The sequence below is a fragment of the Lutjanus erythropterus genome, chromosome 7, assembly GCF_056507025.1.
Source record: "Lutjanus erythropterus isolate fLutEry1 chromosome 7, fLutEry1.hap2, whole genome shotgun sequence".
In the NCBI taxonomy this organism is placed as follows: Eukaryota; Metazoa; Chordata; class Actinopteri; order Lutjaniformes; family Lutjanidae; genus Lutjanus; species Lutjanus erythropterus.
The window spans coordinates 4,270,812-4,384,631 of record NC_139323.1 but is presented as its reverse complement, the minus strand read 5'-3'; the positions used below and the strand labels follow the sequence as shown (position 1 = coordinate 4,384,631).

The 113,820-nt window shown below is 38.2% G+C and overlaps 3 protein-coding genes across 8 annotated transcripts; all 3 read left to right on the top strand.

The window, feature by feature from the left end:
• The first annotated feature begins 7,792 nt into the window (after positions 1-7,792).
• Positions 7,793-15,133, top strand: LOC146323458 (calreticulin-like). The gene is made up of 9 exons (XM_084722433.1): positions 7,793-7,980; positions 9,630-9,731; positions 10,325-10,528; positions 11,847-11,941; positions 12,028-12,237; positions 12,514-12,627; positions 13,177-13,320; positions 13,448-13,540; positions 14,143-15,133. Exons 1-9 carry the CDS (start codon positions 7,887-7,889, stop codon positions 14,362-14,364), a joined length of 1,278 nt encoding a protein of 425 aa, XP_084578559.1. The 5' UTR covers positions 7,793-7,886; the 3' UTR covers positions 14,365-15,133.
• Positions 15,134-17,296: 2,163 nt separating this feature from the next.
• Positions 17,297-32,102, top strand: rad23ab (RAD23 homolog A, nucleotide excision repair protein b). Of its 2 annotated transcripts, none has more exons than XM_084722435.1 (10): positions 17,297-17,530; positions 21,021-21,102; positions 22,238-22,317; positions 23,257-23,708; positions 24,112-24,158; positions 25,294-25,421; positions 25,497-25,623; positions 26,957-27,138; positions 28,250-28,396; positions 30,759-32,102. In XM_084722435.1, the coding sequence occupies exons 1-10, from the start codon at positions 17,462-17,464 to the stop codon at positions 30,870-30,872; spliced, it is 1,428 nt and encodes a 475-aa protein (XP_084578561.1). In that variant the 5' UTR covers positions 17,297-17,461; the 3' UTR covers positions 30,873-32,102. The 2 variants fall into 2 exon arrangements, with proteins under 2 accessions (XP_084578561.1, XP_084578560.1); XM_084722434.1 differs by having other exon boundaries at positions 17,298-17,530; positions 26,954-27,138.
• A 4,684-nt stretch (positions 32,103-36,786) lies between these two features.
• Positions 36,787-103,092, top strand: LOC146323456 (epidermal growth factor receptor substrate 15-like 1). Of its 5 annotated transcripts, XM_084722427.1 has the most exons (26): positions 36,787-36,871; positions 37,723-37,764; positions 39,550-39,639; positions 49,410-49,457; positions 50,555-50,650; positions 50,891-50,959; positions 51,723-51,848; positions 52,133-52,192; positions 54,148-54,390; positions 55,895-56,052; positions 57,227-57,383; positions 58,580-58,642; positions 60,614-60,699; positions 63,523-63,595; positions 65,062-65,223; positions 65,315-65,512; positions 69,330-69,509; positions 73,347-73,452; positions 73,736-73,786; positions 77,923-78,059; positions 79,024-79,087; positions 81,763-81,908; positions 82,715-82,808; positions 93,289-93,450; positions 98,945-98,961; positions 102,069-103,092. In XM_084722427.1, exons 1-26 carry the CDS (start codon positions 36,845-36,847, stop codon positions 102,213-102,215), a joined length of 2,802 nt encoding a protein of 933 aa, XP_084578553.1. In that variant the 5' UTR covers positions 36,787-36,844; the 3' UTR covers positions 102,216-103,092. The 5 variants fall into 5 exon arrangements, with proteins under 5 accessions (XP_084578553.1, XP_084578552.1, XP_084578556.1 ...); XM_084722426.1 differs by lacking the exon at positions 98,945-98,961 and having other exon boundaries at positions 93,289-93,497; XM_084722430.1 differs by lacking the exons at positions 73,736-73,786; positions 98,945-98,961 and having other exon boundaries at positions 93,289-93,497.
• The last annotated feature ends 10,728 nt before the right edge of the window (positions 103,093-113,820 follow it).

The following is a 113,820-nucleotide window of genomic DNA, read 5'->3' as shown; positions in this document are numbered from 1 at the left end:
TTTTTTAATTTTTATTTTCCTTCATTTCACAGCCTGCTTGAAATACACTTGTCATCTTTTCATATGAGAAACATACATATGTACACCGTTTAAGAATAAAATTGATATATGTTTTCATCAATAAGGACAAGACTTTTTTTTTCATTGTCTGTATCTGCTTATCCCAGAAGGGTCACAAGGGGGCTGGAGTCTATCTCAGCTGTCATTGGGCGAGAGGCGGGGTTCACCCTGGACAAGTCACCACGTCATTGCAGCACTGACACATAAAGACAGACAACCACTCACACTCACATTCACACCTATGGACAATTTAGAGTCACCAGTAAACCTAATTAATGCATGTCTTTGGACTGTGGGAGGAAGCCGGAGTACCCAGAGAGAACCCACGCAGACACGAGGAGAACATGCAAACTCCACACAGAAAGGCCCTGCCACAGCCACAAACTCCCCAGCCCCTCAGCTGGCTCAGAGAGTCAAACTCAGGACCTTCTTGCTGCGAGGCAGCAGTGCCAACCACTGCACCACCCAGGAAAGACAAGACTAAAATTAAATTTCAGCCAACAAGTCAGAGTTTGAACATTGACCCCTTGTGACCCCTTGGTGTGGGAAAATGTTTCAGTGGTTCGGGGCAGTTGAAACTCTGACAAAATCAGTCACATTAACCCACTGTATCTCAAATTAAAATCACACCTCAAAGTAATCACATTACTGCTGTAGTATCTAATAATGATACTTAAGTGTAAGGTATTTTGTATGTGGTTTGAAGTTTTTTAGATGTCAGACATCGTCTGCATTCAAAGCAAAAGTTTATCTCTAGTTTTGCAGAAGACTGAGCTACTATTCTAAAATTTAAATTATTTAAATTGAGTAGTCTTACATTTACAAATAAAATAAATACAAAAAATTTTATATTGCACATTATTTAGTATAACATCATTATATGTCTCTGGTAGGAAAAAGTTCTATTTCATACTAGATTTAAAAAAAAAAGAACTATGAACATGAACTAGTTCATTTTAATCTGTGTGAACTGTGTGAACTTGCACAGCACTGTGTGCTACACGCCTCTGAGAAAACTGTTGTTATTTCGGCACCTCGAAGTTTGACTTTAAGTCAGGTTTAATCATACAGTCACACATTGTTCTTGTGCTATTTGTTTTTGTGTCACCGTCACGCTGTATCACAGAAGTGATTCCTTCTGCTGAAGTTTCCTGTTGCTACCTTAAAGGGGTAGTTCAGATTTTTTGAAATGGGATTGTATCAAGGTATCAGTTGAGTGCAGATCCCCACCGGACAACAGATAATGAAGCACCTACTGCAATGTCACCACAACTGCCAGATGCAACCAGCTGAGATTTGCAAAGTTCCACCAACATTAACATGACCTCCATATACACTGTTCTGAACTGAAACAAGATCTCAAACTGAAGCAGCTGTTGATCTCTTGCAGCCCCTAGTGGACAGTTAAGAAGAGTGAGAAATCAGCTGTCAGTGGTCGTATAAAACAGAGCAGTCAAAAAATAGAATTACTGTGTCACAGTTGTTTGTCTCCACCAACCAGTCAAGTTACAGTTTACATCCATGTTCTGTCCACACTCATATAATGTCTGTAGTGAAGAATGAAGGAATTTAATATGGTTCTTACCACTATATTGACCTGAAACTTTGATGGAATTTAATAAAAGCTATTAAGTGTATTTTTTGACAAAATGAAAGTTCTCACAACACATGTGTGATTTCAGTGAATATTTCCAGGTAGAAACATGCTGTCTTCACTATTTTTACAGAGGAGGACAGAGGACTAATAAAGAGCTGAACATGATGATGTCACAGTGAAGTTGACCTTTGACCTTTTGGAAGAACAACGTCATCAACTCATCCTTTTATCTTGTTAGATATTACTAGGGAATTTTGTCATGAATTCTAGTTTTATGGCAAAAAATGAAAAACAAAGCTTGACCTTTGACCTCTGACCACAGAAATCTAATCAGCTCATCCTTGAAGTGGACACTTGAAGCAGATACGAAGAGATTCCCTCCAAGTGTTCCTGAGAAACATCTTCACAAGAATGTGATGACCTGAAAACATGATGAGTAATTTAAGAAAGGGTTTTCAAGGTTTTTTAAAACAAAAAAACAAAAAAACAAAAAAAACCAAACTGTGAATCACAGACGTCTTCAGAGGTGGCAAATGTACACAGCTTCTTCAGACTGTCTCTGTGCAAAGCTAACTGAAGCTCACCTTTTCTCTGTGGTTTCATTAAACGCCTGTTATGTCACTTTCATCTTGTTTCGTCTGTCATGTGTGATATGCACTGGTGGAAAGGCAGCACGCAATGATGCAAAATAAAAATAATCAATAATTCCTCTTTAAAAGGAGATTCTCGTAGTTTTTCATAACATCTGACTGCACCTTCATCCTTCATTTGTACTTGTGAGCTGAAGGTTGGCAATTTAATGAACATAAATCTAGATGTTAAACAAATGTTAGAAAAATCAGGTACTGCACAGCTTCAAACCCTGACCAGGTTTCTGTTGAGTCTATGACTTTAAAAACGGGTGGAAAAAAGTTTTGGCAGGTGTTTTTTTGACTGTCAGGATCAGTGTTTGTGGTTGTTACACTCGTTTCATTTCTGAAGTGCTCCATTACCCCTCTGTTCTAAACAGGACTGAAGGCATTCATGTTTTCTTACAATAAAGTTTTCATTTCTCCACGCACTCTAAATAAAAACTACACAAAGTATTAGCAACTGTAGCATTACTGTCACATCTTTCCTTTGGCACAGATTAAAATTCTACCCTTGCTAGAATGATTTTCATGCTGTTTCCAACACGAGGTAGTGGTGCACTTCGGCCTCTTGTGGCCAAAATGAGTAATTACAACAACAAACCCTGAAAAATGCTCACCTATTTCACAGATGAATATGGAAGCCCATTTCCACCGGTGAAAGAAATAAAAATATCCTCATGATAAGTCATAGTCGTGAGATAAAAAGGTCATAATTCTGAACTTAAAATAAAAAATAGGAGATAAAAAGTCAAAATTATGGGATAAAAGTTGATATTATAGGCTAAAAATTCAAAATTAAATTGATCACCAGTTTTTGGGGGTTTTTTCTCACTTGTCTCTCAGGGCTTTGGCACAAGTTATAATTCTGGAAATGTAATTTCAGATCAGCAGTATAATAGACACATACTACATATAATTGTACAGTGTATTGGTGAGGCAGTGCAGTGTACTATGACACTGTGTACAGTGTGTAGTAGGAGACAAGTAACTAGCAACAGAAATCATACAGTGTGTCCACATATTATCTGTCAAATTAACCTTGAACATGAAGCTCAAAATCATCTTTGTCATTGAACAAAACAAAACACAATCTAAACTGTGAGAGTTCATAGATCAATTATACATGGAGAGTCTACATCTGCACACAGACATCACTGATGTGTTCTACTGTCATGAGGTCACGCTGAGCTGGACTGGTGGTAACATGGACTCTAGTGCCTCTCTGTGGTCACTGCTGGTACTACTGCTTGAACAAACCACAGAGTTTCATTGTATTTTTCCCCTCAAACCAAACTTGTTTTACACTGTAAATATGAGCAAGACCACATTCGTACTATCTGATATGGTAGAGAGGATTATTGTATACAGTTAGGATATCTTTATTGTCCACTCAGGGAAATTTGTTACGCAGCAATGCATGGAATACAAAATATTTTTATTTGACTACTGGCCCAGTCCTTGAAGAGCAGCTGGTTTTAATTGATCACCAGAATGATTGTTTTTCACTCAGTTCAGCTAACTCTATTTTTAAAAAAAATCATTTTAACTTTTTAATTTAGTGGAAGTGATCTTTGGTCTCCATCATTTTTATCAAAGCACAAATATGTTGCTCACACTGTCAAGTTCAGATGCGGAAAGAGTACTGAAAATCTGTATTCAAGTAGTAGAACTGTTACATTACTGAGATATTACAACTACAAGTAAAACTACTGGTTTTAAAATAAATATTTACATAAAAGTACAGAGTATTCTTCTTCTAAAAAAAAAAAAACTCATATCATTACTTACTTTTTAATCGTTGATGTTTAATGTATTATCAATAGCAGGCATCATTGGAAATTTCAGATCTTCAGTCTAAATTACTCCCAATCAGTGGTAGAAAGTAACTAAGTACATTTACTCAAGAGATATAATTTGGAGATACATGCACTTTATTTGAGTATTTCTGAGGGTAATATTGTACTTTTTTCTTCACTATATGTATCTGACAGCCTTAAGTTACATTTTTTGAAATTAATATTTTCCACAAATTAACACACAAAAGTTAATCAAACTCAGTGAACTGTTTAAGATTAAAGGAGTGGTTCCCATGTTTAAGACTTGTGACCCGTTACAAAACTGCAGTGTCTAGCTGGGTGCCATTTGTCACATTTTAGTAAGATTTTAGTACACTTACCCTCTAAACTTGATATCTTTGGAGGCCCAAAGAGGGAAAACTCTCTTCCTCTGACCAGAGGATATATAAATATATAAAGTTAAATGAATCTGATTTATGTAGGGGAAAGAAACAAACAAGAGTTTGCTGATGATATCATGCTGACCTTTATTTCACTTAAAATTCAATAGCCACTCCTTTAGTTTAGCACTTCCTGTTTCTGCTCTTCTCTGATTGGTTGAGGTCAGTTTAGATAAGCAACATTAAAAATCACCTCACCAGTAAGTTCAGACTGGGAAAAATATGCAGTCCTGCTGCTCCTCATATAATATTGCCACATGTGACCCTCTGTACAGACTGATGAAGGCTTACCTGAGTTTGGGTGCTGAAGACTGCAGGGGGAGGTGGAGCTGTCGTCATCTGAGGTTTTCAGTCAGTGGCTGCTAAAGGATGCAGGTGAAGGACGGAGCAGCATTTGAGTGTTGGAGGCAGACGGCAGACAGACAGATGTGGAGATGGAACTGGTTGGTGGTAGTTGAAGGCAGTGGCTGGGGTTGAAGCTGGGTACCAGAGGGGACCACAGCTGAGTTCTGTCTGCTGTAGGTGAAGGTGGAGGCCAAAGCTGCTGGAGGAGGCAAGAGGCGTGGGTCACTAACAGAAGGTACAGACAGTTGGTGGAGGAGCAGACTGTTACTGTGGCTTGGAAGAAGAAGTTGTGTGGAGTGGAGAGGAGTGTGGACTTTTAACTGGCTAGTAGAAGATGTTGGTGAAGGTCTGGACTTTATTTACTGTCACAATATTTCACAATATTTGCTGCAGTGACATTATTGTGCACACAGAAGCACCTTTCACATCCATCTGTGTAAGTTTTTTTCATGGCTTACACTTATACTTATTTCAATGAACTATGTTAAATAATATTTAATATTTAATATTTAATAATTGTATAAATAGTCAAGCTAATTTTAATGCGACAGTTTTCTGAAACAAAATAAAATTCTTTACCAAAATAAATCAGATATTGTTTGTCAAACATGTTCGAACAGTTTGCTATATAAATTTCTGATGATAATAATGATAATAAAACCTGCAAGCAAGATTTAAATGGGGTCCAAACAGGTTGCAAAAAAACATACATTTTTGTAACATGAGACCAGGTGCTGATGACTTGAAAGATTAAAATTATGAAAAATGTATAAAAATTGTTCAGAAAAATATATGTTGGGCTTCTGAATTGACCACAGGTTGCAGTGAGGCAAATGTTTGTCACAATTCAGCAGATGTGCAGAAGAAAGTTCAGCTCTGAATGATTGTTATACAAATCCATGAAACTTTAAGGGATATAAACGTTTTGCAGTTGTGGTGCCCCCTAGAGGTGAAACAGAAGTCACTAACAGTCCTGGCTCGATTTTCACATTGATATCTCAATGCATCCATGAATTATCATCAAGAAAGAATCATAAAAGTTCTGATTTTTAAAGCAGAAGACACAGGATGAAATAGGATACAAATGAACAATTAAAGTGGTGACAGAATTTTTAGTCTATGGCAAGCCGTTTCCAAGATAAGTGCAAAAATGTAACCTTGTTTGTTATGGTACCTCCTTGAGATCAATGAGTGTCATTTATTTGTAGTGGGTGAAATTTGCAAACCATCTGCCAGTTTTGGTGAGTTTTCATCTTACAGTTTTTGCTGCACCAACACTTAAAGTAGAGAAAAGAAAGAAAGAAAGAAAGAAAGAAAGAAAGAAAGAAAGAAAGAAAGAAAGAAAGAAAGAAAGAAAGAATAGTGAGAGGACAGAGGTAGGACAGGTTAAGTACAAAGGTAAGTTAAACAGACAAAGCAGTGATGACAGTTGGATTGAAAGTAATATTGGCTAAGAGGAAATATAATATAATAACAACCCCAGGAAATGAATGTAAAAATAGGTATTAAATGTAGTGGTACATACTGATAATGAATAGCGATAGTGTCAAATGTCAAAATCACAGAAAGACGAGACAGACAGAAACAGACAGTGACTGAGAGAGAGACAGACAGACAGTCATTTTAAACTGTTAATAATTTCAAACCTTGAGCTGCTTCAGGTGTAATTGTCTCTGTATGAGGTTTTAACTGCTAAGAACTCAGGTTGGTGAAATTGACCAATCACCTGTGAGCAACAGCACAGTCAATATTAGATTCTCCAGAAAGAGGCAAAGGTTGAGACAACGTACCTCTCAAACTACAGCTGTTTAATGAAACACTGTAATTGCTACAGCTAAAAACTGCATACAGTGAGTAAGAGGACAGGTTGCTGAACTCGATGGTGCAAATTTTATTTCTGTGGTGTGAAAAATGAGGCCAGCCCCCTGATAGAAAAACTGGGATCATCTGCTGTCTTCCACAAATGCTGGATCTCGCTTAACATGGGAGTGAATGGGGCAATTGGTTGGACTTGTTGTCCTTTTGGACCTCGACCAGCCAAAACCATTTGTCCGTTTGCTTCGGCAGTCACACCTCTGTAACCGGCACGACTTTTCCTACAATCTGATGTATAGTTTGTGTATATAGAGTGAACACTGAGGCTGTGGCCGTGAGTTTAAAAGAAACTTTCTAGATGATTTTACAGCTCCTCTCCACTCACACCCATTATAAAGTCTGAAACAGACTGAAAATCTCCCAGAACCAATACTGTGATCTCGTCAAAACAGTTGGAGTTATGGAAATGTTGTTTACTGTGAATAAAGGCCACAGTCTGGTGAACTGTTCAAACTCTGAATGACTTCTCTTGTTAAAGTATGGCAAAGCCACATGGCGTCAAAGAGGGGTGATTTTTGAGTGGCTTTCACAAAAATTCCATTCACTTTGAATGGGATATTGAAGAAACGGTTTGGCGAATCGTTAACAAAGGTCATAGCACACTTATCCTGAATTTTCCACACGTTTTTGAAATGCTTTTTGTGTACATGCTCCCAACAGTATGGGACTAGTTATGCACCGAAAATCTGGCGAAAGAAAAATAATTAGAAGAAAAAGTTTTGAGGATTATATATAGTGTGCCTCATCAGGCACACTGAACAAAAAGAAAAGGGGTCTGCAGCGAGCGACGCTGCTTGGACCCCTGGACAGGAGAAAAGAAAGAAACATGTTCCTATTTTCTATTTTCTGAATCATGCCTTTGCCCACAGTCCCTGAACACAGCAAGAGAGGAAAGCCGTTTCTCGGCCCCTCCCCCTCTTTCCGAGCAACGTCCGATGTAACCCGAACGTTTCCGAAAAGTAACTCGTGGTCTCATTTCATTGGCGAGTCTCTCGTCCAATGAGCGGCGGCCATCTGTGCAGGACTGGTCACTGTTAAATTCTCAGGTTACATTTCCTCCTGCAGCAGCAGCGGGTTTATTAGCTGGTCTCATCTCAGAACCGTCCTCTTCAGCTGCACGACACCGGACTCAACCGCAGACATGAAGCTTCCAGCGGCTCTCCTCGCTGTTCTGGCCTCGATAGCTGTCACCATTGACGCCACCGTTTACTTCAAGGAACAGTTTGCGGACGGAGGTGCAGTATGAGCAGCTCATGGCTTGTGTCCTGACTGTATGAATGATGTTGCTGTGAAAGTGTCATGCTAACTGCCTTCAGTATCAATTGATAGTTTCTCTTCAATATCTAGTCTGTTTAACCCTAACTCTTTTAAAATAACCTTATTGCGTTCATTGAACCCATTCGAACAGGCCGGGCCACGTTCCTTACTGTTAGTCAAGTGAGAGATGATATTAGCTAAAAACCTAGCTAAAGTAGCCCAATACAGCAGTTAAATAAATGTTCTGATATTATTTTTAAATGGAGATTGTCTGATTTTTTTTTATCAGACAGTGGCAACAGAGCAGTTTACCGTCGTCTGTGAGTCTAAATATTCTTTCACTTTTGATATTGTGCTGCGTTCAGGTGAAATCCAGTTCAGCTGCAGTGTTTCTGTTAAAACTACTCATTTACTGACTGTCCTCTGTGAGCAGAAACAGTGACAAGAAAAGCAGAACCCCAACCCCCCCCACCCAAAAAAAAAAGTTACTGCACAGCCTGTTGCACTGTTAACTATCAAGATCAAATTTAGAGTAGTATCTTTAGGCTATTCCACGATATTTAATTTGTATCTTGATATACCTATTTTCTCTAAAATGACATACCATAAGTTCTCAAATAGTGATCATCTTACAGAATATGATTGCCGGAGATTAAACTGCCCTACAGTATATATAGGAGGTCAAATAAGATATGATAGAACTTTATTAATACCAGAGGAAATTCTTGTGCAAGATTGCTCCAGAATTACAGAAAAATTACAAAAAAAACAACAATAGAGCATCATATAAGTGAAATATACATATATAACATAAAGTGTATGAAGAGTAAATACAAGGAAATGGTGCCTAGTTGAATAACAATAGAGGTAGGACAGGTTAAGTACAAAGGTAAGTTAAACAGACAAAGCAGTAATGACCATTAGATTGAAAGTAATATTGGCAAAGAGCAAATATAAAATAATAACAACACCAGGAAATGAATGTAAAAATAGGTATTAAATGTAGTTGTGCATACTGATAATGAATAGCGATAGTGAAAGTAATATGCCACAGTGTATTAAAACATGATGTTAAACTTAAAGAAAAAGTAATATTGCACATGATAATAATGAACATAATACAGCCCCTGATATTGAAAAGTAATATTCCTCATAGTTTTAAAGTTTGTATATTAAACATAATATAAAAGTACTATTACACATGATAATGAAAAGTCACATTGTACATGATATTGAAACATGACATTTAAACATAATAGAAACCTGATACTGCATGTGATAATAAACATAGTATTTAGTATTTATTATAGTATTTGTTTGCTTTCATTTGAAAATTTTAACACCATGAGATTTTTGATAACTAATCATCAGTAATAGATACAATAGTATACTATAGTGGATATTTATGATTAAGCAGCTAAAGGCAGTTTAGAAAGTGGTATAGATTTACTGTAATACAGCCTTTAAAACCAGAAAAAACACAATATAATATCCAAAATGGTCCTTTTTTTTTCTCTTTAAAAGAAAAAGCCCTAATTGAAAGTATGTGTCGGGGGCCAGCAGTGTAATAAATGTATCATGTAGTTTGGTAATAGTGATGATTGTGATTGTGGTCGCTGTGTTTCAGATGGATGGAAGAGCCGGTGGGTCGAGTCCAAACACAAGTCAGACTACGGCCAGTGGAAAGTGAGCGCTGGAAAGTTCTATGGGGACGCCGAGGCTGATAAAGGTAATCACTCTGTCGCGGAGACAGTCGATACTAATGGATTTGCATTATCTCAAATACTTGCAAACGGTGTCTACTCATGCAAGCGTAGGTAAAACAGGTTTGTGTGTATGAGTCGCTCTCAGTATAGCCACAACAAAAACAAGAAATAGCCCTTTAAAGTATGTACTGAGATTCTACCCAGGACTGGAATAACCTGCCAGGGCGTCCTCGGGCAAAACATTTCCCACTATGCTTCTGTTGACACCTTCAACTAGAGCTGCAAGGATTAATCAATTATTAAATTAACTTCCAACTATTTTGATAATTAGTTTGAGTAATTTAAGGAAAAAAATCTAATTCTCTGATTTTTCTTTACTCCTCTCTGACAGTAAACTGAATATCTTTGAGGGGTTTTTTTTCACCATTTTCTGGCATTTTATAGACCAAGCAACTAAATGATCATAAGATTCATTGATAATGAAAATAATCTCTAGTTGCAGCCCTATCCCCAACTACTGATGCATTTACTGTTCTGAAATCCTCCCTGGCCCCAGGTTTACTCTGTGGTCATTTGATATGACAGGGATTCATTTAAGAATTTTTTTTTCCTCCAGGTATTCAGACCAGCCAGGACGCCCGCTTTTACGCCCTGTCATCCCGCTTTGAGCCCTTCAGCAATGAGGGGAAGCCCCTGGTCATCCAGTTCACCGTCAAGCATGAGCAGAAGATTGACTGCGGAGGCGGCTACGTCAAGGTCTTCCCCTCCGACCTGGACCAGAGCAACATGCACGGAGACTCTCAGTATTACATCATGTTCGGTGAGTCATGTTTAGCGGCGCTGAGGCCTGACCCACAGAACACGTGAAGTGTGTGAGCAGACAGGACTCTGAAGGAGGCTTGATGCATATTTCCTGACCACTCATTTTGACATTCAGCTGTTTTTACTCCTTTGTATAATCTGTACAGTGAAAACTTTGACAAAAGTTATTCATTGATGTCTTTTATTTCATGCCTAAATTGTGCTGATGGCGTAAATTGACATAAAAAATTAGGACAAAATCTCTGTTCATTCTGCCCTGATGATTAAAGACAAGATAAAATAGTTGGCTCTGTTCAGGTGGACAACCTAATTAGATCACAGTAATCAGCATCTCAAAGCACTTATAAATCTGGCAAAGTGCTTCATTTTCACCAACAGCCTGCCAGGTGGAAAGAAAAAAAAAAAAAAAGAGAAGCGACGACCTGTCTGTTGACACTTTTCTCTTGTATTCAAGACTGAGTGTATAGTTCCCAATTAAAACTAGCGCCTTGTGGATTAAAGATGTGCAGAAAAGCCAAGCCGAGCTTTTAGTAAAACATCTCCTCTTAAAATAATCTGCGATTTCTTACGACTCATTAACAGACACTAACTCATTCAGCAAACATTTAACATGATTCAGTTTTAAGTGTCAGCTCCATGTTGAGTGAATAAATGTGATGTTTCCTAGATAATGCTTGTCTTTCCTAATGGTGCAGTTTACACATTTTTACTGCTGATTTATTAACACTGAGTTTAACATGATGCTGAATTTAAGTGAGATATATGAAAAAAAGTCTATTTTATCAGGTAATAAACATTATCAGTGGCTGATAACCAATAATGATGCATCATTGATGACTGATGCATTCATAGGGGAGACCTGGGATGTTCACTACAAATAAAACTATTGAACATCTAAACAATCACAGATAATGAATCAATGTCAAATACAAGGAGTTCTTTTGTAACAACCTACCCCACTACTGGGGTGAGTTTTAACACCAGCTGAGGACAGATGCAACAACAAGAGGTAATTTGCTGATTTGAGGTCCACACTATCCAAATAATGGAAGAACTTTAATGAGGGATAAAAAAAACCAATTTTGAATAAAGTGAACAATTTAAAGTGACAAAAAACAACTAAAATGTGACTGAAGTTAGAAACAGAAATTGTGACTACAACTGGAGAAAACTAAAGCATTGACTAAAACTAAAACTGAGTTTCACTGAGTAAATCTTGACTAAAACCAAAAAAGACAAATATGACAAACTCAATAACATTTACAGTAAGCGATTAAAACGTCTTGTCATAATTAACACTGGATCTTTGTCTCCAGGGCCTGACATCTGTGGATACAGCACAAAGAAGGTTCACGTGATCTTCAACTACAAGGGACAGAACCACCTCATCAAGAAAGACATCAAATGCAAGGTAGCTGCTGCACAGAGCAGCCTGCTGTGAACTAGTTAGAGTTTAGTTTTTATAGAAGTTGAATTTAAATAACTCCTTTTCTCCAGGATGACGAGCTGACCCACCTGTACACGCTGATCCTGAATCCAGACCAGACGTACGAGGTGAAGATCAACAATGAGAAGGTGGAGTCCGGCTCCCTGGAGGAGGACTGGGACATGCTGCCCGCGAAGAAGATCAAGGACCCCGAGGCCAAGAAGCCCAGCGACTGGGACGACCGAGCCAAGATCGCCGATCCCGCCGACACCAAGCCTGAGGTGGGAGATCAGTTTAGACATGCATGAAATCTTTTGCCCCGCTGATATTCTCAGACACTTCAGTGACTCCTCAGATGTAGAGTAGGTAGAATAACATGTTAACTGATTGCAGGAGATGCTTGATGTTCTCTGCAATTCGTGGAAAAAATGTGTGCATATATCTGTATCTGATCATCTCTATCATAGATCATGATATTGACAAAAATCCAATATTAGGCATCCCTCATTTTTAAACTGAAGGCTTAATTGGTAACTCCTAATTCTTCCGTCTTCCAGGACTGGGACAAGCCAGAGACCATCCCTGACCCTGATGCCAAGAAGCCTGATGACTGGGACGAGGACATGGACGGAGAGTGGGAGCCTCCTATGATCACCAACCCAGAGTACAAGGTTAGACTGTTACACACAAGAAGAGCGTTGTCAAAAATATCCATCTATCAATACTGAATATTTGAAATGCTTTCAGTGCTCATTTTTCACAGTATCAATACCAGAGCTGCAACAACAATTGTTTTCATTGTTAATAAATCAGTCAGTTATTTTCTCCATTAATCGATTAACTAACCCTGTCCCAATCCTGTCAGTTGAAAAGTAGGTCCAGACATCTGGACATATGTCCATGTGCATGGAAAAAAAGGAAAAACGATGTAACACAATGAAAAACAGCAAAAAACAAAAAAAAGACATGAGATGAGAAGGCTATACAAGATGAAACAATGAAAAAATGGAAAGCAATGTAACAAGCCGAAAAATTATGTATTATATATATGACAACAAAATGAGAAAGATGTAACAAGATGAAAAACAGCAAAACAAAAAAGATGAAACAACATGAAAAGTGTGATGTAATAAATGGAAAAAATGAGACAAAAATGATTAAAGAACTGGTCCAGTAAGCAGCTCAGTCACTGCCTCTAAACCCTCTCATGATGTCTGCAGGGCGAGTGGAAACCCAAGCAGATCGACAACCCCGACTACAAGGGAGCCTGGGTCCACCCCGAGATCGACAACCCCGAGTACACTCAAGACGCCTCCATGTACAAGTTTGATAGTATCGGAGTGCTGGGCCTGGATCTGTGGCAGGTAACCATGACTACTGACCCTCTGAGAGCTGAAAGAACTGAATGACAGGACCTCAGTGGTCAAAATGGATATTGTAGTTGAAATGATCTGTATTCTGTGAATAAATAATGATCATGTGTTTGTTCAGGTGAAATCTGGCACCATCTTCGACAACTTCCTGATCGCTGATGATGTCAAAGAAGCAGAGGACTTTGGGAAGGAAACCTGGGGAGTTACTAAGGTAGGACTGTACTTGAATAACATATGTAGACCCTACTGTACACTCAATTCTACACTCAACAGCCCCAAACTAAACAATTTAATTAATGAATTTATGTGTTTCGGCTCTTACCTTTGTTTGAGCTGGATTAGTGTCCCAGCACTTTTCAATAAAAGTTGCAAAGCACTTTGCATACGAATATAAAAAAAGGGCAATAGAAACAGTTATAAGATAATAAGATCTTTTGATAAAATACAATGAAAGATAATAAAACAACAGTAAAATCAATAAAAAAGCAAGTCTAAAATAGTTTTTTTTTTTTTTTTTTTTTCAATGTGTTAGCTTCCTTGATCTCCTCTGGGAGAGCAGAGGCCCAGTCACCTTTAAGTTTTAGGTTCTGACTGAGGAATGGTCAGAAATGACCTGCCAGAGGATCTCAGGTTGCACTTAGTTGGGGGGGGGGGGGGTCAGGAGGTCAGGTATATATTCTGGAGCTAACCCTCCACGAGCTTTTACAAGTGATCATTACCATTTTAAAATCTAACCCTGTCTGTGAGTCTGGCTGCTTAACCACCACTATCTGATTAAGGACATTAAACCAACTTGTGTCTTTTGTGCGACAGGGACCAGAGAAGAAGATGAAGGAGGAGCAGGAGGACATGGAGAGGAAACTGAGGGAGGAGGAGGAGAAGAGCAAGAAGAAGGACACCGAGGGCGAGGACGAGGAGGAGGACGAGGAGGAAGACGGCGAGGAGGAGGAGGACGAGGAAGAAGAGGGCGAGCAAGACGAGGAGACGGATGAGGACGCAGGGACGGAAGAGGTCACAGGGAAAGACGAGTTGTAAAGTTGACTGCTGCGCGCTTCTCTCCGCAGGCTCAAACCAGCGGCAGGGGAAAAACAAAAAAAAAAAAAGAAAGAAAAGAAACGGAAGCCCTCTGGACTCTGGCCTTTCTTACAGCAGCCTTTTATTCAGGTGTAGGGGCGGGGGAGGGGGAGGGTGGAGGCGGGGTCAGGTCACATTTATTTTTTATTAATTCCCTGGCTTTTTTTAGCGTTCAACATTAGAGACGGGAGAAGGGTTTACATGTTTTTCCTTCTGTTTGTGTGTCTGCTTCGGTTGAAAGTTTTCTAATTTAATGTGATTTACTGAATGTGGTCTGTCCCGTGGTGTGTGTGTGTGCGTGTGTGTGTGTGTGTGCAACCCCCAGTTACTCACAAATAATTCACTGTTATTTTTGTTGGAATGTCCAGTAAATGGAGGGTCATGCACTTTTCTTTCACCTGTGTGATGTAGTTCTCTTTTTTTTTTTTTTTTTTTTTAAATTAACCCCCTTCATAATTTATTCAATCATTACATTCATTCCCTGAAGCAAGCTGTCAGCTCCCAAAGCTCTGATTTTTGGACGTACGCCTTTCCTCCAACTCTGTGTGTGTGATGTGTGTGTGTGTGTGTGTGTGTGAGAGAGAGAGAGAGAGAGGGAGAGAGAGAGTGAGACTGCATTAGACAGACTGTGATTTTTACAATCCTCATTTTGTCATTGTTCTGAATGAGTGACCCATGGGTGCACACTGTCTTTGAGTTTCAATGAATAAATTGAAGCTTCTCCCAACAAGCTGATGCCTCTTTTCACTGTGTGAAGGAGAAATGTAGAGAAAATATTCTGATCTCAATATATAGGCAATTATTCAGATGTGTAATTATAGGTGAAGATGGGGGGTGTGTGAGTAAAATTTATTAACACCTGATAGTGGCATTTCTTGCAACGCAGAGTCTTCAGTCATGACTAATAAAGCTGCTATTTTGCTACAAAGCTCTGTTTTTATATTGTAATTTTATATTTTAAAAAGTATTAGTTACAAAGGGGAACCATTTACTGCAAACTACTGTTAGAAATAGCTGACAATTAGCCTGATCAGGCACCTTCAGATATCAATACACACATTATTATACCATTAATCAAGCCAATAACTACTAGCAGTTAACAGCCTAATCATCTTTTAGCAGTTACCTTGTGTTTCTGTCATGACAAAATGATAAATAATTCACATATTAGCACATCGAATTAAACTAAATCTCCATGCACTCTCCTGGGGAAATATTACACCAAACTCCCTTTAAAATATATGAAATATTAACAATTTATTATGTCTGTAAAAACACATAACTCTAGAAACACAAAATAAAAGGTGTATGTGTATCAGCAGCATTCTTGTCAATTCAGCATCAAAATAATCCATAAAGGTAAACTATTTCTGTACAAACTTTACATTTTGGACTTTGTCCCTGCAACTCATTACCAGCTGCTGTCGGTCAGCTGTGCTACTTTAGGATAGGAGGAGGATAGGAAGGAGAGGACAACCTTTTCACAAACTTAGACTTCTCACTAAAATATTGCAGAACATTTTGTTTTATTTTGTGTTCAAAAATAGCAAAGTTGCATGATCAAAAATCCTGGATGCAAAAGCAGGCACTGAACTAAGAAAAATGATCAAATATAAGTTATTATGTTTTGTCATTTTTTGTAAGGTTTTTGTAATAAATGAATAAAATATGTGTATATCAGATAACTTACAGGCTGACCAATATATGTCTTGCTCCAATTTACACCCAAGTGTATATTACCCAGCATGGCAGAGACGAGGCGGCCCTGTGTAAAACAAACAGCCGCATTGTATGTCTTCTCACCCTGGTGTTCAATAAAATCAACAAAATTATACATCATTTTAATAAAAGAATTCTGTGATCTTGGAATTTGCCCCCCACGCACAAGACTTAAGTCAGGATATCCCTGACCACTGATACCTCTTTTGCTTTGATTTCCACCTTCTTCAAAAAATCTGTCTCTTTTGAGTCTCCCAACTGTGACAGTATGCTGGAGGACCCATGTAATGGAGAAAGGCTTGTGATCCCTTAAAAGGTTGTCAACTTTTGACCTGTCACAGGTTGAATATTTCTACAGGTGATGGTGGCGACCAGTTAAACAAATGAGTGATTCTTCCCTTTTTTTTAAAAAAAATATTTTTCCCATTTATTATCTTACATTTATACATCTTTTACCTTGCATACCACTACCCTTGGTTAAAGATTGCATTATGGCATTAATGGCCCTCTTAGGGGGGCGCCAGAAATCACAGGTGGTTTGGTCCCCAAGACTTTGTCATCTCTGAGGCTGTCAAAATTAGATTTGCATGTGAACTAAAATAATATTTTTTACAAAAAAAACAAACAACTGTAAACAAAACAATTTAAACAGTTACAATTTGTTGTACTCTTTTAAAAATAGTAGGCTACTTAGTAGGCCAGAATTCTGTGACCTCTCAAGGTCTGTGATAACGAATCATTATCCTTCTTTTGGTGAGGATGAGTGTGTATAAGCTACTCTAGTCAAGTCTTATACTAGAAAATATATACTTACCAAAAGGTAAAGATTCTATGCATGGAAACAATTATAATTAATATTCATTTTGAACTATGGCCTATTAAAAATACACTTCTAAAATACTTCAAACTCAAGTGAATGTTGATGTCCAGACTGCAGCTTTACAGTTGTGGCTTGGACTCAACCATCCACTTAAGTTAGATTGATTTTTTCAGCTATATTTTTTATAGAAGTAGCTCCTGGTGTGGACGGTCTTTAACAGATGATGACACCGTTTTATTGGCTATTTTTTTCTACACTCACTCTCCAAGTATGGTTATGTCCGACAGCCTGTGAATGCGGCAGCGTGTCGTGCCCTGCCTCCAGCAGCAGATGGCGCCCCTGCCCAGCCTGCTCCTCTGCTCCCCTCTCCGCTCGGCTCCGCGGCACTGAGACAGCTGAGTCACACATACATTAGAGGCAGATAAATAGATACTGTGAGGAAAATAGCGGCTTCAGTGAAGATATAGCCGTGAAGACACTGCTTTTTGAGCCCGGCTGCCTCTGACACCGCGTCCGAACATGCTGACGATAACGCTGAAGACGCTCCAACAGCAGACGTTCAAAATAGAAATAGACCCAGAATTGACGGTGAGTAGAAGTTAACGGGGCTGAAGTAAACACGGTCAGTCAGGCCGGGAGGGCTGCCCAGCTCTACACTGTTGCATACAGGAATGTTAGCTAATGTTCAGACATGGCCGCGGTTCAGGCTGCTCAGCTCAGTGAAGGAGACACGCTGAATAATTAGCATATTTGAAAAAGTAATGTTACATCAATGTGACAAATATGCGGTCAGACAAGTCAGCAATAGTGCAAGGACTACAGTAACTGAGTTCATGTGAGGTAATGTAACGTTAGCTGAAGTTAGCTCGGGTAAGACCGGAAGTGAAGAGGTTCCCTTTCAAGATAAAAGCGTAACATTTTTAATAAGCATTTCAAACACCGTCGGAGGAAAGAACTTTTCAATTAAAGTTATGTCTTCGTTTGCTGAATAATATAGTAAATATGAGTAATATGTATTCCGGAACTGGTTTGACTTTACTTCTGGGTATTTGTCAGGACGTTTAAGGCCATGTGAGAAGATTAGAGGGTTTATTTTGAAAACACCAAGGGGACATGTTGTTTGTAGTTTTCTTTTAGCTTGATAGTTTTGACTTGTTTCAGTGTCTCACCATGAATGACGGTGCAATATTTGAAACTTCATACCTGTAATGTAGTATTGGGAAGACTGGTGACAGAAAATGAGACAATCATCATTAGAGAAACTAACAGAGTGTTTTACAGTTTTTAAAAATAATATAGGAGGTAACATGGAGGAGTTTATATTAGCTAGGTCTATGGAACTAATGTTTCCTGTGAGGTGTTATCATGTGAGTCATTGGCACTACATATAATAAATACATAGCATTAAAAAAGATTTCGTTATTGGGATAATTTATTTCTTGTTTAAAGAAATCTAAAAAATATTGTCATTTTGGCGGCTCTTTCTTGACCATAAACTGCTGGTCAGACATCCTTGTATATGTCAGTCACAGGGCCGGCTCAAGACAATCGGAGGCCTGAGGGAAGATTTTCTTTGGGGGCCCTGCTTACTTTTCCTGAAGATGAGAATTATTAAATAAGAATAAATTATACATATACAATTGTGCAAAACTAGAATAGACAGATGGAAAAATACTTAATTGTCTAATTGCTTTGAAATGGCAGAAATTTGTCTTTGCTTACAAGTGCAGAAAAAGGCTGGTACATTAAAAACACAACATATAACATCCAAACAAAATACATAAAAAAAAACCCCTTACATATAGGCACAAAAGGAGCTACATTAAAAACAGCACCAGGTGCTTGTTGGACTGAGGTTGAGGTTAGGAGAAACACAATAGAAGTGAAGTGCTGTGTGCTCAGGTAGCAGGCTGACTTTGAAAGGTGCCTGTCCTTATGGATTAAGATATTTTTTCTGGTAACAGGAATAAATTATATATTATGAGGACACACACAACCGTTGCTCCAAATGGACACCGGATCCACAAGGCAGATATGATGTGTATGGATACTTATGTATACAGTTAAAAACAAGTATATTCCCGGCCTTAGGGGAAATTTTATGACCTTGTGAAACCCTGTCCATAACAAATTCTTAATTGGAGGAGAGTTATTATTTTTTTCCCCTCTTGTAAATTTGGCAAAACCTTGAATCCCCATTTCTACTCTCTGTCTTTGTTTTCTTCTGTTTATTTTTGGCAGCGGTGGAGGAATACATGCATTTTGTAGGTGTCATGATATTGTACACCATCAGCATGATAATAGATTGAATTAATCAAATTCCTCCATTGACATAGTAGATGGTACTTACTCTATGCCAGTGGTTCCCAAACTTTTTCTGGCATGGCCCCCTTTTAAAAGCTGAAAAAAGTTCACACACACCCTCCCCACAATTATTATCAATCAATAACAATAAGGGCAGCAACTGATAAAAATGGATTCAAAAGTTGAATTTTTTTAAGTGAAGGTCAGCATGATAGCAAACTAATCAGCAAAAAATGATCAGTAAACTCCTCTTTGTTTCTTTTCTCTTTAAAAATTCAACTTTGTTTCACTCAATATTTATCCTTTGGTATTCTGCTCAACCCCACAGTACCTCTGTGTTACCCCAGGGGGGGCTGCCCCTCAAGTTTGGGAGCCACTGCTGTGTGCAGTGACAGTGAAGTTGAATCTCACTTGATCTAACTTAATCTAAAACACAAACACACATGATTATTTCACTGAAAATGTTCTGCGTTTTCTGTGACCTGTATTCAAACACAAGCAACAGAGGAAACTTACTCAGTAATGTATTACTGTGATATTATTATTTTTTTTACCTAATGCTGTGTACAAGCAGCAGGTCAAGGCAGATTCATGTCAGCTGTTAGTCAAAAAGCTAATGAGGGAAGGAGAATGAGGAAGAGAGAGAAAGGTGTGCTTAACACAGGTGGAAGTAATGTCATTACTTTGAGTTTATTTGGATCCTCGAGAGAGATAGAATCTAATTTAAAGTTCACACTCAGAGAGCGAGAATTTGTTTCCACCACAGCCAAAATCTGGACAGCTGACAACACGCCTCCTGGGTGTTAATAGTGAAGTAATAAAAAGTCATATATGACGAGTGACATAATTAATTACTTTGGATACCAAGTAATATGTAAAGTAATTTTGTTTTTTGCAGGAGTAATAATGGGTGCACATGGCATCACAATTACCCTGAGAATTTATTATTAATGTAAATGACAAGTTAAGAATTTCCAGAAGTACTATTAGTAATATCAACCATAACTAATTATTTATTAATGTATCAACGATCAGCTTTTTTGCCAACAGCTATAACAAGCTTCTTATTATATTGTTGATTAGACATTATAGACAGAAATCAGGAATACAAACTGTCAGATGTGAATTCATACAGATTTTGGTGACAACCCAGAGGAAAGGAAAAGTTCACAATAGGATCTGCTCTTTGTCTAGCTGGTCTCTCCTAGACATAAATAAAATAAAATTAAAACTAATATGAGACTTTAACCATCTTCTCATACTTCTTAAATTCTGCTCCTGAGAAATAGTCCTCAGTGTGAGTCCAGCTGAAGATCTTAAAATGCTCTTTCCTTTGTCTCATTGCACTGATTCTAAATATGCCTTAAATAATCAGCTCTTGAAATAAGGATAATGAGATCTTAAATGTGTCTCCGTGGTCAAATTAAAGTCTTGGTGTTCTTAACATCATCAAGGAGAAACCTGTGAGACACCTATAAGCTCAGCAGAAGATCTGCTTTTCTTTTGTTTGCTCCTTTTTGCAAAACAAATGAGACTTCAGTGATCTTGAAATAAGAATCTCATTTATATATGAGACAAAGAAAAGGCAATTGTAAGAAACAAAATTTTCCTCTGAGAACAGTTATTCTCTGGAGAGCATCAACCTTTGAGCAATAACACATTCCCCAACAACTGTGAGACCTCACACTCACCTTCTGTAGATGACAATGACACAGTGTAACATGTGGAGTTGGTTTAGTTTCAGTGATATCACTGTCTCATGTGTTGATGGCAGGTGAAAGCACTGAAGGAGAAAATAGAGGAGGACAGAGGAAAAGATGCATTTCCTGCTGCGGGACAAAAACTCATCTATGCAGGTGAGCCAGACGCAGACTGTGATACAGTTACAGAGAAAAAAATACATGTTAAAATATCATAATCAGTCATACCAAGGCCCCAGAATACGCTTTGTTTGTTTCATTTAATTAAATTCACCCAAACATGAAAATTCAGTCATTATCTACTCACCCTCATGCTGATTGAAGGTCAGGTTTAGTTTTTTTAGTCCACAAAACTCTGTTGGAGTTTCACAGGAAAACAGTGTCTCAGAATCTCCCAAACAACCCAAAAAAGTCTAAATCACCTCCATATTGCTCATCTGGTGTAATCCAAGTCTACTAAAGCCCCAACATATCGAGCTGACTTGAAATAAATTATTTACACCATGTTTTTAGGCTAAATCTTCACTGTAAATACTTAGCTCGGAGCTACATTCATGTGCATGAGCACACCATTTGAACTGGGTGCGTGTGGTGTATTAACGGTATGTCAGGAGAATTCAGGAGACTTGGTTTACACCAGACAACCATATGGAGGCATTTTATGTTTTTTCCATTGTTTTATTATGTTTGAAAACTGGTCACATTCACTTCAATTCTTTGGGAGATTCTGCAACACGGTTTTCCTGTGAAACTCCTGCAGTGATTTGTGGACTAAAAAACTAAACCTGACCTTCAGTCGGCATGAGAGTGAGTAGATAATGACTGAATTTTTATTTTTGGGTGAATTATCCCTTTAAGTAATCAAAGGTTTGATTTTAAGTGGTGGACCCCCAACATTTAAACTTCTGTGGGCTGTTTTGTCAAATTGTGGAAAGTATTTTTCATGCGATTCGTAACTTGCAACTTGTTGCATAAATGTTTCACCACGCAGCGTCAGCGTGTTAATAGTTAATACCACTCACAGCACTTGTCATAATTGTTGCGCCACTTAAAACCTTATATCTGCATTAAAAGAAGTTGATCATGCAATGTTCAGAGATGAAACAAAAAGTCACAGAAATACAGACTGTTATGTAGAATAATAAAATATCTACATGTTTTTGATACGTCAAGAAGTTACTGCCTTTATGCTTGATTCTGTTCCATATCTTCCCAGACTGTGGGCTGTCTGAGCTTCTATTCCACAATTGTGCCATAAATCTCATGTGCTGTTTCTGCTTGAATGTCTCAGGCAAAATCCTAAATGATGACACACCGCTGAAGGACTACAAAATTGATGAGAAAAACTTTGTGGTGGTCATGGTTACTAAGGTTAGTGTCGCACAGAGTTATGTCATACTCACTGCTCTGAACGCAAACACTGTTTTATTCACAAATTATTTCCTGTCACTTATACTTTTTAACTTTCACCACTGGTACTCAACACTTCCTCCATGGACGATGAACATTAATAGCCTTCCAGCAGCTCAAAGAGAATTAGGCTTATAATTTGAAATACTTACTGGAAGTGTAGAGTTTAGAGCTGAATATCAAATTAATCACCAAATATTTTGGTAATCAATTAATTGGAGTAATCTTTTTAAGAAAAAAATGCAAATTCTCCCATGCCAGATTCTTAAATGTGAATATATTCTGGCTTCCTTAGTTTATAAAACAAAAGTCATCCCTCATCTTTTAACTGTCCTAACAATAACCAACTGTGATTGTTTGGTTAAAATAATTCCTTTATTCACCAAGTTAGATGTGAAAAATATTCTGGCTGTACACTGTTGTTTCTCCATTTCAGCTGTTTTGTTGAGTTTTATTTTGTTTCTATCGAGTTTGAATGAAGGTGATGATGATTGAATTACTGTTTACGATCTTTTATGAGAGAAAAGCCTTTATTTTTCAGCCAATATTTGAATACCAGCTTTTACTTGAGTTGTGGTAGTACTGATTTGGAAGTATAACATTAGAACTTAAAAAAACTTATTTTAAGGAAAGAAAAGAAAAAAGAACAAGCAAAAGTTAAAACTATGCACATCATGCGTAGATGTTCAGATGGTTAACATTAATGGGTAAACGGGTTACGGCAGTGATGGGACCCATTTTTTCTCAGCACAGTGAAAAAAAACAAATGTTAAGTCAAAAAAAAAAAAAAAAAGAGCTTAAAAACTTAACAGTCTGGTCTGGTTGAGTGAAATGAATAATGCAGTAATGCTACCTGTTTTATCCACACAACTAATGATAAAATTTCAAATGTCTTCTTAGCCTAAACCAGCTCCTCCTCCACAAGCAGCCCCTCAGCCAGCTCCCCAGCCAGCTGCAGCTCCAGCACCACCCTCAGCCTCAGGCCCAGCACAAGCCGCTGGCCCGACACAAGTGCCCACCACGCCGACACATGCAGCGTCTGCGCCCACCCCCGCCCCACAGTCAGTGCCTCCCTCTGAATCCTCAGCCCCGGTCCCAGAAAACACCCCAGCCGCTTCAGTCGAAGCAACAGCAGCCCTGGACTCAAACACAGCCGCGGACTCGGCTCCAGACTCGGCTTCAGCCGCCACCCCGGCCTCTGCCCCGGCTCCTGCTCCTGAAGTTGTTCACGCAGCCCCGACCTCTGCCCCCGCAGACCGCCCCACCCCTGCTGCCCAGCCGGAGGAGAAACCACGGGAAGAGCCTGAGAATGAACCTTCAGCCACTGAACCAGTCCACTCCTCTGCTTCCAGGTGGGAGGAAACCTGTCTATCTTTTTTAGGCCTGTCTGTAGGGACGACAGTGTTCGTCTGTCTGCTGGCTGGTCCACCACTTTGGTCCAGATTGAAATGTCTCAACAAGTATTTGAAGAATTATGATTTTATCAATGATTCATTCCACTGAGAATGAATTGTAATAACTTTTAGCCTAAGAAATGATAGTATGCTAAAATAAAGAAAGGTATAAAAAAGATTAGCATGTTAGCATTCTGACATTAGCATTTAGCTCAAAACACCACTGTGCCTACCTAAGTGCAGCCTGATAGCTGGGTAGACTTGTTGTCTTGTTTCTGTGTTGCAATGGATGTAGTTTCCTGTGAATGTTGGGCTTTGGATTGTTATTCACTCTTTTTTTCTTTGTTCACTACTGTCAAAGCCTTGTTGATGAACTGGGTCTCCTTGAAGAAGCAGCATCAATACTGGGTAATATATCTGATGATTTTTCTTCACTATGTCATGAATTAAAACATACCCATGTACTGGTTGTATTCTGCTCTCTCCTTTCAGTCGACATTAGTCTTGGAACCAGAAGAATCTCTAAGCTCTTGTTTTATTTGCTGTGTCAGAATCGTCTGACCATCCCTCAGATTTTCACCTGTCCCGGATCACAGCTGTTTATTTCATGTGGGGCAGGTTCAGTAAGATGACTGACAGAAGAGCCTGATTTTAGAAGTCACGTGACGTTGACTTCACACGTTTTGAGCGCAATGCACCCGGCTCCTGAATCTCAGATCAAATTGTGAAACTAGGCAGTGCTTACTGCATTGTCTATTTTTATCTCAGATGTTTTCAGAAACACATTTAGTGTACTGTTCAGCTGTAATACGAGAATGTTTGTCACCAGGCCACCAACACCTGCTTGAAACTGGACCAGACGCTGTTTGCATCACCCAAAGCTCAATTGGAAATGTAGTACCAAAAAGTAAAAGAAATTTATAACAAATTGAGATTAAAAATGAGAAATCATTGAAAATTCACTTTTTTTTTTGGGTTTTATGCTACTGCTCAGTAACCTGCCATGCTAGATGGTGTGTTACACAGAACGATCTGTGAAGGCATCCTTAGAAACTGTTTGGAAAAGGGCAAGCACTTAAAAAAAACAAAAGCACTTTGCTTTGCAGGATGAACCACCTGTCTATCATGTCTAAAACAGGCTAACTTCAGCCAGTCAGATCAAACTGTTGCAGAAGCTGGTTGGGAGAAGAGTAAAAACATCTTCTCCATGAAGAAAAGCCTTCAGTGCCGTTCTTTGCTCTTCTTTCAGTGAAGAAATACTCTCAAGTTTTATCTACATTAACCTCTTCAGGAGCCGCCGTTGTTTGTTTAAGACGAGTGCCTTCCACGGATGTTTCTCGCTGTCGTTATACCTAAAACCACTCCTGTGTAATACCTCTTGCTTATCAGCTGATGGCAGATCTAATGAGCTGAACTTATTAAACAATATGTGACATGTCTAAGTAGTGACTATGCCGTAAGTGAGCAAAAACAACCTCCTCATTTCATCCAGCTCTCAGTAACCTCCTATGTCTCTGTCCTCTGTCTGCTGCTGTGTCCACAGTGACAGGTCCAGCCTATGAGAACCTGGTGTCAGAGATCATGTCGATGGGTTATGAGCGGGAGCAGGTCGTCGCTGCGCTCAGAGCTAGTTACAACAACCCAGACCGAGCTGTGGAGTATCTACTCATGGTGAGGATTTCACTTCATTCTTAGCTTTGTTGCTTCTGTATTCTGCAGTGTGGAGTAAATGTTTATGTCCTGCAGGGTATTCCAGCAGAGGCCAGTGATCTTCCACCTCAGGAGCCAGTGAGACACAGCGCTCCATCCAACCCCCCCACCCCTGCTACACAACAACCGCAACAACCACGACAGCCAACAGCAGCCCCAACCAGTAAGAGCCAGAAGTGGCAAAAGCATGCACATTCTCTAGACAAGTCGAAGTGTAAACAAAGAGTGGCGAAAGCAAAACTGATTCAACTTTTCTACTCACGTAAAAGTGTGAAAGTACAGGCTCTGAAATATACTCAAAGTGTGAAAGTAAAAAGTCACCCTCTGAAGGACATTTCAAATACCAAACCATATATGATATTTCACAGTGACCTGATTCACTTACATTCATGACTTACATGATTAAACTTTTTTTTTCTACAGTTTATACCTGGGGAGAAAAATGTGTCCTAATTGACAATAAAATGACATCTTAATAAACATATTTTAAGCATTTCAAATACACAAATACAAGCTTGTAAAGTATTTTGTCATAACTTACAGCTTACTTTTTCTTTCCAACAAAATATGAATTATAAAATACTCAAAAGTAAATAAATATGTGTTTTAGATACATTCAATTGAAATAATGCCTACAATGTCTACAGTATACCACTGAATTACACTTACTTAGTACTTTTTACTGTACCTTTACTTTAGTACCTTGCTTAGTGCTTTTTACTTAAGTACTAAGGTGAAAGTAAAAGTAATAATGTCTGCAGAAAACATGAATAGCAGATGTACTTAACTCTTTAGAATGTGTTTTTTTTGGCTGATGTAAATATTGTCTTTTAGGGGATTAGTTTATGAACATGTCACCTTTCTCAGAGAGGAAGAAGAAAATAAAACACTGACAGCACAGGACAGATTTATGTTTTCACTGCATGTAGTAGAACCGGTGTTTGCCCTGGAAACAATATTGAGCTAGGTTTTGACCACCGGTTTGTTAAATTTGTCAAAGTTTTTGGCACAAAAAGCTGGTAAAGGAAGTGAAGTACAGACTGTAGACTGTAGACTGAAGACTGTAGACTCCTCCAGTTTTTTCCTCAGACCTGGGGTCCCAACTAGGGATTAAGACAAGGGCAGTATTGCAGTGAACAGGACAACTTCATGGCAATTTTAACTTGATTTGTAGGGCTGTAACAATTACTGGATTAATTGATTATTTATTGGCAAAGCAATACTTTTGATGATATCATCTTGGGATTTTTTCTTACCATTTTCCTACATTTTATAGACCAAACAACTAGTCGATTAATTGAGAAAAATAATTAACCAATTAAATGATGATGAAAATAATTGTTAGTTACTTCCCTATTTGATTTTATCATCAGATTGATTCGGTACCTTAAATTTGTTTGAACCTTCTGCAAACAGACTTCCCATCTGGTGATTTTGTGGTACTCTTGTCTCACAAGCAACAACAGAATTAACTGGCCTGTTCCCTCTTCCAGCAGGGCCAGTGTCTGGCAGCCAGCCTCCCTCTGCTGGCGGAGGCTCCATCTCTACAGGGAACCCTCTGGAGTTCCTCAGGAACCAGCCTCAGTTCCAGCAGATGAGACAGATCATCCAGCAGAACCCAGCCCTCCTGCCAGCCCTGCTGCAGCAGCTGGGCAGAGACAACCCACAGCTGCTGCAGGTAGGTACCACACCACCAGCAGGGCTTCCTGTCAGGGATTCAAGTTTTTCAAAACAATTGTTAACAGAACAGTAAGAAAAGGACGTCCACGAGTTCAGGAACAAAGACAAGACTGGAATCAAAGACTTATAAAAGGAAAATATAAGATAAGTGCCCTGCACATGGGATGGGTGGTTATATCTTTTTTGAATCTTGTGCAAAAATACTATCTGGACTATAGAGGTAATATTCACAAGTACATAAAAATCAGAGACCATATCACTGCCAATTCTTTCAAAATAAGAATCCAAGATGGAACTTGTGGATTTATCTTGTATACACACAGACCAGCTATGTTCTACAAAGCCCTGAATGGCCTACAAAAAGTATCTGTCTGATCCGAGGATCATTTGGCAGAAGGGAACAGGATGTGAACCTGGTGATGAAAAATAGTTAAAAATACCTTTAAATACTGAGAAAAGCATAACGGAGGCTAGGGGGAAATTTACACAATATGAGTTAATACATGAGTTTTATTTTACTCTTTCTAAGCCCCACAGGATGGACTCACTGACAAGTGATTTATGTTGGAAATGATACAGGACATTTCTACATGCAATCTGGGAATATAAACTTGTTCATCTATTTTGGGAAAAAGTTCTAGGACATAAATAGAAGTGTTATGTACTACGGTAACTAAATCAATACGACTATGCCTGATGGTGGATCAAACAGAATCGCCAAATGTTTCAAAATATGATTTTACAGTGATAAATGTTGGGGTTGTCAAAGCCACAGACTTGGAAAAATGGTTGGATAATATCATGAACAAATGTAAGCTAGAATCAGTAATGAAGGTGAAGACTTTCAGAATTTAATCTCTTGCTATAAAAGTGGAAGAAATTTACATCCATTGAAAAATGCTGTTCTGAAAGTATCAGCACTCAATAACAAAGTGATATTTGACATCTGTTTAATATGCACCTGCTTGTAAATGTACATCTGACACAATCATTTTCATCATGTTTACCACGTACTGTTTATCTGGGTAGTTGATCCATCTGTTTTTATGTCGTTATGTGAAACGTGTGTATGTGGTGGTATTGATAGTGTTTGTTTTAATGTCTTGCAGCAAATCACGCAGCACCAGGAGCGCTTTGTGCAGATGCTGAACGAGCCACGAGGTGGAGAGACGGGAGGGGAGGGGGCCGAGGCCCAGGGGTCACCACACACCAACTACATCCAGGTCACCCCACAGGAGAAGGAGGCCATTGAGAGGGTCAGTTACTGTGCCAGTGTCTGTATAGATGAGAGCAATCTCATCTGGGTGCTTTGCTCCTGTGCCATACCTTGACCCTTTTTTGGGCGCAAACAACCACTCTAATTTGGCGGAAAATACAAATTTTGAGGTCTTAAAGTTTAAACTCATAAAATAAGACAATGTTGAGCTATTAGGAACCCAAATCCTCTGACCAGTCAGGTGAATGATCATGCTATGTCTTTGTCAATCAACAACTGGCATCATTACAGAGAAAAAATCAAAGAAATAGAGGTTGGTGAGTGTCTGCCACCATCAAAGTAGAAGAACAGCTCCACCTAGTGGTCAGAGGTGATATATCCTGACATATACAAGTACTTTATTGAATCTTCAGGTGATTAGTTTTAGTCGTCTTTCCACTGTGGTGTTGTGGTAAACTAATTTCATTGACAAAAGTAACGAACATGTAAATGGCACTAGCCTTCTGTTTTTAGCGCTGGCACTTTCACAGCATTTATTTTCACCCAAAATGCGGCACGGTCGAGAGAAAGTGACATACTATGTCTGCTCTCATCCATGAAGTCCCATTGAAGTGTTTTGTTGTCATGATAACTTCACATCTTGCTCCATAATCAAAATAAGTAAAAAACAGATTACCATTCAGCTAAAATAAAAAAAACATACTCTATGATAGAATATTATTCTGGATTCCCCGAGCCATTCTGATCACACATTTTTATCATTTGTAATGAAAACTGGCTCATCATAATCTTGACTTATGTTGTCTTATTTAATTATAATGACATGAGCTTATTTATGTACTGTGGTAATACAAAACTATATATACTGTATATATATATATATATATGTATATATATATATATATATATATATATATATATACAGTATATATAGTTTTGTATATATATATATATATATACATATATATATATATATGTATATATATATATATATAAACGCTAATATAAAGGTTAACTTTGGTATTTCAACCATATTTTCTCATGTTTTTGTGTCTGAGTGGCTAAAGGGAGAAAGAGTTTTGAAATTGGTCCAGTATTGATGGAGATGGCTGCAGCCAGCAGAGGAGGAACTGAACTATGACGCTGTCCCTCTGGGACTACCAGAGGGACACACCATCAAAGTGTGTCCACTGAAAGCACTTGTCTTTTGCCACTGACAGGCTCAGATTGTTATTCTAAGTGTCTGACAGCATTATAGAAAGGATCCCTACAGAGACAGACCTTTTCAAAGAGAAATTTATTATTTAGCCAGAAACATATGCTATATTGCTCTGTTCAAAGTGACCAGACTCCATTGACAGAAGCAGCATATTTTAGCATATTCAAACTCATCAGAAACTAAATAAAACTTACTAATAATGTCCTGGCTCATCTTTCTACTGTTCCAACAATCATCAGCTTTGACTGTTTGGTTGAAATAAACCCTTAATTCACAGAGTTAGATGTGAAAATATTCTGGCTCTACATGTGGTTTCTTCCCTCTGCTTCTCTGATATCTGACATCCCACTTGTTCCACTCCCGATATTTCCACATCTAACTCAGTCAGTTAAGTCAGTAGAAACACAGGCCAAGACATTTTGCTGCGTCTGTTTCTGTCAAGTTTGAAAGAAGATGATGATGATAGAATTACTCTTTCTGTAAATGGTGGGTTTGGTGTGAGCAATGAAAGCTTTTTTTGCTTAAATAATATGTGTCTTCCTCTTTAACAAAAGCACTTTCTCTGTAGGAATCCTTTCCATAATGTTGTCAGACACTTAGAATGACAATCTTTAACAGCCTGAGCCTGTCAGTGGACAGAATTTGACGGTGTGTAGTTGCTCTTAATGTGTACATTCTTCTGCAGTTTCAGTAATGTTGCTTCCATTTGTCACTAAGACACAAAAACATGGGAAAATAGGTTGAAAAATACCAAACTCACTCTTTGAAGGGCTACAAGCTGCAACCTAATTGGAAATTCTGTTTTGTATACTGATGGAGAGTATTTATGTATGTGTAATTTCACCACTGTATGGAGTCTTTCAGTTAAGCAGTTTGCAGCAATGTACAGACGCTGATGTAGCAAAACAAGCAGCATTAGTGTTTTCAGGACTGTTGTTAGCCATTTTGGTGCCCTAAGCATGATTGCTGTTGTGTTACAAAAGTTACACTTGCCCCAGGTCTCCCCTATCTCAAAATAATTTGAACTTCTCTGAAAATAATAACTTATCTGGAAATAATGACGTGCATGTAAGTCTTTTTGATAAGGTTTCTCAGTATTTTAAGATACTGTCTCAGTCACAGCAGTGTGTGTGTGTGTGTGTGTGTGTGTGTGTGTAATGTGACCATTTGTGTTGTGTTCCAGTTAAAAGCGCTGGGCTTCCCCGAAGGCTTAGTCATCCAGGCTTACTTCGCCTGCGAGAAGAACGAGAACCTGGCCGCCAACTTCTTGCTACAGCAAACATGGGACGATGAGTAACCTCACATCACATCACCTGACACACACATCACCGTTCAACAGAGTGGACGACAGCGCTACACCACGTCCACCAGGGAGGAACAGGGACAGAAGAGGAAGAGGACATTTGTTTTCATGCCATGTGACTGTGGTCTGATGATGGTGATGATGATGACGACAACGACGAAGAGTTAGCTGTGCTGCCTACTTTACATTCTGCTGTGATGATCATCATAGGAGCTCACACTGAGCCGTGCCTCACTGCTGCTACATTGTTACTGCTGCCGCTTGTGCCGAGTGATGTGCCCAGAGAAGTCATGTCAACAGTCTGCATCACCTTCACAGGAGTCCCTCAGGCTACCTGCATCACATATGTTAGACTACTATACACAGACAGACAGTATATTCACCTCAGAGTGTCTGTGGTGAATATATTCAGAACAAAATCACATTTTTAACATGTTGGATTAACCTGGAAATGTCATGCAAACTGTTGACTTCACTGTTTGAGAGATAGCATCGCTTTATATTAAAGTTCAGGTCTGATCATTTCGTTTACCCTGCTTCTCTTATCCCTGGAAATACACCCCAAACTCATCAAATATCTACAACTCAATGAGTCCAAACAAACAACACAAATGTGTTCTTCAGGTGGCCTTCTGTTAACCATGATTCTCTCTGTAGAACATGTAGAATGTGGAAGCAGTTGTTGCAGGAGGATTTGAAACTTTTTCGCCCATTTCTGCCAGAAAAAGAAGAATTAGATGAAATGATTGGAATGACAAAGATATAAAATACAGAGTTAAGAAAATAACTAAAATTACATCTATTTACTGTAAGTCCAAATTTTGACTTGGGTAAAAAAAAAAAGAAGAAAAGTCAATTTCTTCTAGATTTTGACTTTGGAAGTTATTTCAAACTTACTATCTCAGTGTTGTGTTAGTATCTCATGAATTTGATTGAAAATCAAAATTGTTAATTTGTTATTTAATATGGCAGATAAGATATTTTCACATTATTACGACATTTTATAACAAGAAACGTTTCTTGTTATAACAGTGAAGTAATTTTATTGTTGTATCGCAGTATTGGCCTTTTAGTAACTATGGTTCAATCTGTGGAAAATAGAATATGAAAGCAGTTGTTTTTGGAGTATTTGAAACCTTTCCACCCATTTCTGCCAGAAAAAGAAGAATTAGATGAAATGTCCAGAATGACAAAAATAAAAAGTAGATAAGTCAGCTCAAATTATGACTATTTGCTGTGAGTCCAAATTTTGACTCGAGAGTATATGAATGTCTTGATTGTGTTGATTTTGAATTTTTAAGTCAAAATTCTAAATAATAATTTTTGACTGACTATCTCAGTGTTGTCTTAGTATCTCATCATTTTGATTGAAAATCAAAAATGTTTACTTGCTGTTTAATATGGCAGCGTTCTGCTGCAGAAAAGACAAATGGATCAGTATCACAAGGTAGCATGAAAAGTTCAGTGATGTTTTTCATGTTATAACATGATATTTTGACATTATGATAACTTATCACATAAATACACATTTCTTATAGGGTTACAAATTGTGAACACTTATCTTAATCAATTGTTGATTTTATTTTTTATTTAAAAAAAACATACAAATTTTTATTAAACCAAAAGATATCAGTTTTTCTTCACCTCAATCAAAGCTTAATTTCCACAACAACATATTGCATTTTCACTGACAGCATTTTATAGCTTTTCAGTAAAATTTTACTTGATCAGTCAATTTCTTAATGGCCAATTAATCAATCATCAGTTAATTGGTACCACTCCTAATTTCTTGTCAGGACAATATAATAATTATCTTGTAATGTATAACTTTTCTTGTTATAATGTGATGAGTTACTGTTATAAAATGTTTCCTGTTCTAACATGCTGACTTACATTGATATAACATGAAGTTATAACATTAACTGATCATGTTATAACAATGTAAGTTAGCATGTTATAACATGCTAAACATTTTATTTAACAGCAAAGAACCTTACATGTTAAAATGTGATCCCATTTTCTTTTTTTTGCGTGGCAGCAGTACACTGCTGTAATGTAACAGTTTTCACTGGGTATGTCATAATTTCTATCTAGTATCTTATTATATTTTTGATTGATTTGATTGAAATCAAAAATGTTTGCTAGCTATTTAATGTGGCAGTGTTCTGCTGCAACCCCAGAACAAGACTAATGGATCAGTATTGCCAGGTTACGTGAAAAGTTCATTGTTATAATAAGATGTTTTCCACGCTATAACAACATTTTTTCAAATTAGTATGACATACAGACTATTTTCATGTTATAACAAGAGACGTTTCTTGTTATAACAATGTAGTAATTATCTTGTTGTTACTTAAAACTTCATGTTATAACATGATAAGTTAGAATGTAAAACTTTACCATTATGCTCTTCACATCTTTTTTCCCCTAAAAGTAAAGGAGCTGAGCAGACTAATTAAAATACTCTTAGAAAACTATTTGTAAAATATTCATTGTTTGTGTTATTGTAGTCAGATTTGTAATTGGTCTACCAGGGAAGACTAAATGCTGTGGTCCCTTTGTTTTTTCCAGCTAATAATTGTCATTTAGTTGTTTGCAGGCAAGTGTATGTTATTCATCATTTTTGTTATTTTCTTTCTATAAAAGTCACCAGAACGTAGAAAACAAAGTCTTTGACACTCAAAGTTTTCAGGGGGAGGACCAAAGACCTCTCATTTTGGTTTTGAAATCCTCAATTGTTTGAGGCCTCAAGGTTGGCAAGAATAAGTTATAAAAATAACTTATCGTGTTATAACGTGATACTGATCCATTTTTCTTTTTGGTGCATGGCAGCTGTATGCTGCTAGAATTTAACAATTTTGACTGGGCATGTCATCATTTTTACTTACTATCTCAATTATCTGATTATTTTGACTCACCATGGGTATTTTTTTTTTTTTTTTAATATTTTAAATATTTTTATTTTTATTCTGAAATGGGCTTCCAAAAACTGTAGACATTCAAAGTTTGGTCAAATCTGTCTGCTGTAAGCAGGTTATCTCGACTACCAGAAGCCTCAAACATGTTGAAATCCATTTGAAACATACACTCAGTTAGGTGTGCATTCACAGTGTATGATCAGTGCTTGTTGCCCAGGTTGTGTATGCTGTCATGCTGTATTATGTGGGAGAAGAGGGGGCACCCAGGTTCAGCTTGAACTGTGATTGGTCATTTCACTGTGGAGGCTTTTGTTTTCTTATTTTGCAGATGAAGGAATGTGAACGTTGATTAGGATGTGTCCCACACAGCATGCTTTGTGAGATAAATATTTGACTTTTTATTTTAGGCAAGAAGTTGTGTTCTTTCTCAGTGTTTCCTTAGCTTGAATGATCAAACACAGTCCTCTTCCTGTTTTCAGACAATCTGTTTCTGTTCACTTTGTCTCATGCCACATGTTCTATGCATCTTAAAGCTGTAAGAGTTTGAGCCATTGCTCCTTCATGCCTTATGGGTTGTTAAAGACTTGAACCAGTGTTGTAGTACATTATAGTCTTTCAGAAATTTCACAGACAGTTGTCCTCAAATTGGTGACCATCATTAGAGTTTTAATTATTGATAATTAATCAGTTATTGTTTGAAAAGTGGTCTAAAGGGAATTTGAACAAGTGCTAGAAGCCAAAACACAACAAAAATATTTTTTCAGCTTTCGGCATGTGCTTTGCTGTTCCTCCTTTTACTTCTCTTTATTGTGTTTGAACTGGAACTGACTGGAGGTTTTGTATTATATTGTATATGGGGTATACAATCTTTGGGGAAAAAGGCACTTTACTATAACAAATGCTGCTCTTTAGCTGTGACGGGTTGTTGGTTGCATGAGATTGTTACAGAGTTATTTATAGCATGGCAGTGGGTTAAGAATGATGAAACCACCAGTGTGGTGTTGCTCTGATCTCAGTTTGTCTGTTGTTTGACCCATTTTGTCAATGTTTTCTTTTCTTTTTGGGTTTATAAAAAAAATACAACCTTAAATACACCAGTTGAGGTTTTGCTGAATAGTTGTGAAGAACTTTTGTTTTAGCATTGTGTAAAATAAATGGCTTTTACAAAGACGGTGAGAACAGTTTTGTTTTACTATGAATGAAGAAAGCACACATATTCACTGTCAGATACTTTATCATCAGGTTACTTTCAGCTGATGCTTAACTGAAGGAGTGTACATTGATGTGCTAAGTATCATGACTCCAAACATCAGATAACTTATCAGCTAAGTCACACAAGCACAAAGTCACTAATAAACAATTTCAAGTTAATTCTACAAATGAAGGTTTTTCTTTGTCAACTCTTTTGTCTTTTACATTAGTTTGTTTTACATTTGTCTGGATGGATAAACAGATGGAAAAATGGATTTAGGGATGAATGTCCATTTAAACATTTTAACACCAGAAGTTTTACCATTTTTGGTTCATTTCTGAACACGGGTAGAGATGCAGAGAATATTTTACTGCTCTGTATGAGTGGTGTCTTTAAAATGAGTGCTAAATGTTTTGATGAACACAACCATGCATGGTAACAGTCACACATGCTAACAGCCCCACATGCTAACAGCTATGCTAATAGCCACACATGCTAATAGCCAATTACTGTGGTTATTGCTTCCTGGTTGAGCAAAAGGTGTGTCTGAGGGGTGGGGCTTTTTAAATCTGAAAGCCAGCTCATCAGACCAAACCATGTGCTGCCAAGTCAGAGGGGGGGTCAGGCTTTTGTTAGTTTCTGCCTTGTATTAGTTGTAGCTGGCATCCATCTTGTTTTCCCCTTGTGTGTTATTTGGTTTGATTCGGTTACTATATATGTTCACTGCTGCCTCCACAACAGTTCCATGAAAGAGGCTCTTTATGGATTTATATGTATGTTGAAGATTTAATGAATTAATTGCATGAAATGTTTGAATGTTAATGTTTGGGTTTTACCAAAAGCAAGTTATGAATCAGTGTTTTTTTTTTTTTTTAATCTTTATTCAAAAGGTCAAAGGTCAACTTTACTGTGACATCATAATGTTCAGCTATCTATCAGTCACTGTACTCCTCAGGTAAAATGTCCTCGGACATCGCGAAGGGTGCGAGGGCCTGCACAATGCTGCTTGCAGCTTTAATTTCTTGTTTCATCTTGTTTTTGCATTGTTGTGTTTGTTGTGTTTTGTTCTGTCATTTTTGTCTTGTTTTGCTGATTTTTTCTTGCAACATCTTATGTGATTTTTGTCTTGTTACTTCATATTTGTCTTGTTGCATCTTTTACCTAAATTTTGTTTTATGTTTTATTATATAATTTTTGTCTTGCAATAGCTTTTATGTTGCTTTTGTCTTTTTACAAGTTTTACATTGTTTTTCGTCTTGTTACATCTTGTTATGTCTTTTAGTTTTTGTCTTGTTACATCTTTTTGCCTTGGCAAAACAAAAATAATTGATACTTCCCCTCAAATCCATTAAACCTAAAGTTATGAGCCTGTTTTGAAAATGTAAGGAGTAACATGTACAGATATTTGTGTTAAAATTTAGAGAGTAAAAGTAAAAAATTGTCAGAAACAGAAATACTCAAGTACAGATACCTGAAAAATCTAAATACAGTAATTAAGTATTTGGACTTTGGAATTCTGCAGACTTTTAAATTAACTGCAATTTACATTATGTGAATAAAAAATAAATTAATTTAAGGTGTAAAATATTACGAAATATTATAATTTCTTTATGCCGAAATAAATAGCTACATCTACGGATAAATCTAAACTAAATCTAAAATCTATCTATCTAAAATTTGCTTCGAAGAACTTAATTATTTTGCAGACAATGTAGGCAACATACAAATCAGCAGATCTTTAATTGAGTTTGGTGAGCGCTCTGCTCCGGGACTGTGAGGCACAGGTTTGTCCGCTGAGGGGAGTGTTGCCTTGGAGAGACAGGGAGGGTGGGTGCGTTCCCGCAGCAACAGGGAAGATGGCAGCTCTCACATCTCTCACCCAGGTAAAGATGCAGCGATTTACGACTCTACACTTCAACTTAAGGCTCAGATAATTATTAGCACACAGTATGCCTCATTCATGACAATGTATTTAAATTTTACTTTGAACAAAACACGAGCTTTCTTTGAAATGCAGTCAGAAATAAGGCAGGCAGCTAGTGGAATAAGGCCTGCTGCAGTACCGTTAGGTAGCGGGCTGGTTAGCCTCAGCTGTTATTAGCTCGTGTGCTAGCCGTGTAGCTATTTACCTACGATATAACATACTGTTAACTTATTAATTACTAATGTAAAGATAATAAGTACCATGGAGACTGTAAACAGAGCTGTGGACAAGCTGCTCTGTGCACACATGTGTATGAAAGCACAAGAAACTAGGTTAACGTTCAGTCCTGATGCTAGCAGACGTAAGCTAGCCTAGCCTGGATGCCAAGTAGTTACTGTGAGAGGATGGAGATAGCATGCTAGGCAGCAGGCTAACCTCAGCTAACCTGGGCTAAGCTTTCATTAATGATGCTGATGTGAGTTGGATCACTAGCCTTGGTCTTATAATAGTTACACTCGTGGTGTTATCGTTCACTGCTGGTCAAGTCAACGTTAAAGGCTGATGAGAAGCACCGTGTCTCGCCTGCTGCCAGTGCAGCTGGTAAATGATATCTGTGTTTTGTTGACTGTGAGCAGCGGGGCGAAATTAGCTTTAAACGAGTATTTGAATGAGCATCATTATTCTAAGCATAGCTAGCTACATACTTTGAAACAGTTACAGGTCACACAGGGCTTATTTCAGCTGGTTGAATTAACAGAGGCTTGTTATTACACTGCTTACATGTGCAATAATGTTCTCTGTCTGCCACAGTTGTCAAGTGGGAACCCTGTATATGAGAACTTGTACAGACAGGTAAGATGATTAGCCAAAATATTTCGCTATTAACTGACTGTAACTGTATCCTCAATATTATATTAGTTTGAGAGAGAGTTCATTATGAAAGAAAATTAAAGGGAAAACTCTGAACTTTTTATATGGATGTCCAGTTAGTGTTTATGGTAAATGTAGTCAGTTGAAGCAATAATTCCCTCAGTGCTGCTATATTGACAGAGAAAGCTGAGTTCTCCTTTTGCAAAATCTGTTGTTCTTCCTGCATCCAATGATGCCACATTGATGTCATGGTGTTAAAACCTCTGTAAACCCAAATCCACTATAGTCATCCAACCATGCAGTTTATGGTCTTATGTACATGATAGTAAGCACATAGAGTATTAAAGTCAGATTTAATCCAAATTCCAAATATTGTCATAGGTTTTTGTACACTTTCCTATATTTGGTTTGAATTGGGTGTGTTTGTGCTCAGAGATTTATTATGAAAATTTTGCAATTATTTCAACAAACCAAACATAAAAAAAATCCATGTCAGTTGCTATGTGGGTGCAACAAAACTTCTCTTTTCCCACTGCTGCAGCTGCTCTCTGAGTCTAAGCAACTCAACGTCATATCACTCCTTTAACACAGTGATTTAACCTGCTGCCAAAATCAATATTGGTTTAAGTGTATGCTGCATTTAGAACATTTTCTCCACTTACTTTGCTGTTAGAAAGCCTTTTACAATGACGAACTGAAGCCTCCATCTGTGCTCACTTCACAGCCATAAACCTCTACCAGAAAACAAAAAACAGTTATTTTCCCTCGCAGGACACACAGAGCTGCTGGTCTATCCTGCCTCAATCTGAAGCAACTAACATTTGTTCAGACCTGAACAAATGTGTTAAAACACTGAAGTCACACTGAAGTCAAATAGTAACACAAACTAACTAACAAACACAAACTCCTACAACCCCCGTGTCCTGTGAGGGGAAAAAGATGTTTCCATGTTTCTGTTCATGGAGTGTGGTGGGTTTAAAGAGAGCAGAGACGGTGGCTTCATTTCCCCGTTGGAAAATGCAGTCTGATGGCAAAGTTAAGCAACAAACATGTTCTGTATAATATAGTATACACTTAAGCTACTGTTTATTTTTTTAGCTGTTTCAGGATCATGTCTGGAAGGGAACCCGAGAGCTGTGAAATTCTAGTGAGATCTGCACATGTTGTTTCTTCATTATGCATGATGTACAACCTAATTGTATCTTGTAATGCGACCATGCTGTGGTTAAGATGTGGGTATGTTTAAGGGACAGAAAACACCTGGTTAGGCTGGAGATATTTGCATTGATTTCTGAGGACGTACACAACCAGTGCTCCAAGTATATCTCCGGCCTTAAGGTTAGGTGAAGATCATGGTTTGGGTTAAAATGATCACTCTTGCAAGATGTTTTGTGGGTTTGGGGATCCCTTCTAGACTCTACCATTTCAGCTTGAATTTCTAGTCCCTGAATAGCCAGCAGGTATGCTAGATGAGTATTTTTGTCACGTAGCACCATTCTCTGGCCTATAGAGTAATGGCTATTGGCTAGGATGGTGATACACAGCAACATGGGCTTCAGAACTTGCAAGCAAAGCATTGTAGTACATGTAGACACTGTCAGCATGGGGCAGGAGAACTCAGCTTCCTTGGTCACAATTTATTGCTTCAATTGACTAAATTTAGCATAAACACTGACTTGACAGCCACATGAAAGTTGCTGGATCTTCCCTTTAAAATGTTAACATGCCACAACACACTCAGACTGTGACCTGTGTGTGTGCTCCAAGGTGGATCCTGGGAATACAGGGAGAGTAGGACCAACAGAAGCTGCTTTGTTCTTAAAAAAGTCTGGACTCCCTGACATTACATTGGGAAAGGTAAGTAGTGACAATGTTGCATGGTTTGTTTTGTGTGTAGTGGCTGATGGTGTAAGTGTGACTTCACACACAGCTGGAGAGGTGTGTATTTTTCATATAGCACTTGGCTGAAGGCTTCTGGTCTGTGCTTATGTCAGCCTGTGTCTGCTGGCAGCACTGTTGAAAACTGTCCAAAGTGACAGTGTAAAAAGTGACAACACCAATAAGTGCCAGTTATCTGCACTATACGAAATGTAGTAATCAGCACCAGTACTCGTGATTCTTGATACCAAGTTAAAAGACAAAAACAAGAACCAGTCTTCATTGTTTCTCTTTGCCACCTGAAACAAAAGCTCCTCTGAGCTTCTAGGACAAAAGACTGAGGGGGAGATTTACTGAGCCTGCCACCAATCACTGTCAGGAGAGCATATTGCGATGTCTGGGAAGTAATACAAAAGAGATTTCTGCTCAGACAGAAAGTCTGTTGCTTTTTTCCTCTCATTCTCTCCCTCTTTTTTCCTTCATATTTTAACAAAAAAGTAGTTTTTAGCCTGGTGTCCGGCTGCACAATATAGTAAAAGATTCTAAGTTTCGAGATTTAACCGATATTGTCAGGCCTTGAGCAGCAGCCAGCTGAGCTGACAGAGCACACTGGAGGCACTGCTGTGTGCATGCAGTCTGTCTGGGAGTCATTAATACTTACTGACCGCTGCTTTGTCACTTGACACACAATTCACAGTTCTGTAGTCAGTACCCCTGACCAAGATGCTGGGTTAGAACTGGAGTTGGCCCACTGCTGCTCCTAGTTCTAGGATGGGTTAAATGCAGAGACTGAATTTCACTGTACCTTGTACTCATGGTAATTGTATATGTGACATTGAACTAGTTTTGGGCCGATGGCTGATGCCATCACCCGTCAAGTTGCCTGACAGTCATCGACCGTTGAGTCTTCCACCATGATAACATTGTGATTTACATAAAACCCGCCCCCACATAGCTTCTTGCACCTGATTTACTAAAGGAAAAACAACTTATTTAATCACAGTGTTTACTTCCCAGTGAAAGCATGTTTTAGTTAAGGTATAAAAAAGTAATTATCTTTTGATTGTATTTATTTTTTAATTCAATTTTTGGCTTTATTTCTGAAACACAGAATAGAAATACAACAATATCGTGGTTCATCGTGATGGTAACGTTGACCTTTACTATTAAAAAGCCTTGAATTCATTTTGTTAAGAATGTTTTAGTCTTGTTTTCAGTTATGAGAAATCACACTGATCCACAGGCTGTAACATTTCATATTTAAATATAACAATAAAGAGAGCCTGCACATTTTTGTCAGTGCATGTTCCAGGACACCCTGCTATTCCATAATAACCATTTTTGTTTGCTGATTGATACTTTGAGTCGTGTTGTGTGTGATTACTCAGATTTGAGTGTTTATGTTGACTTATCTGTGTGAATAATCAGAGCAGACCTTCAGGCGTGTTTCCAGAGTGTGTTGGCAGGTAGAAGCAGCAGCTCGCCTCCTCTCTTCCGCCAATGCTGTTGTGTTTGTTGTGTCACTTGACATGTTGATATGCAGCTTTAGTCATTCAGCTTCACTTTGTCCTTAAACTGTGAAAACTTACGCAGCAGTAGACCTTGGATTGAACTGGAGGAAGGTGCTGTCTGAATGTGTCCTCATGCTCTCTCCTTGTTTTGCATTCCAGTCTGGTGTGCACATGCTTGTAAACTGAGGGATCTACTGTGCTGTTTCAGTTGTATTACCTGCTCTGGACAGACCTACACAGCATATTAGGCCAGTTATCAGAGTTCAACATGAATGTGTTTTTTTCACTTTTCTGGTCTTTCACTTTGGTCAGAAGTCTGCTTTCGCAAAGTCAGTTTTTTCTTGTCTTTGTACAGATTGTTTTATTAGCAGGTATTAAATAAAAACAAAGACTAAAGTTGATTGTTATATGTAATCTAGTGTTGCAGTATCTATACAATATCAGAAAATCGTGAAAAAAGTCCATCCCAGGTTTTTGGTCAAAGGTGACACCTTTAAATGTCTTGTTTTGTTAGTCTAAAACCCAAAGATCTTCATTTTAATAAGATGATAAAAGAAGAAAGAAGAAGAAATGTGTAAAATTTGCAAGGTTGCAAACAGTATTTTCTTCCCCTTTGTAAGAAAAATAAGTTAATGATTGATTGATTGATAATCAAAATAATGTAATTGTTTCACACCACTTGCCTGGTTGGGCAAGTGGGTTCCTAGATTTATTTGCCCAACATGGTATTTTACTTTGCCAATTTGATTTGCATTGTGATTCTTGCATATTGTGATTTTGTCAGCTTGAAATAGGAAAAAGTTGAAACATGCTCTTTGAGAGACTATTCAAATTTTCAGTGATAATGCGCATTACATGTCAGTCAGTTTTTGAGTTGCATTTCAGTAGCTCATTACTATAAGTTAAACAATAGTAGTAGTAAATAAAGTACTTTTTGAAGCAGACGGTTGCTGCTAATAAATAAAATAAGATGTTAAGCTATAATGGAATAGAGCCCCTGAGAACTACACACAGCACAATGTGAGCATTTTAATTAACATCATGCACATTTGAAATTGAACTTAAACTGTCCTTTCAAAACCCTGGACTTGACTGCATGTAAAATTGAAAATAAAATGTACAATATAATAAATAAAAAGTCTACTATTCGAAGTAAAGTGTTAGATTTAGCTGATCCTTCTCATCAAGTCGTGAACAATAAATAGAATATAAAATATAGATATATGTGCTGCCCTCACCTGGTATGCAGTGTCTCTTCCAGTTAGTGGCTATGTTTTGACTTTTGACCCTTTGAGGTTGCTGTAGCTGATCAGTGTTGAAGCCAGAGCAGCAGATTGAGGTAACAATGACAATAGGTCACATTTCAAACATTATATAACCTCCTAGTCCTACTCATGCTGGATTTTTGGGGCAGATGGTAATATTAGGGTGTAAAAAAATTCTGAAATTGATATATTGACTGATATTCTTTAATCATAAATGGAGTCCAGAGTGACATCTGTGCACTAAAACAGCAAATTTTCACTGGTACTTTTAATAAGTTTGAACAACTATAAATAAAAACATGAAGAGAACTTGAACAAAGAAAATGGATCAAATATGGTAAAAATGCTGCTTCTAAAAATAAATATAATTAGAGGAATCTGCTTTATTTTCTGAAAATAAATAAATGAATAAATCGGACACTCAGACATAAATCGTATACAGAGATGCAGACCAATATAGCTGTGTTAGGGCAATATTGGGCTGATAATATTGGCTGACCGATCTATTTGTCTGGCTCTAATAACATTAAATATAGCTTTGAACCTCCTCCGTCACTCAAATATTAGATTTATAAAGTTCTCCTGCCAGGGACAGGACCAACAGTGTATTTAAGCTCTTAAACTGTGTGAAGGCTGATATGCAACTTTCCCAGTAACACCCAGGGAACATTATTAAACATTTACTAATGTATATACAAGCAAAAAACTATTTATTTTCATTGTGAAATAGAAAAAGATTGAAGGGCCACCCAGCACCCTATCTGGGGCCAGATTTGGCTTCAAGTTTCATATCAGTGCACCAATAGATGTTAATGGAGCTGCGGTGCTTATTGTAGTCAGCTGAGTGTAGCTGGTCCATATTGAACTGACTAACAAAACTCAGCTGTACCTGAAGGTGACTGTGATCACTCACCGTCACCACTGCTAAATCGGATCCACACGTCCCACCATCAGTTTACTTACAGGATGATGAAGTGTGAAACCTTTATTGTGTGATGCAGCTCCTCTGCTCTTTGAAGGTCAGTGTCATCAAACCCCCTCTACGCTAATGGTGTCATTCCTGTTTGAAACTAACGCCTCTGCAGTGCATCCAGCAGCAGCCGTCCTTTGATTCTCACCGTGTGTGTTGCTGCTGTACATAGTTATGATAGAAATATGTCCATATGATGCAATATTATCAAAGCATGACACATTTAAATCACTTTAGGATTTATATTGGTGTTTAGAGGTGTAAGAAAATATCAATTCATCACAATATTATGTTTTAAATTTAAATGTAATGAAACTAGACAGACCAAATGCCCTGTCTCACAGCATTAGTGAAAGAGAAGAGTAAGTTGTGCATCCACCTTGTGATTTGGAGCCACTCCAATTTTTATTGGGTCCTTCCTTGGCCCATGCTCAACTCTTCCAGCAAGTTTCATGAAAATCAGGCCAAAAGTTTTTCCATAATCCTGCTGGCAAACAGACAAACACCACTGATATTACACATATCAAACATTTGCTGTTATGCATACATACATGATATCTGATGAATTCTTTGCTAAGCCTCTGTGTAATAGTTTTGAAATCGGTATTGTAGGTCTGCAACCCATGATTAAAACAGCAGAAAACAATGTAAAATGCCAATCACATTATCCAAGAGCCAGTATGACATCATCAGATGTCTTGTTTTGTATGACTAACAGTGCAAAACCTCCAAAAATAAAATTCTCCCAAAAGTTAAACAGTTAATCACTCATTAAAACAGTTTTCTCCATGGTTGAGTTTCAGTTTTCCTGTCTTTTTTTTCATTTCTTCCTCTTAGTGAACATTACTGCTTCCATAAATATCTGTTTCTGCCTCTGCAGTCATCAAAGTGTATCACATTACCTCTGTGCTACTGTGGAGATACACACAGTGTTGTACATCACCAGCAGCAGTCACACACTAAACAGGAAAGCTTTCAGACAAGAGTCACTTGCATTGATGCTTATTATTTCTTCCTGCTGTCTTCCTGCTTTGTTGAACAAGTGTAAATGTGAGAGTGCCTGAGCATTGTCTGTCAGTGCCTTTAAACAATATTTGCTGACTAGGGCTGTAACTAACAATTATTTTCATTATCACTTAATCTGTCAATCATTTTCTCGATTGATTATTCCTGTTACGATCTTGTCAGTTGATGTATGTCCTCGTGCTCCGCATGTTCGGACCTATTTTTCATGTTTTTCCCGTAATGATTATTTTCATTTCATTGATCAATCTGCCATTAGTTGTTGGCCGTGGTGGCTGGTGAATTTTTCTCCAGTGGGGGATGTAGTGGAAATTCTGAAGAATGGTTCACTCAGACACTGAAGAAGAGTTCGGGAGTCCCAGATGACTTACACAGGAGTATTTAATGAAGCTCGATCGAGGAGAATTCAGATTAGCAATACACTGAGAATATTGTGACTGCCAACCCAATTCTGAAGGCTACTTCTCGAGTGAAGGTATTTAACTGTCCCCTGACATTCCCTGGAATTTGGCACGCTACCTTGTATGGGCCTGATGTGTCTATCTATGTGTACACAAATTCTATTGGGCATAAGTGAAAAACAAGAAGCTATGCATACCTCTTTGCTCTAAATCACTGTATCTGTCAGCCTCACTCATATATTGTGCCTTGCTAGAGAGTGTGGAGACTGTCTGCCCAATAAGCCATAACCTTGGGATCTCAAGAGAAAGTATCTGGGGGATGCACTACTCTCCTACTTGTGCAGCTGTGGACTGTAGTTGTGCAGAGTGACCAACTACTAGTGTGCCTGTTCAGGTTAGATGACCTATGACTGGACCCTTCACGACTGCATTGTTACCCATATAAAGAGAGACTCAGGGAACAATCTAAGAGCTAGCGAGGCAAGTGAGGCAAATTCCACAACAGGGGATGTAGCAAAAATCAGGCAAACATCTTAAGGTATCTCACCAGTGTATTTTAATGTACGAAAAGGTCCTTTATTTGTACTTGCAGGACTAAATGAACATGTTTAATAACCTAATGGAACTTACTTAGTTAAGGTAAGTTAAGGTACTTTAATTTGTGCAAATCTTTTATAATAATTATAGTTTATTTTACAATTTATGCTGAAAGACTAAAGTAAGTAAAATACTCAATAGGTATGAAAGAAATCTGATACCACAAACCTTCAGACAATGAAAGAAAATTATAATCACACTAAAACCTATTAGAAAATAACAAGGTTTAAGAATAAATAAATAAATTAATTAAAAATTGCCATCTTGTGGCTTAAAACATACTTTTGCATGTTAATTCTCCCTGAAAGATTTACATTGCTGAGAGACTCTGTGGTTAAATGTCTTTGACAGGTTTGTATAAAGTACCTACTTTAAGGTGTGTCACCCATTTTTCTGCACAAAACAGCAACTATTTAAAAGTTTGTAAAAGACCAAAACCACACATTCAGCTTCTTACATGTCCAGTGGGAGAATGTAACTAAGTACATTTACTCAAGTACTTTACCTAAGTCTAATTTCAAATTACATCCATATTATATTTCTTTATAGTTCTACTTAACTTTTTTACTCCACTACATTTACCTGACAGGTATAGTTACTAGTCATTGACAGGCTGCATTTTACGGCATAGTGGTTACTTTTACTTTTCATACTGATAACAGCTGAAAATGTTTACATACTTTTACTTTTACTGTATTTATAATCAGATGTAGATCGAGCCAGTTGCTCTCTGCTGCCACCCAGAGGTTGACGATGTGTAAACCAGCAGCATTCAGATGAATGATGAGGGTGCAGGTTCTGTGCGCCCCACCAAATTCCTATCTCTTGTATTGAGAGGATCCAACTGCACATGTACAACTTATAGCGAGAGTAAATGGGCCAAAAAATTGGACTTCAAGCCGGAAACACGTGACCTATCCTTAACTTTGGACATTGTAAAACGTTTTTAACAGCACATTTTAGTGCAGATTATACATTTTACTCATTAACTACACAACATTATTGCTGCTCATTCAAAGAAATATACACTATACAGTTTCAAGTAATTAAGTCTTCTTCACTGAAGTTTTAAGATGTGGGGAGAGGTGGGGCGGCGCCCTAGTGCCCTCTATTGACCAGCTGCCACTGGTTGTTGGTCTAAAAATGTTGCAAAATGGTGAAAAATGTTGATCAGTGTTTCCCAAAGTCCAAGATGGCACCTAAAATGTCTTGCTGTTAGAGGAAGGAATAAAGAAACCTGAAAACATTCGCATTTAGGAAGCTGAAATTATTTTTTCCTTTCCTTTTTTCCTTAAAAAATTCAAACCGATTAATCAATTATCAAAATAGTTTTGTGATTAAGTCAATATTCAATTCATAATCGATTACTCACTGCAGCTCCACATTTTACCTTTGTATTTTCTGCCATATCTGTAAATAATTTAAAGACAAATTGATGATCATTACAGACACTAAATAGAGCTGCAATGATGAATTGATTAATTGATTCTCTGATTTCACTGCGTTTCTCAAATGTGACTTTTCTGGTTTCTTAGGTCTTCTCTGACAGTAAACTGAATATTTTTGGGTTGTGGAAGAAGATATTTGGGTGGGCTGGTAGCTCAGTTGGTAGAGCGTTCGCCCGATGTACTGAGGCTGTGAGTCCTCTCCACTGGGTGTGGGTTCAACTCCTGCATGCAGCCCTTTGCTGCACGTCATTCCCCCCACTCTCTCTCCCCCTTGTCTGTCCTCACATAGGCATCCTATATGAATAAAGGCATAAAAAAGCCCCAAAAACATATACAAAAAACCCAAAGACATCTGAGGACGTCACCTTGAACTTTGGGAAACACTGATCAACAATTTTCAGCAGTTGATGGATCAAACAACTCATTGATTAATTGAGGAAATAATAAACAGATGAATCGATTTTCAAAATAATTATTACTTGCAGCCCAACTTGTAAAACATACTTGTTAAAAACAGACATTGCTGAAACTCTCATTAATCCATCTTTTCTCTGAAGGAAACCTTCAAATAATACATGCAGACATACAGGAAAAGGTTGAAACTAAGTAGCTCCATTAGCCAAGCCAGCAGAATGACATTTTGCTATCACACACCCACACACACATACACAAGCACACACTGGTAAGTGATGCTCCTGTTCTGGGAGTATGACAGTATTAGTGTATTTGGGGGACTTTTTTCTAGAGTGTTTGTTGAAGAGGCCCACCTGCTCTCTGCTGCTGTTATGTGCTTTTGGCTGTTCAAAGCTGCCTGCAGAGAATGCACTGAAGGGAAAAACCACATTGGCTCATACTTAAAGGCATTTGCCACGTGTCATCAGTTTCATTTTTGGTCATAATATGTCCTTTTCAGAAGTGCTTTGCAGAGCTAGAATCATCAGACCTCCTGGGATGATGCTATCAGTATATAATGTGTAGTGTTTCTGTTTTTTGCTGGAAGGATGTGAATTCAATCACTGTTTTCTCATGGTTGCCATGGATGCTAGAATTTCTTGAAAGCACTTGAATTTTAATGTGCTGCTTTCAAGGCTTGAAAAGTGCTCGAATTTTGGATAAAGTGCTTTAAATTGAAATTGTGTTATTCTCATGATACATTGCCTTCTAACTGAGCTGTGGTATTTTTATTTGGCAAAGCCAGATGATGCTTACAATGAATTGATTAGTTTGTCACCCTTTTGTAGAATGTTATCACGAAACAGAGTCTTTTTTTTGTTGTTTATAGCACAATAACATCAGATTTAATGTGAGAAATTAGCGAGGTAATCAGCTTGAGTATACAGAATGTATTAGAGCTGGGAGATCTGATCCAATATGGAGTAATTAATTTATCACCGATCCACATACCAATCCAGATTACACTGTAGTTCTTATTAATTATACTCAGAATATGTAACAATGCAATTTTAATTCCATAGCCAAAATTCTGCATCACAGTTTCATTTATTAATTAGTAATTAACCTGTTCTACAAAGATATTCAGTTGTCCCCATATGTTTTTGTTTCCAAGAGTTAAAGGTGGAGCAGACAGTCTGCAACTGAGTGATGTAGTAACAGTCCTCATCATGTCCTTATTCTGGAGGTATTTCATTCTCGAAAAACAAAAGAACACAGGAAAGCAGATATTGGAATCGCATTGGAACTGAAAGAAAGTGGATCGGTGCATCTCTAGTATGTTTAGAAATATGTAATTTACCACCAATGTAAGGTGCTAGAAATGCATGCAAATGCACCTGGAGAAGTGCTTGAATTTGACTTAGGAAAAGATGGAGGAACCCTGGGCCTCTGGTATGAACAGATTTGTTCTTAAGCGGTGTATATGAGTGATTGAGGAGAACTTGTCTTCTTTACCAATTTTTTCATATAACAAATTTTGCAAGATCCAGATCTGTCTTAGGAGTCATGCGCAGTCAGCCTGCTGTTATCCAAACACACGTTTTTCACTAATGTGACTGTATTTGAAATCTAATAAAAAAATAAAATAAAAATAATATGCTTGTAAATTAGCACAAAAAGCCTATCATCGATAATTTAAGGATGCAGTTTTATAAAGTTCCTCTTTTTACTCTTCGATGTCATTTTCATGAATGAACACTTCCTGACATATGGAGCAGGAAGCGCAGCCTGATATGGTATTATTGGGGTGTTAATTATGTTACTTTACAAGTCTCATGCATGTACACTCATACGCACGGGTGGATCATTTACGCAGGTATCCCAAGTATAATATAAGCAAAGAATTTGTTCAATGAACAAATTAGACCTTGACTACATTATTTGTTCTCACAGGTTTGCCAGCAGAAATCCAAATACACACCTCCAGCATTTTAATAATAAATGGCCAAATGCAATGACATATTTTGACATATTTAGCATGTTATAAGATATAAGTGTACATAAGGGCACAAGGTTAGAACTTGGGACATGATTTTTTTCACTGTGTCTTTAATTCTGTGCATTTGTGTCTTGTGTTTCAGATCTGGGATTTGGCTGATCCGGATGGCAAAGGCTATCTGGACAAACAAGTAAGTAGCAGATATTTGTATTCAATTTTTTCTTGACCTTTATTAAACCTCTTTAAATAACAAACAGACATAAAGGTAGGGAACAGATCACATCTCATTCACTGCTTTGATGTGCTGAATGTATCTCACATAGAAAAGTGAAAATCACAGTGGATGCTTTTACAGTGGTTTTGACCCAAAAGAAAAAATACTTGATGACAGCTAATGTCACAGTGAAACCAGATCTCTACAAGATGATCCCAGTTGTAATAATGTCTTAAAATCAGCTAATGATGATAATAATAAATACTAATGATAATATGTATAGAGCTGCAACAACTGAGTACAATAATCCTGTGCAAGAACTGGACAGTGCAAAAACTCTATGTGCAATAATTCAACTTGTGGAGTAACTCTCTATTGTTTGCAGTGCATATAGCTTATATCTCTATTTATGTTTAGCCTGATAAATAAAAATATGTTTTTTATACCATGATTTACATTTGTGTACATAATTCTTACATTTTTTTACACACCTGCTTTAGGTGTTCTTATAATTGCTCTATGCTATATTTTTTTCTATTCTTGAAAGGGAGCATCTGTAACTTGTACACCCCCTGGTTATCATTGATGTTTTTTGATTCAGTCAATCAAAAAAAAAAAATAGTTGTCAACTACTTTTACACAATTTGTCAATGAATCAGTTAGTTGATCGAAAGACAATTAGTCGCATAGTATTTTGATAATCAATTAATGGGCCCAGTCATTTTTTCAAGCTAAAATGACATATTTGCTGGTTCCAACATCTTAAATGTGAGGATTTGCTGCTTTTCTTGATCATTTATGGCAGTAAATGAAGAGTCTTTGGGTGTTGGACTGTTAGTTGGACAAAATAAGTGGTTATGAAGATGCCACTTTGGGCTCTAGGAAATTGTGATACGCATTTTCCACAATGTTTTGACATTTTTATTGAACAAATGATGAATCAGGTTATTGTTTGCAGCCCTAATTATGTATGACAAGAATTGTATGTCCTTGGGTGGGGCTGCCTCAGTGTTATCTCAGGAGGATTGAGATTGAGACAGACTTGCTGAGTAAGACTCTGCTTTCTCTCTCAGGGGTTTTACGTAGCTCTGCGGCTGGTGGCCTGCGCTCAGAGCGGACAGGAAGTCAGTCTGTCCAGCCTCAACCTCACAGTCCCTCCCCCTAAGTTTGTGAGTATGACCTCATCATTAAAGCTCAAATCCACATCTTCTTCGTATAAAACAAACTGCAACAGCTTTTTTCAGAATAATGGCATTTATGATTTTAATATCCAAGTTGCAGATATGCATTCATTCTGGAAATAAAACATTTCTGTCATTTTCATGTTCATGTTATCAAATCTTTTTTCAGAAGCTCAGTATGAGAGAAGATGTGTGATGTTTCTGACAGCTATCTTTGTCTGATTTCAGAAGGACACCAGCAGTCCGTCTCTAAGCAGCACAGCTTCTGCCTCCGGAGAATTACACTGGGCTGTCAGGGTGTGTTCAATCACACACACACACTCACACACACACACACACACACACACACACACACACACACACAGTAGAATGAAGCAGCCATTATAGAAGTATTTGTCATCTACCCAGAAAGAAAAAGGAGAATAAATTCAATGTCTCAATGTCCCAAAGACCATTTTAACAAATACTGACTGGATATTTCCAGATAAGATCAATCATAAACATCCATTATTTAATCAGATATGCAGAGTTCTTACGAGGGCTGGAAATTCTTGAAAATGCTTGAATTTTAATGTAGTATTTTCAAGGTTTGAAAGATGCTTGGATAATTGGATTAGGTGCTTGAAACTGATTAGAAATATAATTGCATTGCTTTCAAAATAAATTACTCTCTTTTTAGATTAACACCGTACGAAAAGGGAGAGAAAACTAAACATTTCCAGACAGCTTATCACAATAGATTGTTGAACTCTTAAGTTTTGAAAAAGTTTTACTACTGCTTATCTTTTGTTGAGATAATTTAACATTTCTGGCATTTCCATTCCCAGCGGACAGCACTGACAACTGTATTTGTACAATGTCCTGCTCACTACATCAAATATTTAACATAATATTGATATTGGCATCTGCCTCAAAAATCCAGCATAATTTGGGCTGTAGCCTTTTTGTGTAGCAAAGCATTGTGTTTGTGAATCAACATGAGCTTAGAGAAAAGCCAATTAAACCATTCAGATTTCCAGATGAGGCTGTTCAGATAATCAGTGTATGTTTTCCTGTGCAGCCCGAGGAGAAAAGTAAGTTTGATGGCATTTTTGAAAGTTTGGCTCCGGTCAACGGCCTGCTGTCAGGAGAGAAGGTCAAACCAGTCCTAATCAACTCCAAGCTACCTCTGGATGTCCTTGGGAAGGTATCGACTTCAAATTTTGATTTCTCATATTCAGTCTTAATTAAATTAGACTTGTAGGTTCTGTGATTGAAGATGAAAGTACTCGAGCCACAACCTACATGTGTTTTCCCACAAATATCAAGTAGCATGAACGTCAGGGTGGCTGGTAGATCTATTGTTAACAGGTTAAATATTAAGCAGTTGTCACAGAACATACTTTCTTCCTGAGTGGATTTATGAAATAGAATCTGTAAAAGTGTAGTTACTCCTTGAATTAACTCATCATGTGTTTTTCCTGCTGTTAGGTTTGGGACCTGAGTGACATAGATAAAGATGGCCATCTGGACAAAGATGAATTTGCAGTGGTGAGTGTTAACTTCTTCACTGTTATTGTATGTAGTTTTGATTCTCTGTTGCCTGACATAACTGTGGAAAATTAAATATATATCTGCAGCTCCACCACATCCTAAATGGTCCTCCATTGGATTAAGGACTGATGACTGTGGAGGTCACTGGTGTACTCTGAACTCATTGACCTCTCTCATTAACAATACTGGATGACCGACATGGGTCTTTAGGTGGCTGATGCCAGTATTTAGTTAGCAGAAGCAACAAAAGTAACATATAATTCCATGATTCCATGCACATTACAGTCTAACACACATTGTTATCTAAGCCATAACATCTTTTAGAAAAATACACTGGGTTCCTGCTAAAATCTGAAATCTGCTGCAGATCTGCCTGACTAGGGATGTTCTTTGGAAATTAATCTTTTGAATGCAAATTTTAATTTAGAATAGTAAACCAGTCTAACAGTGCGAAAACACTCAGAATGCAGTTCAAATTGAGCACAGTTTTTATTTGATCGTGTTAAACATTGTCAGGAAAGATACTGCTTGTATTACAAGTCATCTGAAGCCGTTTATCTTGTTCTATAATAGCCACATTGTATTTTAAATGCTGCTGAAATGTGTGTCACTTCGCACTGTGCAATACGAACATTGCACATTACAACACATGATAACAGCTCATTAAATGCTTCAACTTTTCAGGATGAATAGGATCCTATTGTCTGTGGGTAAACAATGTTTACCAGCATCTGAGATTAGCTGCCATTAACTGTGTGGCTAACATTAGACATGTTAGCAGCAGCAGCTGCTCTGCTTGTAGGTTAATGTCCGTGTCTGTGCTGACTGTAGTTACACATTGCTCTAGCTGAGTGGTTATATGCCAGTTTATTCTGGCACAGTCTGCATTCAACATTATTTTCATTTTCTAGATTAAAACACTGCCAAGCCAAGCTGATTTTATGAGCTGTCATCTGTCCCACTTTGCTGATAACAACATCTGGGTTGTCAAAGCATTTGCACCACATGAGAGGGGCTGCTCTGTGTTGCAGCCCCGGTCAGAGGCAGGCAGTTGTGTAACAGCTTTGAGGCAACAGTTAATTGTCATTGTATATGAATAAAATATTGATAAATGGTTTAACTGACTAGCATTTGTGGTGCTGAATAGCAAGGGTGGCAACATTTAATCATACAGTCGACTAATCACACACATCCCTACTGCCAACATCATTCTGCAATAGCCACACTGACAAAGCTGCTCAAAGATGTGTCTGTACACAGTAGGGTTGGGAGATGTCTACAAAAGTGGCATATGATGATACCCAAAGAGAATCATCCCACTTGATGATGATGTCATTGCCAGGTCCACCACATGTCTGTAACTTAGTTGGGTTTAAAAAGAAAATAATTAACACCATGGAAACGTAGTGCAATGGACAGCAGCAACAGCTTCTTTTTGTTTTCTCTTCTACCTGTTGAAAACAGAACTTAGACAACAACTGTACAACAATTCTGAGGGGACACACTACCTCAAATACAGAAGGCTTTACAATGTTAGAGGGCTCAGTGGACAATGACTGTAAGCCATCAAGATGGATGATGTGGCATCATCCTTTAGCCCAACCCCAGCACACCGTTTTTGTTTATCAGCCTTGGAAGCACAAGCATCAGCTGATTATCTAAAAATGATTGTGTGTCTTTTTTTGGTTACCAGCGAAGAGCTATTTTGCTCTCAAACATATTTAAATTACATTATTTTGATCTCAGGTTACTTTTGCTGAATATGCATTATACAGAGCTACTATTTAGAAAACAATAAACAAAAATACAAAAAATTAGATTGGTCTCAGAACAGGCCGCTAGTCGGTATTAGAATTTGTGGCAAATGTGGCAGATTTGGGAGATAATCAGTTTAATGAAAGCTTTAAATGCTGCCAGTATGAATGTATTAATAGCAGGATGTTTTTCACCAGGCCATGCACCTGGTGTACCGGGCCCTGGAGAAGGAGCCGGTCCCTGCACTCCTCCCTTCTTCCCTCATCCCTCCGTCTAAGAGGAAGAAGAGTCTGGGCTCAGTGGCCGGCTCTGTGCCCGGCCTGCCCGCCAGCCCTCCGCCACCAAAAGACTCCCTGCGCTCCACACCCTCCCACGGCAGCATGAACTCCCTCAACAGCACCGGCAGCCTGTCGCCCAAACACACACTCAAGTCTGGACAGGTAATACACACTACAGCACATATACACACATGTACAACTAATAAACACTACAATACATATACACACGGACAGGTAATACAGACTACAACCAGGCTTGGGGAGTAATGGATTACATGTAATTACATAATCTGGACTTTTCTGACATTTTATGGACCAAACAACTAATTTATTAATCAATGAAAATAATCATTATTGCAGCCCTAAAAACACTATATTAGGCTAAGCAGTTTCACCATATTTTATATTGAGGTAATCCAGTTACATGACTTTAATATGTGATACTTGGATTAGATTACTGATTATATTTTTAACAGGTAATTTGTAACTGTATCGGAATACATTTTTAAAATAAGCCTCCCAACCCTGACTACAACATATATACATGCATATAGACACCTTAATCACTAAACACACAATCATCCAGAACTAGGAACTTCTGCTGGAGAAAAAAATCTTGTGTTTATTGTTTTTTAATGACTTAGTGAGAGAAAAGCCTGTTGTAACTGTTCTGTGGTTCAGAACTGGTTATGTAAAGCATGATCCATTTTCATGGCAATCAGGCATAAGCCTCTCTCATCTCAAGATATCTGAATGAAAATGGGTTCTATGGTTACCAAAGAGTGTCTCCTTTACAGACATGCCCACTTCATGATAACCCCATGCAGTTCTGGGTAAAAACCTGCAGGTCACTGCATGCAGTATAAATGTCTTTTTTGCCTGTTCTATTTGAATATTAATAAATTCATTAAATGGAGAACATTTGATATGAGTCAGTGGTTGATCTAACAGTACAAAGGTAAACTGATACAAATGGATCCATCTACCTATTAATCTGATCCTTGATAAGGCATTATTAATTATGCCCAGTACGTTTGTTTTTTATTCATTTTCATTCAACTAATGTCATTCTGCTGTAATAAGATGCTGCCAGCTGTAATCTACTGTAGGGCTGCAAATAAACTTATTATCATAATCAATTAATCTGTCAATTATTTTCACGGTTAATCAATTTGTTGATTACTCTATAAAATGCCAGAAAATGGTGGGAGATTTTGCAGTTTACTGACAGAGGAGTAAAGAAACCAGAAACTATTCACATTAAGAATCTGAAATCAAAATTGGGATATTCCTTTTTTAAATAAATGACTCAAACTGGTTTATTGATTATCAAAATAGTTGGTTAATTTGATAATTGATTCATGACTGATTAATTGCTGTAGCTCTAACTTACAATAGCACTCCCCCTGTCTTCGTGTCTTCCACAGTAAAAAATGTTTTACAGTTCTTGAAAAGATCCTGATAAATGTTTTCATGAAGAGTGGGAGCTTGGCAGAACTTCTAATAGGGTTATTAATCTGGGATGTGATGGCATAATATCCTGCAAAATAATCTCCTGAAAAGTCTAAGATCCATACTGACTATAAAGGTCTCCTTTGTAGAACATTAGCATCAAACAGAGACAAGAGACAGAAATTTACAACATGTGCATCTCTCTGTGTCTCAGCATTCGGTGACCTGGGTGGTCCCTGTGTCAGACCGTGGTCGCTATGACGACATTTTCCTGAAGACTGATGCAGATCTGGATGGTTTTGTCAGTGGACAAGAAGTGAAAGACATCTTCATGCAGTCTGGACTTTCTCAGAATGTCCTGGCTCACATATGGTAGGGACTCATGCTTCATGTTTGACAGTTATTATGCTGTGTTTTATTTCTTGCCCAGGATTATTATTGACATGATACCACTTTCTTCATAATGGCTGTGTGATAATACTAAAACTTTATAATAACTGTAATAAATCATTTTCTTATTTTGGGTTGCCGTGCTTGAAAATCGTGCTTGATTGTGTTCCAGATCCTCTGCAGCTCTTTCCTGGAGGTAAATGATCATACTGTCCAATCAATCAATGGGATTTTCACAACCTGGCAACCCAAAAGTTGTTCTTAAAACTTAAAATTGATCTATAAGACACAAGCAAATAATTAACATGATACACTTGATTACCTGAAAGTGGAAGTGGTTGATGGTTCAGTGTTTTAACACACTTTTAGATTGGATAGATTGTAGAAAGATACTGGGTATTACCAATAGTACTTGCATCTATTCTTCCATCCATCAAAATCCTGATCTGATTTAACACTTAAAATGAATCAAAGAAAATTAGTTTTTGATTATTTGAAGAACAGGACACATTAATATTGGAGACATTCATCCTTCCCATCTCTATTAAAGATTAGGGAAAAAGATCTGGGGATGTTTAAACATCTCTGAAAGAATACATTTTCCATTTACAAGTGACAACATCAAGGAAATAAAGTTTAAGTTCATCCATAAGTTCTATTTCACGCCCATAAATACTTTTCAGTGTTTCCTGGATCAATTATCACAATTTCTGCCATTAGGGAGAATAATCAGGGACATACTTTTCTCTCAAGAACTCTGGAACTCTTTATATATACATCATAAATTCTGAACTATTGAGTTACTGTTACCATTAACTCTGTCACCCTTGTTGCTTTTTTCCCCTTGTTTTTGTTGTTGTTTAGTGCATTTCTAAGTGTACTTCTTTTTTTGTTATTTCTTCCTTTTTTGCTAGTTTGCTTGCTTGTCTGTTTTGTTTACTTGGGTGTATGTGGGTGGAGGGAAAGGATGAGGAACATGAGAAACTATGTGTATTCTGGATTGATGTTATGTTTTGCTGCTGGTTTCTTGTGCACTTGTTGAAATAAGCGGCTGGCTGATGCAGCAGTTTCTTTTTCTTTTCATTAGTCATGTTGTGCTCAGCAGTGTGCTCAGTATCTGTGAGTGTCTCTGTTGACGGCGTGCTCGTCCCTGCAGGGCTCTGGCAGACACGAGGCAGATCGGTAAGCTGACCAGGGAGCAGTTCGCCCTCGCCATGCATCTCATCCAGCAGAAAGTCAGCAAGGGCATCGACCCTCCACAGTCCCTGACTGCTGACATGATCCCCCCCTCTGAGAGAGGCACTCCTGTACCAGTAGGTCGCACTCACACAAACTTAGGGTGACCAGACGTCCTGAAAAATTCAGGACAGTCCTGAATTTTGAGGAGGAGTTCTGAATCCCAAACCCTGACCTCTTATAGTAGGCGAATAGATCATGTGAACAAGCTAAAACGTGAGCTGTCTGTGTGCTGTGAGACTCCGCTTGACTTGAGACTCGAAGCCAGAAACACTGAGGAGACACTGACAGCGTAATATTGAAAAATGCTGCACTGAATGTGTTGGTTATTTTGGTTAATTTGTGCTTAATTGTCATGAGTAATTAATGACATTACAGAAACATGCACACAAGCTGTTGCTCCAAAGAAAACTCTTCAAATGAGAGAAACCTTTTATCCAATTAACAATTAGTCCACATGAATTTGTAGATAAGTGCTTTTGTTTTTACCCTGAATATATGAAACTATTCAGAGGGCATTCCTGATGTGTTTTCATTTGTTAAATATTATTAGAAATGATAAATAACTGATTGTTGATGTTTTTTGACCCACTTTAAAACAGGCGACTGCAGAAAGACTTTGTGATAAAAATATCTCAAACGTGTTTGTGAGCTCATACAGCTTAATGGCAGTCTTATCTGCTGAAAAGATGAGTTAGATTCTGTTGTTACTTTAAATTATTCTCTATATTTCAATCCCTCTGACTTGCTCACCCCTCAACCCCCCTGTCCTGAATTTCACCCATTCTCAGCTGGTCACCCTAACCACAATCATTCAGTATCTGTCATTATTTGTATAAAGTAGAACATCTGCTCTTCTTCTCAGAGGGTTAGTGTTTACATTTTTTAGGATGGTAGTGGAGGTGGTCTTTTTCCTCTACACATCACTGCTGAAAATTCTGCATTTGCTGATTTTCTGAATGAAAAAAAAAGAAACTGTGTTAAGACAGCAATATGCAAATTTCTAAAGACACTCTAATCATCCAGAGCTCCAAGAATGTTAATGGAACTTTTTCCATGTTGCCATGATATGATGTATGACTTTTAGTTGGTAGCTTTAATTAACCTCACTTTAAAGAATGGGATAATACTAATATTGGACATAACTGAAAAAGAACTCCCGATGACTTTTTCAAAATGGTTTGAAAAGCGTCTTTCTGACATGGGATGGGACATGGAACATTTTGTTTTAATCATCATGGTTGGTAACAAAGTCATTTGTCTGTGGCTGCAGAGCATGTCAGGATACATGACCCCTGTGGGATCAGAGATGGCTGCTCTGTCTGAGATGAGACGGGTGAGTCAGTACTTCTTCTTCTCTTCTCTCCTTCGCTCTGCCATACATCCTGTTTCTTGAGTTGTACCAATTTCCCAATCTGCTTGTTTGGTGGAAGAGAACTCAAAAGTGTAACATGTATACATGAAAGAGGCTAATTTGAGGAGAGGTAAATCATTAAAATCACTGTTCTTCTCTCTCATCCTAACTATGTTACTGCTGATGTTTCTACCTGTCCCCTATTCCTCCTCTCTCAGGCTATAGCGTTCAAGTTGTGGGTAGGTAACATGGACCTGTGTATCAACCTATCAATGCTTTCAGACAAGAAAGCATTTGCAAGACTTTTCTTTCCATTCTAATACAGTGCAGTGGCATTATCTCACCCTGTCAACTGTCTGCTGATTGAGGGAAGATTCAGATTTGGCTTTTAGTGAGCGATCAGGATTCTTGTGAAAGTAATATTTTTCAATTAAGTGGCAGCAATTTTATGAAAGCAGTTGTTTGTTGCCCTTGTATAAATACAGTTATATAAAATCAAAGAGCAGCCTGTGTACCTCTGATAAGTATAATCAGTACTCCTGTTTAATAAAGCAATTAATTGAAATATTATTGAAATGACATCAATATACTAATTGCAGAAGTTTTTTGATCAAGGAAAAATGACAATGACAGTATTATAATGAAGTACTGTCGTCCTGTAAAGATGTTGTGGCCCACAAATCTTGCTCTTTAGATGTAAGAAAAATGTACAGACCCCAACAAATGTCACATCATCATGATTTTTATAGTTTTTTCCAGTGAAAAAGTAAATTGTGATCCCAAAATGATCATTACAACTAATCATGAATCACACACACAATCACAGTCAAAATAATCACAATATGATTTTTTTTCCATATCGTGCAGCTTTATGCACATTCTTGAGAACTGGGACAAAATGCACTTGGAGGGAGTTCAAATTTTTACTCTTCAAATATGCTTACAGATATATGTTAAAAGATCAAACTGTTATCAAACCTCATAACCAGCCAACCTCTTAGTGATTGATGTCAGACAGAGTGGACAAAATGTCACATTTTTTCATGTCACATAGTCGTAGGGAGCAGCCATTTTATTTTTTAAAGTTGCTGAGAGTTCTCTTAATAATAATCAAAAAACACATTTTAAAACAGCAAGTCTTATTTGGCTTTGATTTAGAAGGGCTACAGAGTTGACATGTTATGGTGGCAATATTATTTAAAGAACTCCGTCTAAAAATGTGAAGTTTACCAGTGCTTGAGCATCATTCCAGCCTTTTTTTAAACCAGGAAGTGAGACAGGGGTCCTTAGTGTGTAGCTAACCCTTTTTCTGCCTGATTAAATCAGTTTTTTTTGTATCTTTTTTGTAAATCTGACAGAGTTGACAGAAATCTAGGACACAACTTTAAAGGTCCAACATCAATTGTGAATTCATTTCTGGGACAAGAGCAAGTTTAGAAATTAAAAGAATTCAATTTTTTAACACTGATTTTTTTCAGCTAAACTTGGAATTGCAGTATTGGTATTAATAGTTTCAAAAGTTCTCTTTTTGGCAGAACATGATTTGTCCCAGTTCTGAAGAATGGGTGACTTCATTTTTTTGACAACCACCCTTATGAAAAAAAATGTGAATGTTCTCAGAAGGGGGCTGACTGAATATTATTCAAAAAATTGGAGAGTCCTGAATCTTTCCTCTCCTTGGCAGTTTGTCAGTGGTGGTGACACTTCCCCACATGTTGGTGACTGACCTGACCCCCACCTACTGATTCAACCTGTGTGCTGCTCCTCTTATTGAGCGCTGGTTTCTCTCCTCTCCTCTCTTTTCCTCTTCCTCCTTCCTTCGGCCTGGCCCGCCATGGCTCAGTTACTACCATTTTGTCATCCCACTTTCCTCGACAAATCAGGTTCACTCTGCCAATTCTGTTGTCTTTTCTTCTTTTGTCTGTCTCTGTCCTCCTGTCTCTCTGTCTACAGGACAGCTCCAGTTCAGTGGGTTCAGGGGAGTTCACTGGCATCAAGGAGCTGGATGACATCAGCCAGGAGATAGCTCAGTTACAGAGGTAAAAACAAAATCACTGGCAGCACTTTAGTAATATGACAGCACTTTTACTTTAACATCATTTTCAAAGCTGCAGTTTATCTTCCAGTACGGCTTTGGTTTGTAGCACAGCTAGAGCTGCAACAAACTAATTATTTTCATTGTTGATTGATCTGATGATTATTTTCTTGATTAATTGATGAAATAATCCAGTTATAATCATGTCAGTTGAAAAATATCATCAAGTCTTTCCTGTAATGATATTAAAAAGATATTTTCATTGTTGATTAATCTGATGATCATTTTTTTCTATTAATCAGTTAGTTGTTTGGTCTGATTAATAATGGATCAAGAATGGATCACTTCATGCATCCCTAAGCACAACTTATTTAGCTAAAACATAATGTGGTAACAACTAGAACTGCAATAATTAATTGATTTTTAATCAGTTATTAAATTAATCACCAGCTAATTGATTATTTCAATTTGAGTCATTTAAAATGTTTCACCTTTTTCTGACAGTTAAAAACAAAAAACTATTAATTGATTAATTGCGAATATAATCAGTTAATCAGCTGTGAAAATAATGGTTAGTTGCAGCCTTAGTAACAACAGCAGGGAGAATGTAGCCATTTGCAAACTAGTAATTTCCTTGACATTTGCAGGATGCAGCTTTGAGTTCAGTCTCAGTGTCACTGTTGGTCAACGTTCACTCTGTGATGAATGTACTGTGTGATATCCCGTGTCAAAGCTCTTTCAGTTTTCAGTTACTTGTCAACTGTTAACACACATCCTCATCTAACCTCTATCATCAGCTCCCACACTAATCATCACCATCACCTGCATCCAGGCTTTATCACTGTGTGTAGTGATGATGAGACAAGTGTGTTCCCTAGATCTGATGGGAGGTTTGGACGGGATGAAGTAGTACAAACGGAGTTCACTGGTTACAGCAAATTGAACTCTTTCTCTTTTTTTGTTGTTATATTATTATTATTAGTTACCAACTATTCACAGAGTTGGATGTAAAAAATATCAGGTGAGGAGTGAGAGGGAATTTGGACATCAGATTAGAGAAGCAGAGGGGAGACATTGCATGTACAGCTAGATTATTTTTAAATCTACCTGTTGCCAGATACTTGGAATAATAGTCTGAGTCTGTCAGCAGTTTTCATGGACAGACAGTGGGAGAGGTTGGTTTACTTGTGGCACAAAAACATGGGGAAATAGGGTCCAGGTTTGTTAAAAAAAAAAAAAAACAGAAGTTACCCTTCAGCTGAAATGTCCATCACAAAAGGATGTTTACAGTCAGAGATGGTGGATGCAGCTACAGAGGTTTGGACAGCCCTCCATGGCTGACCCTACAGTACAGTCATCTCTCTATTTGCTGTTCACAGACCATTTTCTATGATAAAATGCACACTTGAAAAGGAAACCTGCATCAGATGCTGATAAGCTTTACTATTCATCTTGGCTCTGTCTCATCCTCCTGCTTTTATTCCTCCATCCATCCATCCATGCAGCCACCCAGCCAACCGCCCACTCTTCCTTTTGGTGTGTGTATTTTATCAAATTTTTGTTTGTTCACCACTTATTCTTCATGCTGCGTCAGCACTCTTGCCTTTACCCAGTGGAATACTCTCAGGTAAACACACCAGCCACTGAATATCTCTGGACTGGCATTCTGTCAAATCTACTGTGACACACACACATATGAAAATGCTTCTGTCTAGGCTTGGCCTGTATCTTTTTCATACATTTATACATTCCTGACATTTTATGGTATCAGGCGATGTTTGTGTCAAACCTGGATGTACTCCGCTGTGCTGTAGTACTGTCATAGCATAGCCGGACCTGACTGTCGTGGCGATGTTGTTCCCGCAGCTGAGAAACAACACACACAGAAGCTGCTTAGGTCTTGAGAAGCTGCAGCTTTTATTCAATGCCAAACTCAAACCTAAACTGTACCTTTACAGTGCTGTCACTGTACATATTCTGACAGAACAACAGCTTGACTGCTCACATTATCCTCCACTTGGTGCACATTCACAGCCGTTCTCCGCCACCATAAACTGTAATTATGCTTTCGACCTCCTACTGGAAAAAATATAATGGCAGCACCCATTAAAGCCTAAAATAATAGATACTATCATAGTAAAACCTGCTCTGCATGTAAATTGATTCCTTAATATATTGCCAATGCCATTAAATGTATAGCAACGTCTTTTGCATCATGCATTTAACCTGACAATCCAGGTGGTTTGTTACACAGAACCATCTGAGAAGTCATCCTTAGAAACTGTTTTGAAAAGGACATACACTTTAAAAAAAAAAAAACACTTGGCAGGTGATTGGATGAACCATCTGTCTATCACGTGTAACACAGGCTAACTTCAACTACTCAGATCAAACTCTTGACAGTTGGGACAAGAGCGAAAACATCCTTTCCATGGAGAAAAGCCTTCAGTGCTGTTGTTTGCTCTTCTTTAAATGAAGAAAATGTAACCTTTACACTAAGAATTAATTCATTTGTTTGATAGGTGACTAATTAAAATAATCAAAAATTATTTAGGTGAACTCATTCATCAAGTCACACACCTCCCAGCTTCAACAGCTCTTCTTTCCCTGTCAGTTTGACTTGGAGTGTGTTGTGATTTTTTTTTTTGTGATCTGTAGATTTGATAGAATCCAGTCCAGCGTCTTGTTGCTCTGACATGTTGATGAGTGTACACAGCAGGGGGTTGGTACTATGCTGTTTGATTCTGATTCTGTTATCATAATTCTGCCTGTGTGTGTGTTGGTGTACACCCTTGTGCGTGTATGTTTTTTTGTGTGTGTGTATCAGGGAGAAGTACACACTCGAGCAGGACATCAGGGAGACGGAGGAGGCCATCCGACATAAGAGTGCAGAGGTGCAGGTGAGGACTAGAGCTGCAGTGTGGACACGTAATTCGTTTTAACGTGGACTGCCTTCATTTCAATTTCAATTCAATCATTACACTTTGGTCCATCATAAAGACTATTTATTATTTATTTAGATTAAAAGAGAAATCTGTAAGATATTTATTGTAATAGATCATAAAATGGCGATGTGTATGCAAAAAATATTTTAAAAAGGTGGAACTTTTTTTGTAGTAAGGGTCAAAATTTGAGAGCTCTAACACAAAAATTAGTTAGTGCTGAGACATAAAATGTGCTGCAGCTGTCCCAGGTCTCCCCTACTCTATGTTCCTCAAAATCTTCTGTTATTCTACTGATTTGGACAATTTAATCTATTCATATTTTAATGTAGGCAAATCAATGGAACTTGAGACTGTTTGCAAAGTTTCTTTGAGAGAGACAATGATAGTTGCTAAGCAACCAAGATTAATTACCACCCGTGCAAAAAAGTAACATTATAACCGCTGCAATTTCTGTGCATTCAATATGCAAATGCCCAAAATAGGTAAAAGTCATTACATATTCTTTACCTTTTGTGTAACTTATATGAAAAAATATTTTAAATGAAAATACAGACACTTTTAGGAAAACTCAAGTACCAGCAGTATTGTATTTAATGTTTTGTTTTGTTTTATTTTTGTTTTTTTAAAGAAAAATCTGTAATATATTTACAGTAGTAAATCATAAAATGTCCATGATCTGCCATCAGAGATCAAGGAAACATGTTAAATTGAAATACTCTCTTCACTTGATATGAACGCTGCAGCTGCGGTGTCCTCCTTTGCAGTTTCTATCCTGGACTTGAAGAACTGTTTTGTGTGTCTGTTACACATTAATCAGAGTTCAAATTACAAATGAGTATGTGTCTCTTTGTGAGTAACAATAAATCATTAATAACATTGTAGAAGGAGTAGATGTTGTAATTGTTAAATTGAGCAAAATGTTAATGGAGTTTGGCAGGCAGTGAGACAGACAGGCACTTAACTCAAAGTCCAGAGTGTGTTATTTTAGAGCAGTGGACTTTTTCAGGATAACAGACTTAGCTTTGTTTTGCCAGACAACTGACTGTTATTAACAGCTGATCATCTTACAGTTGAGGGCTCATCCTTGCTTGTTATTGTCAATTTATGAGGTTGCGCAACATCCTATGCTCCTGCAGCCTGTCTGTCTCTACTGTGTCTGGAGAGGAGGGGGTTTACAACCTATTCAATATACAGTCTGTGACTCCAACTCACTATTTGGACTGCAGTACTCATTTTTGCATGTGCAGTGGCTGCAGACTGCTCATTTTATCATAATAATCTCCCCTTATATACCATCATATACTGTGTTTTTATATAGGTCCAGTGGGAGCTGTGTTTCTGTAATGCTAAAACTCACTAGCTTGGTTTTATCTGACCACATGTCTTTTTAGTGATGAACCTCTAATTCTGGCACATGACAGGAGATGCAGAATGACCTGGACAGAGAGACAGCCAGCCTGCAGGAGCTGGAAGCCCAGAAACAAGACGCCCAGGACCGGCTGGAGGAGATGGACCAGCAGAAACATAAACTAGAGGACATGCTGAACGAAGTCCGGATGAAGTGCCAGGAAGAGTCTCAGATGGTGAGAAAGAGAGGGTGAACGGTCATTCGTCACTTGGCCAGTGTTAATTTCAGACCCTCATCCTCACGTCTTGATTCTCTTGGGCCTCCAGATCTCGACCCTCCAGAGTCAGATCCACTCGCAGGAGTCAGACCTGCAGAGCCAGGAGGAGGAGCTGAGCCGGGCCAAGGCCGACCTGGGCCGGCTGCAGCAGGAGGAGAACCAGCTGGAGCAGAGCCTGGCTGCTGGCAAGATCCAACTTGAGACCATCATCAAGTCTCTGAAGGCCACACAGGACGAGATCAACCAGGTGTGTGTTAGTGTGTGTGTGTGTGTGTGTGTGTGTGTGTGTGTGTGTGTGTGTGTGTGTGTGTGCGCCTGAAAAGTGTCAACAGGGGGCAGTATTGCACTGCCTAACCTACTGTTCATTACCACTGATGACAGAAGCACCACTAGAGGAACTGGAAAACAACATTTAACTCTGTGGTGTGTCATCTGTTTCCTACCAGCCAGTCATCTCACACACTCACACACCACTAAACCACCTCCAACCTTATATTCACAGTTTCACTTCAGACACACAAACACACACACACACACACACAGGGTTGGGAGGGTTACTTTAATAATGTATTCTGATACAGTTACTAATTATTTGTTAAAAACCATAGTCAGTAACTTAATCCAAATATCACAATATTAAAGTAATCTAACTTGATTACTTCCTGTTGATTACCTCAATATAAGATATGGTAAAATTGTTTAGACTAATATAGTGTTTTTAAGGCTGCAAGTAACGATTATTTTCATCATTGATCAATTGGTTGATTATTCTCTCTTTAACTGATTTGTTATTTGGTCCATAAAATAACAGAAAATGGTGGAAAATGTTGATGAAAGCTCAAGATGACGTCCTGAAATGTCTTGTTTTGTCCACAGCTCAAAAATATTCAAGAGTACCCGTCTGCAGGGAAGATGGCGGACAAGGGTGCCGCCATAGGTCTACTCCATACCGGAAGTCACAACCGGAAGTTGGTCTTCTTTCGTGTATATTATTCGCCATTCGCCGCTCCATACTGCATAATTTAATAGTTAATTGACTCTAAGTCTTTTCACAACTTTATACAGTATGTAAAACTGGGATGTTAGCACAAATCACACCTATCATTCACGCTAGAACTGAAAAATAACAGTCACCTTCACATTAGCATGGGTAATTCTAATTTATGTTGAGTATAAAAAAGGAGACCAGCACTGGTGGTAATACAGTGTGAGGACTGTATTGCCTAGATATTATGCAGGATCTTGTTTGCAGGAAGCTGGCATGCTCTCCCTGTCTTTCCTGTATATGGTCCAGCCTGCCCACCAGAAGATTCATTCATTAAACACAGTACAGACTCCCCACACATTGTTTGCTAAAAAGCATAGTAGAAAAGCTTAACGATCTACCGTCTGGATGTACCTTTTTTTTTATTATTTTTTTTTTATTGTGCAATCTTACATACAGACAAAAACCAATACAAACTTACAAGCACACAGGGGTTACTGTGCATAACAAACAGCAAACTAACAACCAAAGTAAAAGGATTTTACAGATCACTTCCACAAATTTTCTCCATGATAGTGTATAAAAACACAACTCTTTGTCTACAGTCCAGTCATCAAAATAAATTAAAATGTTTTTTTCCTGGAAACTGATCGTTCTTCCTGTTTTTTCTTGTACAAAATGCTGGACATCTTTCCAAAAAGTTCTGCTGTACGTGCATTGATAGAATAAGTGAGTGATGGTTTCATCCTGAAGTCCACAGAAATCGCACAAATATTCAATGTCTGGACGTAAAATAAAGATGGAATGCCGAATAAGTAACAAGATACACGAAGAAGACCAACTTCCGGTTTGGACTTCCGGTATGGTGTAGAGCTATGGCGGCGCCCTTGTCTGCCATCTTTCCTGCAGACAGGTCCCTCTCAAAATATTCAGTTTACTGACAGAGAGGAGTAAAGAAACCAGAACATATTCACATTTAAGAAGCTAAAATCAGAGAATTTTGATATTTTCTTATTAAAAAATGTGTTAATCTTGTCACAGTCTTGTGAGACAAGATTGTGACAGGATTATTTAATTGTTTTTAGTCACTTTTTAATTGAAATACAATCTAAATTCTCAAGTCTTTCCTGTAATGATTTTCATTATCGATTAATCTGTCAACCATTGGCTCCATTAATTAATTAGTTGTTTGGTTCATAAAGTATCAGAAAATGGTGAAAAATGTTGATTAGTTCTTCCTTAAGTCTAAGATGCCGTCCTCAAATGTCAGTTTGTTCACAACTCAAAGATATTCAGTTTACTGTCAGAGAGGAGTAAAGAAACCAGAAAGTATTCACATTTAAGAAGCTGAAATCAGAGAATTTTGACCTTTTTTTTTCCTTAAAAGAATTACTCAGAAGGATTAAGTAAATATCACAATAGACGCAGATTGATTTAATGTTTGATGAATAATAGATTAATCAATGCAGCTCTAAGTGTTTTATGTTGACTGTTTGTCCAGCTGTTCCTTCCTCTGTTGTGCATACTTAATCAATTGACTGATTGATTTAAAGACAAAAACTTAAATAATTTAAAATTGAAATCCTACTAATAATTCCCATTTTACTAAATGTAATCTGATTACATAATTTTTATCTGTAACTAATGGAATATAGTTCCCTTTTTTTGTATCCAGATTACACAATCCTGTTACATGTAATTCATTACTCCTCAGGCGTGCACACACACACACACTGTGTGATTGATGCATGATGTCGTCTCCATTATGTAGTTGAGGCCTGACATGATTACGTTCTCCTGAATGTACCAACCACATGATGTGCTGGTGTGTTCTCTGCCACTGCTCCCTCCCTCCTGCAGTCAGGGAGGTCACGCAGAGAGTTGAGCAATTCGAGCAGTTGATCATTTCCTCATGCTCACCTGTAATAACAGCCAGCCTCACTGCTTCAGCAGGAACAGTCATGTTGATTTTCATGACATAGTCCCCCTGGACCTTTTTATTATCCACAAGACCTGCCACACATGGGTGTTCCAGCACTTCAGATATGTCATATACCAAAAATCCATATCCTATCTTATATTAAAAGTCAGCATGTCCCTACTTTAGGAGGAAATAGTCTAAAGTGAAACCCAAAATCTACTGAGCATTGAATACTCTTTAGGCTTCGAAGGTTGCTGTAAAAACTTTGTATTTTCTTTCATTACAGAGACCAGCTGCTGTGATCTGTTTGGATCCATGTCAGTTACACTTGAGTCCAGCAGTGTCAGGGTTTCATATAAAAAAGTCTAAAGTGTAATACTCTTATTCTTCATCAATGCTCAGTATCTTCCAGACTGCCGTATTGACGCAAAGTGATTTTGTTCATCAGCCTCCCTGAAGGTCAGAATTAGTCATGTATCATTGTATCCTGCATAAAGACGTGCTTTCATTTTTGGATTGAAACCACTGACTCGAGCAGGAAAAAACTGCTGAGAAACAATGCATTGTTTCACCCAAATTTAAAGAAAAAAATAATTTTCTCACTTTGTTGTAGCGGTGTCTGTCAGTGCAGATAGTTTAGGTTTAATTTGTTGAGCTTTTGAGGCATCTGTTTTATTATTCAATTGATCATCAACTATTTTGATTATCGGGTAATTCTTAAGTAATATTTAAAGGCTTCTTAAATGTGAACATTCCCTGGTTTCTTTACTCCTCTCTGACAGTAAACTGAATATCTTTGAGTTGTGGACAAAACAAGACATTTGAGCTTAGGGAAGCTAATCAACATTTTCTGTTATTTTATGGACCATACATACCACATACCACTATTTGACTCTTCATATATATTTAAATGTTTGGACAATGATTCCAGCTGGTTTGTGGTTCACAGTGTAGATGCTGTAACTCTTCTGTATTCATGCTGTAAACACTGCTCTTGCACCTGAGACGTGAATACGTTGTGACTGCTTTTATCAGAATTTGTTTTTATGTGCATTCATGAGTTTCCTAAAGCAAGAAGACTGTGCAGCACTGTAACCATACCTCCACTGTTACTGAACTGTTTGTGTATGTGTGTCTGTGTGTATGTGTGTCCTGCAGGCTCGTAGTAAGTTGTCCCAGATTCAGGACAGCCAGCAGGAAGTGTCTAAAAGCATCGAGCAGTACAACAGCACCTTGAATGGAACCCATGGAGGCAGTATGACCAACCTGGCCGACATGAGTGAGGGCTTCAGTGACAGAGAGAACGGCGGGTTCCCCGCCATGGTTAGAGCCGCACAGGTCAGAACTCTGCTTTTTTTACCTCCTGATGTGACTGATAACAGATGTGAAACCTGGATGACAGATCTTCTTACTGACACGTGTCCAACAGGCTGGAATGCATTCAGTTAAACAATTCAAACAGCAACATTTTTCCCTTTTAGATTCTTCATATAGTTTCAGACAATATTCAAATAGAAATTACAAAGACCCCTAAAACTCTCAGTTTGTTTGTAACCAGTGTAGAGAGTAGCACGGAACTAGTTCGTGTTGCAGCGGGAGAGAAGTGTTTTTGTAAATTCTGTTGCTTGTGCATGACGAATGAATGTCGACGAAAGAGCAACAGTGTGCTGTAAAAATATTGGACCTCTCATCAGAGCGCTTTCAGCCACATCTTAAGGCAGCATGTGTCAGTAAGATCAGCTGCTAAAAATGTAACACCATGTCCTAACTGCATATGAGTGTCAACTATCGCTTCTCATTGCACAATCTTTGTTTCATCATGTTGAGAATATTATGCAGCTGATAGACCATATGCACACTCCCTCTGCCTGTCTCTGTCTGAGTGGTGCGACTCAGACTCAGTTTGAATCACACTCATCAAAAATACTGTACAGGACACTTCTCACTCTGTCTGATCAGGGCCATACGATTAGTGATGACTGGATCTTCAGTCACTTAAAAAATAGTTTATTATTATCATGCAAACTGCAAATATTTTATGATTTTGAACATTGCCACTGTCAGTGGCTGGTAGATGTACACATCATACATCAAACTTATTTTTAATACAGAAAACAGGTTTTATATTGTGACATTTATTTAGATATTTCAACTGTAAATGAGAGACAATATACAGTACCTATAAAAATTTTTCACCCTTTTTTTTCCTTTTTTATTGCTTTTACAAATGGAATCATGGGTGATATAATTTGGCTTTTCTGACACAAAAAATCTCACCTCCTGTTCTGGATGAAGAATAAACAACCTGTGTTGATGTGTCTCCTCAAATATTTTCTCATCCAGACTCGTTTAACTTCTGCATCTGTTTTTCTCACGGCAAAGTTTTACTGCAGCAAACTGTTGCACCACATCTGTCTCCGGTTTGTTTACATCTGCTTCCACAGGAGATCACGTGAAATCGTGTCCCGTGAAACCCCGCGATTACACGATCTCGCGAGATCATGTTCACCCAATTCATAATCTTAATATAAAACTATAATAAGGCCTGGTTGTAATCTGGAGGACTTTGGAGAAAGTATTTAATGAATATTTAATAGTCAGAGTCTTATTATGAACATCCAATTTACCCTCTTGGTATCAGCAAGGTGCTCCCTGGTGATCTCCCTCCAGCCACCTGACACGTTATGTAAGTTTTCTTGTTAAATAAGAAGGTTTTGTGTAGATAACTCCTCTCAACTTAATGAACCAGTTTTGCAGCACTTCCAATGTGAATGACAAGAATAAATAGAAACAGGGTGTGCTACAAAGGTTTTGCTCAAAATGGCGCACTGCATCGCTTGTGGACAGTTAGGACACTCTCATACAGGACAACACATTTTGTCACTGATGCTTGCTCATGTCACATGCAGTTAGGACGAGGTGTAAGAGATGGAGTGATTGTAAAGTAGGACTAGAGGAACATTGCAGTCATTTGAATAGTTGTATTATGTGGCATAAAATGGGAATTTTACCAATCCAAATAAATACAAGTCAAGAAAAACAAAAAATCAAGATTTTTAATTAAACATTACACTTCCTATTCCAAAGCATTAGCACTGTAGTTCCAAAACTTCACACCTGTTTGTGTGTGAAATTATACATAGTCGTTTTGAAGGAACACACTTAACAGGCGAGGTGAAAAACGGCCATAGAGAAGTGGGAGACGTGGCATCATTTAAATATGAGGATATCGCTGCACATGTTCACACGCTCTCGACATTCGTACTGTTGTAAACATAAAAAGTAACCGAAATGTTTGTGTCAGGAATGAAAAAAGAGACCTAGAGAGAGGTTCAAAAGTTCAGCTAAGTCTTTCACTTCCACACAGCTGGCACTTGTGAGGCAATTTCACCATCCAGCAGGCAGTGTGCAGTGTACTAATGTCTCGGAATCTCAAATATTATCATCATTTATTTTATAAAATCATTGTTTAGAAGAAATAAAATATTGACTATATCTCCAATAATAAGAAACTTTCCCAACATGACTTACATATGGAGTCACCATTTTAAAATATTAAGTCATTTTGAGATATTAAGTCATTATTTTCAGAAAGAGACTGGTTGCAGTTGTAACATTTTCCTTCATAACTCTCAGACTACTTTATTCACACTTATCATCTTTTGATATGAGAAACATATATATGCACTAATGAATAATACAACCGATGCAAGAAGTCAGAGTGTTACTGTTGCGCTCTTGGTTGGGGCAGTTGTTACAGTGGTTGGGGGCAGTTGAAAAATATGTCAGATTAACCCACTGTGTCTTTGCAGAAGACTAGGCTATTCTGAGATTTTAAATATATGAATTGAGTTAAATATCATTTTACATTTATAAATAAAATAAATACAAAACCATGTAAGTTCTGCACCATTATTAGTGTAACGTCATTATGTAGACTCCAGTGTCCCTGATAGGAGGAAGTTCTATGTCAAATTAAGTAACATAAAAAAAAACAAAGTAGCATGCTACAGCTGGTACACTGCCAAAATGTCTCAGTTGAAATTCACACAGTTAAATTTAATTAAAATGTAATTTCAATAATAATAGTTAACTTATAATAACCAAAAACTTCAGATTGAAACCAACTTCAAATTCCTGGCTTTTTAAGGCTGACAGTTTATTACATTTGAACACCATACTACAGACTTTTAGACATTCCCACTTCTATCTGTTTGTCATGTCTTCATCCACACTCCTCCTCCTCTTTGCTCAGACCTATTATCCTCTAGACAGGAGATTACCAGTCGTTTGCAAACTGCAGCAAGCCAAATCCTTAGCTGTCATTTCTGTCATTTGAAGCGTCTTTGTCTAAAACCCTGCTTATTATTTTTCTCTCCAACTCTCCATGGTGTTCCCTGCACGCTCTGAGTCTCTCTGCACTGATTTAATCCCATAATTTATCTCTGTGTCTGTTCACTTTACTCATAATAACACCATTACCTAGGCTCAGTCCCTCTCACACCTGGCAGACAGCTCCTGGGATCAACAGAGGGATCGGACTCAGGGTTTCCTATGAAACACAGTGTAGATCCTCTAATGAATGTTAACAAGGTAGAGCCAAGCAGGCAGGGTAGCACGTGAAGACACATCACACACACACACACACACACAGAGGAATGTTGCAGTCTCTCTTTTGAGAAGGCTTTGAGTCAGAGTAGCATACAGAGAAAGGCAAACTGCAACAAAAGGATTCCTGCATGGGTTTAAGACGACTGTTAACTATATAAGCAAAGTATACCATATTTTGCTTTGTGCATCTGCTTTGTCAGCAGACTGTGGACAGTACTTGTATGTGCAGTGATACCGCTCATGAAAGCTGCAGCAGGCATATAAGAGGGGAAAAAATATGCTCATGTTGAGAAAACATTGTTATTAAAGCAATGCAAAAGCAAAAGCAAAAGCTACTACTTTTGTTGCTCCTATCCCAACTTATTGAAGGCATCAAATTCAGAATGCATGTATATTTCAAAAAACAAGAAAATGTATCAGTTTGAACATTAAACATCTCTGTGCTGTATTCAACTGAATACAAAACGAAAACGTTTTGCAAATCATTGCACATTCTACACAAAAGTGGGGGTGTACAATAAATTTCAAACTCTTCCTCTTCTCTGGTCATTGTCCTTTCTGCAGGAGGATCCATTCAAAGTGAAGCCATCTGTGTTCAACAGCCAGCCTCAGGAGCTTCCCCCTGACCCCTTCCACTCCGAAGACCCCTTCAAAACAGACCCTTTCAAAGGTTACTGTATCATCCTTCTTTACTTTCACTGTGCCCCTCTAGTGTTCCTCCTTTTCTTTTTCTCTGGATATTTATTATTCTGCTCTGTGATCCTTTTATTCTGCTCTCCGTCGTCCTTTTCAAACATTAGCTGACTGTGTGTTATCTTATCTTTAGTTTTTTTTCCCTTTCAGACAGCTGATATGTTTTAGATTGAGTTGCTCTCTGACTGTCTTCCTGCTCTCTTCCTCTTTGTTTTCCTCCTGCTCCTTGCTCTCTTCTCTGCTGGATTCCTCTTCTGTAGGTGACCCTTTCCAAAATGACCCCTTTGCAAAGCAGCCATCAGCAGCCACAGGTATTTACTTGGGAAAAGAAGCTCCACTCATTACCTTAAGACCTGATCACTCCAGCATCTAATGTGGCAAAATTCAGAGTGAAATCAACTAGAGCTCCAACTAACCATTATTTTCATTGTTGATTAATTCGTTACGTTCGTCGAATTGCTCAAACCAATAAATTGATTGTCAAAATAGTAGGCGGTTAAATTAATAATTGATTAATTGTTGCAGCTGTAAAATCAACATTTCAGTTGTGTGGTTGCTATCAGCGTATTCACTCAATGAGACCTGAGTAAAGCCAGCCAGGGGACCTTTAGTTTGGATTATATTGTCACATATAAACAGAATAGTTAGTGTTGACTGCTGTGCTTGTACACATATTTTGAACAGGTTTCATTGCATATGAAACGCCTCACATTAATTTTTGTGCTTTCACATACAGTGTAGCAAAGCATGCAGCAGCAGCCCAGCAGTGTTCACACACCCCACATACACACCGTAACACTTAAAAGTCGAAGTGAACAAAATAGAAACATCTCTCAAATCACTTGTGCAGCATAATCCAAATTAGGCCTGCAACTAATCATTATTTTCATAGTTGATTAATCAGTTGATTATTTTCTCAATCAATCGATTAAAAGTTACTTGAGTAAAAAATGTCTGAAAACGGTGAAAAATGTTGATCAGTGTTTCCCAAAGTCCACGATGACGTTTACTTTCAGAGAAGAGTAAAGAAACCAGAAAATATTCACATTTAAGAAGCTGAAATCAAAGAAATTTTGACTTTTTTTCTTAAGAAATTACTCTGATGGAATAAGCAGTTACCAAAATAGTTTGCAAAATAATCGATTAAACATCCATTAATCATTGCAGCTCTAATCCATCCCTATGTGGAAAATATTGAAACTAAATGAAAGCATGAATTAATTTATAAAATTTTACATAAATTGCATATATGTCTGTGTCTGTTTCTTTTTTCATGTATTTAGCATTTTTGTTTTATTCCCTTTGCATTTCCCCCCTACTTAAATCCCTATCCCTACATTTGTTTTTTTATATATTTGGTGTATTTAATGTACTTTATTTGTTTATTTTTGATTTTTGCAGTTGTTGTCCATCTTAAAATAAATCCCATGTGCTATATTCTCCCCTGCCCTTTGAAAATGAAAACATTCCTTCGGAGTTCTCTTAGTAATCCTCACTTTGTCTCTCAGTGATCACATTTGTGGTTTTCAGGTGAATTTGATTAATTCATTCAGATAATACAAATATATGTTAGGATATTTTGTATAGGTTACGATGTGACAAAGTTAAGTCACTTCTTTAACCTAGAAAAACTACTCCTTTCTGGTCCAGTGAAAAAAAAGCCTCTGAACCCTCAAATACATCTGTCACAGGAGCCGTCTGTACCTTTGGTGGCAGTGTTGTCTTTGGTTGGCATGTGTGAAACAGCAGAGTGTGTAACTGTGACTTCTCGTCACACTTCCCTCTTCAGTGATATTGTGGAGTTTCACTTCTCTGCTCAGTAGATGGAAATCAGTGATAAAGATCATTCCACACCCATTATTGCTTGTTTGCTCCATGCTGGTCAAATGGATGGTTTCACATGTAAGAAAACCAAAAGCAAAAGGCAGACCCCCGTCATGCACCTGTTTTTCCTGGAACTGCAAAGCAAATATGCATTTAGACTTGGAACATTTGTGCCAGACCTGTCTGGAGTCTGATGCTGGGTGTGAAAGAGAGGGCTAATAACTTTGACTCTGCCTGAGTTCATGACCTGCTGGGTGCCTCCTATCACAATCATCTATCAGATTCCATAGAAGACACTGACTCAGTGCCTCATGTTTTTATGATTGCAATACTTCTGCATGACATAGGCCGCCAAATATTGTAAATATTAGGCCAAATCATCATAATCTTACCACTTAAGCTAGGAAAATGGTGTGGATGTGCCAAATAACCCTGAAACAACCTGCTAAGTGTAATGGTACTTACTCCCAAAGTCAGACATTCCACAAGTTCCTTAATTATCAAGACTTTCCTTAGAATTTCCTGGAAATGATTGTTTATAACCTGGCATTGCCAGGCTTAGTCACAAATGAGAGTTGCGTATCTGCCAGAGCAAATAAAAACAGATTTGTCTAGCTACCTTGTTCATTAACTGTGCAGAAAATACTGCAACATCCTGATGCATCACAAGAATAAGAATATGATCAGCATGTGTGAGAATGCTGACATCCTGTTTTTGTAACATAAATGTTTTAGTTAGGCTGCTCAAAGTACAAATACTTATTGTCAAAATGAACTGCATTCCAGAGCAGATCTATAACATCGTAAGTTTAGGGCTGTACTCGACGGGGAGTAATGTATTACATGTAATGGGATTACATAAGCAGGATACCAAAAAAAATCCGTATTCCATTACATTTACAGATAAAAAAAGACAAACAGATTACAGATACATGTAGTAAAATTGATTGGGGACAGGATTATAAACTGGATTAAATTTTTAAATTGCAGAAGAACATACTACCATGCACAGTGCAAACATAGTTACCAGTTCATTATCATGGCGATTAATCTATTTTGGTAATCAAGTAATCGTTTTGAGTCATTTGTCAGTTAGATTTCAGATCTCAGCTTCATAAATATGAATATTTTCTGCTTTCTTTACTCCTGTGTGACAGTAAACTCTTTGATTTTCTCTGACATTTTATGTACCAAACAACTAATCAATTAATTGAGGAGAAAAATCTACAGATTAACTGATGATAAATAATCATGAAAACATTATATTAGGCTTACGAATTTCACCATATTTTATACTGAGGTGATCAAAACATTATGCAAAGTAATCAAATTCTATTATTTGAATATTGCGATACCTGGATTATGTTACTGAGTACATTTTTTAACAGGTAATTAGTAACTGTATTGGAATACATTTTTAAATTAACCTCTTAAACCTGTCTGTAGTCAACCAAAGAAAATGTTGGTTGACTGAAATTCTATCCACTCTTCAACAAGTCAATTGTTTGATGGAGAAAAAAAATCTGCACGTTATATCTGGACTTATTGAACCAACCACAGTGACTCTAACTGTTAGCCTGAATGGGTCATCAGTGTTACAGAGTGCTGCCAAGCAAATGAATTAATGCAGCTTGAGCATTTCTTTTTCACACATACCTATATTGTTACCTTTAGGTCACAGCAGCAACACACAGCAGACAAAGATTACGCCAAGCTTCCATATACTTTTGCAAACACTCAGCACTAATGCAGCTCGTGCTGCAGTATAACCCTAACCTGTGGGAACAGCCACATTAACTACGCAACATGCTAATGCTAAGTTCAACAGGATAGCATGCAAAATAAACAAAAACCCCAACAGACCACAACTAACAGCTCTCATGTTTGAGGTCAAGTCCAGACAGTCAGTATCAACATTCACCTTGAACAGTTACTGGCCCTTGCTGATAAAGCAGCCCGGCGGAGCAAAATCCACACGCCATGTTGTCATCAATAAGTTTTTATCCACTCAGCTTTTCTATCCTCTGAAGCTAGGGGTTGATTGTAGTGATGTGTGCTGGTACTTTGACATGGTGTCACTTAGTTTAAAGTCAGTAAATGTTCAGTAGCAACAACAGCCTCACTCAAACATCAAATACATCAGGTCTGCATATGTCCCTCCCACCCCTGACAATAATGGATGAAAAGCACTTCTGTCCTCATTAAAGTAACACCAGTGACTGTCCAAGACTGGACAAGAGCATTTCAAACAACCATTTGACCAACCAACCAGAACGTGTCTGTCATACATAAACTTTCTTTTTACTATACCATGTTATACCACCTCCATTGAATGCTGCACATTGAAATGTCTCAAAGTTAAAGTTGAGGCATAAAATCCAACTACCACCTATTGTAGAGCTAATGTGTGATTGTATGTCTTAACTTAAAAGAAAACAGTGGCTCACGTTGTCACACTGCTGCTGGTTATATGTAAAGGCTCTTGGAACTCATGTTTGGTAAACTGACACCTGTCATTTGAAATAGCTGAGCAATCTGTTGCCTAGTTAATGAGACGTTTAAAAAAAAAAAAAACAGCCCAGTGAGAACAACGAGTTGAAGTAGTCTGTCATTTCTGCTGCAGATCCGTTTGGAGGAGATCCGTTCAAAGAGACAGATCCATTCAAGGCTTCGTCAGAAGATTTCTTCAAGAAGACCACAAAGATGGATCCCTTCTCCACACCAGATCCCTTCAGTAAAAGTGCCACATTACCTTCCAAGGTACTTGTTGAGTATTGAAAGCCAGAACATGAAATTGTAATTTATACTACTGCATATTGTATATCACGTGGATAAGTGGCTCTTACTACCAGAGCCTTGTGTTTTGTGAAGGTCTGACATATTTAACAAGGTGTAAGTTAGACTGTTTGAAGACACAACATGGAAGCGAAGAACCACCTGATGCAGAGTGATTTTAAACTGTTAAATGCACACCTACAAGTTAATTATCCCGCTTATACCACAGTCTTTTGCCAACAATATTAAATAAAAGCATGAACAGAGGAGTAAGAGGAGTAAGAGCTTATCATTGCCATGAAAAGGAATAACTCTTTACAACCAAACTCAGCTGGCCTGCTGCAGTTGATAACAGTAACACATATCAGCATGATGTCACAGCAGCGCATTTGAAATTCCTCCCTTAGGTGTCATTTATTCATAATAACGTAATTTCCTTAAATCCGCCTTGTTTCTATATAGTTGGTATAGTTACTTACTTGTAACTCCCAAAAGTTCAATGTTTTTCCTTCCAAAGCTGGTCCTTTTTGAGGATATTCTGTAAAAAGGCTGCTGTGGATCATATAAAAGATGGCACTGCTTCTCAACCCTGTTTATTAGTCTTTCATCCTCCCTGTTGACTGCTTTGATGAGGGGAAAGCAAACCGTCAAAGATGTCACATTGATTTTACCCAGATAAAATAGGGTGGAGGTGTGTGAAACTTGACTGAAATAGAGCCAGGGAGAATGATTGTTTTTTTTTTCTTTTCGAATGCTGATTAAACTTGAGCTGAACTACATTAAATATTTTTAAAGCATGATTGCAAGCCAGTTAGGAAAAAGTATTGACCCAGACTATGGTAGTGGCAAATAGTCTTAGCTCTTTGCATCTTCATGTACGTAAGACTTAATGGCTGTGACTTGAGTGAATTTACTATTAACAGGGTTCTGCTTTTTATATTTCTTGCAGCAAACCAGTCACTTCACAAGCAATGACCCGTTCTCCTCAAGCAACCAGAAACCCAAAGGACCAGGTATGATTTGATCCTTCAGTGTCTCAGCATTATGAATCGGCCGGTCTTTGTGCTCTACAATATCATTACTGCCATCTGTGGCCTAATACAACCACAGATACTAAAAGGATAGTGACCGTAGACAAATTTCCCAGCTCAATTTTGAGGTTAGAATGGAGTCCCTTTTACAGTTTCTGTCTCTGGCAGTGCTGGTTTAGTGAGTTGGTGTCTGCTGTCACTCAGTGCGCTGGTCCTCCTTCAATCAGTTGTTTTGTTCTGTGCCGCACAAAAAAAGCTCTTTCATTTTCTCCAGGATATGAATGTAGTCCATGCAAACACATGCACGCTGCGGCTCAGCTGGAATGTGTCTGTGATTGGAGGAGCTAAAGCCTGTCACCACACTGGGACCACTGTTTATTCAGAATAAGGTTACCATGTTGGTTTGCCTATTAAAAGCATGGCTGCTGAGGAAAGGTGTCACATTTGCTTACTCAGTGCTACAAGTTCACTTCCCAACTTTTCACTTCTCAAGACTTTTATAGGTGTCGATACTACTTCAAAAACAGCTTCATATCATTCACACTGGCTCTGGTCAGGCCTGGAATTTGTGACTGTAAAGAATAAATGTTCCTTACTTGAACTGGCTCTTTCAACATAAGTAGTGCAATCTCTGAGCAGGCCAGTTGCTGCTTAAAGAGACCATTGCAACAAATAGATGCTTTTTCAGTTCTTGATTCTGTGGTAGACATATGTAGCATTTTATTACAACTAATACGTTGGGCGTTTTTGCCTTTGATAGGGACAGCTGAAGATGTGACAGGAAAGGGGATAGAGAGACAGGGGATGATGCACAGTAAATGGACCGCAGGTGGGAGTTGAACCGGTGGCTGCTGCAGAGGACTTACAGCCACAGCACGAGGGGCACACTCTACCAACTGAGCTACAGGGGACGCCCCATATTGCAATTATTTTGACTGAAATTGCAATCAGAGCTGCACAATTAATAACACAATATGGTTGTCTACAATTTTCAAATCGCAGGAGGTGCAATATTTGTTAGAGGCAAAATGTGTGTCACAAAACTTTAAAATGAATGAATGTGGTGAGGCAGAGATGTTCTGTCCTACAAATCAGATTCTACAAACTTAAAAAAAGAACATCTTCATTTGGTACAGATTCCTGCAAAAAATCACACCATAGTCATTTTATCATGTTTTTCAGTCAAAATCAGAATGGTGTAAAAACGATCATTGCCTTTAATATCACTATTCATATCGCAGTTGACCCTTCGCTAAACCCCGCCCCAAACAGTACTTGTCCAATCATAGGTTAGCAACCGTGACTAAGAGCTGACAAGCTGTCCTTTTATCTACATGCGACACAGTTTGCAGGAGGCTCTTAGAAGAGCAACACTCAGCATTTCATGAGTCTGGATGGTGACGTCTTTTCTGTAGTCTCTCAAAAACATGAAACACAAGAGCACAGGTGTGGTAAATGGATTAAACTCTGTCTTCATCTGCTCTATCATAAACTGTGAATGTTAGCATGTCTGGCTAACACTAGCTGCAGTAACTTTGCCTCTAGACAAACTTGTTAGATCCCACTGCATCTGCATTTGTTCTGTGGGGGTTTGAGGAGGAGGATGTGGGCTGATGAAGAATCAAAGTGGGTCGATGACAGTGCATCTATCTCTGGCTCGCTGTCTCAGGTCTAGGCCAGGTTAGCTTAGCTCTTTTCCCGGCTATCCGCTGCGATCGTGATTGGCTGGTCCGGCAGGGTGACGTGTCTCAAAATCCACTCCACTGGTCCAGTCGCTGCATTTTCTTTTCCCACATTAATGAGTGTATTTCTGTCATCTATCATGTACATATACCTGCTGTTTTTCACCACCTGACCAATGTTTGCTGAGATGCATTAACTTTATATCATGTACACAGCTGTTATGTAATTTTACACAAACACTTTCACAGGGTTCTTGTTTTACAACGTGTGAGATGGAGAAATTAAAACGTCACATAAGTGGCTTACATCACCCAGCTACACTTATAAAATCTGCTTTTGAGTTATTTTAGCCAACAAAATCCACCATCATCAGCTAGAAAAGAGAAGCTGCTTTTGTGTACGACTCTAAGGAATCACAGACCTCTTGTTTCCACAATTACTCCCAAGTTCGATTTGAAATCTGTCACCGTTATCACCGTAAACTGCATAAATACAGTACAAGAATGGAAAGCTTGTTCGACTTCGCAACAGTAACTTAGGAGGGCAGGGCTTAGCGAAGGGTCAGTTGGAATATCAGGCAAAATAATGGCAATTAGATATTTTTTTCAAAATCGTTAAACCCTAATTGCAATTGCATTATTCAATATGATTTGTGGGAATGATCATTTTTGCATTATAGTTTTCATGTTTACCGAAAAAAAGATTCAAATCATGATGATATGATATTTGCTGCAGTCTGTACCAAACAAACATGTTTTCTTTTCGTGTCTGATGGTGGCAGTGCATTGGATTGTGTTTTACTGTAAAGTGTATCTGATTTGGTTTGTGCTTCTCCATGTATGGTTAGTGACGTGTGGCCTCAGAATGTGCCATAGATCTGAGTAAACGCACATAACAATAGTAATATTACTATTTGAAGCGAGATAGTAACTATGGTGACTCATTGTGAATGTGCTTTTTGTTTGTTTTTCCAGACCTGTTTGGGACGTTGGACCCATTCGGCAGCAGTTCATTCAGCAGCAGCAGTAACAGCTCTGCTGGATTCGCAGACTTCAGCCACATGTCAAAGCCCAGAGACCCTTTTGAAGGCCGGGCCAGCTGGCTTCCAGACTACCAGAAGGTACAGAGGCCTCAACTCATCCTGAAACACGCATTCTTGGTCAGATAGGCAAATCTCCCAGTACAGACACGGGGTCTTAAAGTATTCGCAATAAAAAGTAATATTGGCACAAATATTAAATGAGGCGTGTTTCATATTTGGTCCAGTATAGCACAAAAGTTAGAGATCTCTCTGCTACTTTTGGACTACCTCAATATAAAATATGGTGAAATTGTTTAGCCTAATATAATCTTTTCAGGGCTGCAACTAATGATTATTTTCATCATTGATTAATTTGGTTCACACTATTCACGATTTGATTTATAAGGTTGATACAGTTAGAAATTTTTTATGGATATTTCAGTGACGATGCCAGTTCTGCTTGGATATGAACCCTCTAACCTGGTGCATTAATAAATATATTAATGTTTACCTGAAGAATTAACATCAATCATGTATTCTTTAGTAAAAGTCACCTCAGCAGGCATGTATTAAAAGCTCGATTTTGGGATTTTATGGATCGATATCAGACCATGGAATGGAAAATCGTTTTGAATCACTTTTTTTAAACCAGCTCAACGCTCGATTATTTTCTAAATTATTCAGTTAGTTGTTTTGCCCATAAAATGTGAAAAATGTTGATCAAAGTTACCTTTTTTGTATCCAGATTACATAATTCTCTTACAGGAAATCCGTTACTCCTCAAGCCTGATTATCAATATTTTTACTTTTAGTATGTTTCTTTTTTAACAAACAGAACTCATATAACCAGTATTGTGTGTCCTATATTCTGAAATAACCGCTGAATGCTCATTGTTTGTTTCCAGTCGGTGTTTGTGGACGACCCATTCAGCAGAAAGAATGACACACCAGCTCTGCCACCGAAGAAAAGTGTTCCCCCAAGACCCAAACCACCCAGTGGTGAGTGTCACACTGTATAGGCTTTTGTGCGGTGAGAGGAGGAAGAGAAAGCAACACTGTTACAGCTTTGTAGAGGTCCCCATAACACTTTAATAATAGGGACACTAGCAGAACCTTATCACTACTTTAGGGAATTTATCTGTCTTGTATAAAATAATGAGGTGTCCCTCTTTGACTGTTTTACAGTCCAGTATTTATAAATTACACAGAGAAGCCCATTATCTTACTGTGATCTTCTTACATGGTGTGGCTCAGGCTAGTGGAACAGTGGTGAGTGTAAAAAGGAAGTGGGACTTTGGCTTTATCAGAAACCTAGATGTTTGATAGGTTCCTCAGTGCGATTACCACATCACCATCATGACCATAATCACCACCCTTTTTCTGGGTATTGCAGGCATTCAGAAATGAAGGACGTGTGTATGTGTTCATAGACTGTGAGCAGAAAGAGACAAATAATGAGTGATGTGAAAAGATTACAAATACATAGTCAGAGACATTAATATAGAAATATTGATTAGAGAAATTTTTAAATTCTCGATATGATATGATATATAAATATTTTCTGTTGTGATTCAAGAAAAAAGATATGTGCAGTGTCGATTTTGTCTTTTTGATGTTTGTCCCGATTGTTAAAATATGCTAAGCCATCTTTTCTTGCTTAAGAGGTGGCAAAAGTACACAATTCTGTACTCAAGAAAAAGTACAAATACTTGCGCAAAAGCAGAAGTACTGATTCAACTTATTTACTCAAGTAAAAGTGAAAAAATACAGCCTGTACAGGTGTGAAAGTCGTCCTCTGAAGGACATTTCTACTGACTGTTTCTGTGCAAAGATAACTGAACCTCAGCTTTTCTCTGCGGTAAAGTCTCCCTCGGCTCCCTCTGTCAGTTTCATACTTATACGTGTTTTATATCATTTCCATCTTGTTATGTTCTTACTTCATTTTCACCTTGTTATGTCCTGTTAAGTGTCTTATCTAGATTTTGTCTTGGTAAGTTTTTGTTGTACGTCCTGCTGTGTCCTTTATCTTGTTTTTTTCATGTGTTTTTACATAATTTTGGTTGTGCTACGTCCTGTTGCGTCTTTTATTTATTTTTTTTCTTGTTACGTATTTTATGACCTTTCTGTCTTGTTTCGTCATTCTGGTCTTATGTCCTGTTACGTCTTTTATCAGGTTTTTGTCTTATTACATCATAAATTCTGTTTTTGTCTTAGTCCATCTTTTCTGTTGTTTTCCTCTAGTTGTGTCCTTTATATTGTTTTCATGTAATTATCTTTTGCGTCTTTTTCCTCATGTTGTCATTGGCAACCCGTTATGTCTTTAACATAATTTTTGTCTTGTTACATTGTTTTATTTGTTGTTTTCTTGTTAAATCTTTTAAGTCATTTTTGTCTTATGTATTATGTTGCTTTCTTCTCATTATGTTTTTTTCTTAATTTTCGTCTCGTTATGTATTGTGAAGTCATTTTTATCTTGTTACGTCTAAGGATGCACCGATCGACTGGCCAGAGACCGGAACCGGCCGGACAGCGTCACATATCCAATTCTGTGCCCATCATATTCACGCACGTTCTGCACGATGGTGACATCACGCGCGCAGCACACAATAACCTAACCTAACACCCGCAAAAGCACTAATCACAGCTACACACACTCAGACATGAAGTCGGTGTTAGTGATAGATTCCAAGAACAGGATAAAGAGAAGACAGACTGTCTACAAGGAGACGCAACAGCTGAGCAGCTAACGGTATTTCAGCAGAGCCATAAACTTTTTAGCCCTTCATGCTAATGTTAGCCAGCACCAGACTTCTGTTCACATTGGGACAGTTAAAATCTCACCTCCTGTTCTGGCTGAAGAATAAACAACCTGTGTTGATGTGTCTCCTCAAACATTTTCTCATCCAGACTCGGTTAACTTCTGCATCTGTTTTTCTCATGGCAAAGTTTTACTGCAGCAAACTGTTGCACCACGTCTGTTTCCAGTTTGTTTACATCTGCTTCCACAAGATCAAATGAAATCCCATCCCGTGAAATCCCAGGAGATTCCATGAGATCTCACAAGATTGTTTCCACTAGTACATAATCTTAATGTATTAATATAATAAGGCCTGGCTGTAACCTGGAGGGCTTTTGGAGAAAATGTGAAATAGTATTTAATGAATATTTAGTAGCCCGTGTTTTTTTTTGTTTTGTTTTTTTTAAATGAACATCCAATTTCATTTTACAAGAAAAGGTGCAATTGTGAATGCTGTCAATTAAAGTTCTCAGACTGAAAATCAGAATCGGCAGGTCAGACTCTTAAAAAATCGGAATTGTCAAAGAAAGTTGGAGTCGGTGCATCTCTAGTTTCTTCTTTTATGTCATTTTCGTCTTGCTACATTGTATTAATCTTGTCACACCTGCTGTATCGTTTTAGTCTCGTGACAGCTTTTAGCCTGACATTGTTTTCATTTTGTTCTGTCTTTTATACTTTTTTATCTTTGTAACAACAACAAGCCTGTTTTTTAAATGTAAGAGGTAGAAATTACAGATATTTGTGTTAAAATGTAGGGGGTAAAAGTAAAAGATTAAAAGTAAAAAGTCACAAAATAAATACTCAAGTAAAGAACAGATACCTGAAAAATCTACTAAGTAGAGTAACAAAGTATTTGTACTTAGTTACTTCCCATCTCTGATGTCTGGGATGTTACTTCAACAATCACTTTACAGATTTCTTTGCAGCTCTAAAAAAATAGGTACAATATCTCAGTACTTTGAGACAAGTTAAGTTGAATGACTCCATCATGAATGAAAGAGTAGAATAAGATATTTGACCTTTCTGAAAGGCAGCTTTTCTGTAATGTATAGGTGCAAGCTATGCTGAAATGCAGATGTGTTTTTTTTTCTGTAACCAGAGCAAAACTTTTGTTCTCCAGCATAGAAAGCTCAGTCTTAAACTCTGCTCTCATCTGTCAACAGGAAAGAATGTCATTGTGGGTACAGAGGAGATAAAAGTCTTTTTTTTCTTATTTGCCAAGCAACTGTTGTCACACATTCTATACTCTACATAGGTTCTCAATTCAAGCACCAACAGTGGCAAACACACTGTACTGTGCACTGCAGCACATCATATTAAATCTTTTATACACTTTAATATTGACATTAGTGAGTTTAGTCAGCTGTTTCTGATGGGGTTTTAATATACAACTGCCTTTATAACCTTCTATGTAATTTAGGGTCTTATGTACATAATAGTGACCATCTAGAAAGTTAGATCTTAAAAATTAGAAATTAGTTTTTAATCCAAATTCAAAATATTGTCATGTAGCTTTTTTTCCTGATACAGGGTTTGAATTAGGCGTGGTTGCTTTGACACTTGTTATGAAAATTGCGCAATTACTTACCAATCATTAAACATCCATGTCAGTTGTCTCCCCAAACAGGTGTTTGCTGCTAACCTTTAATGAGACACTCACCTTTCATATCATATATACATTTTTAGTATTGAAAGCCAAATATCCAGAGCCTTTAACACATCAGTGATTTTCCTCACATGTCATTTTTAACATGAGAGTATCAGTCTTACCTATGATGCAGGCTTGCTGGTTAAACTAGAGACCAAATTCTCAAATGTCATGTAGAAACATTTAGCTCATATTCATTTCAGTAGATTCAGAAGAAAAATGCTTTTTATAACATAATTATATCTACCATCTATAATAAAACAGCATCATGATGAAGAAATTTGATCATTTAAGTCCCTCACTGCCACAAAACATCTTTGCTGAAATCCCCACCATTTAGAAATGTGCTCTGTTGGCCACACCCACATCCATGCTACATCACTAGAAAGCCCAGGGTGTGCTTTTCAGAGGACACGAGGACATGTTCGTCCACGGAGGACGAACATGAATTGTCAAGTCTTAGGAGGAAACTGTTGTGTTTGAACTGTGCTTCACCGTCACACCTTTTTTGTTTACGGATTTTCATGAAACTGTTAGACCACCATTTCAAATGCATTTAAACTTTGCAGCTGGGAGCAGCACCTCCATTTCCTTAGTGCATTGCACTGTGGGCAAGGTGCAAGATTAACTTTTTTTTCGTCCACTGCCATCTTACCAGCATGTGGCTGGTGCTTTAGTCCAAAATCAAGTGTGAACACACTAAAAACCAGCCTAAAATTTAAAGTAGTAGTTGTATAGAATTTGGAAACAGCTCAAGGAACTCTCACTTCCCACTTTAGTGCCCATGACACATGAGCTGCAGTGTCTTTGCATGGCTCTAACTGCTGGTGCACACATGACAGAAATGATTAACAAATATGTGAAAACTGTGGTCAGTTCAATAGTTATTTATGGACGTCAGGATCAGAGTGGATGTGTTTGGTGTAAAGTCTTTTGGGGACAGCATGACCCTGTCCCATGGGGCTTGGTGTTCAAACTTTGAACCACAGTTACCCAGAATTCCCTTCTGTGTGTTTCAGCCTAAACTGTGGCCACACTTGCAGCTCCCACACTGTCCCACATGCCTGCTGACTCAGGGGTAGTAAAAGGAACTAGAGACAATTCTCTAACTGCTTTTCATTTGTTCGGTGAGGTTCCGGCAGCTGTCGCTCAGGCTCCTCTCCCATCATTCAGTCTGTAACCACCTACAGCTAAACCTGACATGAACGCTCTCTGTATTTTTAAGTAGATTTGATATTACGACTGTTCACACGCTTCTGCTGGGATGTTTGTGTAGGCACATGTGAAGGTGATGTTGTAAGAGCGATGAGATGTGGTTTGCTTGGCCTGTTGTTTGCAGACACACCCTAACTTGCTTCCTCTCTCTTCCCTTCGTGTGTGTGTGTGTGTGTGTGTGTTTACGAGGGTGAGTGGTTCAGAGCAGGTCAGGCTGCAGGCTGTGTGCAGTGGGCCAATGCCAGCATTGTCACCAGTGTAACAATCACCCTCTTCATCTTATGTTAAATGTGGTTTCTTTGTTTTCTGTCTTAATCCTCTTAAGAGGCACATTTTCATGCATGCATGCACACTCTGTCACTTTGTCTCATTACTCAGGTGTGACTGGGACAAGCCTGCAATAACAGTGCTGCAAATAAACTGTCAGAATTGGGGCACATTGCTGTATCTGTTTTGTTTTCACTAGATAAAATAATGCATGCTGCACATACAATCCTGTGGTAGACATTAAAATTAAATGCCACTGATGTAGTGGATTATTTTAAAACAGGGTGGAGCTCATGATTGTGGTTTCTCAAGTGCGAGTTTGTGTGTGTGTGTGTGTGCGTGTGTGTGTGCAGTTTACTGAAAGAGGAAAAAACTGATTGCCAGGCATGCAGTTTTGCTCAGCGTAGAGTGTGAAATGAACTGCTCACCCTGATCAGACGGGTTATCTGGGTAATAAGACGGAATGTGTGTGTGTGTGTATGTTGTATGACAACGGTTTTACTGGTCCTGTGGTTTAACACCTATACAAGCAACATGATGTACTCTTAACTTTCCCACGATCCTCTGCCAGGGCCTGCTTCAATTCTGTCAATGACAGAAATATTACTGTTGCTTTTTTGTCATATTTGTAGGTTATCTAGAGATCGAACTGTGCTTCTACAGAATGACTGAGTCTAATAAACGAGTATTTTCCATTAAGTTAATAAATATTTTAAGGAAAGTACTGAACTGCTTGGTCTTCAGGGATGGCACTTTGTCTGTGTTATTGTGCCTGCACTTATTCTGATGGAATTAAAGGCCTCTATCAGAGTCTGTCAGAGAAAAAAAAAAGAAATTAATTTCAAGTTAAGAAGAAACAGCTAGTCAGTGGGTCTTAATAATTTATCACACACATTTTGATCCCAAGCTTAAGAATAAACTCCTGCCTTTTTTTTTATTTTAACACATTTTTTCCCCTTATGACACAGAAAAGATTTGACTCAATGATTTTTAATGTAGAGTAGAAAATTAAACAGCAGTTATATGGATAATAAATAAATTGTTTGAGTCAAATCATTTTTCAAGCAAAAATACAAACAGTGTCTTGTTCCTGGTTCCCCCTTGGAGGATCTGCTGCTTTTCATATCACAGTAAACTGAATAACAGAAATACAAAATTTAGGATGTCCCCTTGGGGCATTTATCATTATTTTTTATGTTTTGGAGACCAATCACTGATAAAAAAAAAATAATCAACAGATAATTAACATGTACCTCCAGTCATGATTGAAACAATAGAAAATCCTCTGCATGAAGTAATAAATTGTTTTGTTTTGTTTTGTGTGTTTAAAATAAGTTCAAATACCTTGTTAAAGTGGCTTGGATATAGCTCTACCCCTTGCCTTCATTTAGATTCATTCAGGGATTCATGAATATGCAAATAGTCCCCACCCTCTCCATACAAAAAATATGTTTTAAATGAATCACTAATTGCGCCACTTGATTTATATGCATAAGACCTGACTTTGACAGCTTATGTGGCAGTTAAAACACAACAAGAAGGCTATGTAAAATATGAAATTTGACTTTACTAAAACTTGCAGACATCTAGTGTGTGAACTACTATTGTGAAGGTACAGGAACTCAAGCTCTTTCTCTAGTTTTCTAAAATGTATTACAAGTTGCTTTGGTGCTGTTATTTGCTATAAGATATAGCACCGATAAATCTGTGTGAATGTGTGCGCCCTATGAACTCAAACAATATCACATATTTGTCTGGTTGGTAAATTGGTGAACCAACAGTTGGCAATGTGGGCAGAAACACAACCGAGGTGATTTACCAGGAAACCGTTGAGGATGGTTCCACCGGTTACAGGGTTAAAGGTATCACTTTTGCTTTGGTCCTGCTTTGAACCTGTTGATTCTTGATGTACCTTTTTTTCCCTATACCAGCTGTTTTTATATATTTCCTTTCTCAGGAGGATGTAGCGCTGCATGTGTCAAATTAGATAGAAAGATTTGTGCAGGGACGCAATATAAATTGTTTTGGTGTGTCGTTTGTCTGTGTGTGAGTGTGAGTGTGTGTGTGTGTGTGTGTGTGTGTGTATGGGGAGGTGAAACTTGTGGCTTTCAAGAGCTGGTAGCTATCTTTGAGGTGACAGCGGAGTTGAGGCAGGGCGTGGGCAGAGCTATGGGAACCAGAGAATTTAGTGTTTGTGTGTTTTAATCCAGAACACATCAAATCAGATCGAATGTTGTCGGCATAATTCAACAAGGTGAGGTTAGAATTACTCATGTGGACTGCAATGATGAGTCATGGTATCTCTCAGCTATCAGTGTACACTTGTGCTTGGTCTTTTTTACATCCTCCTGTGGAGATACGTGAGACCTGAAGCCTGTGATATGTCTGCTTTTATATGTTTTCTTCTTTGCTTCCCTCAGCATGTCTTCCTCACCACAAAACAGATTATTTTTGTGCTATACCACAAATACCTTATTCCCTTTGCTGGCTTTTTAAAAATGCCTACACATTACAGATTTTTACCTTATTTTTACTAGAGCTGTAATGATTAATTGAATAATCGATCATTAAATTAATCCCCAGCTATAATCGATTAACTGGTTTGAGTAGTTTTTGTTTACAAAAAAAAGTCTTTCTGATTTCTGAGGATGTCATCTTTGTCAACATTTTTCACCATTTTCTGATATTTTATGGACCAGACAACTAATTGATTAATCAAGAAAATGATTGACAGATTAATTCATAATGAAAATAATCGTTAGTTGACGCCATCATTTTCACTTCCTAGTCTCTTTTTCAATTTTCGCACATGACAGCAGGTGGTTTATGCCTGCTTTTAGTCAGCAAGTCTTTATTGAGATGGCAGAAACATAGAAACTATAGGTGTAAGAAAATATCAATACACTTGAGTATTGCAATATTATGTTTTGTGACATTGTATCAATTCTCAAAAACGCTGTCATGATATTGTAATATTGTAAAAACTTGGGCAGTGGTTCATTCTGTCATGTGATTAAAGCACTGACCACTAGATAGCAGTGTTATCTATCCTTACCGTTCTGATTTCATTCAAAAGTAAGCTTTTTTAACTCTCTTAATATATCACCTTTCACACAGTGTTGCACTATACTGTAATATGTTGAATCGTGAGCCTTGTATCGTGATTTGAGTAGTATGACCAGATTCTGGTGACTCAACAAATTTTGTCAATTCTATTAAATCCTTTACCTTGTGAGGCAGCTGGATTCATGAGATCACGTTAGAATCCATCTTGCCAGGCTTCAAGTTATCTGTTTGTGTCTGCGCTAAACGTGGTGCTGCCAATTTGCATCCTAGGAGGGACTAGGGTCAGCTACGGGTGTGGTTTTACGTGTGGCAACAGCCAAGAGCATCCATGGAAGCATTGATCTGACTGGTTCAAGGCAAGACAAGCTATTTAATGGTAATGGTTAAAACATTACAGACATTGCGTTAAAAAACATAAAAGCAAAAGCAAACAAGTCAGCCCGTGTTAAACATGATGAACAGATGGTTCATACAATCAGCTGCCAGGTGGTTTTTTTGAAAGGGTCTGCCCTTTTCCAAACAGTTTCTAAGGATGACTTCCCAGACGGTACTGTGTAAAAAATCATCTGGTGTGTCAGGTTACTAAATCCTGCCTCTCATTCCGCTGCCAACATGTCACAATTGATAATTAGAAATCTCACTCCCTATGTCTATCAACTGGTGTCTGTCTGGGCTCTATACTGGGTCTAGTCCTGTTCAACATGTCCATCAATGACCTGCCTTTTGTGTGGGGAAATTATATTATTTTTATTTGCGCCAATGATACAGTTATTTTTATTCATGGTAAAACCCCTGGAGAGGTCGCAATAAAGCTAACAAATGTTATTTTGAGGTCGCATCTTGGCCTAACGAATGTGCTGGAAACAGTTTGTATGTTTTTCTCCCAAAAGCCATAATGTAGATGAAGAGCAAGAGACTCTCATTTCAGGAGAGAAACTTTATGGCACGTAGAGTTGGACGATACATTAAAATTTTTCAAACGATAATCATCAGCCTTTCCATCGGCAATTGGCGATATCGTCGTCTCCCCTCCCACCTCCTCCTGTCCTCTCGGGTCTCAGCTGGGAGATGTGCGCAAACTGGGAATTCACTATGTTACACACGCTGCATACGTTCACTACATCCAATAAACAAAATAAACTCACAAAGTGTCTAGAAATTCCCTATTATCACACTTATTTTCCATTTTAAATGGAGAAATACAGCTGCACACCTTCTGAATTCAAGTTTCTCTCTTTTACCGAACTAAGACGACCATAATTGGCTTGTCTTTGTTAGTCTGTCTATTCTTCCAACAATCACCAACTCTGGTTTGGTCAAAATAAATCCTTAATTCACTGCTTGAAAAGAGTTTAAAGAGTCTGATTCTGCAGGCTGTTTTCCTCTCACTCGTCACCCAGCTCAGTGCACTCATGGTCGGCTGAGTGGGTGTGAACTGTGCCGCTGGATGAGAGCGCAGTGCAGAGCAGAGGCTGTCACTCTGCAGACTATTACATTAGCAAAATAAAATGACAAATATCACCCTAAAAATCATTCAAAAAGCAGTTAGTGATGTATTCAGCCCATTGTCGATAGACAATATATTCGTCCAATCGCCCAACCCTAATGGCACGTCTGCACCACACTTTTGAGTCATCCTTCACGCGACTGCATGCTCCCACCAGCAGCATTTCAGCAGTGGAGTGCTTCGCCTGCATGATTATGTTTACTTAGTCAGATTTTGTCGAATTACTCCTCTTTCCTTACTTTTCTGCTTCCACCATGGATAGGCAGGTTACATAGTTAAATAGTTTCTTTTCTGTCTGCCTTTATGATTGCAAGTCTGCACGGGGTCTTTTCTCTTGAAACTTTACTGTATTCTCTCTGCTTTTCCTGTGTCTGACACTTTGCCCACACAATCTGCTCTGTGCTGATTGATGCGGCATCCATCAAAAATAGATTTGGCGTGTGTTTGAAGCAGAGCGGAGGCACTGCTGTTGGAATCATAAACATTGTGTAGAATGGCCATGATCCACTCCGGCTGACATGGCGCAGCTGTAGCTTGAAGCAGCGGCACCTTCTTTAATCTAGTTGTAAAAGTTGTCTTAGAATATCTAAGAGCACATTTATTGAAACTTCAGCCTCAAAACTGACCTAAAAAAAAAAAGGTCTGTAATAAAGTTCAGTTTTGCACATTTCAGATTTACCAAAAACTTCTTATCCTGGATTTTATCAGCTCATGTTGTTTAACTGTTTTGTATATAGTTTTATTAATTATTCTGACTATTGTACATATTATTTTTTATTAAATTCTTATTTTATTTTAAATTATTATTTATTTTATTTCTAGGATGTCTAATACCATCTGAAGGAACTGCCAATGAAAACCTGTCTTTAGGGTGCATGTATGTTAGTTTGAATGTTGATTAATGCCCCTTTGCAAATAAGTAGATATTTTTAAAATTGTCTCTGTGGTGATGTTTACTTCTTGTCCTTTATGTCTTCAGGTAAGAGTACACCAGTGAGCATGTCTGGCCCAGCTGACCCTTCCAAACCATGTGACCCCTTCCAGCCATTCGGCAGTGATGCCATCGACCCATTTCAGAGTAAAAAGGGTCCGGGAGACCCATTCAGCGGCAAAGACCCTTTCGCCCCGTCCTCAGCATCAAGTAAAAGCCCTAAAGACTCTACCTCGGGTTTTGCAGACTTCAGTTCTGTAAGTTGAGATGGGTGATACTGTTAAACTTTCACTAGGCCACAGAGCTCTGCACAGACACCAGCACAGTCATTAGAGATATGCCAGAGTGACTTCAGCACAGTATAAAGTCACTGTACTGTTGAGGAAAAGAATATAGCAAAGCTCTATAAGGGTAGTAGGGGGATACAGGTGTTTTTGGGCTTGAATCTGATGACCAATTTTACAGTGACTTCATTTCCACCTGATTACATGTTAATACCAGGTAGGAATTGGGTCATTATGATTGGGTGATGATCAAAGTGGTCCTTCAACAGCACATGATGTTAACGCTGATACTGGGTATCATTAGTTAAGTCAACATAATCTGATTATGAGGTCTTACTTCTTAATATTTACACTGAGGCAAAGGTTGTGCCTTTTGTGTGATTAGGGCTGGGTAATGATATAATATGAGTGAATAATGAGTGTTTATCGATCATATTGTCACAGTATGATCATATTATGTTATCATTTTGTGGAACTCTCTTATCTGAATTAATGATTACAAACTATGATTAGACTTAAAAAAACAAGTTTTTGCTTTACGTGGATGAAGTGTTTTAGAGCACTCATTTATTTTGCATACTTTAGCCATCAATGTTAAAAAAGAAACATTGTTTTAATGCTGTTAATGTTGTGATATTGATTACAACCACATCATCCAGCCCTATGTCCAGTGCAGTAAGCTCCAACCCTGCATCCAACCCTTCACCAAGCACCACCCTCCTTAGTTACTGTTGCTACGCCTGTCAAGCTTTTCATTCTCGCACTGCACTCATGCAGTTTACAGTGATAATAGTGGCAGATTTATCATCAGAATTGTGAGAAATTGTTGAAATAAGAGGTCTTTGATTCCTAAAAGAAGTAAACAAAATCATCTTCCTATTTCTAGCTCATTTGTCAGCAAAAATGATGACTCACAAGCAGATTTCATTAGTGTTGCTGACTGATGTAAGCTAGTGCTAACTCCGTGAGTCAGGCGAGAAGTCCATTTCCAGCTGATGTTTTAATGTTTCCATCTACACATTTTAAAACAACAACTCTGTGAAAGTGTCTTAAATATGTACAGTTGCCTATCAGCTGTGTACATGATATAACGTTAATGCTAAAAGACTGAGGCTAATGCTAGCTTATATCATAGCAAACATTGGTCAAATGGTGAAATATGGCAGGCATATCTACATGATAGATGACAGAAATACTCCCATAAACATGGAAAAGAAGCACAGGGACTTCAGTAGTACAGCAGACCTTGAGATGGGTCACCCAGCCCGTCTGCGATCACCCCAGGAAGAGAGCTGGTGGTAGCTAAGCTAACCGGACTTAAACTTGAGGGACCGAGCCAGAGTGAGATGCATAGTTGTTGACCCACTTTGGTTCTGCACCAGCCCACATCTTCCTCCTCAAATCCCCCACAGAACAAATGCAGATGCAAGTTAACAGGTTTAAATGGAGGTTAAGTTACTACAGCTAGTAAGTAAGTGTTAATTAGCAGGACATGCCAACTTCCGCAGCTTATGTTTTAGCAGATATAGTTTAATCCATTCTCCACATTTGCACTCTTGTGTTTCATGGTTTTGAAAGACTACCAAATGAAAAGCCACCGTCCACCTCCTCTCAAAGCCCTGTATACACCACTTCAACCCGAAGAAAAATGCAAAGCTTGACAGGCCTGTGGCTTCCTAGTTACAGTTGCTAACCTATGGTTGGACAGTTGCTATTCTCAGGAGGGGCGTAACGAAGGGTCAGTTCTATATTTATACACATGACTGTCAAGTTAAAAGTAGTATAACAGAGTACAGGATGCTAATGAAGTGCACTGATCTACAGTATGTGTGCAATAATGAGGCAGGACAGCACACACATCTAAGGCAGCCTGTTCTCTCTCTACTTTAGATCCTCTGTGGCAGCCCATTCTAACATTATCTGTTCTCCATGTTAACAAGCTTCTCTGTTAATAACACACTGCTGCTTCACTTCCTAAAATACCCCATCACAGCTCTGACACGGGACAACTGGACATATACTGACAGAATAATGTAGTATTAAAAGTACTCTAAGTGACATGGTGCAGCTTTTCACCCTGAAGTTTTCTCCAAACTTGATGCAGGCTTTATCATGTTACTTGTATTCCCAGTTTTTCCTGAAGTAATCCTTCCATTTTATGCATTTATTTTTATCAGACACCACAGGTGGGTAGTACAGCCAGGCTTTACAACATTTTGGTGGCATCTCAGCACACTGAACTACCAACTCCATCAAAAACTACTCTGAGCGTGACTTCACCACAGTCTGTATGGAGCTGTTGGCTGTAGTTGTGGTGGTGGGCCAATCACAATCTCTAGATCTGGGTTCAAAGAGGATTCAGTGTTTGTATCATGGTGAAACCATGAGTGGTTTCCATCCTGCTTGTCACTGGATCATTTCAGTTGATGCCTTAAAAGAATCAAGTACTGATACCCAGCCTATTGTATTTCATTTCATATGTTAAGGTGATCATTTGTGGTTTTGCGGGGGAGTTAGGTGCTCAAACTATTTCTTGACGAAAAACAGTTGGGTGTAGTGACAATGCAGTTTCCTGGAGTCCTGTTGCGTTACTGAGTCATTAAGAAACAGAAGAAATGGTTTCGCCCTCTCCCTAAAACCAAAAATTGTTACCTATACATTTCTGTTTGAATAAGCAAGATCCAAAGCGTTCATCACTGAGGTTTGAAGGTGTTTTTAGATGTGGGTTGTTTTTTGTTTTTTTTACTTTGAATAGAGTCAGGTTACCAATTTACCCTTAGCTAAGCCCCACCCTCCTTAGTTACTGTTGCCTGTCAAGCTTTCTACTCTTGCACTGCACAGATGCTGTGAGAATGGTGACACACACTGATAAAGAGTGGCCAAAATATATTCCATCCTGAGTTTGACCCTCTTTTCTTAAATTGGTTAGCTGGACATGCTAATGTTCGTAGTATGTGAGAGCATGTAAAGACAGAGTTTTAACTATTCCCCTCATGTGTGCTTTACATTTTTGAGACTACAGAAAAGATGCTGCCGTCCAAAGTCATGAAACACAGAGTGTCTCTGGTCTCAGAGCCTCTTGCAGACCGCTTTAACACAGAGAGACACGCAAAGCTTGACAGGCCTGGGTTGCTCTAGTTACGATTGGTAAGCTATGATTGGACAGTTTGCTGCTTGCAGGAATGGTTTAACAAGCAGTCAGTTTCCCTCCTTCAAGTCTTTTTGCTAAACTAGGCAAGCTGTGTCCTGACTCCAGATATGTGCTTTTAACACAGACATGAGATTCCTATTTACCTTATCATCTCATTCTGAGAAAGAATTCAATTAAGCATGGTTTTCAAAATGCTGTTTTATGTCTTTAAAGATGTATTCAGCACTGGTGACTTCCAGTAACTACTCCCCATTGTTGTGAGAACAAAGACATATCATCTAAAGAAGTAAAAAAAAAAAAAGATAATTACTGGGCAGCTTTTTTATGTAGTTTCCAAAACTGTATCAAGTATCACAATAACTCTTTTTAACTGCTACAAAGTAATATGATTGGTAATGAGAGGCAAAGCAGACCTAAAATGACCCTCATTCATCTCACCACTATGACACATCATTTGAACCTACTTTAGAAACGGCAGCTTGGTAATGAAGCTTCGTAGGCTGCAGAGCAGAACAGAGTTGCATTAAAGTACAGGAAAGGGTGTGAGCCTTTACTGTACGCGGTTTGTTTGTTTTGGCAGGAAGAATATCTTCAGTTTGTCAGGGTTTCCCCGGACTTTCACAGATGCTGAGGGCTAATTATCAGCAGTGTGTTGGCATGATGCTCACAGGCTGGACAGTTAGACCTCTGAGAGGACACAGATGGACACAGAAACCTGCCATAACACATAAGCAAATAACTACAGGGACTAATCCCTCAGATCATGACTAAACACTGCATTTCACATGTCAGTCACTTTTTAGGTAGATAATCACTGGGAATAACGCTTCTGTCTGATTGGATGGCTAAGTTCAGCTGCTAGTGAGATACATCCATCTAACATGAGACACAGCAGTATCACTCCTCAACTCTCAGCTCTTGAGTCTGCCTGCCCTGTACGACATTGCTGTGTGTGTGTGTGTGTGTGTGTGTGTGTGTGTGTGTGTGTGTGTGTGTGTGTGTGTGTGTGTGTGTGCTTAGTTGTTAGTGGTTGATTCTTGCTTTAGATCTATCTGCTCTCTGTTCTTCCTCTGCATGTCTTCATCTTACAGTGTTATTGTAGTTTTTCTGTTTGTCCCCGCTCTCAATCATCCTTCCACATTCTGCAACCTAACATAACTGCTAAGAGCAAAGCATCAGATACACACTGACTGCTCTACTGGGTATAAAACTGTAACTTCCATAAGTCATTATTTATGGCAGTTTAATTAAAAAAGACACTCCTTGGTTCATATAGAACCTCTTTAGACTGTTTAGTGTAGAGCTGCAACTAGGGCAAAACAATTTATCAAAATTTTGTTGAAATCACAGCATGGCAGTATGTGTTAATTGCAAAATGTGTGATAAAATTAATATCGTCATGCTGCAGAAATGTCCTGGCCTACACATCATTTTTTCACAGACTTAAGAAAACATCTTTGTTTTGTACAGAACCTTGCAAAAACCACAACATAATGATATGTTTTACATGAAAATGACAATGACGACATAAAAATTAGCATTCCTTCTAATATCGCAGGTCGTGTTGCTATTGCAATATCTAATTGCAATAGCGACTCGTTTTGTCCACAACTCAAAGATATTCAGTTTACTGTCAGAAAGGAATAAAGAAAGCAGAAAATATTCACATTTAAGAAGCTGGAATCAGAGAATTTGGATTATTTTCTTTAAAAAATTACTCAGACCAATTAACAGTTCTTCAGTGGGCAGATTTCCAAGGATTCCTCATTTGTGTGTAAACTGTTGATTCATACTGCAGTGTGATGATATCATAAAGCTTTATTTCTCTCTCTGCATGTCACATCTGTTGTTGCTGCTCTTTCCTTTAGTTCTCTTTGTTGTTTGTGTCCACTTGAAGGGACTCACTGACAGCTCTGTCTCACCACAGTCCCCCCTGTCTCACCTCTTGCAATTACCGGCATCAAGTATCTACTTTATCTTCAGTAGCTTGTTCACATTGTAAGAATCCATCATTTACTTTGATTAACACTAACCAGCCTGTACTTTGAAGCTGGTAAAATCACTTGGTATTCATAAAAGTACTAACAAGTAGCTTAAGACAAATGCTTAGAGATGTTTCAAAGAGGACTGGACAGAAACTGGACAGGTGTCCCTTCACAGTGTCTGTGTGCTATGCTGTGGTGTGATGTCCTGTAAACTAGCTTAGATCCACTGAGTTTAGGGATTCTGGCTTATAACATTTCTGTTCTGTAATCCACCTCTCTGACAGGACCTGACAAAGTCAAGGTAAGAGATTAAACACAATAAAATTCACATAAAATGAGCATTTGGCAATGTTATCAAAATGATGTTAGTTAATGACCATGGAAGCAGTGCATTTCAGACGTATGTTGAAGCATTTGTTTTGATACATCATGTGTTGCTGAAAAAGAAACTGACCTTTACTGTGTGGATTATGAAAAAAAGTGAGTTGTTATTTCATTCACATTATCAGTCTGTCAACAAAAAGCTCCATCTCTAACATGAAAGCAGGACACATGTTGCGTTTGCTTTTCCAGCAGGGTTCTTGTGGGTGCTGGAAATTCTTGAAAATGCTTGAATTTTAATGTAGTGTTTTCAAGGTTTGAAAAGTGCTTGGATAACTGGATAAACTGCTTGAAACTGCTTAAAAATCTTATTGCAGTACTTCCAAAATCAATTGCTCTCTTTTTAGTTTAACAATAAAAACGAAAGAGTTGACAAAACTCAAAGTTTCAAGGAATCTTACTGCAGTAGATTTTTGGGGTTAAACTCAGCTCACTCTTAGGTTTTGACAAAGTTTTACAACTGCTACTTTTTTGAGATAGTTCACCTTTCCTCTTTATCTAAACTTAAAACTTTGAGTTTTTGAAACCCCAAAACTGTATTTCAAAACTGACTAAATATACTCATTGAAGTTAAAGCAATTAATGATTAATAGTTTCATACTTTCATTTTATTTCAGGCCCTGAAATAATGATTAATAAGGTTCAGAGCTCATTGTGAACAGTTTTTGAAAACTCAAAGATTCAAGTTTATCTGAAGAAGAAATGTTCAGTATCTCAACTAAAGATTATAAGTCAGCAAAACTTTTTTCAGTTTATTTAAAAACTTAAAGAGTCTGAATTGGCCTCAGTGAAGAAATAAGATAAGTCAGAATCTACACAGTAGAATATTTTCAGCACTTTAACTTGATGTCAGGCAGCTTTTTCTGTTGACAGACCATGGTTATATAAGTTAAATATCACTCTCTCCAAAGCAACCAAACTCCATTGGCAAAATCAGTCATTTTCCTTACAGAACACAGGAGTTTCTGGTCTGCTGCTGCCTCGATCTGTTAGTTTGTTTGTGTTATTGTGTGACTTTGTTGTTTTTAAAGGTTTAATTTGGATTCATTGAAGTCATAATAACAAACAGAGGCACCCAGCAACTTCGTATTCTGCAAGGTAAAATTACTGTTTTTGCCAATGGAGTCTGGTTGCATTCGAGAGAGTTATATTTGACTTATGTTATGGCGTTTTCCCTTAGACCTAGGCAATAAAACAAGAGTGATATCAATCAGAAATAGAAATGTTGTCAATAGCAATAAGAAAGTAGTTTACATTTAATGCATTGAAGTCAAACTATCAGAGATTTTATCAAACCCCCATGAAAGCACAAAATGACTATGTCCTTGCCCATAGACGGCATGTCAGTGATGCCCTTGATGATGGCACGTGCTTCAAATGTCACTCAAACAGCATGTCTTTTAACAGACAAACCCCATGTGTGCTCCTGCCCTGGCTCATAAACAGCCAATCATATTGGTGTGTTGTTCAGTGGCCCAATCAACATGTGAGAAACTGCTTGAGTGAGACAGCAGCGTGCAAGATGAGTGCAGATTAAAAAAAGCTCGCCAGTGCAACAGGTTTTTGGGGGATTTTTAAAGTTAGATAACAGGTGACTCTTAAAGAATGAAACTAACAAAATAATAAGTGCAATGCAACAACACTTCTGTGTTAAATACTTTCAATTTTACTTCTAATTCTCAGGAAGGAATACAGAATAATTTGTCTCTCTAGCATGACCTTGCATAAATCTCTGGATTTGTATTTTTGTGTGGACACCTATCAGACCAGCGTTGTGTGTAAACTGCAAGAACAGCTTCCTGACATGATAGATAATTGTACATATCTACCCTTATGAAACTTCACTATCATGATAGACTTATCAGATATATCACTCAGACCTAGTTCCCGTCAGAAAAGGGCTGTCTGACCGAAAGGTAAAGTGCTGAAAGTGTTCTAAATATAGCGTACACTTAAACTGATAGAGTTTTTTTTAATTATTATTTTTTTAGGTGGGGCCTATGTTAAAAAATCTGACAAGACAGTGATACTCAACTTGCAACCCAGGGGCCAAATGTGGCCCCCAGTAGGGCCCTGGGTGGCCCTCCAACCATTCTCATTATCACAATGAAAATAAATCAGTTCACACTTTTTCCAGGAAGGAGGGACAGATATGCCAGTTTTGTGTGATGGTGTAATTGAGGCTGTTGGCAACAAAGGGCTGATCTGTGTGGTGACCTTTCAGGCTGTGCAAAGTGCAGAAGGATCAGACCATGAGCTTGAGGAAGAACTACAGAATAATTCTGATCCCATAAATTAGTATTAGTAAAAGCTTAAATATGCTGTTCATTCTGTGCGTGGTAGGAGCAGTTTATGTTCATGGTTAATCATGGTTAAATTTCAGTGATTGATGATGGAATAATTTCCAGCTATCTAATGTTGTATAAACTCTTTCATATTAGGGCTGCACATTAATCGCAATAAAATTGCAGTATTGTCAAATACAGTATCCACATCACAGAGACAGAACCAAAACACATTTTTTTGAAAAAGGAAAAATGTGTGAGAAAACAGCGTTATAATGAGGTACTGTAGTGCTACAAAGATGAGCTGGTCTAAAAATCTTGTTCTCCAGGTGAAAGAAAACATGTTTGTTTGCTTCAGACCTCAATAAATATCACATCATCATGATTTATTTATTTTTCCCAGTGAACGAGAAAATTGTAAAGCAAACTGATTTCCGCTAATCATATTGCAGTATCCGTCAAAATAATCTTTTACCAAATCATGCAGCCCTATTTCAAATGTTACCAGAGCACTTACAACCAAAATACAGTTGCACTTATTAAACACAGTTAAATATCAGATTGGTCTGTTGATCCTTGAGGTTAACTTGCTCCTGGTCTACTGTCATTTTGCAAAAGTGGCCCCCTGGCAAAGCAAGTTGAATATCCCTGTAATAAGACATCATTTTAGATAGATAAAACCTGTAGTGAGACAGATTTCATGTCTGATAGGCGAGCTTTTTCTCTGTCTCTCTCTCTGCAGTTCGGGAATGAGGCTCAGCAGTTGGAGTGGGCGAAGCGAGAGAGCGAGCGAGCAGAGCGTGAGCGGCTGAAGAGGCTCAGACAGCAGGAGCAGGAGGACCTGGAGCTGGCCATCGCCCTCAGCAAGGCTGAGATGTCCAACGCGTGACCTGGAACCCTCCTGAACACACACACACATACATATATATACACATGCACACACAGCCGGTAGACAGGCTAACATGACTGACATCGAAATATTCGCACACACAAAGCACATCACTGGACTAACAACACACACAGAACCTGCACCTCTGCCATGTACATTCCCCCAAACTCTGTCTGACCGCTGAATCTGCATTAAAAACACGAGAGAGCAGAGCTGAGGGCCGAGAACTCATCACTGCAAAACTCACCTGACCGAGAACTGAAGGAGAGGAGGAAGAGGAGGAGGAGGAGGCTTGAGGGACTGATGGAAACAAACGGATGCACTGTGTATATGCACTATAGTGGCTGGACAGTAATGTGATGGATCTGAGCATTACTGATGGAACACCTCGACAGTTTGAATTTCAGTGTTGTTTTTCTCATAGTGTGGGGAAACAGGCCATACTGACTTGCTAACAAAACTGCAGGCTGTTTTCTTCAGTTCTAACAAGCAGTAGTGAAGAGAACTAACACCACAATTCAAACTGCCGAGGTCTTTCTTAAAAGGGATTATTTTCCTCATATATATAGGGCTGACATAGACGTATCACTGATGGTATGAACTGTGTCAGTTAGTATTTAGTGTTGAGTTGTTTTTCTGGTACAGACTGAGGTGTTAAATAAGTATTTGTTTATAGAGAAGACTGGATTGAATTTTATTTTATTTTTGAAGGAAATCCTGTCACTAACCCCAGACTGAGATAAGAAGTGAGAAGGTCCACATTAGCTGTGTGTTTTTTCACTTCTGCTGGAGGCTGACTGTTTCCCTCTGCTATGTGTGAAGAAGATGCTGGATGTACAGAACTGAAACTAATATTGATCCTGTCATCTGATTCTGGGTGAGTCGAAGCTCATTTCCCCAATTTATGAGTTTTAATTTTATAGCAGCATGCTACCATGAGTTTACAGACTCTGAACTGAAGTGCAGATGAGGCTGGATTATCACCCAGGCAACACTGGAATCCTCCAGGTTCACTGTCCTGGCCCTTAGTTTGTGTTAACTTATTTAATTTCATATTTCTGTGGGAATATGCTGTGCACCAAAGAAACACAATGTAAACTGAAATCATAAGGGCCTTAAAGTGCTACTTGCATTATTACCTATTTGTGAGGTCCTGTGCGGTACATTAGTGGAGTTTTATCAGGTATATAGTCAAGGTTAGGGACCGAGATCAGTCAAAGCAGGTCACATGCACGCGCGTATTTCACTTTAATTGGAAACACTTTCAATATGAAAAAACATTTCATGGTTCCAGCCTCACGAACAGAAAGATTTTATGCTTTTCCTTGTAATTGCATAAATAATTTTAATTTATATCTGAATTTGGATATCTGTTGATACTGGAGCTCTTTTTTCTTTATTAATATCAGTATTATTATTGGTATTATGCATACTTTACATGAGGCTGAAACTGAACTTCACATTAGTGGTGAAAAGTTCTGTGTTCATGTCTGCTGATGGACTGTTTCTGTTCACATCCAGTCAGTTTTCGCCATATGTGAAGCTTGTTTAGTGCTCATGGCGTCCTTTAACCACTGTCGGGTGCTGTAGGATTCAAGCTTGTGAGCTTCACTTGTGCTGCACATACTAGTGGTGAGAGACGCCCTCATTTGCTTATTTTCCCGATGATGCATTGCTGAGAGTTTGCAATTTTCTTTTGAAAAATGCAGATGTTACTTTTTGTTGGTGTTTTTTATGTACAGTTATTACTTAACTGTTAGTGTTTGTTCACAGAACGGTGGTTTATGTAGAGAATTTGTGACTTTTTAGTTGACACTGTGAGTCGGGTCTATTACATTTCACCACGTTTGCAGAGGCAAGTAGGGATTATTACTTCCAGTGTGTTTCAGATGCTTGAAAGTAATTATAGGATGACTGTAAGTGACATGTTGTTATAATAATTGGAGCAATGCATGGGGCAACTGTGCAAGTGAAGTCCGTGTAGGAATTGATTAGCAAAATTGAAAATTTTGTTTTTTAATTTTTCCTTAAGAATAATTATTTTGGAACTGGTTCCAGTGGAAATGTATTTTAGACACCAGCTGTCAGCTGTCAGACAATCTTTTCTGTCAGTAATACACCATTACATAAGCTAAATCTCTCTCACTTCAAACCAACCAGACTCCTTTAGCAATTTTACTTCACAGAACATGGGAATTGCTCGTCCATTGCTGCCTTGATCTGTTAGTTTGTTTGTGTTTTTGTGTGACTTCTGTGTTTTCAAGAATCATTTTGGATTCACCAAAGTCACACAAGACCACAACCTAACTAACCGATCAAGGCAGCAGTGGTCCAGCAACTCCTATGTTCAGTGAGGTAAAAGTGCTGTTTTTTTCAAAGGAGTCTTGTTGAGCGAGTGTGAGCAATATTCTGCTTATGTAAGGCGGTTTCCTGCCAGAAAAGGCTGTCTGACAGCGAGGTCAAGCAGTGAAAATATTCTTAAATATAGTGTGAACTGTTTTAAATGTATTGTCTCTGAACCCAGGCTGAGAAAACTCCAGTGATGTCATTATGTTACGATCAGGGGTCATTTTCAAAGACATCATACAACTTCCCAGCTCCTTTTTACAGGCTCAGTAGTACTGACCATGAGATGTAAACTGATCGTTACATGCAACTTTAAGGCCTTTATTATTTGTTCATATTGTGTTTTCATTGTGCATATTCTTGAATAAACGTGTACGTAATAAAGTTACCACAAACTAGAGAGCGGGAGAATCAGTAAGGGCCTGTTTTTTGCCCTGAGGAACAGGTTAGTCTGGTCCAGAGTGTCTGTTTTTCACTTTCAAGTTTGAGGAGAGATACTCCCCTCCTCTGACTCTGTCGCTCCTCATGTGAGACAAAGAAAACTTTTCACCAACAGCAGTGGAGTATGTTCACATTTTAGTCCTGTCGCATCACAAGAAAGGAACGAGCAACTACCCTTCAACTGTGTTAAAAAAAAGAGAGAGATAAAGATCTGTGATGCTGGATCCCTCTGATGTGACAAGACCCTGACAGTTTGAGATGTGAACACTTCCTGTGGAGTGACAGTAACAAAGTGTACAGATACAGTATATTTTCTTTGTCCATGAGTGTGAGATTGTGCTGTGAGACGAGCTGCAGCACTGTCCGGTGTACATAGATAACAAGAGCTAACTATGCCTCTTCTCGACAGCTCTGCTCTGATCCCGATGCTGTGATGTCACACCACACCCAACAAGTGAAAGGCAAGATGAGGGAATTCATTTTTCTACATGTGACCTTGGTTTCTTTTTAGAGAGCGAGGATTTTAACACCGTTTTTATTTCACGAGCTGATTATTTTATTATTCTGACATGTTTTTGTTTTAAAAGAACATCCAGGCGGATGTTGTGTGTTTTGTGCTATAATTTGTAGTTGAGTTTGAGTCACTCCAGTGCTCCACAGACCAGGAGACACAGGCTGCAGTGTCCGGAAAGGTTTGAAACTGGCTGAAATCAGGTGTCATTAGGCTGGAAATAGTGTCATAGTCTGATGTTCCAACATTGACTGAACCACTCACCCTGTTTCTTATGAGTTGTCCCTTTTACTTGAAGTTGTGACTGATGTTTGAATGAGACAGACTGAAGTCATTTTCATCTGGACTCAAAAACAGACCAGATTCTGCTGAACTCATTCGCTCAGAGCCCCTCTGTTGTAGTTTCACACATCATGTTGTGTTTTATATATGTGAGTGTGTATTCAGTGTGTCCATGACCAGTCATATGCTTCAGTCAGTGTTTTGCCACGTGCATGCCCTGCAGTTGAATTCTGCTCAGAGCACATATATATGTTCTCCTAAACGTTACTTTAAAGGATAAGTTTCTCATTTTCCTTTACCATAACCTGGAAATCATGGAGAGAAAGACGTTGTACACTTGGCTTAGTGAGAGCAAAGCTTATTGACATTGGTAGTGTATTATTATTATTATTATTATTATTATTATTATTATTATTATTATTATTATTATTATTATTGTTGTTGAGACCAATTGGAACCACTAGCAGTACTTCGGTCTCATGACTGTCACACCATGTAATACAGTGCTGGATGTCCTCTGATGGAACTGCTCATTCATTTTGTTACAGTGAGAATTTTGAAAATACAACCTCTAAGGCAGAAATGCAGGTATAACAGAACAAAAACATTTTGTTCAGTTAAAGAAGAAGCAGACACACCTGCCAGGAACCATGAATAAAAGTGACCCAACCTGCACCCGTGAATAAACACACTTGTTTTCTTAACAGCACCTGTGCTCCTGCATATAGTCATAGTGATGACAAGCCTAGCTTGTGGCTATCAAAAGCTGATTATTTTTTTAAACTTTTTACAAGCATCAAAGCATCTGACAATGTTAGTCTCATGGTCTTTGAGTGCAACAAAATCCACCCAACTTGGCCTTCAACAATGTATTGTCCATAATTTCGTATCCTGGCTAGTTTTCCCTTTATCTTCTCAGTTTTAGCCAGCAGCTAGCCTGCATTGATGTCACATCAAACAGTGACATGCCTGATTAGGCTTGATATTACTTTATTAGAGAATATAAATGTTAAAAATACTCGTTGTTACCCGTGCCCACACCAGTTAATTTATATAACTATATTTTTTTACCCGTTAGGCAGTGTCACCACTCAGGTACCTGCAGATACCTGACCCAGTGCAGAACTCAAATGAAAGACATTACGACTGTTACTCACAATTTCATCTGGTGCAATTGGTTGCCTGGGACTGCGACTAAAGACCACCAGAAAAATGCGCCGTGTAGTGCAGTAGATCTTGGTGTGATCACCCACTTCCACTGCTGTTACGGTTTTCCTCTTGTATGTGTCGTAGAGGCAGTTAGGCACTCCAAGGGGTGCAACAACCCCACTTTGGGAAACCCTGAATTGGATTCCCATTTTAGTCAGTAGTCTTTCTGTAATAAAGCTTCCAACCACCAGTGGCAGCACTGAGTGCACTGCTGCTGATTTAAGATTCCTGTTTTTAAGCATTGATGAACTGGTGTGTCACAATTAGATTTGATTATACATTGTTTGCATTGATGTCCAAGGACATACACCTGCCTGATTTGTTGTCAATGTCTCAAAAGCCCACAGTCAAGAGGTTATATTTTCAACATTCTTCCCATGACAAATTTTACAAATGCCTTTTTTTTACAGAAGCGTCCATCAGATATCCAACCAGCTTGCATCTTGGGTGAAACTCCAGAACAAAGAAAACATTTTGAGTCCTATAATTGCACAAGCATAATGTGATAGAAAATAATTAGTAGCTACTCAGACAATATGTAATTTTACTTTTGGTGTTGGCTCACAGCAGTATCTGGGGAAGGCTTTGCACTGACTGGTACGACACAATGACCTCATGTTATTTAGTGTTACATTTGCTTACCATGATGGTAATGAGAAGGTCAATACTGAATATCGAACAACATTTTTCCCCCAATCATTATACACGTGTGGAACTGCCTTTGTGGGGGTAAAAATGATACAAATCCATGTAATGTGAATTTACCCAAATTGGACAGAAATGCTGATGTGCAGCCGCTGATTCTGGCAGATAGAAATGTGAACTGCCTCTCCCTGCCATTTTTTGTCTTGTTTACATATCATGAATCTTTACTTTGCTGTAGCTGTTACAGACTGCGAACCTGTTGGGGAGCAGTGTCTCTGGTGTGAGCTGCTCTAAGCTGTACATGGCTAACACATCCATCTACCTCTGAGCCAGTAAAAGCATTCTGAATCTCTGCCTTGCTCCTGTCACACTGAGGTGAACATTTTTTTCCTTCCCCAACCCAACCAAAGGGTGTTGTTAGCTGTCAGCGAACAAGCTAGCTTGATGTCAGCTGTTACTCTTTAGTTTTGATGAGGAATGCCAACGCTTCTTGATACTTTGCTGACAAGGTATTTGAAGTTATATGAGATGCCACTTAAAGTATATTATATAATTTATTTCAGCTAATCCCATGAAAAGACCAAAACCAACACCAATGTTTGATAAAGTAACAGCTGTTTTTACAGATCATTTTTATGCGACACTGTAAAAAAACAAAACGTAACTCCATGTTGAGTTGTTCATTGTGTTGAAGCAAAATGAAACAAACAAAGTGAATAAAGGGGCTAGTTACATCCAATGACTGAAAATGTACATGTACCTCCCACAGTACAAAAATGAAGACAAAATTTCAATATGAGCACTGCCAACTTGCACTGGTGAACTAGAGTGTGCGCAGTAGAGACCAGTGTTGGAGACGGTATGCGGTGCCTACACAGCCAGCTCACTCAATCACAAGCAGAGCTCAGCTGTGAATATATGGCATAAAACCTTGTTTTTATGTCATTAACTAATTAATTAAACTCAAACAGATGAGAGAATCAACACTTGAACAATCAGCATGATTCAAACTACCTAAAATGACAGAAACCATCTTTAGGAAAAAAATTATTTGATCTGTACTGCAGCCGGCCACCAGAGGATGACCGAGATGCTTTGGCATCACTTTGAGGGAGCTGTGATCTGGACCACCGCTAATATTTGTCGTTGGTTATATCCAAAAACAGCTGGGCATTATCGATGTTAGTGTTACATTAATGCTAACATTAACATTACATCACATGTCGTACTGCTAACTGTCAGCAAACAAGCTAAGTTGTTTCCAGCTGTTAACATTTAGTTTAATATTGAATGCCATTGCTAACAAACTCATTTCAAGGTAATAAAAACACCTCAACTCATTCACGATGTGACAGGCGTCTTGTGCAGCAAAAAGAAATTTGTGTGTGTTTTAATGGCTCAGCTTCATTTTGAAAGCAAACCCTTTCTGAGACATGGAAACAGAACTGTGTCATGTAGAGCAGATCTGAGTGTCACAGGCTGCAGCAGGACTTGACCTGCAGTAGGAGGACGTTTGGGCCACTCGTGATATTATCACACAGTGTAAATAGCAACGTCCAGGCAGCAGAGGGCTTCTCACAGAAATAGTCCAGGCATTTTACCCAAAAGTTTGGGTCACCCTCACACAAATTGCAACAAAAACAAACTAAATGGATTTTGTGCCCGCAGTATGTTCTGAATGAGAGGAAAAAAAGTGTTAAGGAGTTGAGTTATATGAAGAGGAAGTTTTGAAAATTGCCTAAATACAAGTCTACCCAAAATGTCAAAGAAATGGATGAATCTCACACAAACTACAACAGAAGATCTTACAAATGTTTATCACTCATGAAAATCTCCTTTATAACATAAAAAGTTCTAAGAGATCAAAGTGTTTTTAACCACACCCTGGTCAGGACTGACTTGGCCGGGGTGATTAAAATGCCAAATCTGGAAGTAAATCTGGCAACTCATCACTCATGTAGTAAAAAGAATTAGATTATTAATCATAAAAGTAATTCTGTATACAAAATAGCAGAAAAGGCTGTTTTCAGCCTCTCAAATATGGTGATTCCCCACTGAATATCTATGGTTTTTAGACAAATCAAGACATTTAAAGACATCATCCTGGACTTTTTAAACCATTTTCTGACATTTTATAGATGTTCCAGCCCCGATAGTCTTTGATATTTTATAACAGCTAGTACAGCGATTTCTCCCACTTGTTTCCTAAAGTAATCAGTTTAATCAACATCATTATTAGCCTATTGGCACATTTGTATGCAGACCAACAGAAATTGGCACTAATCCATATAAATGCTGGCATTGATTAACATAACTTTAAAAAAAAAAAAATGATGTAAATATCACCTAAATAGCCTTTAATTTTTAATTCTGATGCATAACTGCCAAATTGGCACCTCAAAGTTTTTTGAGGAATACCTGGAATATGAAATGATACAGTTTTCATTACAAACATTGTAATGAGTTGTGACCCACTTATGCATCTAAGAGTTAAGAATTTCTTTTTGCATGTACTGTATGTAACTCCATGACTCATTTAAACCACAGTTTCTGGTTGATTGTGGACAACACTGAACCCTTGATTTATGCAGACTTGCTGTCTCGTGTCCACACAATTATTTTAACATGGCAGTGGGAAATCATGGCCTTACCGAGTTCAGTGTTTCTCCAACTTGGATTTCCTTAGACTTTTGTTATAAATGACATATTTATGAGACTAGAAGAGTTGAAAGAGTTTCTGGTGCTGTTTGTGTGAGGTCATGTTGTGTAATGCCTGTATTAAAGATGTAGCCTGTGAAAAGCCAAATGCGTCACAAAGTACATCCCAGACACACAACTCTAATGGTGATACAGCACCAGAGTTTGGGTGCTGTTAGCCAAAGAGTTCTTTTTCTGAAATCCCTTTTTCTTTTAACAAAATCAGTTGTGAAATGTAAAAAGTGTGTAAAAGAATAAGTGAGTCTAAAATTAGTAAGTTGAAATCAAGAACTGAACAAAATGTTGATCCAGATCTTTGATCAACAGATCAAAAATTTGGATCAACATTTTGTTCAGTACCAAACAGTATTAACCCTTGACATCCAGCCTGATTTGTGACCCTCCATCTGTTCTCCATGTGTCTCTGCCCCCCCCCCACCCGCCCGTCTGTCCTGTACAGCTTAGAGTGGTGAACTCCAAACTGGTACCATCATTCATACTGTATTTGTCACCTGATATCTCCATTGTGCAATAGAAAATGTTTTTTTATGTTGTTTTGTGTATCCTGTGAAAGCAGTGTGATGTTTTTGATATGTAGCGTATGTTTTTAATATGATTATTTATGCACCCACAACCACCCGCTCCTCTGTCTCCACTTCGTAGATGCTTTGATTTCATTCCACTAGCGCGAGAATCGACAAACCTCGCATTCCAAAATGCTTCTTTAAAATCGATTTCAGGGAAAGAGAATGGTCAGACAATGTTATTTGGCTGTTAAAGAAGAAATCTTTATAGGGTTACAGCTGAAAAATATCCAGATTTGATCAGTTTTATTAATTTTCTTTCCCAGTTTGGTGGATATTTCATTTGCCTTTGACTTCAGTCTTTACTGACATGCTGATGCTTAACAGTAAGCAGCCAAATCTGATTTTGGGGGGACTTGTTTCATTCTTTGTTCACTTTACTCTCTTCTTCTCTGAAGCTTGCAGGGTTCTTTCTTTTCCACCTCCAACTGCCCTTCCTCCCATGTAGGCGAAATTATCCGAGCTGTCTTTATTAAGATGCATACGATGTGTATACAGTCTGTATAGTATCATGTCTGTTATATTTGTCCTATAAAAAGTGAAGACGAAGAAGAAAAAGTAAACTTGATAAGGAACCATTTGGAGGATTGCTGACCGTTACTCTAATAGCTGCGGAGAGAGCAGACGCTGGTTTATTTTAACAGTGATCCTCTCTACATGGTCTGTACTGTTTACTAGAATAAACATTTCATTTCAATGACCACTGACTGCTGCTTCATTTGTTCCTGAGTTTGAACACAAAAACACCAATTTATCAGCTTTACTTATCACATGCAGCCATACAAGTATACAGTGTAATAACTAGTGAAATAACTTCTGCATTTAACCCTGATTAGGAGCAGGCCAGGGGTAATGGATTACATGTAACAGGATTACATAATCTGGATACAGGCAAAGGGAACTTTTTCATTACAGCTGCAAATTAAAAAGACGTAATCAACTTAGATACATTTAGTAAAAATGGGGATTTTAGTAGGATTCCATTTTTAAGGAACGATATACTACCATCACAATCAATCAATCAATGAACCTGAAACAATTTATCTGTTATAACATAAAATCCAAGTTCTCTGATTTCAGTTTCTTAAATGAAAATATTTTCTGGTTTCTTTACTCCTCTCTTGATGTTTGAAGCAGGACAAAAAAATGACAGAAAAAAAAAAGATGTAACAAAAAATGCCAATGCCAATTTACTCAAGTTGATGTGGGAGAGACAGTTTATTTTGTACTCTTTACTGAGAATTAAAAGCAAAATTGAAAGTATTCAACATAAAAATAATCCGTAATTGATTATGGATTCTTAAATTAATGTAACTATCTTGATAATCAATAAATGTTTGAATTTTTTAAGAAAAAGATCCAGGTCCAGATTCTCTGCTTTCAGCTTCTTAAATGTGAATATTTTCTGGTTTCTTTACTCCTCTCTGACAGTAAACTGAATATCTTTGAGTTGTGGACAAAACAAGACATTTGAGGACGTCATCTTGAGCTTTGATAACATTTTTCACCATGCTCTGACATTTGATGGACCAAACATTCATTCATTTGCTGTAACCGCTTATTCCGTAAGGGTCGCGGGGCTGCTGGAGTCTAGAGAGGCGAGGTTCACCCTGGACAAGTCGCCAGTTCATCACAGGGCTGACACATAGACAGACAACCACTCACACTCACATTCATATCTACGGGCAATTTAGAGTCACCAATTAACCTAACATGCATGTCTTTGGACTTTGGACTGTGGGAGGAAGCCGGAGAACCCGGAGAGAACCCACACAGACACAGGGAGAACATGCAAACTCCACACAGAAAGGCCCTGACCCAGCAAGCCGGGGGATCGAACTCAGGACCTTCTTGCTGTGAGGTGGCAGTGCTGACCACTGCATCACTGTGCCGCCCGTGGACCAAACAACTAATCAATTAATTGATAAAATAATCATCTGATTAACCGATGATGATGAAAATAATGGTTAATTTCAGCCCTAAAAACACTCTATTAGGCTAAATAGTTTCACTGTATTTTATTCTGAGCTAATCCAATAGTAACAGATTAATCAAGTTACATTATTTTAATATTGTGATACTTGGATTACGTTTCTGACTACATTTTTTAACAGATAATAACTTAAAATTAACTGTATTGGGATACATTTTTAAAGTAACCCTCCCAACCCTGGTCATTGATGAGTACAGTGTTAGTTCATAGCCAGTAGACATGACTGACAAAACAAGAATAACAGCTACTTCGTTATAACCCAGAATTATGCCATAACCGACCATTGTGCTCTTATTTTCCATGTTCTCTGGCAGAGTGTGAAGCAGACGAGGCCACAGCCTGCAGTAACAGCCCGTCTCTCCCAGACAGCCACGCTGTGCAGTGAATTACACTCAGCTACATTTCAAGGATACAGCTGTGCAGTGTGAAATGAACGCTGTGCAAACATAGCGGCCATTTCTGGACATATTAGCTGAAACCCGAGCAATGTGCTATGTTAGCGAATGCTAACTGTCTCCGTATGGAATAACAGGAAATTCCTCGCTAGGTTTGTGTTTACCCTATGGTAATGGAGAGGAGGAAATGAAAAGCCTATTGGCTTTTAACTGGGAATGTGGGTCAGAGAGAAGTGGAGGAGAGACGCTGGTTTGCCCTCACAATAGTTCACTGTCTGTCTTCTCATTCTGTCCTCTGAGCAGTGTGCTGTCACTCTCAGCCTCATCAGCACTGCTGCACTGCTCAACCTGAAACACACTCTGTAGAGGGAATTCTTAGAAGATGGTGTGATATCCCTGAGTGCCAGAGGAGCACAAATATACACACACATGTTGGAAAAAAATGGCAGCTACAGACAAACTGCTGGTCTGTGTTGTCTGTATTTGTGCGAGTTAACTTTGT

Bases quoted from the DNA above. Each gene is read 5' to 3' on its own strand.
- rad23ab (XM_084722434.1), top strand. From the start codon at position 17,462: ATGCTGACGATAACGCTGAAGACGCTCCAACAGCAGACGTTCAAAATA. The intron at 17,531-21,020 runs GTGAGTAGAAGT...TGTTGATGGCAG, and splicing joins AAATAGACCCAGAATTGACG to GTGAAAGCACTGAAGGAGAA. The intron at 23,709-24,111 runs GTGGGAGGAAAC...CTACTGTCAAAG, and splicing joins GTCCACTCCTCTGCTTCCAG to CCTTGTTGATGAACTGGGTC.
- LOC146323458 (XM_084722433.1), top strand. From the start codon at position 7,887: ATGAAGCTTCCAGCGGCTCTCCTCGCTGTTCTGGCCTCGATAGCTGTC. The intron at 11,942-12,027 runs GTAGCTGCTGCA...CCTTTTCTCCAG, and splicing joins AGAAAGACATCAAATGCAAG to GATGACGAGCTGACCCACCT. The intron at 13,541-14,142 runs GTAGGACTGTAC...TTTGTGCGACAG, and splicing joins AAACCTGGGGAGTTACTAAG to GGACCAGAGAAGAAGATGAA.
- LOC146323456 (XM_084722426.1), top strand. From the start codon at position 36,845: ATGGCAGCTCTCACATCTCTCACCCAG. The intron at 39,640-49,409 runs GTAAGTAGTGAC...CTTGTGTTTCAG, and splicing joins CTGACATTACATTGGGAAAG to ATCTGGGATTTGGCTGATCC. The intron at 73,787-77,922 runs GTATTTACTTGG...TTTCTGCTGCAG, and splicing joins GCAGCCATCAGCAGCCACAG to ATCCGTTTGGAGGAGATCCG.